Source organism: Trachurus trachurus (genome assembly GCF_905171665.1).
Source record: "Trachurus trachurus genome assembly, chromosome: 5".
Classification (NCBI taxonomy): domain Eukaryota; kingdom Metazoa; phylum Chordata; class Actinopteri; order Carangiformes; family Carangidae; genus Trachurus; species Trachurus trachurus.
Window position 1 is genome coordinate 14418451 of NC_139896.1, and position 144179 is coordinate 14562629.

Here is a 144179-nt window from a genome sequence, read left to right on the forward strand (position 1 = left end):
TTACTGCACACCATTGTACCTTTTCTAGCCGTCAGTGGTTACATTTAATATAGAATTGTTAATTGTGGCTAATGGTTCTCTTGTTTTCCCTAGAAAAGAAAGCATATACATGCAATGAATTGGGAAATGGTGGTAGAGCATTTGTTGTGGCTATTTTCAACAGGTTGAGTGATGTGTGGCTGTGGATAGGGCCATCTGCAAAAAGTCAAAGGTTATAGCCACTTAAGCTACAAAAATAGCAGCTGAAGTGCATTCTTAAAAAAATATATAAATACATTTTTTTCTCCCGCTGTAACACAACAATTCAGTGGTTGACAAACTGATAGGAAAGGGCTGATTGATGACAAGATCCCCCAATTTCCACTGGATCGGTCTCCGCTCCGTTTCCGTCTGCTCCGTTCCGACTCCGATACAATTTAGCCCCGTTTGATGTATCAAACCCTTTCCCCTTGTCTCTGATCCGTCTCCGGTGCCCAGAGCAGCTGGATACCCGAGATCACGGGAGAACTACAAACTATCGTGATAACAGCCGTGTATTTAATGATATTAACAACGGGTCACTTTACCTTTCTGGGGTTGATTTTCTGTCAGGCTGCTTACTCTGTGTTTTTTTTTTCACTTTCAGTTTGTGTTCTTGTGGAGCAGATGTGTTGTATCATAAAATAGTGTGGTTTTTCACCTCCATGATTAATATTTTTTCATTCATGATGTCCTGTGAGCTTCAGGTTCCTCTGACTGATTGATCATTTGTTGCTTGTGCTAGCGGGTGAAACTAATGTTGACAAAGTGATGATTTACGATCTGAAAGTGAATTGTTGTGGTTAATTTTGAAATTTACCGGATGCTTTGTGCGTGTGACTTCCTGTTTGGGGCGATCTAAGCGATGTAGATTGATGCATGATGGCTCCATCATCCGGCAGAAATAGACCTCTTGCTTATTTCTGCCGGATGCCGGAACTATGACGGACCAGAGGCAGACCTGAGACGTAAAATGCTCTGATTCAAATTGGTGCAAATTGCTGCGACGTTCACAATCACAACGGAGTCGGAACGGAGCGGAGACGGATCCAGTGGAAATTGGGGGTATTGAGGAATTGAGGATATTAGAAATATAGCACATTTGAACAGATATTCACTTTTCCTTTGTGTTTATTTTTCACTGGTCTTGAATTGGTTACATGTCTATATAAACTGGATAAACAGGGGTGCTCTAAAACATTTTATTGGTAGTGCATATGACCGCCAACACTGAAAAAATGAATTAATGCAAAGAGCATAATGAGACCTTCCTTGCCATTAAGCAGAATTTCCAATATCCCTCTATTGTAATCTACAGAGTAGCATAAATGGTGAACCTTGGCAGGCTGCAGCATGATTAATGCACTGCACACTAAATGGATTTGCAATGAACCAATCGTGTGAGGAGTTGCTTACACTCGCACTAAACTGGTACCTTGACAGTAGTGTGGCTCCTCCTGGCCTTTCATGTGAGAATTTGCATGGCACAGCCACGGTGGGGTAATTCATGTGGATGTGTGCTCCAGAATGAGTCATCCATCACAAACACAGGCCTTGGCTTTCTCACAGCTGCTTTAGACCGTGTGCTCCTCATTCTCTCAGGCAGGTCATCTGGTCAAAGGCTTGTTTGTCTTCAGATGGGTGTCTGTCCCCACAGCCTCCCTCTGTTGACTCTCTATTCTCTGGCACTGTCAGTCATCTGGTCCTGTGACCCGCACCATCTCCCCCTGACTTTCCCAGGCAGCAGTCCCAGCCACAGCCCATCTCTCAGCACGGCTCCTCAAGACATCATATTTCCAAGACAACTCATATCTTCGCATGGTGAAAAATAGCTCCTGACGTCTGTGATTATTCTAAACCTTTAAACTGTCTTTTCCTATTACACTTACTGAGCTGTGATAGATTAAGCTTTATCTTCATGGCCACATTGCACCTCCTTTTTCTTTGCGCTGGATTGTTTATGTTTGTGTCTGTCCAGAAAAAGCCTCCCCTTGCAGGAATTCTTCAAAGCGCTTTGTCCTAATATCAAGACAGCATAAAACCAGGCTGCAAGGTCTGATAGATTAAGACCACTGCCATCCTTCAAGCCCACCACTGATTGTGTATGGTGATTTCATTACCCACAGGAATGTTCTCAGACTTTTGTCTCAGGGCAAAATTGTGTTAAACTTAAATTGCTATTTCCTCTTAATAGAAAACATGTCCTGAAGATACAAGATACTGTGCTGACATACCTCTATCAACAAATATGGGCAGTTACCAGGCCAAGCTATAACTGGACCTCGGCTGCAGCACATTGTCACAGAATTTGAACCCCAGGTGAATGAGCATCCTATAGGGAAAAGTCATAATATTTCTGATATGAATGCTGTTGGTGGATTTGACCTGCACGGCCGTGATTGAATTAAATGCAGGCTTCCTGTCAGGTGCCTTTGTTGGGGTCGGGGGAGGTATGTGGGGCGGGGGCGGGTGGGCTGTAGCTGTGATGAGTGAAGCCATGGTGGTGGAGGATGGATGGCCTCGGAGTACAAGGTCCAGGAGAAATGTGCCCACCATGCCGTTGGGGGATAGGGAGGTGATGATTCATTTTCAGCATCACTTCACCCGGGATGATCTCATTACTTTGTGCGAGTGGACAGTCCCAGCGATGGGAACCCACCAGGTCTGCAGAGCCTCCACCCTGAAAGGCGTGCCGTTTGAAGCATTGCATGCTACTGCACTGTTTGTGTGATGATGATTATAGAATATAATACTGTAGGAAGATGGGAGGAGCACAGATGTGAGCAGGTGTGAACGTGATTGTTTTCTTTTTCCTGATTAAAAAACACTTTATATTTTTTTTTCAATTTTATATGTCCACCCATGAAGATTTGTTTGGCTAGTTTGTCTGTTTGTCAGCAGGATTACGGAAAATGAAATGAAAACGTTGTGGGTCATGGGCCAGAGAAAAACCAATTGGTTCAGATAAACAGGCAGATCCACACATTTGTTTATTGCTCCCAACAAGATCAGGCATTTTCATCATCAGAAATAGTGTTTGGATCTTACAAAGTAAAGGTCCTGTGATTTTACACATCCATTTTATTGGAAGTGTTGAGCCATAAGAAGATATATTTGTGGGTTTAAGTAACAAAAAAACACCTCAAAGCAGTTTTACATCTCCTCTCTCACTCTGCTTTCTGGAGCTCGACCAACAACAGGTCAATGACAGGTTTTCAGTGTGATTGAATAGCGGATTTGAGGAAAACACTGGCTTTGTTGTGACATCACAAAGTTATTGATGGACTTAAGTGTCTGAATTCAGGCTGTGAGCATTTCTCTGTGGACTGAATGCCTTGGTACTTTCACAGTATTAATATAGAACCTAGACCTGCCGCTTTATAATCAAAGAAGACATAGAAATCTTATACAGCAGGACTTTGAAGGGTTGACATCTGTGAGTTTGTTGAATACAGTGTTGGATTGTTTGGCCTTGGCAGTTCTCTGCTGAGGATCATTCTGGTGAAGAGTCTGTTTCTGTTTTGTTGATGCTAATTACGGAATGTAAAGTGCTACAATCTACTTCTGAGCCACTGCTAATCCATTGAAACATGCAGTTCACATGTGCACGTTCAGTGGTCATAGTAATGATGCAGAAAGTTGGAACTAGGGTTGACTGATTAATCTTGTTTACATCGTCATTGTGACATCAACATGCACAATGAACTCATTTCAAAAGGTTGCTTGAAATGCGATGAGTTCGTTTTATTTACAGGCGCCAGACTTTCAGACTCAGTTTGAACTCATACTGTACACCTCACACCTGTAACCTGAGCCACACTGTTAGACATAATGTAACAAAAACGACAGACTCCTGTCGGGTCCCTTGGATACCACCCCATAACGCGCCCACATGGCCTGGATCGGCATATTTGTACTGGTACTACTTCTTGTGATTCATCAACTTGTGTGGCAGCGTTACAGTGCCGCTACAGGCCTGACATATGCACTACACAGCGCATTAGTTGTCGGAAAGACACAGGAACTCTATGCACACCTGGATATTTGCTTATGTATCGCAACTCATATCGTCATCGCAATATTGAACAGTTCAACAATTTTGCTGATATTGTGCAGGCCTAGTTGGAACTGACAGTCTCTTTGCACAGTTAGCAAATACTGCATTTGCATAATGTATTATCTTGATGAAAGATGCATAGTGAGTGTAAGAGAGGGGGGATCACCTGCTCGGTCTCTTATTTACATCATTTTTGGATTCACAATTATTCCTTGTGACAACATATGTTCTAATTAGGGTATAAATAGAAGATTAAATAATAATCAGGAGATCTGCAGGTGTCTGTCAGTTCTTGAGGCTTTGAACATGTAGAATGAAGCTTATCGTACCTCTGGGTGCACTAATTAAAACAAGACACAACTTCATATCGGAGTTGTGTGGTAGAGTGCCTCATGTTTTAACAGTGCGCAGTGAAGCAGGAGATCATAATCCCACTATGCCTTGTTAGATGAGAACAGAGAGTATAAACATACAGTAGATGTCACACAGTCTTGTAAAGATCTATACCTATAGTTCTGCCTATAGGAAAAACACAGATAGGAGGAAGTGGTTTTTGCTCCACATATTTAATTCGGATATGAGTTCTCCAGTAAAATTTTTGGAAGTGTGTGGGACATACAGTAGCATACATAGACTAACAATTGTAGTACATTGCAGTTTAATTACCCTCAAGGCTATTGTTACATACCTTGTTATGATACTTATTCATTGTGTGTTACAGATGGTTGAGGTGGCGGTAATTGTAACTACATTTTATACAGTTTGGAAGGTTAATCTATGAAAATGCACCATAATTCAGACAGTGACTGTGGTAAATGTAGTATGTAGACATATGTATAGAAAAGTAGAAAGAAGCTTGAATGTCTAATAAATGCAGCAATGTATAATGTACTTTCCAGCTGTAATGTTGGAAAATAAAAGTAAAGTATCGTAAATTGTAATCAAGTACCACTAAAAAATTTTTTTAAAAACACACCAGCAGCAGCGCCCACTGATCTGTACTGCCACTGTTGTTAGTCTTTCACATGAGTTATGACTGCTGTGTTGGTCCGTAATCACGGTGCAGACAAGTGAGTTCGGAGCTGATGAGAGGATTGAAAAAAGAGAGCGAGGCGATGCAGCCGCAGCAGCGCTACAACGACTCCGCCCACGCTGAGGAGGAACTATGAAGTCCTACTGTAATGGAATAGCACCTTAACCAAGTCCAGTTGAACCGGGTAGAGCTGTAACTGTGTAGTGGAAAATGATTTGCGATCTCTAAATAAGATCGCCCAACTCTAATCCAGTGTTTTCCTGACTTGCAGGGCAGACAGAACATTTTTTTTTAGCTCTTGCTACCCTCAGTCTAAACATACAGTTGGCATCAGCACCATCTATCAAACAATGAACAACCAGCTTTGACCTACTTACATTTCCATTAACTTCAAATGGCCAACTTGGAATTTCAATAGTCTGGATTTCAGTCACCACCTCTTTTGTAATCTTTTCCCAAAGGCATCTGATGTGATTCAGAGGTAATTGTACTTGACAATTTGCGAAACATATTTGTATGCCTTTTGTTAGAAAGGCCCAGTGGAGCTTTAGTTGTCTGGCAGTAACTAGACATAATGCATTTCGGCACAGTTTTGAGTGCACTTCACTCAATGTTTGTGATCAAAATTCTTGTGAGCTGGAGAAAACATGATGGCCAGGAGTTCAGATGTCTCAGGTAGAAGTATTTCTTGTCAGCTTGACTAGATTTGAACAATACTTTGTGCTTTCCTTGTACCACCTTAACTATTAGACCCTGGGCACCTTAGCCACAGATGACAGCGGTGGAAACATGTACATGTAGACAGTCATAATAGAAGCTGAACAATGTCTAGCAATGTGAAGGTTGTTACGGCCTGAACTCTTGTCAGCATTTGGTTTAGGAAAACAAGAGGAATACTGGAGTGAGTAAAAATCTACTTCACGATGATCTGGCATCAGAGTGCACAATTACCAGAGTTACTCATGTAAAATAAACGAAAATAGACTTGCGCCCATGTGCACAGCACAGTAAACTGCTAGCTGTCTGCAGCCCGTGTTGACAGCAGGATCTGTTTTGTCAGACAAGCATGAGACGGACGACTGAAAAGTGACACCAGAACTCAGAAGCAATAATTTTCCAGAGGGAAACAGAAAAAAAAATTACAGGCACATTTTTTCCTAATAATAACATAGGTGATAAATTAAATCAATGTCCCACATCTGTCACAGCACAAAGTGGCTGTGTCGTTCTGTACCTGCAAAGACTCAACAATCACCTTGACTTCTATTTCTCTAGTATGCTTGTTTGCCTCTGTTTTTTAATGTTATTTATTTATTTATTTCCACATCAAAACTCTTGCAAACTAACAAGGTCGTATTTCCTCATTAGTTTTGGTTTTTACAAAGAATATATTGATGCCAGTCCGCCAAATGATGGAGCTCACAAGCAAAAACATGACCAGCAAGGTTTGTTTTTATCCGTCAAGCCAGAAAATGTATTTACCCAATCTGCGTTTGCAAATTTGCGGGCTGTGTCAGTTATATAATTTCCTATTGCTTTGTGGTCATATTGTGAGGCTTTAATTGTGTTTGAATTTTAATGCACAAGTTTTAAAAGCATCTCTCTGTGCAGCTCGGTGAGGATACTCGGCTTAAATTATTCCCTGACTTTAATACGTTATGAAATTATTTTGGTCATGTGGCTTGATTTGTTATGCATCATAGCTGAAGGGTGCTGTGTGGTATTATGTTGTTTTACGCCTGTTTTTATCACATGTGATTTCGGATCAGTTGTTCATATAGTCAGGGGCTGTGAAGTCACTGTATACATCTCTGTTGACATTAGATATTGGTGTATGCAGTGAAAATGCACACTTAAGTATATTCTCACCTAATTTTGTCTATGTTTTTTTCCCCAGAAGAATTCATCAAACTAATACCTCTTTTATTTCCCTGACATGCATCATTGTGACATTTGTGCAGAGCTGGACATGCTTTCAACCTAGAGTAGTAACTTGCAGAAAAATGCATTTGTAAAAACTGAGAAAAAAAAGACCAAAAAATAAGCACTGCAAATCACCATATTTTTTATTAGCAGACATAATGATGAGAAGTTTTAGCTTCAATGTCCAAACTTTAGTGATTATATTACAACAGACAAGAGGCTAAGACTGAATAGGGATGAAGAGTGACCTTGCAGCACAGAGCAGCCAGATGGTTAAGTGAAGTAAATACACAGAACAGTCAGGTCAGAGGAGTTTTAGACCTTGGCCACATGGTGCTGGAGGTACATGAACACAGGAATAATGAATAGACTGTTTTTTTTTTTATCTTAACAAAAACAGAAATTATTTGTTAATTGTGAGTGACAAGTTGTAAAATCTGTATCTTTATTCACGTGACACAATAACTGTTCAAAGAGAGACAATGTGGGTGATGTTTTTTTCTTTTCTTTGTTGACTGATAGCAGACCTTCCATTAACTGACTATTCATTGTTAGTGAGTAAAGTGTATACACACAATGGCATGATGTTATTATAAGATAAGCTCATGTGTCATTAAAATAAAAGCAGAGGGGCAGAACTGCTTGTTGACTGGAGCAGAGAAATACACTCATGGTGTAAGCAGTCAGGTCACTGCTTCTGCAACACAGTCTGACCAAGATTAAGCTAATGATCGGAGAGCTGATAGTCTTAGAACAATGATTATCCTATATGTTGGCATATGATCTACTGTACTTTTTAGATTGACCATGCATTGCATCATTAAAAGGTAAAATATATTTAGACAGATTTCATTAAAAGTTCAGTCATGTTAATTGTTAAACAGCTTGCCCAGTATCTGAGGCTGGCAACAACTGTCAGTTGATTTGGTGTACCAGTTGTGTACCAAGAGCCACCATCACCAGCAACAGGCAGTGGAACAAGAGACCTAGGTGCAGGCATGGTGAGCCAGAGCTGGTTAGCAAGGACCAAACTTTAAAAAGTAAATACAGCACCTCATTAATAAATAATAGTGCTGTCCCGATGTGTGATCGGCTGTGACACAGCTTGCAAAAGAAGACAGTACTGTGGGGCAAAGAATCGTGTTGAATGGTCAAATGTCATCAAAAGGAGCAGGAAGATGAAAGTCACAACTTCCAGTCAGGACTTTCAGAATTAAATCAAAGCGGAAGATCATGATTTAGATCAGTAATTGTGATTTTACCCCAAAATATTGTCATGTTATCTTTTTGCCATGCAGGTCCCTAAATTAAATCTAATAAAATGAAGAGGTTTGGCCTACCTCAGTCCTCACACAGATTTTCTACTGGGTTTTATTCAGAAATAATAACATTTGCCTGTATGGTTAGTTTGTATGCATTCTGTTAACTGTGAGACTAGTGGAGAATGAGATGATACCGATCCTTTTTTTTTTTTGTTGTTTTTACTGTGAATGACCCCGGTGGATGAGTTTCACACTGACAGACAGCCATGCAGGGTTACATAAATGAATAACTCGGTGTGACTGCAGTGATTGCAGTGCAGTTTTATAAATTGTTTAGGATACTTATCGGCTTTAATTTGTCTGCAGTGCACTCAACATAGTGCAGATGGAGCAATGTGAGCAGAGCTAAAATGTCTCAGTCAGCTGTTGTTTGCAGGTTGGGTCAGTTCAGGAGCTGAAGGATGTTGACTTTGTCAAGGTTGACCTTAATGCATGTATGGCTTGATAGGGATGACATGCTCTCTGCTGACATCGCCTTTGATGTCTTTAAAGTGGCATGAACTAGACGGCAACACTCAGCAGCCACCATAAGGTAACAGTGGCCTCTCTTAAAGGATCACTCTACCTCCCCACAACCTCACCTCCTTCTATCTTTTTCTGTAACACTACATTTACTGCATGTTGTCTGTTGAGCTGTAAGTAACTTGGTAAGTGTATCTTTCTCACAGTAGACACCTTCACATGCAAGAATAAGAAAACACATAATGACACTAATTATGACATGAACTTGTGGAGCTCTTTAATGGCTATTATCAATGTTATTGGTTACACCTCTGTGTCTGTTGCTATATGAGTGTCTGGTGTGAAAAAGATTAGGCAAGCTTGTTTGTTGTACAGCAGTTTTCAAAAACAAGACTATTCAAAGTGCTTAATGTGAGTCATAAAAAAGCTATGGGGACCAGATATAAATGAGACATGAGCTAATATAACAAAACACTTGTAAATTGCATTTAAAAAGATAAACAACAGTTCAAAACAGAATTAAAGTTAGTGAAAGATGCAGGTAATTGTGTGCACTCATGGGCAGATTGCATATCCACTATCAAGCAAAAACAAAATAAAACAGGGACTGTATACTTAACAGCTGCTACAAAACCAGTAGAAAGTGGATTTTGCATAATATGGGCCCTATAAGTAGTGTTTCTTGTTTTAGGCATTATTGGTAAACCCAGATCAGTTTACTGTAAGTAAGCTAAAAGTGTTTTAAGCCATAAATTAATTGCTAATTTGGGCGGTGACCATTACGTAATTCTTCATGTAATCTACATATTTAACACTTACTGTGTGTTTAATCATGGAACTCTAAACACTGGACTACTGTAGATTTAAATATTCATGCATAATAAATACTACTTTGTGCTAATCATTCAGTTACTGGTTTCTATTAACATACTGTACCAAAGCTTCTCACAGAGCAAGAGAAACATCGTAAATTAATTGCCTGACATTCGACAAAATATGTTTTGTCAATATGCAAGTATTTATGATATGATGTTGCAGTGTGTTAGCTTATCTTTATATTAGGGAATCACCAGGCCTGCAGGCTCTGGCCAAAGATAAGGTACTGCCTTCCTGTACCCCTACTCTTCTATTTTTTGGTCCTAGATTTTAACTTACAGTGGTTTTGACAAAGCCTGTTAATGGGACACAAAAAGTTGATAAGTTGAAGCAGTTATAATAATCATGAGGATTTTCTTGATTGACATTGGCCTGTGTCATCAACTTGCAGAGACAGTAAAAAAAAAACAGTTTATTACACTGACAATCATGTGCCTGTTCAGCTATGTGTTCCCATTTAGACTTACAGGCGGAGGACAATGTACCTGGATTCAGTTGGTTGCATTTTCTACTTTATTCAGGAGCAATTCTTTTCCCCCAAGTGTCACAATGGACAGAGATTGTAATGTTTAAAGTTGTACTGTATAGTCACTGCAGGTTTGTTTTCTCTAGTCTGTGTAAAGCTAACGTTTGTCATTTATCGTGGTAGAGTATCTTGCAGCTAAACTTTACATTTGGTTCACGTACGTTTTTCTATTCACAAACCAGCCCTTACACATAACCATAGCAGAATACACTCTCAGATGAAACGCTTTGCTTTAAAGCCACTGAAATCTTAATATAGAAAGCAGGAGACGAGACCGCAGATGTCCAAAGTCCAGTTCATATTTGAATATGCTCAGACTGGCCTAAATGAGGCAGATGGGATAAAATGGGATTATATCAAATGAGAAGGCGGTGAACTGGCTTAGCTTTCCTGCGACATCGGTGCATCTCTGTGAGCTGCTGTCAGTTCAGCACAGTGAGATTAAAATAAATCCAAACCAAACCAAACATGTGGGGAAGGCAAACCAATGAATGTGATTATCTTACATTGTTTGCAGTGAGCCTCACCTTTATTGTGAATATCATGCTCTCTGGGAAAATTTAAACATGCTTACATATTGTAGGCCTGGGCAGTAAATTCATATCACGGTATAAATAGAATCACGGTAACGGTACATATCGCGGTATAAATTTAAGTGTAAAAATTATAATGGACATGTTTCTGAATTGTTTTTTTAGTCCCTTAGCAAAGCTAAATAGTGCAAACAAACACAATGCCATAAATGCCAACACACACACACACACACACACACACACACACACACACACACACACACACACACAAGCATATTTGATGTGAGATCGTTTTGGAGTCTCCGGTTGCTATGGATACATTACGTCTCTCTACTAGGTACATAAAGTCGCAGACTTTACTTTCACTTTCGTCAACTTACCAACTGTAGCTCTACAGCCGAACCAAGTCGGACGTAGCACCATTTTTTTTTTTTAACAAGCTCTCCTGCTCCGCTGTCTCTGCGGCAGCTGCGATGACGTCATCGACGATAGGACGGTAGAGCGCAAATCTCTACTGTGGGCCAAATTTTCTACCATCTACCACAAATACCGCGTATACCACGCAGCCCTACCACATAGGAAATAGTTTTTTGCTGCTCAGCTGTCTGTATCACATGTTTTTGACAAGAGCCTGTTACGAGGAGCAGGTCATGCCATAGCAATACCTTATCAGTACTTTTTTGTTGGGATGTTGGCTCAATCAATCAAATTTTATTTGCAAAGCACTTTCCGTAGAGGTAAGGTGCAGTTTAGTGTGTTTCACAGATGACTGATGAGCTAAATAGAAAGGAAGGACAAATCAAACTGACTGACTGAAAAAGAAAAAACACCAAAATCATTACAATAAACTAACAGATGAGAATAGAATAAAAGCAATTCACAACATTGATACAGTACCATTAAAGCAGATATCAGCTTCACGGCCGTTTCGGCTAATGCTGCGTTCAAGGCAGGCTTTTGAAACCGTAAGTTACAGCTTCAAGTCACAACTACGACTTGGTAGCGTTCCAGGTAACCCGTAGCTCGTGTTTTTACCATCCTGTTGTCTGTGAAAGTTCCCTATAACGGCCACTCGTAACTTCCGACCCGTGAACTCGTACCAGATCGAACTGGTATGACTTCACAGGAAGGAAAAACACAAAGTACGAGTTTCTTTGAACGCACCATGAGTTAGCAGCCCCCGCCCTTGTCAGGCATCAATTGGTCCTCGTGCTACGTCACCACATTCACGCGCATCCCTTGGCTGCACACACAGCCCTTCATGCCGTTCTCTCTCCTCATTGGATAACACTTGTATCCCACAAGGAAAATTTTCTCCTCGGGTTACAGCAGAGCAGAGTGACGGAGAGACTCGTGTTTAGGCTGAAATACTTCATGTAAGTGATTGCTGACGGAAAATAGGACTATTTAGGACTTATATTAACAAAAACATTCCACTGATATCTGCTTTAAGATAAATCCATGTCAGAGAAATACCTTTTGACTTTAAAAGCAGTAATTGATCTGCTCTGCTCGCACTTTATAGTGTACCCAAATGCCTCTTTCTGTCTGTGCAAAGAAATGACGCCACTCTACACAATGGTATGTGACTCAGCACTGCGTGATATGGTCAGTGCATGTTGCACTTATTTTTTTCATATTAATACTCACTGTCTGGTTGTTTGATTTATTCAAACGGAACAGCTGTGATAAAGGAATCATTTCCTGTCTCTCGCAGATTTTCCCGCTGAAACAGCTATCAGATTTTGCGTGTTTAGCAACAGCGAATGTAAACGCTTTTATGAAGTCAGTGAATGCTGAATAGAGGGCAACAAAACAACAGAATGTCTCAGATTAGAACTTATTGGCCGGGCTGTTGTGACGCTGAACTCCTGTCCAGCTGGAGAGAGCGGTCTCTGACCCTGTTCGTTTGTGATCTGGGCCCAGACAGCACCCAGACGTCTCCCTCTCCTGAGTCCTGGGCAGAAACACACGGCTAGTGCAAGCTGTGATAGCAGAAGCAACTTTGAGTGGTAGCCTATCAGAGGCAGACTGGCTGTGGGAGCTGGATGAGATTTGAAGACCTGGCCCTCCATTAATCATATTCAAATCAGCATCCCACTGAATGCCTCCCCTAAGCGCCTCACTTTTCACTCAGGCTTATCTTAATATGGACAGATGAGGCAGCAGTCTTGTTTGTCATTTCTATAGTCCCTGTAATCATGCTTCATCTACATCACTCATTACTGATTATGTCAAAATTCTTGATGACTTAAAGATGTGCAAACAGTTTGTTTACAAACAGTTAATCAAATTTCAGTTGCAATCGAATCACTGATTTACATAATCTATGATTGTGAAATGAGTGGTTGTAATCATTGTTTTGTCACGGATATTGTGCATCATTTGTACTGTCAAACTGTAGAAACAACAACAACAAAAAAAATCGATGAGACGTTATACTGTAGCTTAGTAACAACTCTTAATGTTTGTTGTCACATTTTTCTCCCATACCATTGTGGATTCAGCACGGCTCCAACTGCACTCAATTCAAAAAGAAATTTAAAAATGACAAGCAGATAGATGGATCTATCTGAAATACACAGCTGGTCAAAGAACTCTTAATTCTACTGAGATCTATGCATGTTTAGAAAGATAAGAATTGCATTATGCTCTCAAGGACTATAAATGTCGACTGGGTATTTGTCTCCGACCGTTTCCTCCGTCTGCATCTCAATGATGTTCGCTTCAACACAAGTATTTGCCTCGTGCTCCTATGTGAACAATTGTTCTGAATGAAAAGTAATATTCAAAACAGCACTGCAGACTATATTCAAATGAAGTATGACCTTGAGTGCTTTAGAGAATATACCCCTGTATGAACAGGTAGTCATAACAAAGCCATTGGGTTTGCATGTTCGTGTTACACAGCCTTGATGGAGCATGATGGAGTAAAGTCCAAACTCATTACTAGCTCTAATTATGATAAATCTGATAAATATGTTTGTTGTTATTTTAGAGAATCATTGGCACTGATGATGCACAAATTGATGTGTTACAAGTCGTTTTGTGCTGCATGGATATGAATACAGACCTGCTGATACAATCATAATGCTTAACACCCATCTTGAAACTTCACTGATTATGTTTATAATCATATAATTACCGTTTCGGCTGTGAGTATAAATAACATTTGATTAAGCTGTTTGCATCCGTCACAGAAAAGGCTAATTGTTGTAATATTCCCATTTTCATACAATACCTCATGCTCTAATTATTCATTGGATGGATGAAACTTGTTCTCACATAAAAGTTGTCTGTAAGTTATCTTCTGTTGCCTGATCCTGATGGTGTCAATGTTACAAGGCAGAAAACACAGGTTTTAAAAGAAGAAAAAGTTATCACAAATGCCAGCAACATGACGCATGTTTACTGAGTTTATCTGATTTATGAAACCTGACGTAATGAGGAAGCATTTTCATTATATTCCATCTTACCAATGAAGGCCCTCTCCCATTGTTAGCAGCTCAAAATGGTAGCCAAAAGCAAACTGAATATACATTTCCATTGCCTGGAATGCTATAAGGTGTCATCATCAGGAAAACAGACAAAAAAAAACTATTATTTTTATATTCTGCTATTTTTTGCAGGCTGTTTTTCTCTGAGATGCTTTACATCAAAGAGAAGCGGAAGATGTTAATGATTCCAGCTTTCTCTGGACACAGTGCTCACTGCTCTGGTTTACTAATGCTGCTCGTTTTGATTTATTGCTCCTGTGGGGGAAGAATGAATATGTCTGACTTGTAAATTTAATTTAGATTAACTGGATAAAACCTTGGTGAAAGTTAAACTATGTTGTCTCTCTTGGCAGTTGTAGGATGCTCTCCTCTGTTATACAAGCTGGTAGGTGGCGAGGCGTTTGAAAAAAAATCATCCCCTTTTTAACCTGAAATGACGGTGCTGGAGCTGCACATTGATTCATTTCATTTCATTTCCAGTTTCATGCTGATACGTGATTTTACTTTTTCCTTTCGTGTATAGCCACCTACTACGATGACGATGTGATGTGCGACACAGGCTGAAATGATTGATGAACAAAATTGGTGTGTGTGAATGATAACAGAATAGAAATAGAAACAATTTTGAAGTCACATCACTTCCAAAAAAACACTGCAGATTTGTCACCCCCCAAGAATCCCTATTTAGTGCAAAACCTACAATAGAAATGTGACTAGCAAATGCTACAATGACCAACAGAAGACCACAAGGTTAATATAAATCAATGCAGTTAACACTCCTTATTAGATTAAACTCATGTTCTTCAGTGTAGAAGTGCCACTGAAAGGTTGAATAAAGAGTTTAAATGTGCTCCCTTTAACCAGCACTCACAAAGCAACTCTTTGAAATGTATTTTCAAATTCTGTCCGTGTCACTGGGTCACTGAACCTAAAATAAGACTAGTCAAACTGCTGTCAACTCAAATGTATAACCATTTTAACTTTTGACTTCATACACTGAGATTAAATTATCTCAGTATATGAAGCCAAAAGTTAAATGTATGTATACATGACTGTAGATCATGTTTTAAAAGATGATCAAGTGTTTGACTCCCATGTAATTTGTAGGAGCTTGTTACCAACAGCATTAGCTAAGGGATGAATAAATCTGAGGAACAATATTTTCCTCTAATACTGTATGCAGTTAAAGGGACAACGAGGAGTTTTGGAAAGCAAAGTGTTTTCACACTACATTTCCCATGAGCCTCCATGCGCACGGTGAAATTCTTTGACGGGCGCAAGACGGACGAAAGCGAAAACATTTGCCAAGAATGTTTTCAAATCAAGAATGAAAGTCGGAGGTTTGAAGACGATCAGATACCGTCGTAGTTACGACCATAAACGGCGATGCGGCGGCGTTATTCCCATGACCTGCTGGGCAGCGTCCGCAAAACCGAAAGTAGGAAATGCTGGGCAAGCTGACCACTAATAATAATAACAAAATAATGATAAAGTCAACACGATATATTTATCGAAAATGGACCCATTAACAAGTGTGGGTAACGTAGATTCATCCACATTGATATGAGACTTGTTTATAACCAAATACAAACTCCTCATTGTCCCTTTAAAGCAGAAGTAAGCGATCCGGTCGTTTTGGCTAACTTCTTGTCAGCCGATGGAGTTAGCAGTCCCCGCCCTCGTCCCTACGTCACCACATTCACGCGCATCCCTTGGCTGCACACACAGAGAGGACCGCCCCTTTATGCCTTTCTCTCTCCTCATTGGATAAAGGTTGTAGGATACAAGGAAAGTTTTCTCCTCGGCTTACAGCAGAGCAGAGTGACTGACAGACCTGTGTTTCGGACCAAACACTGTATATAAGTGATTGCTGTCGGAAGATATAACTATTTAAGACTTATATTAACACAAATATTCAGCTTACTTCTGCTTTACAGTAAGTACAGTTAGTTTAGGTAAGCACTGGGAGTTCACTTAAATACATAGGTATTGAACTTCATATTTTTTCTTTCTCGAGTGTTACGTGACACCACTGATCTTTCGGGGCGTTGAGGGTGCACTGTTCAGGACTGAGGTGTAGTCTTATCCATCAGATATTCAGCTGGAGAATCAAAAGTGATCCGCCGCCTCACTCAACAGCCACAGAGCCGTTACGTCAGAGTCTTACGCCTCTAACAGGCTGTTCAGCTGCTACCTCTGATCACTCCAATTCTAAGAAATTGATGCCCGGGTTTGTCCTCAAATTCAGTCCTGAGGAAAAATGAGGTGGTAAATAATCGGGCCGTGGGTGCCGCCAGACTCACAAAGCAGAGAAGCGGCGTTACTCAAGGACCTCCACTAGGTGATGGCTCTAACGCTGCGTGGTGGATAACCTTTTGAAAAGGCTACAGGGTACATAACCTTTTGAAATATTTAAACATTCATGTGGTGGCCATTAACTGTGATGCATGTTAAATCCTCTTTAGCTGTGAGAGGTTGCTGCTAGTATTTGCAGCTACTGGACAGACTTTAATAATTAATTTTCAGAGCAGCCCTAGAAATCCCTGAATACATATTCAGATTTACAGAGAAACCTCAGTGGATAAATCCAACTGACTCTTCAATTTTCCAGCCTTGCATAATGAATGCAACTTTGATTTGAGTACACGGACCAATAAGCAAAAAATGATCTTGATCCTTGATTGTTTGCATTGATTAGTATTACATTGGTATTGTTACTTTTGAATGCAGTCCGCTGTAATTTACAAAGGGCCCACTCTAGTTTACAAATTACTGAGCTAACCTCAAGTGAGTTGTCATCGTACCTGTCATCAGACTGTCAGAGTACCCTCAGTGTCAAAGGTTACACGAGCTCCAGTTTAAACAAGCTACTCCGCAGCAAAGGTCACAGACACCTCGGTTACCAAATCCAATTACAGGACTGGACTGGCGATGGAATTTAAAACAACCTGCACCTGCCTTCAAAACTGCTACTTGCAAACAACATGCCTGCAAAGATTAGGATGATTTCCACAGGGGTTGAGTGGTTTAGAACAAAAAGCTGTTATTCATGTCCACATAATGTGGACATTTCACATAACTTTATAGTGTGATTTATCTCCATGCAGTGTTAATTAAAGCTGGGGTAGGATTTGTTTTAAAAACTAAATATTAACTTTTTTTTAAAAGAAAAATGTGTTTTCCCATTCAGCTATCAGTAAGGAAAGGGGGGCGATCACTACAGTGTTTCTCTATGTCTCTGTATGCAGCAGCCTGAAAGGCCTACAACTTCCAATATATTTGAACAATCAAATCTATTTTGGTCTGGGGGTTCCTGATTGGTTGAGGGGCTGGCCATACTCTGTCCTCTCGATTTGTTAGCACAGACTAGCACCGGCCCGTATTTGATTGGTCAAAAATGTTTGCATCAGTCCTAGAGGCCTTTATTTTTATATCAATAAGTAATGCACCTTAGATGTTCGATTTGAGATATCACATAGTTTTGTTTTACATAGTTTTGTTTTACATTTTTTGGCAAATATTTTAAAGGTTTGCTTATATAATATCTTAATTTAAAGAGTCAAAACTGTTTTTGGTTTTGTTTATAGCATTGATGGCATGATATATCTTAGGTCCACTTTTAGTCTTTCTTAATCTCCAGTTATGTTATTGGTGTCGGCCTTTGGAAGCTGAAAGTTATCGATTATCAGTATCGGTTGCAAAAAAAAAATAAGTTATTGTGCATCCCTAACATTTATATATAATTTTTGGCACACAAAATAAGACTGTACATATTAGCCATGTGGTAGTCTGGCACACCCGTTGCATGCTGGGATTGACTCCAGCTCCCTGAGACTCTTGATTAGGGTAATTTGGTATACTGAGGTCCAGTAGTGAATGACTAACACAGTGCACTGGCTAATAAACAACATTATCTTATTTTTCTTTGTGAATGGGTTATCTAATACGACAGCTTCCATCCTCTGACTAACAGTCTCACCTGAGCGCTATGGTGTGACAAATACACGAATACGAGTTTGTGACGTCTGTACTGCCACTGTTCAGGTGTTTTACATGTCATAGTCACATGGATTGTTCTAGGTGGGTTGCTGATTTTTCTACCTGTGAAATAGACTATATTCTAATAATAAACAGGCCATTTGTCTTCTCTGACTGATCTGATTGAGACTGACAGGGCTCTGAGTTCAGTAGGCTGATAAATGATGACCCTCAAAACCAAGTGTCATTTCAGTTTATTACAACTAGGTTGAACCTCCTTTTGCCCTTCAGCTCCTCATGAAAGACTGGATACAAGATCTGTTCACCTGAGTGAAGGCTTTTCATGTTGTATAAATTATCACCCAGATTCCTTCTTTCAAAAACTCCATAGAAATAGAAAAAAAAATGTAATCATTCTTTTGGATACTGATATTAAACCTCATCCATTCATCACATATGATGATGATTAATACGATTAAATTTACAGTCACAATTCGTAATATGCCTTTTCAGTCAAGGTCTTTGTGTTCATGCACTGGCTTTTTAAATAATGTGTAATAATAAAGAAGTTGTATGTACTGTATGCAGTGACAGTAACAGTATTGTAATACCGGTTAATTTCAGCTCGCTAGCCATACGTGTACCGCACTGACATCAATATCAGTGGATGTATCGTGCAACAGTGGTGGTTCTGTTGATAAATACCATCGTTTGAATTCCTCATCATTAAATATCCGGCAGAGTCTCGGTACCAGGCTGCAGAGAAGCAGAGCATTTAGCAATAAAGTGCTGGGAGTAACACCACAGCGAGGCAGCGGTGTGAGTCAACCTTGTTTCATTTCTTCCTTGACGCCATGCGACGTGTGGCTGATTGACATTCCTTTTTACAGGAAACTGCTTTGGTTCTTGTTCTGCATCGCAGCTGTTCCATTCCAATAAAGTCCTGCCACCAAACTAATTGGGCTTGGTGTGAAATCTCAAATTGTTCAACATCCTCTGACAGGCAAGAGAAAAGAGTGATTGGTACAGTTGTGTGTGCTCTTTGGTGAGGTTTACCACCACTGACTGCCACAGACACTGAAAAAAAAGAAAGAAATGATTCTGTTTTTGACAACAGGGAGATGATCAGTTTCAGTTGTGTATTTCCCCACAGTTTATAAAGAAATGAGTACATATTTTAAAGAAGCAAATGTTTTTCCCTGATCAATGAGGCTGCTGCCTGAACAGCTACAAATAGAGATAACAAAAGCTCTAATATTTCCTCTTTACAATGTGGCCAGAAATTGTGTAAATATGCCAGCTATTAACACAAAAGATAATTTAGAGAGTAACACACAGTTGCAGTTACTTGATATAATATCTGTTTGATTGCTTCCCTGCCCGACTTTGGGTTGATACAACAGACCCCTTCAGCCCCTTGTGTATCATATCTCGTTTTCTCTGCTGTGCAATTGATCTCAGACTGTGAAAAGGAAACCTGCCAGCTTTACATAATTGGATTGCAAAAGATTGCTTCTCTGTTTGAGGCTCACATCAATCTCTGTACCTATTAGGAGGAATGAAGTAAATCTTATTGTCATTTCAATTGTCTTTTATTGAAGGTATGCATCAGAGGTGTGCATCCTATATGTCGTGCTCCCTAGTATTACAGCCTCTTCCTAAAAAGAGCAACCAAATTCAACAGATTATCAAAGGGTGACTGATTGTTTCAAGGTTCCTGCAGCACAGAGGCAGGATATACCCTGTGTGATTACTATGGAGGTGGGGTAATATTTTACTCTCCGAATGCAGCTACAGTACATCCTCCTACCATCCTCATAGTATGTTTTTAGCCATTGTTAGTGTTAACGTACTACAGCTATATTGGTGCTTTTATAGAATAAACTGCTTCAGCTATGGCGATAAAATAAGAAGAGACTTGCATGTGTGTGAACATGTGCCTGTTCACATTTCATAAACAAAAATGAAAGGTACCATTTTCTCCCTTGCGATAATTTCACTCGTCTTTCTGCCACAGCAGACTGTTGTTGCTGAGAGTTGTGATCATTCCCCGTTTCTGCGTGGTTGATGAGGCCCTGTTCAGTTCATTATGGTTTGTCACAGGCTGCAAACGCCATGTTCATCGGACAAAAGCTCTGCATACTAATTTCAGCTTCACTATATTTCAAGCAGCAGCAACAGCAGCAGCAGCCAGGTGTGGCCGTGTTCTGAAGAATGTTTCACCAACCCATCCCCCCACTCATTCCTCCATTTACTGCAGCTTCTCATTATCAAACGCTAAATGTTTGTTCTCTCAGGGAGGTGAAGCACGGCATTTAGCTGCTATGATCGACCAGAACAGCGTTTATTAAAGCACATGAGTGGGGGGTGGAAGAGCACTTGTGATCTGCTCCTGTTGCCGTCATACTAAAGAGCCAAAGAGGAATTTCTGTATGAAAATGAGATTCACTGTTTTCTTTTAATTATTTTTTTTTCTTTTACTTATCTAAAAAAGTAAATGAAGCATTTCCTTTATGCAATGTGAGTGAGAGTTACTGTTTATTCATTGGTCAATACAGCTAAAAAAAATTTAGATGTAGAGGGAAGGCAATGAGGGGAAGGCCCCAAACAATTGTATTTGTTCTACTTTTGTCCTAATTATTTGAGAGGGTATTAAAAATCTCTATTCAATATTCATGTAGGGATGAGCGAGGCTAGGAGATGTGTAACTTACCAGACAATTCCGTGATACGAAACCTTTCCTAAAACCAAATTTCTCTAAAGTATAAGTCAATTCCACTCAACTGAACAACCATAAAGATATTTAAAAAAAAAAACATGAGTATTTGAGTTAGAGACATTGTAGATTGTATTAAACAGATGTCTTGTTGGAGAGGGAAGGCCTTTTTCAAGTAAACCCAGTTTGATCTGAATGGATAATAGATAGGAGAATGGATTCCAGGTCTGTCACTAGCAACTTTGATAATAAGGTAGGACCACAGGAGGTCCAGGCTCAGGGGTCTTTGCTTTTTTGAGAGGAGGGAAATGGGGGCTTGAGTAAGAGATTGGAGAGGGAAGAAGAAGCTTTGTGCCAATTTTATTTCTTTTAAAACCCAGCTGGACATCTGGTCCTGGACATTTCCCACTTTGTAGAGACAACATGGGCAGATTTCATTCAGCCATAGTGATAAGCTTCGTTAGAACAGACTTTACAGTGAACGAAACATCCATTTTATCAAAAAAAAAAAAAAACTATCGATATTTGAAGGAACATTGATCAGATCATTCCTCAAATGCATTATTAATTTCCAAAGGTCCAATATACATTTGTATAGATGTGAAGAAGTTGGTGATGATATCTAACACATCAAATCTAGTGGACTTGGGGATAATAGATAGCATACTTGGTGCCAAATTGAGATTATGTGTTATGCCAACTTGATGTTTCTAGGGTTTTTTTCCCCTCATAACCTGTATAGCAGAGTGTAGTGAGACACTAAGACATGGCACCAAGAGATAACGTGGAAAGCTTTGAATAGACCTCTTGAGGAACTCTCAGGATCGCCATCTGGCCTTCTCACCTCTCGCAACAAAAGTGCCAGAATCAACACTCGCCAGACACAGAGCCACCCTTCTGAAACCCAGAGAGGCCACTGTTCTGACATGATAACAAAAATAATAGCAGGATGTGAGCCTATTGGGTCATCCTTATCAGATCCCAGGAGAAGGACAAGACAAGGTAAAACCATCTGTGGACCGGAGACCATTGTTTTATTCAACAAACTGAAATACAGAGATATACAATGGAAACTTGTTCAGAACGAAATACAAAATGATAAGAGGTCTCATTCTCTCTCTCTCTGTCTGGCTTACCCACACACACAGACATAGAGTCACCTCCCCTCCCTCCTGAGGGTCCTCGTAGACACCTGCCATAAATTGCACATGCATTTGTGAAGCAATATAAGCACCTATATTCCTCCTTAAGCAAAGCACCTGAATGAACATGAACTATTCAGTGATGCAGTCAATGATTATTCCGCGAATGTGTTTATGAAAATTGGTTGAAGTCCGATGTCTGTGTAATATGAAGTGCCCAAGTTATGATATGCTAAATTTTAATAATTATTTGCCCTGCAACTTATAAAGTAGTTATCTAATTCCTATATCAATAGAGTTCAAAATAATCTTGGCAGTTAACTAGTCCTGCTTGATTCCTTGATGCAGTTGGCTGTGAAGCTAACTTCTTGCTGCTAATTGGCATGTAAAAGACACTACAGTAATATGACAAGTAGATTACTACTATTGACAAGAGGTCAGTAGTAATAGTTTTCAAAAGACAGTGTGGTCAGATATAATAACAGTGCCACACTTGAAAGCAGACACTTGATTACCTTGGCAGACTTCAAAAGCATACATATATATCTGAAGAAAAGCAATCCAATTGTGGATTCATTTAGCAGTTTAAGTATCCTTTTAATACTGTAATGTAAAGACGTGCTGGGGAGTATCCTCAACAAATACTCACTACAGTTATTGTACTTAACATTTGATGAGCCATACATTACTTATTGCATGGAAGTCTGGGGGCATGCGTATAAAACTATTACAAAACCAATTTTCATATTACAAAAGAGAGCAATAAGGATAATCAACAGGGCTGATTATCGAGACTCAACAAACAAATTTTTCATAAACCTACAGACCTTAAAATTCAATGATCTTGTGGACTATAAAACTGCTCAAATTATGTATAAAGTATGCTTACAGATGGTGTGCAGAGAATGTTTCAGACTCGAACCAGTAGACATGAACTAAGAGGGACTTATGTGTATACAAAAGCAAAGGTACGAACAAATGTGAAACAAAGATGTAAAGGAGTCAATCAATGGAATAATCTAGAATTAGAAATCAAACTGTGTAACACACTTAACAGATTCAAAACGTTATTTAAAAATAAAATAAAAAAAAAAAAGTGAATTATAAATACCAGTGTGCTCATAAACTGCTGTATGTAGAATATGCAGGTTTTCTGTTCTGTCAAAAAAAAATTTTTAAATGAGTGAACGGAAAATGTCAATTTAAGAAGGGTAGGCAAAATAAGCTGATGTTTCAGCCTACACCTTTTCGGTCAAAGTGCATTGTATTGCTTGTTGTGTTTTTGTTTTGTTTTGTATCTATACTTTTATATTTGTCTATTGTACTTGTTTTTATAAGACCAAAATAAACACACTAAACTAAACTAATACAATTTGAATCTACGAAGCATATATGATAATGGGTAGGTCTGACCTACTGTATACCCATCCCCTCTCCAATTTTAAGAGAGGCTTTAAAAATGAGCTTCTTGTAAAAAGATATGGGCACCCAGGTGGTAGAGATGATGTTAATACATTTTCAATGTTTTATGGGATTCACAAGCCCTTCTCAGTCAAAAGTAGTGAATTTAACATCTCCCTGTTAGACAATGCTGTTAAAATAGGTGGGGTTATAGTTAGAAATTGGGGTGCCATATACTGTACAGTAAAAGAAAGTGTTACAGAAAAGTTGTTTCAGACTTTTGGGCTCCACCCCACCCACAGAGACATGCTTGCCATTACTTCAATAAACTTGAAAATTTAAATGTACCTACCTGGGCAATATATACTGTAAGCAGATAAACATCAGAAGTGCATGTAAATGATCCTAATACAGAGTAGAGGAACAAGCAGCTGTATCACACAATAATCTGTCATTTAAGACTGGCGCCTGCAATGTAATATTTGTAACTGAGATCATTCTACTATTTTTTAAAAGCATCAAAAATGAATATTCATAGTCAACCATGGAAACATCATCATCACCAACCACTTTATCGAGACCCATGTGGTGAATGGGAAATAAAGTCCTTTGAGCAAGGACAAAAAATGACTATCCAAACATGAATAATTAGCATGTTCTAAACACTGATATAATGACTTGTTGTATAATGGTGCTGAAATAATAATTCTGTAGTCATACAGTTTGATGTCTAGTCAAAGCCAGCTTTTTTTCCCCACCACTAGACGTGGGTATGTCTTGTTCCGGCTCAGATTCTGGTGTCCTTATGTATTGTATGATACCGATTTTGCTGAACTATAGGCATTTGAAAGAGCTATGGTAAGACAAGAGCAATTCTCTCTTTCACTTGTTTTGTTGAGATGGTAGGCAGTGAAAGATCTTTAAACTTGAAAAACTGACGGCAAATCACAGTAGGGGGTTTCAGGGTTTGTAAATGTGAGAACAAAGCCGTTTGACTTAACATGGCACTAAATCTCAAATGCCGTCCTGCAGGTGATCTGCGGTGAGGTTCATTAAGAACAAAGACATAATCAGGTCAACCACTGTACAGTAAGGCTGTGGGCAGGCGGAAGTTATAATCATGTTCAGTTACATCCTCACATACTGTACGCATTGACAAGAAGTGCTGCGAAACTGGTTTTGGACTCCCTACTGCTACAATTTCTTATGTATTAAAAAAGCTATTATGAACATGGTCCACTTAACAATTTATTTTTCAGTCCATGTGACATTAATTTTTTCACGCTCTGGTCACTGTGCATCTTGAACGTGAACGCAATTTAACACACTAGTTTAAGGCTGAAACAAAAGCACACTGTGTAGTGTGCATATAGGATCACACCCAAGCAGCTAAAGACTTATTACATTGGCCCTTGAATCTGAGCAGAGGGGGTAATACATTCAGAGAAAATTGGCTTATACTAAAATGTACTAAAACATATCCGCTCAAAATAGATTTAATGCTTTCCACAATCGATTTTGCCCTCGCTCAGGTTTTGCCTACTCAAGTCTGTCTGCTTGCAGGTTGCATTTTTGTTCCCACAGCTGGAGTTCCTGCTGCGTTGTTGGAAGCCCCGCATTGGATGAAGCGTTGGCTCGTCAGCTCAGCAGCCCTCTTCCTCTTAGAACATTAGTCTCTGAAATGCAAAACAGGCTTTGTGGTATTTTGGAGCCATTTGTACTCGTGCACTTTGAATTACCTTTTTGGGATGTTTTCAAGCCTTGTTATTTTTTGTGTTACTTCGTGTCTACTCTTCACTATTTTGAGTGGTTGGTCACATCGTAAATTACAGGGTGAATGTCGACTTATAATTTGAATGGAACACAGCATTAGCTAGGCGGAACCCTGAAGCTTTATCTGTAACTGGATCCAGCTGGTTTATGTAAGCCTGTCAATCACTGCTTCAAATTACCAACTGGTTGAATGCATAGTTACTAAATTATGCATCACAGAAGATTGTCACACGGTTTTAGAAATAATAATCACAACTTGAGCTTTAGAACTATTTCAACCTTAATCTAGATGCAGTTGTCCAAACAGATCTATGATCCCAAAAAGTAAGCTACAGTTTATACAGTGAACTATAGGATGAACCTTCCTTTTAGCATTAAATTCAAAAACCGAACTGTATATTTTACCTTTCTTGAAAAAAAAAAATCTATAGTTTTTATTATTAGAATTAAATGAGTCTTCTTGCTTCCACTTACTTTTTTACTGTGTCACAGAGTGGGACTTGGCAGAGACGTGTACAGCTGGCTCATGCAGCGTTGCTTTGAAGCCACTTGATGCTTTGGAGAGGCATATGGACTGTGTGACCTGACTGCGTGTCAGCGTGTCGACCTGGCTGTAAAAGCACACAGCGGGGCTACAATCCTGGCTCCACTGTGTTTCACTGTGTCTGCCAAAAGAGTAGAGCAAGGAAGGCACTTTAAACTTGAAAATAGCATATGCATACTTAATGGTAGCAGAATAGTGACCAAGCGTAGTTTGTGTTTACTTTCAAGCCTATTAAGGTTGTTGCATATACCCATGGTGTCCAAAAGGGTGAATAAGCCCTAATGGTGACCCTTTTACTTTTCCTCTAACACCACTGGCTGCAGACTATAGGGCTCTGTTCTCCTGAAATAGGGTACGAAACAAAGCAAGCACTAAAGGCACAAACATAAATGGGCCTGGCCAGCAATTCCTTTGCAGTTTGGGTTACCACAGGTGCTGTTGCAAAACCAGCTTCAGCCAACGTGGAAGAGAGACTCAATACATTATTAGCAGGAGGAATACAGAATCAGCAGGTGGTGTGGGATGAGCTTTCACTAATCGCCAATCACATGAGCTCCTCATCCTCATCAAAAGCAGCAACCAGTGAAACCGTGAGAGATGCTGAGGTCTCTGGGAGAGAGAAACATTCATCTCATTTCACAAATAAAAAATAAATAAACACAGCACCCTATATATTTATAGACAGCGCTGCATAGAGTATGTGCTGTAAATGGTAAAGAAACAACATTAAAAAAAACAGGCAGCTGACGCATGTTGGCAGCAGCTGCTGGTTGGTTTGAGTTGTGCAAACAATCAGTGAAATTATAGATGAAACACGTATCATTTCCCCCGCTGTGAGATGAATGCAGGGGTTTGATGAACTACACAGAAAAGACCTGACATTTGACAAGTTGTTGTGGGTGGCTCACACATCACATAGAACAGCACTATTAATCTTTCTGTTGAATTCCACATCTCAGAATTGCATCCGTCATCTTTACATTGATTTTATATTGATTGAGAATTACATTCTTTTAAAAAGTGCATTTTTTGGTGCCTATCTGCAGTAAATGAAAATACAATATATTACTTAATTGAAAGGTGTTTCATTTTGGAAGTGTGTGCGTGCCTTGTGTGTCTGATAGTAGCATGGTCTTAGCAGCTTTTAATGCAAATGCCATAAGGTTCCAAAATGACCACCAAAATCTTACACTTTAGGCCTCCCCAGTTTATCTGCCCCCCACCACACATCAATCATTCTGGACAAGAACTTATCAACACAAGATCTGTGCCTCAGAAAAATCCAATACAAAATGCAATGGCCTTATTGTTGGCCTGTAGGAAGACGGAGCTCTAAGTCCTGAGGTTGTTCCTATCACCCAGTACTGTGGTATCCTCATATGGTCCTAGAGCATACATCAATAACACCACACTCACGCAAGGCAAGAGAGAAACACAAATGTCAGCACCAAGGACAGCTCCCCAGTGCTGAAGTCAGTAAGAGCAATAACTAGCACTAACTTCTGCCTCAGTGGTTCCGTAAGACACCATTACACTACAAAGATTGTGAGTAAGTAGCCTCAGGTCCTGATGTGAAGTAAAGAGGATTCTGGATGAGGAATCATACTGTTATTCCTGAAGTTTTCATATTGTTATGGTCTAGAGCTTGTATTATTTGATTGCAGTTGATTGATACAGTATTGTCACAGCACAGTCATAGTTATTTCTGATGTCCTTAAAAACATGAGCACTGAGCGCCTCAACACTGCCCCCTACAATGAGGGTCTTCATACAAGCACTGGTGAACATTTAAATAGTGCTGCAAGGCCCCTGTATGAATTTTGCAATGGTTTCTCTGCTTGTGTGTGTGCAGCCTTTCCACAGACTGTGTGTTTCTTCACGCTGATGATTGGTCTTTGGTGGCAATATTCCTTTGTTCCACAGTCTTGCTGCACTTCATCACAACCCAGTGGGTGATCCACCTGTATATAGAGCAGACATACTTTATTCTGATAACATTTTTCCTGCTAAATGACATAACCTGTGTCATGGGACATGTTGTAGTGTCCCTTCTCCCAGTCCCTCTAGTTCATCTGTACTCTGCTTAGTTTGTGATAGGATTCAAGGTTTACCTTTAGGAATATATAAGAGCTGTGATTTGTATTTCTTGGTAAGACTAATAGAGCTGTGGATGGACTACTGAGTTTACAAAGTTTAGAGATATGTTAGGTCAGGGCTTGAGAATGGCTCCATCTGTGAGGGGGCTTGGTAGATTTATGGAAGCACAGCCTGAGACCCACTGCAGGGCCAAGTCGACTGATAGGTCAAAACATCATTTAACATGAATGCATGGCCTCTGTGTGAATGCCTGCCGAATTTTTGGTTTCTAATCGTTCAACACCTTTCAACTTTAGTACAGAAATAGCATGTTTTAATAGCAAGGCAGAAAGTAAAGGATGTGGAGATGGTGTAGCCCATCTGATTTGACCTTTCAGTTCATTTGAGAATAATGTAATTCACATAAAAAAAGAAGAAGAAAAGAAAAGAAGAAAGAAAAAAAAGAATTAACCTTAAAAATGTTGTCATAACATAATATTGAGTTTTGAAGAATAGCCAATATCCGCATCCTTCAGCATGGAGAGTTATACTTGGCCTGGGGGATACATAAATGTGATGAATATTTTAAACCTCTTATGACATGATCCTTGATCATGATCCTCTACTTTAGCCACCTAATGCAACCCAAGCAAGTTCTATTCAGTGAAGAGTGCTATTGGACACAGGCAAATGCTACAATGAAAGCTGCAAGTAGTCATTTCTATTTTATTATTTTTTTGCAGTGCATTGTCCACTTTATTGTGAGAATCTGAAAAGTGAAAATTAGTACTTTTTATTATAAAGATGATAAGACAGTTTTTCTTCTCCTTATTATGACTATTTGTATAACTGCTTTTAATTCAGCACCATTAACTCATACGACAATAAATGACAGCTTTGGAGAAATTCTTGGTTTTATTGCCACTAATCGAGGTAAGAAGATTAACCCCAACAGGAAGGCTCAGTGGATGATAAACGAGTTGAAACCTCTCAACACGAAGCCACCAGCAGTCAGGAGTGCTCTAAGTTGTTAATGATCACCAGTGGCAATTTTGTCATCAATTAAAGTGACAAGCGGATGTTAAAGGTGTCTCCACAGGAAGTCTCTCTTCTACGGTGTCAAAGCCCTGACAGGGAAGCGAAAATGAGGCTTGCGGACTGCTGACTGCAGCATCACAGTTCCCCTGTACGTGCAAGATAGTGCCACTGCAATTAAGAGCTGCGCTTGTCTAATGGGGCAGCAACATGAAGAATATGGGGAAGCCACAAATGTGAAAGGCTTGAAAGTCTGAACCGTGAAGGCTCTGAGCTTCAAATAGACTTGGAGTAAACCTTGTCTTAAATGATGGCTAACAGATCAAAGTCACAGAACTTTAGCCATTCAAGGGATTCAGGGGAGTAATGCTGGGCTTTCAGGGACTGTGGCTTTCAGACACCCAAACACACCGACTCCTAATCTCCATACACAGCAGGAGCAGGGCCGAGAAACTGCACTGTTAAAGTCTTATGTATAATGAATGATTGTTTTGCATTACCTAAGTGACCTTTATTGCTTATGCTGTGTGAAAATTATAGTTTGTTGCTCAGCCGTACGCCCCTCTGTCTGTCACTATATCCTATTGCATTGTTTCTTCCATTTATTTTACACAAGATACCTTCAAACCTTTCCATCAGTCTCAACTGTATTCATACTGCTGTAGTAACATATTATGAGTATGTGTGTGCTGAGGTTAGCAATTTTGTTTCTAACTCTGTGCTCATGGGTCAACACATCCTTTGGTTAAGACTTAGAACAGACACTCTTCTTTATACTTAGCCTACATTTTGAGTACATAAAGTTAAATAAATACATCATGTGCAGCTTCAACTCTGTCGCAGTGACAATAAGATATAATCACCTCACGGTGGCTTTTGTTATGGTACAGGTTGGGATAATATCCGTTGGCTAACGCACTGACGCACAATGACTGTACTGTCTCATTCTGCTATGTGAATAATCTAGCTAGCTTTGAGTTAAGCCAAATCGAGTTCACGGGTTTGTGTCACTTGAACATTGTCACCTCACCAGTACATACAGCTGTGATAAGCCCTGAGGGCAAAATGTGATCACGTCAGTCACCTCCCTCAATGCTTTAACCATGCTCAGCTTTGTCAGACAGTAGTAAAGCAAGTTTGAAACAGTATTTGAGGTTGCAATGCTTCCATTTATATGGCTGGCAGGTAATTTGGTAATATATAAAAGTCAAATAGGTAGGAGAAAGTTAATCAGTGTCTGACTTTAGATTGTTAGCATATGGCTGTTGGAGGCAGTATGTACCAGGGCAGTTACGTATCAAACTTGTTAGATTACCCTTAGAAAAGATTTGGTCATTCATTTTTGGCCAGAATTACACCAGTGGCACTTTAACTAATGATGTAGTCAGAGGATGCCAGAAACTCGACGTTCAAGACAAAAAATGATAGTCAGAGTTTCCTAAAGTTAAAGAAGTGAATGTCAAGATTTTTCAACCGCAATGTGCTGAAGTCGTAATTATCTGTCACCTTGCAGTGTGATGGCTACAGCTATGAACTGTTTTACTGCATGTTGTTCTTGTAGTGCGAAGTGCAAATGAAAGGGGGAAAAAACAGCAGTGTGGAATGAAAATTGCACAATTTTATGTTTATCACAGTTGTGTTGCCATAAATTAACTCATTTCGTAAAGTTGAGCTACGTGTTATTGGAGCACCAACCATGTGCCCAAATTGTACTTGTCACCCGTTGGAATATGTGTCCTCACTTGAGCGCTGAAAGACTGAGGCTTGATACGCTCCCTCACCCTGCTGGCACCGCTGTCATGCACTGGAGTTTAATTGAATACTTCACTGTTTGTTTGTTTAAATAAGCATCAATTGCAGCCATAGCAGGTGAGAAATAAGTGTTTTGCCTTTTAAAGTGCAACAAATAATTTAAAGTGGCAGAGTTTTTCTGAGAAATGGCTCAATTTGTTTATCTGGAGTTGAATTTCTTTTGTTATGCTGTAGATGTAACTTAACCAGCTGTATCATTTAAATGAAGCCTCTGCCATTTCCCTTTTTTGTTGTTGCTGATACTTTTATCTTTGCTGACTCATTTTTATATAACTTTGGTATTTCCTTCCTTCATTCTCAATGCTTGGCAGGTGTCCTTGTTTAAATGACAGGTAGTTAGCTTGTTAGTGTCTGACGAAGGATCCAGGTGGCAAGCCATCCAAATATAAACCAATCACCTCGACGTGCAAGGACGTGCTCCTGCAACCTTCTGCACACCTCCATGCTGTACATCTGTCCTGTGGAAACACACACCATGCACCATTTTCTTTTTTTACTGCCATATTTCCAAATATTCATTGAATGACAGATGTCACCGCAGATCTTCAATAACGAACACAGATGTCTGTGTGTGTACTCTCGTTCTCTCATTCCAAATAGTATTACAATCCTCAAAGTCTCAGAGCTTTCCTTCCTCAGCTGTATAGTCTAAATGGAACCGGAGACCTGGCAGTAATGGGTGTCTTGTCTCCTGGGTTGATGTTCTCAGGCTGAGGTTCAGCGAGAGCCAAATTAATTGATACCACTGAGGGTGGGTGCAGTTTGGGGTGCATGATAGAGCAAGAGTGAATGGGGACAGTCGGGGATACTGCTGTTTTGGAGTACGTAGTAATTTAATACGTCATTTTGGAACAGTTTTTCTTACTGTTGGAAATTCTGTCCAATATTAAAAAAAAAAAAAAAAAACATGAGTCATGACACACATTTACCACTTAGATGTCAGAGCAGAGGGCTATACAGTAGCTGGAAGAGGTTCAATGGGGCAAGAAACGCAAGCAGTCAGAGGATGTGACATATTGTAAATAAGCCAGCACTGTGTCAGAATACTGTTCTGCCTATTATATGTGTGGTACACTTGTTTTCATGCAGCCAATCAACTCTTTGCATTAAGAACTGATATCCCTGCTTTATCAGTAGTGCAGAATTTGCAGAGGGGAATGTAACACATCTCTCCATCCTTGCTTTATTCTATTATTAGGATGGTGCTGCTAATATACCCGTCAGGTGCCATTAAAGGGGCCATTTGTAAGATTTATATGCCGCCAAATGTGGTTTCTTGCCGGGAGCTAGTGGTGGTAATTGTTGTTTTACAACAGCTTCTTAGATTTTTGTTTCTACAAGACAGGTGTGGCAGGGATAAGAGACAGGGGTGTTTCTTCCCCATTGATGGACACAGCTCTCATTGACTAGATAGAGTTTGGTCCTAAACAACAAACAACTCTCCTAACTAAAACCCTATTTCTACTGGACAAAAAGTAGACAGCTGTTATTGCTAACCCTGGTTATTTAGCCGGCAAAACTCAAGAGATTGCTCCTTTACAGTATGCCATTGCAGAAGAAAGTTTTGCAATGTGCTGATATCACAATGAGTAAAGACAAGTCATAGACAACTTTTCAAAGGCACACGAACTAGAACCATCTCAGGAATTGTCTCAATTATAACATGTAAATGATATTTTTGCTTTTTCTCTTTAACACGTACTGATGTCTTGTTATACCTCTGATATGGCTATGATATGGAGCCTTTTTAATCCCTTGTATTTGAAAGTGAATGTGAGTGGAGACTTTTTTCGTAGTTTTACTCTCTGGAAGGTGAGTCTTGTTTTCTTTTCTGCAGTGCATGACCCTTTAGCAGCAGAAGTCCTGAGCCATTTGCATTCTGAAATTGAAATGTCTCAGCTTTCAAAACAGGTGCAGCGGTGTCCTGTATGGGTATTTGTGCAGCCACTTTGTGTACAGGAAAGTGTTGTTAGAATTTCAATATATGTAGTTACATCAACTGCCTTTTGCCATAGGAGCTATAAGATTTGACAGTTTTTTCATATGACTCAAAAGCAAAGTGTATCTCACTCATTCCAATGCTCTGACCAAAATTATTCTTGGCCACTTTGTGTGAATATGTCATCATCAGTTTTATGCTGTCAGGGTGGTTGTTTGACAGGCTCAACAAATAAAAAGGTTGTGTTGAACTTAAATAATAGGATATTGTACACCACCAGCCTGCCATTTTTTAATATAAATGAATTCTTAGGCTCTCATGTACCGGCAATGATGAAGAAGCAGTAGAGACAATTGCTCCCCAGTGTGCTTGAGCAGAAGTGTGCTCCACAATTCAGCAGAACAGTAATGAAAACAGAGAATAATGTACTCCATTTACTAATTTCATTACCCAATTTCCCACAGAGATCAATATAGAGTTTGATGTAATCCATCTTAGCTTCTCATCAAGTGCCTGAGGAAATAAGTTAACTTTTTTACTTGACATCACAGTATCTTAAATATATTGTGTAAGTGGATGAAATGCTTTTCCAACGGGCCACTCCAAAGGCTTTACAATCAAGTTCAGCTTAGTTGTCATGGAGAACTTGCCACTTAGCCTCGAACAGCAGTGGGCAATGTCTTCTGTGTCTCTGAAGAGTTTCCAAAGTTGATGAAGTAACCTTAAGGATGTCATCAAGGTTAGCTTGGATTGCATTTATAGACTCCAAAGCCTGCATTTTAGAAGATGAAACAAAGTAGGTTGTTCTTGCTATTCAAAGCTGTGATACTGGCCTCTGCAACATGACAAAAAAAATTAAAAATGTAAAATAAAGATAGTAAAAAACATTCTCTCAACTGTCCAAACTTTATACAAATGAAAAATCCCTGAAATGTCTCTCAAAGCAATTTGAAAATACAGTTCCCTGTTTCCTTGTAAAACAAATACACATATTAAACAATATTGCATAAGAAGAACACAGTCAGACATATATTATATTAAATGCTATTAAATTGCTGAATGAACAAGCTTATTCAAAAAGAAGTTTCAGTGTGTTACTGTAGGTAATGGCTTTGGGTAATGAATCATTCACAAATTATCCATCGCTCATCATGAATCATGGATTGGTTATCAGCTAAGATAAATCTGATCAAACAATCCTTTATTGTGTTTTGCCAAGTCCAGCCTGTTCTCTCGACTTTCAGAGTTGCCATAGCAAATAGGCAATAGAGTGAAATTATTTTTCTTGTAAGGGAAAATGAATTATTGTATTCAATAAACTCAGAATCTGTCAGTCACCCTGTGAGTAAAAAAAGCCAAATTCCTTTTGTAAGGAAGGAATTTCACTTTGCAGTGATGGGTCTTTTCATCTGCGGCTTCATGTCAGTTCTCCAGGTTATCTTTTATATCAATCATTTGTCAATATGAAAAAGTTAATAGTTTTCAAGCAGATGGATGGATCATCTTCAGTATCTGCCTCAGAATTTGTTTCTGTTCCTGTTTCTGTGTCTACAGTATAGCTGATTTAGCTACCAAGTCTTATTTTTAGCCCTTGAGAGTCATTGTGGAAAGATTAAGCTGTGGTACAGTATCTTTCCCTTCATCTACTTCCTGTTGCTGTTTTAGCCCTTTTTTCTGCTACTCTAACATTGAAATTCTCAATTTCTAGCCTAAACATATTGTTTATGAAAGCATAATGTGTCCTTTAAGTTGCATAGGAGAGGAGAGAGACATGCATTGGCCTATATGGTGACCTTAGGAACACAACACAACCTTTTTTTTTTTTTTCAGAAAAAAATCTTCATCAGTTTGAATTTTGAACTTGTGATGTGGCTCAGCAGTGACTCCTAGCTTTTTTTTTGAAAAACGCTCTTTTATTTTGTAATTCCTTGCCTTTCTATTGTTTGTTAAAGTCACATGGGTAAGGTCGCAGCTCATCATGTAGCTCCAGAGATGGGACCAAGTCACACATGTGCAAGTCTCAAGTAAGTCTCAAGTCTTAACCTTCAAGTCTCAAGTAAGTCCCAAGTCATTTTTCTTTGGGCAAGTCAAGTCAAGTCAAGTCACAGGTTATGTCAAGTCAAGTCCAAGTCAAGTCCTGCGTAGGTCAAGTCAAGTCCAAGTCAAGTCACCTTATTATTGCAATTTCACCCGCAGAATCTAATCTAAATAAAGTGAAGACAATATATTAGAATAGAATATAATATAATAGAACATCTATTATGTCTTATGTCTTATCATGTCTTATAATGCATTAATGAGCCTCTTCATACCTGGTGATCACAAAAGGTTAACTCCTACTACAGAATAGAATATAAAATCTATTAGCTATACAGTATTCTATCATGACAACACCATTCTCAGCCTGCACTCATACCAAGTAGTTAGATATTAATTTGATATTTTATATTCAAAAGTCAAAGAATGTGTAACATTGAAACATTCCTGGATGCTATGAGTGACAGGAAAACAGCTGTGTAGTCACTGCAGATTCTGCAGCAGTGAGAACGTGAGGCTGAAGGAGAGGAGATTTTTTTATTTTTAAAAAGGACACGTTAGCTCCTCGCTATGGTAACGCTGGTAACAGGTGATAGGTCTATTGGTTACTGTGCGTTTGTCCCGACTCTGAACAGCGGCGGCGACGCAGCGTTAATGAAGCAGCGAGGCCGCTCACCGTCACTGAAACTCCGGATGAAATCTCCGTTTGAAAACACTGAGCTGCGAGCGTGATAGCACTCCATGGATGTATTATATTATAGCCTAATAGATCCATGTAGCACGCCCGCTGCAGCGACCCTGGAGGCCCCTCCGTACCAAACCCCCCGCTCACTCTCCCCCCCTCCCTCTCTCTCTCCAGCGGTCCTTTCAAAATAAATGCATAAAAAGTCCGGGGGAAAAAAAAAACACAGACTGATCTGGTGCCGTGCTGGTGAAAAATTCAGCGGTGGCGGCTGGTCATTCAAGTCATTCAAGTCATCGTGTCTCAAGTCAAGTCAAGTCCCGAGTCTTTAACCTTCAAGTCCGAGTCAAGTCGCAAGTCTTTTATTTTTTGTCAAGTCAAGTCAAGTCTCATCAAAATAGCGACTCGAGTCGACTCGAGTCCAAGTCACAGTGACTCGAGTCCCCATCTCTGTGTAGCTCTATGTTTTAAGCTGACAGTGCAATTTACCTTTTTCTGTATCTATATTTCAGTTTCACAAGAAAGAGTGTTGGGCTTTGTAAAGCAACTGACAAGACAAAGAGTAAAGCGTCATTTACTTCTCCGTCTGAGTCATCCTTTCACCTTTTCAACGCCACACCAAGTGTTTAGCTATCTGTTACTCAGTGCAGTCACGCACGTGCAGTGGGCAGAATAGAACTACTCAACATATTTTATAGTGTCACAAATCCTCACAATACCAATGTCAGTGTTTGTAACTTAGTCACAATTTGGCATTGAACAGCAATCAGGTCTCAGCCAGGTCCATTAATTTATCTTTTTAGGTTTTTTTTTTTTTGCCTTGCTTGAGATAATGAGACATAGAGTCCCTGGTCGTCAAAAACCAATGCACATTACACCAGACACTTATCGGTTTCAAAAGGCAGCATTCATAACGAAGCAGGAAGTGGTTTAACAGGCTGAGTGCAATGTTCTGAATTTGTGAAAGAAGGGAATTAGGGGAACGTAGGGACATGGCTGCATCCTGCTACACAGTATGATTAAACCTGTCCAGTTCAGTGAAGATAACTGTGTAGTGCTCTCTCTCTCTCTGCCTCCCTCCCTCACACACTGAGACAGACAAATCAGCTCTCTCTCGCTCTCTCTCCCTCTCCCTCTCACACTTCTACCTGTGACTTCTTCTCCTTGTGTCTTTATTCTCTCCAAAGCTTTGCCACATGTCCTCTGCTTCCTCCTGTAGCTGTCCCTCACATTCACAGGCTGCACTTTCACCACGGCGTTGCATCCTTTAAAAGCACCCGGTGTTACATTATCAACACAACAAAGATTAACACCAAGCTCTTCACCTGCTGCTTTTTAAAATCTGGTGTTGTAATTTAAAACAGCAAACAAGCACATGCATCATAGGTGTCTAGTTGTGTCGTCCAGTTACTCAAAGTTAATCCACAACTTCCAGCCAATCAGAACCGAGATTTCTCAGTGGCCAGGGTATAACCTCTAATACAGTAATCCAATCATTGTCTTGTTGCTGCTTGTTCAGTAACTACTGGCTACTCAAATTCAGTGCTGCTCAATTAGCTTTTTTGTGAAATGCCGGATTCAGTGTTTCACATGTGGTGGAACATGAAGAAGACAGTCTGGCATCGGTGTGAATGTACTGTCAATACATTTGTGAATCTTCTCAGTTACATTAATTACTAAGCTTTCACAATCAAATGCCTGGCTCACATGCAGTGTTTTTCACTTCATTTTTAATACAATTTAAAATAAATGACACATTGTCACTTTTACTGTTGCTGAGCAACAACCCCATGGGCATGGTGCAAATCAACACCATATTTTTTAATGGTCTTTGTGAAGAGGCAAACAACACATATTTCTGGCAGCTCAACATGTAAAACAGGCTCATTCTATAAATTATATAATGTATCTGTCTCATTAATCATTTGGAAATTCTGTCATTGTTGTTTCACATTGTCAACTCCAGCACCAGATTGGCTTATTTCTACACAGTGTGATTTGTGTGTGTGTGTGTGTGGGGGGGGGGGGGGGGGGGGGCAAGCAGGAGGATTGCCATCAATTGATGTTGACCGTCTCCTGGACCTCCAAATCCATTGGCCTTTGTTGTCTTAAGAGGCTTTGAAGGCCTCTTTATCCTTACAAATTAAATTTAGACGGGAGCGTTTTGCATAGGTTGAGAGCTCTAATCTTTCCTTTTGACAATCTCTTTTTCTCCCTCTCTCTCAACAAATTAATAAACGTGCAGCCATTTCATCCATGCTGCACATGCACATGAAAGCGCCGTTGGTAAAGGCGCTGCAACAGACATGAATATATTCTACAGTATGTTGGCTCAAAGCTGGTGTGTACAGATCCCTCTTGCAGGCTCACTGAGACTGACATTTCAAATCTCCTGAGAACTGAGAGCAGACTTTTCTCTTCATCAAGCTCCTTCCAAGAAGCCGCCACCGGAACCTCTGAAGAGATTCAACCTTGGAAGCAACAAAATGGCATGAATTTTTTATGGAGCAACTGTATTGTGGGGTTTTCTTCTTATCTTCTGCTGCATTTCCCAATGAAGCCTCTCACTGTGAGGCTCTTAGCCTCCCAGCAAACTCCTTGTAGGCTCCCTCCCAAGATGTCAATGGGGGCTCATCAGACGGCAGTGGACTTCTTCTTCTTTGGTGATGCTCAGTCAAAGCCCTGTCAAGAAAGGCAGTCACCGTTTATATCCTACCTCTACTACAATTAGTCACTGGCTGTGTGACCTATGGGAGGAGAGATGATAAAATCCCTTTCTCCCATCCGAAATACCATAGCTGTCTCCCACATTACTCAGGTGACTGACAGCTACATTTCCCCAGCCAGCAGGATGAGCAGGCAGTGTCGACACAAACCAGAGAAGCTGTGATGATACTGTAAGGTGTGATGATGTGTGTTACAACATCAGCTATTTATGATTGACTCTTTTTTTTCTCCTCCAGATTTAGTTTGGTGTCTTTTTTCTTCTTTTTTTATGTCCCATACAGGGCTGTTATTATACTGCACTGAAAACTGTAATTTTCAGTGGAAGGTCTTTCTTAAAGAGGATGCTTTGACTTTTTTTTGTCACAGATAAAATATGCTCAGACGTTGGCCAAAACATTCTTTTCATTCTGATTTAGTTTGTTTAACTGAGAAAACTAAGAAGGTCCAATTGATTGTAAAAGTGCTGCAATTTAACCACACAATATAGTCCTTGAAGTAGTAGGAATACTTAGAAAGACGTCCTTGGACTTGAAATGTCCACATCAGACAGTTAGAGATGCAGGATTTCAGTTTCATGGAAATGTATAAGGGGCCTTATTATCCTACCCTAAAAGACCACCTTTAAAAGTTTTTAATCTTTTAGTCTGTGGTGTTTTTTTTCTTTGTCTGTCTTTTTTTTTTTTTTTTGTAATACCAGACGTATGTGTATTTCGGCGGCAGTGGCTCAGGTGGTAGAGCAGGTCGTCCAATGATCAGAGGGTTGGCGGTTCGAATCCTGCTCTGTCCTGGTTGCTTCTGTAGTGTCCTTGGGCAACTCGTAGTGTCCTTGTCCTTGGGCAACTCCTGATGGGTTGTGGTTAGCGCCTTGCATGGCAGCTACCGCCATCAGTGTGTGAATGTGTGTGTGTGAATGGGTGAATGTGATGTACTGTAAAGCGCTGCTATATAAATACAGACCATTTACCATTCTACGCTGGAACTACAGTGAATCATTAATAGTCTTCTGAAAACAGGTTCAGACAGCCAATGATTTATACGTCATGTAACTTAGCGACCAATCACATCAGATGAGAGAGCAATACGTTAGCATATCAATGTGCTAATAAAGAACAAAGATAAAGAGCGCTAATTGTTCAGCACGTCTGTGTCTGACTGAATCTTTCCCAGTTGTCCTCCACTAATCATCTTCGTATCTGTCACCTGACAACCCAGTGCAATTATTGGTGATGGGCAGGGCAGAAGACCTGACAGAGTAGATGTGCTTCCAGTTGTAGTTTTCATTTTTTATGTGGAAATAAACAGGTAAAACAAACAAGCAAATCAAAAGCAGGATTCATGGTCGATATTAAAGGGTTAATGGATGCTGTAAATAAATGGTTGGTTTTGATTCATAGTCCAGCACTGGATTCCTGCCACTAATAATGGCAGCAGCAAATGGATGTGTCATATGTGATAATGTCATTTAATTGTGCTCCCCAGAGCAACTGCATTCACATAGTTTCATTTACTTGTGATACAAGTGACAGTGGGAAGACCCATCCTGCTCCCCTGTTTGATATGGAAGCATTCCCAGAGATGCCATTTTTATGTCACCTCATTCATTGTGATAGAGAGCAGGGCTTTACTGTCAAAACACAGAACACAAGGAGCCTGCGGATGGTATCTCAGCTGCCTCATTGTGTGGCGAGGCAATAGTGTGGCCTACAAATATAAAGCCTGCACAGGTAGCTACAGTAGCTACTAGATAAGGTGTAAACCTGTAACACAGAAGTATGAATAAAGCTCAAGTCCAGTATTCACTCCCCGTTTTTACTCAATTTTTCTCTCCAATAACTCCAGTGGGAAATATTCATTTGATTCATTGCTAATATGGAAATATTCATTAGTGCACTTTTAGATTTAATATAACTTTAATGAAAAGTAATGATGATAAGTCATAGTTACAAATGTTAGGCTCGGTTTACTGTGACTTAAATTGCTAGTGTATGAAGACCGACTAAATCACTTTTATAATAAATAGAGAAGAGCAAAAACCATTAAGAGCACTAAATCAACAATAGCAAAAGTTAAAATTGCATCCTAAATGCAGAATACAAAGAGTTTATACCTGATGTCTGGGGTTATGAGAAGGTGCTCTGACAAATGCAAGAGACTTAATCTTATTCTCTACATCTCACTGCTGAGAACATTACTTATAAGATTACTACGCAGATTCACCAACTCCACATTGCCACTTTAAAATGGTGATTTAATTCTACTATATATAATGAAATCCAAATATGAATACACAAGCCCCTCAGGGAAGGTGGAGTTTACTGGTATTTATGCAAATAATGTAAGTCGAGTTCATATGTCACTGCAGGCCAGAGGCTGAATCATAAGGATGAACAAGCAGCTCCTAGTAAATGACATGGTTTCTTGTGGGTGGTTTAAGTCCTTTGGGCATATGTATAGTGAGTAAAATATTTGTGTAAAAGTTTCATAATTGGAACATCACAGTTATCATGATTGACAGCTTAGAGAAATAATGTTTCTTTGGTGTGTAACAACATACCCTCACTGTGCTCGACTCGCACCAACGTGTCATTTATCCAAAGACTAACAAAGTGTCTTCTGCTGATGAATTTGTCTCACTTTATTTGCTTCCTTGCTTCAGATGTCGTCATTCTCAGAGAAATATATAAAGCATTTCCTTGTCTTTGCAGCAAATGGACTGCAGATCACAGCCCAGCAGATACATCACTTGTACTGCGAGCAATCAGTTGGAGAGGGAAAGGCCTGATAGGACACGGCTGAATATTTGCAGGCCTGAAATTTGAAACTGTGAATTATTCATTTGTGGCACTTTAATGTATGTGAAAAGAGTTCCCCTATCATTCATAATCTGAACAGCCGCTGTAAAGTAACTCTTGCTGTGGGCACTTAGTGGGGTTTCCAGAAGGCCATGTGATACCTGAGACTGAAATAAACGTTCTGCTCATGCACAGATAGAGAAAAGCCAGGAACTTTTGCAACATATCTGATACTATTTCAGGATTATGCTTTCCCAAAAATTACACCAAGGGCAATACAAATCATCTAGTTATTGAGATTTTCATCTCACTCTCCAAGATGAGTAATATATCAGTAGCCCCTTAGAGAAACAATCTTCAACACACTGTCTGGGAGCTGAGGAACAAGAAATCTTATATATAAGATAGTTGGAAGCATCACATACAAAAATTACCTGCTGGACACAAAGAACGACACAAATTATGACTTCATGAGTGATGCATTGGGGCGGTGTTTAGCTCAGTTGGTAGAGCATCCGCCCCATGTGTTGAGGCTTTAGTCTTCACTGCCTCCCATTTCCTGTCTCTCTCAAACTGTCCTGTCAAATTAAGGTCCTGAAATGCCAAAAAATATATATACTTTGAGTGATGCATCATGATTCATATTTAGATTTTTTGCTAAATCACAGCTCTTGCCTTACAGGATGAATACCCAGACACAAAACTAAAATCTATGTGTATTTCTACTTGAGACATGAAAAAAAGTCATTAGAATCGCACTTGATTTATCGCTAGCGTTTTTATCTCTGTGTTGGTGCTTGCTCTGTGGGCTTTTCACTGATGAAATTAGTCTCTCTGTAATTCTTGTCTGGACAGCTGTGGAGGCTTGTTGTACACGTTAACTACTCAGGTTTTCCACCTCTCGACAGCAAGAAACCTGTTGCTGCTGCTCAGTCTTGAAATGTAATATTACTCCCCTGGAGAAACTTGTTTCCACGCGCATACACAACAGTTCTCAAGGACAGTGAGCAGATGATTGCTTTTTTTTTTTTTTACCTATTAATTTGTTACATGATATGTAGGAGACAATGTATGTGACACTAAAAGAACAGCTGTAGAATATGATGTGTATAGTATGGGCCTTTACTGAAAGTATGTTTTTGCTATTATATCATTAATTTGTATATGTCTATACAATAGTGATAGAACTAACATTTCAATAGTGTAGTGACATGCTAACCTAAGCATTATTGGTATTTGCTATTTGGTATTTTTATATACAGACTCACACTATGTTTCTAAAATGAGACAAAATAAATAGTTGTTATTGTCTTCAGTTTAGTTTTGGTAACAGACCAGCCCTGACCTTTAAGAGTTACAGCTTTTTAAAACAGTGCATAGTATCATTAGTGATTTCAGGAGGTAAGCTACAGACCTTGTGCTTCTCCGACAGGTTTAGGGGGGGAAAAAAACGCTGTTTGAGGGAGGTCATCCCAAAGTTTGTTTTGTTTTTTGGCATTTGTTATTCAGAAGTTCTGGGTTACGATTTAGTCTTACCATCTCATCTCTCTGAGGTCCCTTTGTTAAGCGCAAAGTCCCTAAAGTCAACATTGGAGCCTAAACAGATAAAGAGGGAATTAAGGTGATTGATCCCTTTTAAATTAACAGCATGCAACAGCTTTAAAGTCAACTTTGTCTTTGTCTTGCCCTAAATTATTCAGATGAAATTGTCATTGGTTATTTACTTTTGTTTCTTTACTCAATCCTTCACTTCTTCAACTCCCTCAGAATTTCAAATTGAGACCTAGTTTGTGCGACACATTAATTCAAATGGAGAGAAAACCATAAATAATTGTGACATAGATAGTTGTCACCCTCACAAGTTTTTATTTCAGGTCATTATAATGCATTTTGCTGTGTTTTTGTTTCTGGAAGGCCTTAAGATTGATATACTAAAGTTACTCAAACTGTACTACCTGGATCATATGTTATAGCCTCCCTGGAACTTTAAACAACACATCCCCATCAATATTGGCACCCTGTACTGTTTTAATCCAGGGCTGTTTTCAGTCTTGAATGCTCACAAGTCAGCCACCATTCTCCTGTTCGAACATTAAGAGACAGGGCCATGCTGTTAAAGTCATTATCTGATCCCTGATCACTGCATCTATTGAATAATCTATGTGGCTCAGACAGCACTGATCTGTATGGATGAGGGACCGTGTGCAGACAACTAAAACTTTTGTCTCACTATAAATGTGAACCATTCATGTGTTGCTGTTTGTTGATGGTGATCTTAATTAAAATTTTGCTGTTGTAATGCCACTTTGAAGCTATTCCTTCTCTAACTTTGTTTAGACATCACCATATGGGCATTTATATATTGACAGGAATGAAATCAAAATCAAAGATGTTGGAGTTGGTTGTTGTTGGCCTTTAAAAAAAATTGAATCAGAGGGCACTGCAGCATGAAGGAAGCTGCAATAAGTCAGAGATAACACTTTTTTCAATTTCTGGTTAGGAAATGGTTAGATTACAGTCTATACCCGAGCAACATGTATGAACCACCTACATTCCCCAATGCCCTGGAAATGTGCTGGGGTGCATTTTGAATAGGCCAGCATCTACTGTAGTTCCTCATGAAGTGGCCATGGGCATTTTCAATCAATGAGTGATTGATGTTCATTGTTGAAATGAACAAATTGAATAATCCTTAATGTATAGTAATGGATTGAGAGTGCTTTGAAGCTTCAGTTTCTGTGCCAGGTATGTCATCAGTGTCTCAATGTGGCAGTTATCCAGCAGAAAGAATAAATATACTGTACCTGAATCCTGTAAGTGTGATAATGAAGCAATTATTGAGATTCACAGGGAGCTGAAACATTAAGCATAGTGTATTTAAAAAATACAAATACAGTTAATTTTAATATAATCATTTTTATTTTCATCTAATATATTGTGTGTCCTGTTGTACTTGTGTTTTTTTCTCTGTGGGAGTCAGTCATCTCAGAGTTTCCAATCCACATGGTATAACTCAATTTCTGATATGGACCCGGCAGGAAAAAGCTCTGTAATTTTCACGTTTAGCTATTTAGTGTCTTTCAGTGACATGTATTCCACGGAATTTAAAATTCCAGTAAATAAAACCTTTAAATTTCCATCTCTCTGGTGCCTGACTTGCTTGGTCCTTCATAAAGATAGTTTTGCTTTTATGTACTGAGGTTTTGACACGTCCACCTGTGCTGTTGCCGAGGCTCCACAGAGGGGGCTGGAATTTCATTTGTGTTTCTCACAACACTAAAAATTACATTTGAAAGGCCCAACAGTAACACACCTGTCCAAAAAACGATGTTGCGGTTACTCACCTCTCTGTCAGCCGTAAACTTCAGGGGACTAGTTGAATTTTTGGAGGAACATGCACAGACAGAAAGAGAGGGACAAAGCCAAATAAATCACCTTTGTTTTTGCTAACATTTTAGCACCAGGTAGAGATATCAGTATCAGGAGTATTAATTTGGAGTTCTACCTCCTCTTCAACCTTTGCTTTGCATTTTTGTTGTTTTTTCCATCATGACAAGTAGGTTGTTTTTTTATGTTCAATTGTATTAAAGCTTAAGAGTTGTGCACCCAGACGTGTTGCTTTGAGTGACAGGTGAATTAGAATGTGCTGGCCCAATTCGGCATGAATTTAAAGGGATATTCCGGTGTAAATTTAACCTATGGTCCAACGCACCATGACACCGAGTTAGTCCCTCCCCTTGAGAGATGAAGTCTGCTGACCGCTAACTTCTCTAGTTGTAGCAACTTTAGCAAGTCTATTTTCTCCATGTGCAAACCGCGATCAAAAAGCCACTTAGTATAGCCACAAATAATGCTCAGAACAGCACCAAACGTCACCAACAGTACAAAATGGTCCCAGCACATAGTACAAGGCATCTAACGTCTGTTAGCTTTGCCTGGTTTCTATTGAAAAGAGACGAAAACAACTCACCCACTCTCCTCCAGTTATACGATGCAGCAACTTCCCGCGTCCAGCATAGCGTCCTGGCACTGACAAAACACGTCCGAGTCCGACTGGCAGCACAAACATTCAGTCTCAGCGGCCACTGGCAGGCAGTGACCACACTGACCACTTGATTCCCCCAGGTCCAGCACATAGACTCCACCGGCAGATCTCCCTCTTTCTCTTTTCTCCTCCATTTCCTTCAGCTCGTCTTCGGTAAACTCGGTCTCAAACTGATAGGGGTACACAACATACAGTAGGTAATGAGCGCACAGTAAAAGTAATGGGTTTGAGAGTGCGAAAGATGATACATCTGAATGCCCCCCATGCGGCCCGTCTTCGCTTCAGACAGATAAGGAAAACCCCAAGATGTAGCTGATATGTCATATATCCGATCCCTGATCGGGATGTAACATCTGATTCCGATCAAGTCTGAAACCACGTGATCGGCCCCGATTTCTGATCGGATCGGGACATCCCTAACATTGAGCTGCACGGTTGGGTGGGTTTGTCACATTTATTGTGCCCTGCAGTTTTAATGACATTTAAATAACAATCTGAAAATCCAATGCTCAGTCTTGCATTTAAATGTATTTCATGTCTTGGAAAGTTTTCAAATTCCCAAAGGAAGCTCATTGTAGGCCTAGTATGTTTTCCTCAATCACAGCTCTTGCATAATACCGTTGCCATGTTCTTTTTATTTCTTTTTTCAAATCATCCTCGTTGAAAAATGTTTGCCATTTTCTTCTCACAAGAAAGAGACAACTTTTCCTTCAGATGCCTACAATGCCAACTACTGAATGTCAAATATTTTCATTATTGTGGCCAATGTAAGCAGGGCTGGCTCCATCCACCTGCAGAATCAATCAGTCTTTTTGTGATGGCTCTGCTGGAGTTTGTCGTGCTGGAAACCAAATTACACTGAGTAAATGGCCTCAATGGTGCCAGTGCAGACATCCAGGTCATTATGATTAGTTTTGGTGCGTGTCTAGAAGTACATGTTTGTGATATCTACCTTTTTTATTCTAATAAAGGGCATCTCTTGCACAAGAACATTTCCATATTCAGAAAAGTGGGGGCGATATTTGTTCCTATGTCCTATATAATGTAATGGTTTATCCTTTGTACAGAGTGTCTTATTTGATGGGGAGGCGCAGCTGCTCGGCACAGTAGCCTTCTGTCATATGAAGGCTACACCTTTGTAGTCCTTATTCTGTGAAAGAGGCTGCTTCTGAAATGGGTCACAGCTGCTGACATAATGAAGTCCATTTGAGAAGGTGAAGTGTTTAAAGAAGAACTAGGAAACAAATATCAAGTATATAGCTCCCCTACATCTTAACTCTGGCTCTTATTCAAGTATAAAGTACCTTTCTAGTATGTTACTAATCTTGGTAAGCTAGAGTAGTTTGTTGTAGTGAGTTTTCAAGATTGGTAAAATTGTGAATAACAAAGGTTTATTTATTTGGGTGTTGAAGCGTTGACTGTTTTCTGTGAGGTTGCATCATAGACTGTAAAATGAATGGACGTAGCATCCGTGACATCACCCATTGGTTTTCTGGAGTCATTTTTGTGACTCAAATATGGCGGCCTGAACAGCGCCATGTTGGATTGGCCGGCCGAGAACCCGCTCACTGGCCTCGAAGCAGCTGTCCACGGACCTGCTCGGACCTGTCACTCAACGTTTCCGCGCCCTAATTGGCCAGAATCTTAACCTAATAACAGTAAAACGGTAGAGTTTAAAAAAAACACCAGGCTTTGATCATGTTTATTGAGGATGTAAAGTCGGCTATTTTAACATAGGGGTCTATGGAGAATGCTCCCTTCTGGTACCAGCCCCCAGAGGAAGCCGAGGGGATTGCAGTTTTTTGAACACGGAAGTGAGCTTCACTTCTCACGGGGTGTTCCCACCAAACGCGATGACGCTTCATCGCGCGTCGAGATTACATGTAAAGTCAATGCAAACACGCGATTTGACGCGTCATCGCGCCGGGCGATGCGATGGACGCGATAGCGCGGCGCGATGGACGCGTTGGCCGCGAAAAATCGCCTCCATCGCGTCGCCCGGCGCGATGACGCTTCATCGCTCGAGTTCAAATAATTGAACTTTTGCGGCGAATTCGCGTCGCGACAGCCTATCAGCTTTGAGATCGTCACCGACGTGCTGACGTACGGACGTACTGGTGTTCCCTTGGCAGTTTAGTCAGAGCGAGTCTATTGACAATATTAGAAGTTTTCTGGTTTAGTTTAGTTTATTATTCAGATCCCCATTAGCTGCAGCAAAGCCACAGCTCTTCAGTGTTGCTTTTCCGGTGGTGTTACAAACGTTTTTGGTTTGGATATTCGGACCTGAAAGCCCGTTATCACTGCTGTTTTCAACCAGCGGGCGCTGCGAGCCGGCCGCCCCGTCCCAAAGCACTCAACAGGCGGTCAGTCACACAGTAGTTCACGGAGCTGCCTCCGCTGCAGCCAGAGACCCACACCACTGTTCCTCTCCCATCTACAGGGACAGGAACAGTGCAGCGACGGCCAGAGAATGAAATAGTGGGAGAAATGTTGTTGTTTGGGCGGGCTCGTCGCGCGACGCGATGCCGCGACGAGGCATTTTTTGCATATTGAACCAGCGTCAAAACTGGAGCGTCCAGCGCGACGCGATTTCATTTGACGCGCGATTCAATCGCGTTCATCGCGTTTGGTGGGAACACCCCGTCAGACCGACAACTGCCCCCTTGGGTTGCATCAACATTTGGCACTCAAATCCTGCAAGGTAGGACAAGCAGGTCCAGGAGGGGGGGTGTTGAGGCATGGAGCAGTGACTTCTTTGTTGTGACATCACAAAGATACAAAGGTTCTGACAGCTTGTTTTGGGGCTCAGTTTCTGAATACTGGCCACATTCTTTTCTCTGTGCATGGCTTGGACTTAGGGTGTATTCACACCTGTTTAGTGCGCACCCTGTTGCGCACCAAATGTTAAAATGATACATTGTTTCATTTTTTAGTTAGTGCGGTTGCGTTCACACCTGCTTTTTGTCACTCGGGACCAAACTTGGAGAACGTCATATCTCCATGACTACCGGCTGAAATCTGGAAGCGCTGATTGATAAAACTTTCGTGATGGAGACTCTAGTAGGGCCGGTTGTTAGTAGCTCTGGTCATTTATTTCTATATTGTTTGCATGTATAACTCTGTTTGGTAAGTTACTTCCGGCTGGTTTCCGGTTGCGTTCACCCAGCTCGGTCCCGTCAGTCCCCGGTTAAACGTTAAACACGGCGGAGCTCTGCTGCTCGGTAATCAGCTGCTCCGCGGACCCGAGGGACAGACCCGCCGACCTGTCGGTGTCTGAGCGACTCAGCGGACACGCACCGACCGGCTGCCCCGCTGCTGCTGCTGCCTCGTTTGTGGGGACAGAGCTCCGCAGCACCGGAGCACCGGGCGGTCTCCCCGCTGCGTTAACCCGTTGTCAACGACTACGGGAGCCCTTTTAGCTCAAACTTGTTGAGTTCGCCTGGCAGTTGGCTCGCACCAGAGTGCGGTTGCTTTCACACCTAAACTAGTGCGCACCAGAGTTCAGCTGGAGCCGAACCGAGACCACCTCCTCAGGCCGCACTAGTTTTGGTGCGCATTAGAGTGCGATTTGCTTTCACACCAACCCAAACTGGACCAAATTTAGTGCGCACCAGATTTAGTGCGCACTAACACTGCAGGTGTGAATACACAGCTTTAATATAGAATCTAGACCTGCTTTAAAATCAAAGAAGGCATGGAAATCAATATACTTAACCTCATATGATGCAAGAATCATCTTATATTTCCATATTTATATTATATTTCCGAGCAGCACCATGCTGCATTAGTTGAACTGCATTAGTTCCCATTGTGGTTGGAACCATTTTCTGAACCAAGATACATTTTCATATTCAAACTATTTCAGCACTACTTTGCATCAGTATGATGAGCTGTTTACAATGTGTTCCTTTCAAATAGTAAAAACAAATAGGTTGTAGTTTTAATAGGTAAGTGTAGTGCCTCACTGGGTCTAGTAACCCATGGGTCGTGTTGTTTTCCATTGCTGTTTCTTAATAATATCTTAACCCAACATTAAACCACTGTCCAGGCCACAGATGGAGTATTCAGTATAATAGTGTGACAGTGTTTTTGGCGGACGGAAAGGAAGCAACAAGTTGTGACATCATGTGTGGGATGTGTGTGTACCCGTCATATAACTAATATTATTAATCTTATGACAGTTTTTTTATGGCTTTATTTCAGATAAATAAAGCTTCAGTTCACAATTTCTAGGAGAAGCAATGAAAATGAACATGAAGAAAAACAATTTAATCATGAAATCCATTATAAAGTCTGCCTGTCATATCTGCAGCACTTGTCTGTCCTTGGCCATGTGCTTGAATAACAGCAATCCTATAGAAATACATGTTTTATTTCTAATCTATATACAGTATATAAAACATTGTAGGATTATAGAGGAGGCACTATTCAGAAAAAATAAAGCCACAGTGGTGTCTGTTCAAACAAAGAGGCACTGAGTCTGTTTGATCTTTGAATGCTGATTGAATGAGCCCATATACAAATACTGTTTTTGGCTATTGCCAGCAGTGAACTCATCATTTAAATGAAATATAATCATAAAGCTATTCTGCACTGTTGAAGGATAAAACATTCATGCAGGGGCTCCGATATGCATGTTTGTCAAGAGATTAGTTCTGCATATTTAAATACTTGTAACCAATATTTGTTAAATTCAGACCCTTCATTCTGCAATGTGTTGAAGGAGCAGCCCACAACCTGCTGCATCTTCTTCCTGCTGCAGACTAACTGAACAGACCGCTTCAATCGTCATGTCTTTAGATTATTATGGCATTATGTTCTCAGTTTCTCATGTCCCTCTGTGTTTCTTTCTCTCTGTTTTCTCTGTCTTAGCTGGCCAAAGGGCTGATTGTGTCTTGCCTTTGGAAGAAGAGTGAGAAGTCTCCACTTAGTCTGTGAGTATTCGATCAGTGGGAAACATGCTTGTCTGTTGGGCTTTGTGATTTATTACGTGCTACAAATGAATGTTTTTCAGGTAGGGAGCTGTGGTAGCATATAATGATCTCCTCTTATATGAGATGTGTGTGGACAGATGTACAAATGTGTAGGTGGAGATTGACATCAGAAGCATCCAGTATGTTGTATTTATATAAGAGTTTAAATGGTTAAAAGATTCATAACTAAAAAAAATAGTATTAGAAAAGATATTATGAAACAATTAAATTAATTAATTGTGTAAAATAATGTCTCTTCACTGTGTAGTCAGTCATGTAGTATGCATTGTAAATATGGCTAAAGATTAGATTAGAGTTTTTAGCTTCTACAAGAAATGAACAATCAGGTCATTAACAATCTATAATATTCTCTGATACATCATGCCCCTAACTTACTCATCAGTCCCTCTGCAACTCCAACCATCATCCCCCAGATATATAGATACAGACAATAGACATCACCTGTCATCAGTGTGCACACGGTGGAATACAGAGACATGCAGGGATTGAGTGCATGCAGCTAAGAGCACTGACCAGAAGAATTACTGTACAGCACAAACAGTATTAAGCTAGTGGTTTATGATGTGAAGCCAGTATTTATAGTGTTAATCAGTGTGAGAGTGTTTGGGCCAAAGTTACACCCTCCCCTGTTGTGTATACCCTCAGTTACCTCTGCTGAAGCCTCACGAAGATAAACAGATAATGTCCCGACATGTCTTTACTGATATTCTTCATTGGATGTTTCTCATTATTTTCAACTTATATTATGCATTGAACAACTATCAGAAAAAAGTTTCCCTTCAGGTAATTTATTGGCTGGTTTCCACTAGAAAGTGGCAGGAGATGTGAAAACCAGGACACTTTAAAACATGAAACCTTCAATGTCTGAAAAATGAAAATAAAATTTACAGCCTGCGTGACTCAAAGGCCGATTTTAAAACCTGACCTAACTTTCTCCCATGAAAAGCAATTGCTGATAAAAGACCACTGAGGTTCTTTGTATCTATTTTCCTAGATCATTTAAGTATTCACCTCACAGATCTCTTCAAACCTCATGTAAGTTTCTGTTTGCCGAGTCTGTATTGAATTGACAGGATGTTAGCTTTCAATATTCTCCTCCTTCTCTTAGTCAATGTGTTATATGCACTCGAACAATGAGTGGCAGCCTGCCACCTGAGCTGCAGCACTGCTCGTGCTCCCTTGTGGCGGACCGGATTTAAGGTGGACTGTAAACTGAGATCAGGAGGCTCATCTGGATATTCACAGTCTGGCACCTTTTGTGAACTAAAGCCTGTGGAGATCAGACATATTCTAACACGAGTATTAGTTTATTGAACAGTTAGCAATGAGCAAGGCTATACTGTATGTTTTCAGAGTGTTGGTGCTCTGAGCCGTGATAATGTGGCATCAGGTTGATGACTTTATAAGCCCTGTGAGATGAATATTGTGGTATCATGTAAAAAAAAAAAAAGTGAAAAAAGGCTTTAATTACCTCTTGCAAAGCTGCTGAAGTTAATTTCTCCAGTCACGTGTTTAACCAATTACTCAGGGCCTAATGAAGTGGAACATGGCTCACCAGAGTTCGCAGGACACCGTCTACCCTCCTTTTTTTTTTCTTAACCTAGTTTGGCTATTCCAGAGTGGCAAGCTAATCATCACTAATCATTAAACCAGGCAATACTTCACTCTGGATACATACATTTATTCGTGTCAATACCCATACCTCGTTTAATCATTTCTCCACTGCTATCTCAATATCACGGTCTGGGGAGACAGGCGGGGGAAGCACATTATCTATGCAATAGTGTTACAGTATTAGGGATTATCCCTGACAGATAGTTTCCCTTCCAGGCACCATTAGCCTGGCCTCATCCCATTTGGTATTTCCAACACCTGCGACCGCCATCCGCCGGGCACAAGAATTATTACCATTGTATTTTTTCTAGGGTATATAAATTAATCATAGGAATCACAAGCAACTACTTTAAATTTCTGGACTGTGACCAAGAAACACATCCTCCCCAAGGATGCCAAGGACCTATGCATCATTAAAACAGAGTTGTGTGCTATCTGACAGGGGAACAGTGCCAGCTCCCTCTCTCATATACCTCACGGGATTAGTGGTCTCTGCGTTTCTGCACTGTGCATAATAGCTACTGTCTATGGCTAAATGAAATCAGGGCCTTAAGCCTGACTTTGAATGCTAAACGAACAAAGGACATGTGTTTGCCCGTAGATGAAATAAAGTTGATCAGCTTGAAAGTGAAAGTGGATAGCTGACTGCAGCGAACGTAAATTAACATTGATCATTGGGGCAGAGAGCGTACGCTAATGACTCAAGGCTGCAGGGGCTTGTTAGACAACCTCAACCTCCTGCAATGGGCTGTAATGGTAACCATATCCTCACAATCTGCAATGGCTCCTCGTTGAGCAACCTCACACTGGCCAATAGTCTGTCTTCAATATATGCATGAATGAATTATATGGACATTAATGTGTAAATGATGATTACCTAAAAGTTATATGTCCAGTATAGTGCAGTTAAATGTACTGATCATGCTGCGGTGAGAGGTAAATGCTTCTCATTAGAAGTTTTTATATCATTCAAGCTCAGATTCTATCATGAAATGGCAAAGAGATAATTAGAAACATCAGTCCAATCAATATGAAGAACCTCATCCATTTTATATGTAAAGTTTTATGAGGCATTTACTAACTGTCAGTCAAAATCACAGGAGCACTTTCTGTGAGTTTTCATGTGAGTGTAATTTGACTTGTTCTCACATGGCACTTGGCAAGCATGTCTGAATTTTAAAACACATTGATTTGGAATTACTTACAGGTGGCGGCCTATAACAGTATTGATTGCAGACAGGCGTTTTGACAAAATGTCTGGAAAACATTTCACATTGATTTAAAGTTTCTCAGAGCCCGTTATAAAGAAAAGCCTTGCATCTAGCTGTAATTATATGCAGCTTTGTGTCGTTCACTTATGACCTATTCATCCAGCACACATAATCAGCATATAATTACCTTTGACTTTAAAGGAGACTGAGAATAGTGCGAGGCAAAACAGTTTATTGAAATAACTGAGCTTTTCTCATACTTCGAGTAGGTCAAAAGAATCCAGCGTCTGTGGATAAAGTTTCTTCATCTGTTTTCCCCAGAGCAAGAGAAATGTATCAACCCAGTGATGCTAATAACTAAAGCTATCAACCAAATCCCCTGCTATTGATCAGTCCTTTCCTATGTGATTGAGACATATGGCAAAACGGTGGCCATGATGACAAACAAAAAGACAGACAGATGGAAAAAAAAAAAAAAAGTGGAAACCAAATCAATAATGATGACTGACAAGATGAAGCTTGGGTGATCAGTATTGTGCTCTCTTAGAATAAATAATGGAGAGCAGAATGAATCTACTTCACTGTCTACACAGCTAATGCTTTTTCTCCCTTCTTCCCACCATGATTAGTGATTTGCCCTTTTGTGTTACATCTATCTGTCTGCAACAGTGTACTACTGGAGCTCAGACAGAAGAGGACAAAGGAAATCTGAGCAGAAACATTATGCTGGTGAACTGTATGAGCTAATAGAAGTTCCTCAAAGAAAAGCTTTTTACATCCAATTTATGTAAATCTCAGAGCAGTAAAATGTTTCTGATTCAGACAGAGAGATTAAATAGTTCTTAAAAGGTGGGGTCCATACATCCATACCTTTAACTAAATAAGAAACAAGGGGTCATTTGAGGCATCAGTAGGAAAAGTATAAGATCATTTTTGGTACAAGTGAAAGAGAAATTGATGTTTTTTTTTTACTTCACAAATATAAACCACGTTATATTAGTTAAGAACACGCAGACAGGTTTTTAAATTCAGCATGACTGACACAAATCATTGTTTCCAACTTCCCACATTAGAAAGCAAGATACTCCTTATCCCTGCAGAACTTGTTTAACTGCTTACAGTTAATTAACCACATTTTTAATAGTGACATTTTGCCAAATCCATCATATTACCTTATTTTTATATTATATTACATTTATAATGCCCCATTATTACTAACAACATTACTGCTGCTACTGCTACTCCTGCTACCACTACTAACAACAAAAACAACAACAACAGTAATACAAATAATAATACATCAATTAATCAGCAACAATAATTATGTTGCATTGTTCAATGTCCCATCAGCCTGCCTCTTATGTTCCTTGCATACTGACTGAGTCTTTTGTATCTAAGTTGGTGGTGTGATGCCTTTATGGGTAATTGCTTATTTAATAATCTCCTTTACAGAGGCAGAGTGACTATTAAATAAACATTAAAGTTGTGGAGCATGAAACCAAAACAAGCAGCTAAAAGATGCTGAATTGTTCCATATAGAGTTGAGGTGATAATTCTCTGTAGGTTGATCACTCGTAATTAGCAATCCTCTGGCATACATTCAGTCATTTGATCAGCGAAGCTTTCAGCTCAGAAGACCAGAGATGTGTGTAACACAGACCGCAGTAAAACGGCATGAAATGCTTTTTTTTAGTCATGAATCGATGTCAATAGTTCCTGGCATCATGATCTATGGTCTGTCTGTCTACATGGTTTGAAGGGGTTTGGATCATTTGCCCACTGACGGATCATTTTTCTGCCTCAGTTCAGTCTGTCTGTCTTCATTCATTAGCATTGCCTGTGATGCTGCATATACCATGCATTTAACACTTCACACATTCTGCTAGAGTAAATATGTTGAACCAACAGCTTTTAGAAAGCTTAACATTACCTTTGGCAGGATGCTCAGCTCATCTGTTGCAGCCAGTGCAGCTGCTCGGAGCCTCTTTTTTTTTGTTTTGCTTGACTTGCTATTGGGAGATAGTGTAGTAGCAGTATGTATACACTAAATATCAGCTCCCCAGTATCAACTGCTGGCTGGCCCTTGAGCATGGGATCTTGGCTCTGCTTATTTAGTTGAATGAATTATTAATGGCTCACAGATTTTCCACAAGTTGAAGCCTGTATTTTTTTTTTTCTTCTTTCCCAGTGGGCTCGATGTAGACTGCATCTCCACAGTACTCTTTCTTTTTCTTCCAGAGCCAAACGAAAGACTGTCTGTCCACTATCTGGTCACTGGATGGGAAGAAGAAGAATCTTTGACCTTGGAAAATGAAGATGTTGTTGCCATGGGAACTGTTAATCCTTCTGTCACTCAAAGAGTGCCTCTCTGGTAAGATGCCGAGTCAAGTTGCCTTTCATGACACATCTGATATGCAAACATCTCTCACAGGGAGGTTTGAGTCTTTCTCATGCAAATTTAGGTTACAGCTTCATTTGAAGGGGAATGAGAGTTCTCTCAGAAGGGATGATCGTTTCAGTAGCTTTCGTATCTGGGCAAAATCTACAAACACGAAGAACATGACCAAATGTCTAGGTCTCAGTTCAGTTTGAAAGAGCTTAGCAAAGCATTTCAAGGCAAATAAGAACCACAGTGTCAGACGTCTGAATTTAGTGCCGTACATTTTGTTACTACAAGATAAAGTCATCACAAGGTCAGACTGTGAAACTGCCACGTGTCAGAAGATTGACTATTATAATGACATTTTGATCTCAGTTGTCAACTGCAACCAGAGTTTAAATTTTCTCTCCAGAGCAGCATTGATAAATGTAGCTCACTCTCTCTGGGCTTCTTTTTTTATGCCTCCCTGTTTTATAATGCAATTTTCCTGCTTTATGTACCACTGCTGCCACTTACATGAAATGTGGCAAAGCTCTATAAAAATCCACACTAACTCTTTTCTTAACTCTAATTTATTCTGCACACCATCCTCAGAAACACAGATCCACAAAATGCTCTGTTAGCTGAGAGAAAGGAAGAATAGCGTCCGCCTTTAGTCCTCTAATGCCGGCATGAGCTGCAGCTAAGGAGTTAAAATCTCACTAAGCGCTCACACTTGTCTGAAGAGGGTAACTTTTGCCGACTAAAAAAAAACGAGTGAGATTTAATATTGCTAGTCACATTTGACGGATGTACTGTATGGTGAACTCAAGCCAACCGTTTACAAGTCATCAAACAAATACATTTAAATGTATATATTAGTATATCGAGTGGGGCCTATTGTATTATTTATAGCTCAATTTCCATTGATTTAGTATCTCATCTCATGTCAGCAGTTTTGTGGTACAGTATATGTGCACGCGGCAAACACAAGAGCAGAGAAAAAAGGGTTATGCACATGGCAGGATAACACGCTGCCCGGTACACACACATCCTCATTACTGATCTCACATTTGTATGGATTCCCATGAAACCTAATTAAGTGTAATTTGTATGTGTGTGTTCATGTGTGGTGGTGGTCAGTCCAGTTGGTGTGTTTACAGGGTAGCATACACACAAACCCACTGATCATTTCCCAGGTGAAAAAGCCTAGCTATTAAAGGTTCATTAATTTGTTTAATTTAAAGGACACTGCAACCAGGGTAAAAATGAAACACCTCCCTCAGAGGCTGGGGAAACAAGGCTCTTACCTGAGGCAAAGACTCCCACTCATTAGGATGATGATAAGGGAGGGAGTACTCTTTGTCCTATTCAAGGTTAGAGATGTGTAAAAAAAAAAAAAACATTTCATCAAGTGCACACAAATAGAAATGAATGTTTTCTTTTAAAGAGGATTGCTATGATGTGCAGTTTGGTACTGTATATGACACACAGTGTTAGATCAAAAGGGAGGCTGGACACCAGTCTGTGTGTGTGTGTGTGTGTGTGTGTGTGTGTGTGTGTGTGTGTGTGTGTGTGTGTGTGTGTGTGTGTGTGTGTGTGTGTGTGTGTGTGTGTGTGAGTGTGTGAGTGTGTGAATGCGCATCTATTGAAGAAATGTTAGATTTCACAGGAGTAATTAGTGCAACATCAGTTAATTACTCCTGTGTATTGATAGTCTGGCTGGAGCTAACCAGAACAACAAGCTCAACTGAGCTGACACACAGGCCCAGGCAGCATGCAGCTCTACTGCTCCCTAATAATTATAAGCTAAGCATAGTAACTGATACACTGATCTTGTCAACACCTTCACAAACTTCTCCTCCTTTTATTAACATGAAATAAAATTGAATAAATAAACCATAATGTATTTACTGGCATAAGCCAGTGCCTTGTTTACATTTGTATCAACTTTAAATGAGATGAGGCTCCAAGCCTCGTTTGTCCTGTTAAATTTACCACAGTATGCATTAAAAGCTTTCTAGCATTTCATTGGACAAAAGCCTTTCCTTTCTTAAACGGGCCTTCAATTGTAAAACATATACAAAAACAACAGGATTAGAGGACAGGGTGTACACATGTACTGTATAACTACAGTGACTGAAATAGAACCGTTTTACTGTACATTATGACTGACAACAACTGGTAGCTAATTAAACCACTTACTTTTTGCTGGTACAGCCACTGTTTTCTCTGGAACTGATGAGAAGTGGGAAGTGGGAAAAGGGTGATTGATCAGTACAACAATTATGTTCTTTTTCTCCATTTTCTGTAACTCCACTTACAGTACAGTTCAGTAACTTCATAAATAACGATAATAAAAAAAATGGCACTGCCAATGTCAAGCAACATAAACCAGACTTTAGAGGGGAAAAAAATATCAAACTTTCAGTAAATGATCTGGATGTTCCCCAGAATAGGTTCTTCTGTTGTCAATGCCTGATCGGTCCAGCAAGTCCAGTACAAATTGGTTCAATCCTTTTTTTTTGGTAATCCTGCTCACACATAATCATAACCTCCTTGGTGAAGGTAAAAAAAAAAAAAAAAAGTGAATGTGGGTGTATGTAACTGACTGTGAGAAAGATAATAGACACAATGACTGGTGTTGTCGACCGCATAGAATATGTCACTTAGCTGTTACACTACAGGGTTATCTTTAGTTAATTGCTCTCTCATCAAAGTGCATTATCTGCCTTGTGACATGTGCATAAGAGGTATATTAAATGCAGAATCCACTCACAGAGCCACGTTGGCAGCTAATTATATGGATGTAGAGTTTATATACAATTTCCTGAATGATTTATTATTGCATTAATTCAGTGTCACTTGCTCAGCATCATTGTACAGCTAATGGATTTTTTTTTAACACAGAGAATACACGCCATGGTCCTGTCTTCACCCAGGAGCCCAGTGACAGTATCTTCCCACTGAGCACTGACGATAAGCAGGTGTTTATTAATTGCAAAGCGAAGGGAAACCCGCCTCCACACTACAGGTAAGTGTTTGGACTGACCCTCTGACTACAGGGTGAGATTATAGGGTGAACATCATTGATTGCTCTACTGAGCTTTTTATGATAGCTGACTGTTCTACAGTATTGGCTACATTAATATTTAAGTGTGTGGCCATTCATTAGATGTAGGAGAGCAGTTCGTGTGGGATGTTTTCTGGTTCCTTTCCAAATGATTTGAACTTTTTGATTTACTGTATTCAAAGGTGGAAGGTGGATGGCAGGGACATAAACACAGAGTCTGAGCCAAACTACAGTCTCGTAGAGGGTAACCTGCTGATCAGTAACCCTCACGTCATCAATCATGGAGGAGTGTATCAGTGCATCGCTGGCAACGCATTTGGGACTGTTGTCAGCAGAGAGGCAAAAGTCCAGTTTGCATGTGAGTGGACGATTTATTCTTACTTTTGAGTTTTTGTATTATTTAAGAGGCGTAATACTGTGTTGTTTTTAAATTGATTTGTTAGGATATTATGCATGACTGAATTTAGAGCAGGGTGCCAACTAATGGTCGTATTCTTTATAAGCCAGTCAGTTGATTTGATTGGTCTGCACTATAACAAATGTCCGTGACAAATGCCCATAAACAAATATTTTACCTTGTCAGACCAACAGTTCCAAAGATACTCAGTTTGATAAGTACTGTAAGTTGTTTTATTTACATGGAAACGTACAAAGCTTTGGAGAATAATAAAAGGTTAAGAGATGAGGAAAACGTTCCACCAGGAGACATACAGTAGCACAGTGTAAACACAAACATCTGAGGAATAGATCAGAATAGAGTACAACTGGAAAACAGAAAAAAACAAAACAACTTTATCTTCATTGGTGGCTTAAAACACCCAAGAGAGTCTCCTGATCTGAATCCCGGGGGAAGACTGTTTCACAGCCTCGGCCCCAGAACAGCAAACACACTGTCCCCTTGTGTTTTCAGTGTTGAGCGAGCAGACCTCACTCGCAGGACCTGAGGGGCCCAGCAGAGGTATAAGGCATTAGTAGTTCAGTGATTTGTTCTGGAGCAAGACTATTGAATCGGATCCTAAATTTGATCAGAAGCCAGAGCGAGGGCATCAGGACTGAGGGGACATGAGAGGGAAATGAAGCCTCAGTGAGACATGTCACTGCAGAGTTTTGGACTAAATGTATCTTGGCTTAGGCAGAGACGAAGACCAGTGCCCTCCATTTAGCCTGAGCAGGAGGACAGAAAAGCATGGACAACCATTTTAAACTGCTGGAGGGCATAATTTTTTTGCTATATTCCTCCAATCAAAATAGCAAAAAATGAAAAAAAGCTTATTTTTTGGAAAAAAGTCTTTCTTAATAGTAGCTAACAAGCTGAGATGTTGCAAATGTCAGTTGATCTGATGTGAAAACCACAACATACGTTTTACTCTTGTCCATCTGTTTTCTATCCAGGCATTGGTATCATGGCAGAATATTACTGTAAGCTAACGTAGCGTTATTTTGCTAATACTAATAATGTTTCACTTATCATGGATGTTCTATATAGTTGTGTAACACGTTTTTAAGAGGCATGCTGAGATGCCATGTGTCAACAACATTTTTTTATAGCTAGGAAATTAACTTTAAGCCTTTTTTGCACTTCACAATATTATGTTTGCAGATGGTAAAAGACTGGAACTCCATTAGCCAATATCCATGTTTTTTATTTCTGTGTCTTTGAAACCTGATGAATTCAGGTTTGAAATTTAAAGTATGTTTTTTCTTGCCATTGGAACAATTTCTTTAATTACCCTTTTTTTTAGTGGCAATGAGAATAAAAGCATACTGTTGTCACAGCTATGTCTGTGGCTTTCCTCACAGTCACTGCAGATTTTCAGATGCAGGGAATTTATGGTTTATGAGATTTTCTTTGTATGAATCTCCATCAACGTACCTAAGATGCCTGTATGTCTTGCTTTGGTGGTATTTTAATCAAGTGAGGTCTGATTTGACCTCGGCTGATATTTACTTGATCCCTCCTGGGACTTGGTTGGTATTTCTTAGACTTTAGGACTGATACGTCTTCAGCTGTTTATTCTCTCACGCAGCACAGCAGCATTTAATTAAAGGTGAAAGTAATCTCTTAAGCTTGATTGGTGCACCCTTTGCCTGATCTCCTGTGCGTGCTGCGATATTAACTAGGGAATCTTAGCTTTGACTCGTAAGCAATGTGAACAAACAGGGAGCTATCTTGTAGAATGGAACGCCCTTTCCTAAGTATCACCTCTGGGTAAAAGTTATTACATCTGCCAGACCCTGAAAAGTTACATTTTTTTCATTTTATATATTCAACAGTCCTGCAGAACTTCAGCAGAAAATCAAGGAACATGGTGTCGGTGAGAGAGGGTCAAGCTGTGGTTCTGCTCTGTGGCCCTCCACCCCATTATGGAGGTACAGCTCTCTGTCTTAACACTCCCGCATTGTCTGCCGTAGTCTCACACTCCTGCTTGCCTCAGCAATCTTTATTGTTCCTCACCCTGTTGCTTATTATCTCCCTGTAACACTGCTGTGTCTCTTTTGTTTTTATACCTTCCCTGCCTCCACTCTCTGCTGCTCTTCTTTTTCAGACTCTGACATCCTGTTTTCCACTCACTTCTCCTTATCTGTCAGACGGGGAACTTTTTTATGATCAGTCTCCGCTCTACCTGCTCAGACCCATGCCTTCACATCTATAGTTCATAGCCTCACACTTCTTAACCTTGAGCCCACTTTTCTCGCCCATATGATCTGTGACCATGCTGTCATCTATAAAGTCTCCAGTGCTCCACTTCACCAACTGTCAATTTTTTTTTCTCTCTCTCCCCGTCGATGTGGGCAGGTTATCTGTGGGTAATAAAGGCTGCTAGTGGCTGCTGTGGCCAGGGGAGCATTTATCCCATGGCACAGCTGTGAGTCGGCTCATGTGTCTGTGCGCTGCTGATTAGCAGACCCTCAAAGTGGTCTGCACTCCTGCAGCCATTCGGTGCCCACCAGCACAATTTCACGCCAGCGTACCAGCCTTTCTCCGCTTCTGTTTCCAGCTGAATCCTGCAGCCACGTGGGATTCCACACTTTAGCAATTTGCCCTCCAGCTTTCCCTCACTCCCTCTTTAAAAGCCTCCATCTCTTTATTTTTCCTCTTAAACAGAGTGTAGTCACACATTTGATGGGATTTGCACCACATGACAATGCTACAGTAGCTTGAGGTGCTTTAAAATTGAAATAAAAATGTGCATTTTTTCTGATTATTGGCATTTGGTCTAAATTATGTTAAAGCTTCTTTAATGCTTGTTGGTGCACCACTTGAGGGATACAGTGATCCTTATTAAAAGAGGAATCATCTGAGGCTTCCTTGTGCAATCAATAGGTAAGTGGTCTAAAAGGAGCCGTGCTGAGAGTTAAACTCTGTCAGAGGACATGAGATTATGTGCCTGCTAGTCCTCTGTTGCTGTGAGACTGCAGCTCTTAAACAGAACCCCGTCTCTGATAGTCCCTAATCATGAAAGGTCTGTCAGTTTCTGCCCTGACTTTCCCTGTAATGATTTTAATTCAGTGTGTTTTCCCTCAAGGAAGTGAGTGCTACTTTTTTTGACGTCTGCCCAGTCAAAGGAGTTGACCGCAGTATTGTCATCTGTGTGATGCAAGAGGGCTGCACTAATACCCAAGTTTGCCCCTCAATCCCTTCAGACATCTCTCTCCTCTCTCGCTCACCGTCTCTCTTCCTCTCTGTCAGTGTGTGAGTTTTACACTTCTGCATTGACATTCTTATCCCATTCTTTCTGTTCATCATTTTGACATGAATCCTGTTTGTTGGAGATCAAGTAAAAGTGATATTTTTACAGAATGTAACTGTAAAGTTAGACGATTAGGAACCAAAAAGAGAGCATGTGACCATGCATGCTGACATGTTTTGTGAATTCCATCTTCGCTTTGCTAAATTTACTGCGAAACCAGCCACAGTTCATAGACATCTATTCTCTTTATATCTCTACACTATAAGGATTTCACGGAAAGAACCAAAACCAATATGATCAGACTCAAAACAGCATCAAAATGTGGGTGTGTTGCTTCAGGTAACTGGGAGACAGACCAAGAAAGCAGGTTTGAGTTAAGTTGAGTCATGACTCTGAGCACTTACAAGATACCGAAACACCACACAGCAGATAGGCTACTCAAAAAAGAATTTACGATTCTGGAGATGTACAAATGCAGTCTTTCTTTTTTTTTTTCTTTATCGATTATTGCAAGAAACACAAATTGTTGCATTGTGTTGCTGCAATGTTTCACAACGTACAACATATTTACCAAAAGAACCTGCATCGTCTCTCCAGAGCCCATCTGAGTCCGAACCCCAGCTGAGCCAATGCACCGGTCCAATTCAATAGAATAAGGGGGCTGTGTTATTTCTCACAGCTGTTGTCCATCTCTCCCTCTTAATACTTTCCAACTTCAATATCCTGTCTGTGGCACTGAGACCTGAGCCGGCTCAGTCCTATCCAAGACATAACTCTCTTAAAGCAGATCACAAATATATTGTTGGTGAAATAAGGTGAAACCATTTTCCAAAACAGCTGGACACTCTCGTTGTTTTATTTCAAAAGTTACTCAAAGTTATAAAGTGCTGTCCGACAGATGGGCGAGGGACTATATTTAGGTGTGGACCACTGTTTTGTGTGCATATGAATATTCACAGTGTATGTTTAGAGTCTGAGCTAACAGCCTTCTTGACATGAGGCTAACTGCCATGCTGTCATCAGAAATATACAGATGAGGGGGTGCTCTGGTGACTGAGTGGTTACAGTGCATGCCATATGGCCTATTGAGCTTTTAGCTGGAAGTTGTTGTATTGATTTCCCCTCGGACATCTACTGCATGTCTACTCCCCACCGTCTCTCCCTATTTCCTGTCTCTCTCCAATGCAATCATTAAAGGCATTAAATGATCCAAAATGATCATTTAAAAAAATAAAGAAATATACAGATGAGCCAAAATGTTATTAAGACTGGAGGATGAAGCAATAATGTGGATTGCCTTATAGCAATGGTAAAGTGAGGGATATATTATACGGTAAGTTATTTGTAGTCAGTGCATTGCCTGTGGTAGAAATGGGAAAGCAACACATGTCTAGACCTCACATAAGCAGGCTATGGCTACTCAGGCATTACTTAGCAGGATTATGGAATTTGTTGACAAGAAGAAAAATATTGAATATCAGCAGTCTTATCCCAAGTCATCTTAGATCTACTATATTCATGGCAAATAAATAGAATACCTATTTGTAATTATATATTTTCCCATATGTGTTACAGGTCTTGTCCTTTTAGATTATTTCGGAATTATTTCTATCTCCTTTGTGCCTCAATATCCACCGGTCATGATCTTTTGTTTATTTGTTTTCAGAGATCAAATATTCATGGGTTTTCAATGGACAGCGCAGCTTCCTGCAGCAGGATGCTCGACGTTTCATCTCTCAAAGGACGGGCAACTTGTACGTCGCCAAAGTTGAAGCCTCAGACGAGGGGAACTACACGTGCGTGGTGAGAAACATGATGACCAACACCACAGTGTTCAGCTCTCCAACCCCCGTGGTGGTGCGGAGGGACGGTAAGCACACACTCAGTTTTCCTCTGCTGGCTCCTGGTTATCTTGCGCACTGAACTGACACACGCTGTTGAGAGGAGACCGAGGCGCAGAGATAAATTGCTTGTCTCCACTGTGACACTGTTTTTGCTTTTGCTTACTAGCAAGGTTTCTCCACCACGCTAAAAACCTATACGTACAGGGTTATATGTATGAGAGGAGCCCTCTCTATCTGTATGAAGGTACATATTTACATAACCAGAAATGTAGTTTGCACTGACAAAAGTGCATGCAGACTCACACACCGAGCAAGGAGCCTGCCACACACACTCGACCCCATCAGGACTGTTTATGTGTACCACTTCAGATTTGAGCTGAGGCAGATATGTAATCCAAACTCATCCATCCGCTAAGCCAAACACTGTTGTATACGCCGTCAACACGCGCACTCGCTCTCTGCCAGTGTCATCCGCGCCATGGCTCTTAGATTCAATATGAATTACACAAAACTGCATGTCCATGTTTTGTGTTATGACTGACGTGATTTGCTTTTATCCCTCATGCAGTGGTGATGGGTGAATATGAGCCGAAGATCGAGGTTCAGTTTCCTGACATGCTCCATGTCTCTAAAGGATTATCAGTGAAGCTGGAATGCTTTGCCTTAGGAAAGTAAGTAGATAGATAGATAGATAGATAGATAGATAGATAGATAGATAGATAGATAGATAGATAGATAGATAGATAGATAGATAGATAGATAGATAGATAGATAGATAGATAGATAGATAGATAGATAGATAGATAGATAGATAGATAGATAGATAGATAGATAGATAGATAGATAGATTAGCACAGTGCATCTCTATCCCTCACATTGCATTGCCAAAATCTGTGATGTGGACAGACATCCTCTATTATTACTAATAGACTAGAGAACATGGATGCTCCCGTGTGCAGGAGTATGTGTCCAGCGTGACCTTTTTGTGTGTGTGACCTCTGCAGCCCCGTGCCTTCCATCTCATGGAGAAGAGCCGATGGAAATCCTCTCCCTGGCAAGATTAAAATCAATCACTCCAGTGGGGTTCTGGAAATTCCATATTTTCGCCCAGAGGATGCTGGTGTGTACGAGTGCGTTGCCGAAAACAGCAGAGGACGAAATGTTGCCAGAGGGCAACTTATATTCCACAGTAAGAAACCATGTGTACTTTTGCTTCCTGTCTTTCCTCCCTAATCTTTTTTGTCCTCAATCAATACTCTTTAACATCCAGCACTTAACTACACACAAACATGGCAGCAGTCCTTCTGTGAAGTGCATGCGGGGGCATTTCTTGTGTGAAATATACGAAGTGCTTTATTATCGGTTCTATCTAAAGTAATTGGTTTGATTTCTCGGTATGAAATAGCCTTATAAAGCCAGGATAATCTGGGCTTTATTTGTGCTCATTATCATTATCTATCTCATGTTAAAGATCTCCCCAGCACACTGAATAATTCTTTTAACCCAGTGGCTTGAAGTAGAAAATGAGATTACTCATGTGTCAGGGTAGGTTTGTAGATTCAAAAGGAGCTGGCTGGGCTTTGAATTAAGTTATTTGTATGATGTAAGAAAGCGCTGTCTACATCAGTGAATACACGGCTTTCTTCTATAGGCAGAGAGCAGAGAGCTTCCATCTGCTATGGTGCATGTGTGGATACACAACTAATAAAAAAAGATGGATATCAATCTGCAAATTAGGTTTTATGATTTTCAGAGACATAGCTTGACTTCAGTGGTGTTAAAATTAGGCTGTAAGTGGTTGTTGACACAAGGCTTTGGCAAGGCAATTTTGTCTGTGTAACACATCTCATACAAAAAATAAATTCAAGTTTGAACACATAATACATACAAAAGGAACGCATTTCAAAAGACAGAAACTGTTATAAAATTAAATTAAACACAAAGTGCTGTGTGAAAAATCATGAGAGAGCATAAACTGTTTAAAGGTCGTCACAGCCCAGTCAAATCCTGTCACCTTCGTTTATTCTACCTCTGTTGTGCAAAGAAAACAAAACGCCACTTCTCTAAATTCAATTTCTGACTATGTTACCAAACTACTTCTGAAGAGGCAGAAAGGATTTATTTTTAAAAAGAAAATCATCAATATCCCTTGGTCTTAAGCTACTGTTAGGGGTTTTACACCGGCAGGGCTGCGTGTACTTCAGACCAAAACAAAAAAGTTCAGAACCTGAAACATCTGTTCTCAATGGAACCAAAAAATAGTTGTGTTTTCCTCATCAGTGGGTGTGTCATATTCTAGGCTGTGAAGACAATCAGGAAGGAGAAGAGGGCAGCAACTGACAATATGGAGAAAAAGAATTTGCAATGCTCTGCTGAGGAAACAAAATGTTTGCTAGCGATTTGGGCATTTATAGAATTTTAAGAAAAGCTAGAGAGCAAAACAAAGAGAAAGCAAGTTGTACGCCAAACTTGTGGAAGACATGGCCAAGGCTGGTTTCATTCCAAAGTCAGAGTCAGACCAATAATTAATAAACTTAAAAAACTGAGGAAGAATTACTGAGACAGCAAAAAAGCCATTTTGTCGCTGTTGTATTTACTTCGCCCGAGTAACGCGGAGAAACATCCTCCCACTTTGGTTCTGTTTAAGCTGGTGTGAACACAGAAAGCACCAAGGTTCTGAGACTAGTAGTAGTCAAATGTCAAACTACCCATTTTATTAATATAATACAACACAATACACACTCCCCCACTGTTGTAGATTCTTGTCATTGTGCATACTTTTTAATATTCCTCATATCAGTCAGAACAACCTTGAATGGAGCATTGACTCATTAGAAATCATTCAGATGTCGTGATAAACAATGATGAATAATTGCACGACTGCTCTGTACAAAACAGTAAGTTCAGGGTTGTTAAGGAGCAATATTATCCATTGTGTAATTTTGAAGTGGTGAAAATTGCTAGGAAAAGTTATTTTTGAAAATAGACTTTTTATTAGAGCACATATTCCCCACAGGAGAGTTAAGAGAGACGACACCAGCCTTTTTTTTTCACTTTCAGCCAGAACAGAGCATGCATTCCCTCAACACCCTGTTTGGGACCAGATGTTTCACCTTGATTCTGCCGCCTTTATAGCTGTAGTGGACCACATCACATGGGGCAACCATCCAGATACCTCAAAAACATTGTGTAACCTGCTTAAATTCACTTGGACACAGACATGAATCATACCTTTCAACAGCAGATATCACTCTGCCCATTTTACATGGAAGTTTGTGTATGTGAATATACAAAGGCTAGGGGCCTCGTCACGAGAACAAGCTGTGTGAGTAGACTGAAACAGAAGAGGCACAGAGAAGGGATTCAAGAGCATTTGTCATTGGAGTAAAATTTGTCTTTTTACTGCTTGGTAACATTTTTGTGAATCAAACAGAGCATGACAGGAAGCCTCACAGGGCAACAGTTATGTTAATGTTCAAATCCCTTAATGTGCTGAAATGAGCTATTTACATCAAGTTTGTCCTGCTCTGAGAATTTCATATTTTTGGTTTTCAGAGAGAGACAGAGGAGAACTTTGTTTGATCCTGTTTATTTTGCTTTTGCTTGTGTTTTGCTGATGGAGCTTCAAGCACACACAGCGATTAGCTTGTTCAGCGCTGTTGTGAAGTGAACCTATCGGGACTATGATGGCTCGGTGCTGAAGAGAAATGTGGGTGTCATCTGCGGAAATTTGGATTTGATTACTTCAGTTTTGCATAATGTTGCCTAATGCAAGCATGTACAAAATGAATATGTAAATGTTGTATTATTGCTAAAGCTTGCACTAGCTTAACTGAAATCTATAACAAGAAATTATAGTACAAGTTGTTATTTCTTCATAATTTATTACAAAAAAATGTGTTTTTATGGTTCAATATTAGTTTTTTTATGACATTGCATGTTTTAAAGGAGATTACTGTAGAGGTCCTACTGTGATTATTGCCACCATGATTTTGTGTCAATTTATTATTAATAAACCATGACCTGTATCCATGTGTGGCCCCACTAGCTTTTTGATGCAAAAAAAAAAAGTTAACAGCACAGCCTAAAAGGCCAGTCTGAGGAACCTCTCTGTTTGTCACCTGTAAAGTGCACTTCACCCCTTAAAGTGTAGTCTGTGCATTTTAAGATCAGGAGAGAAACGAGCCGGGCGAATTGTAACTGATTGCGCATTCAGGTTTTACATGAAAAATTCTGCCCTCCTGAGAGGCAATAAACTGAAGTAAACAACACAGTTTTATTGAAGAACGAGGTCGTGGTGGGACAGACAATCCACAAAGACTTGTGGAAAGCTCCAATGAATTAGTTAACCAAAAATAATGTAATTAATAAAAGCTACACTACTAAAATAGATTCTGAACGTGACATGAATGAAAAATATCTTAAACTTCAGAAGACCAAATAAGGAGCAGACAATGGTTTGTGGTTTTGTACTCATTAAACTTGAACTTTAGAACCAGTGTTAAAATCCCTGTAGGAAGAAATGTTTTGTTTTTGTTTTTGCTTTTGGAGATATCATCTACATTTACCACAATATTGTTGAGAGACATCATCATCATCATCATCAACATGATCGTCATCATCATCAGCCCCTAACCCACTCCTGTCTCTCACTTCCTCTAATTGTGGGACAGTTATTTCTTTGAGTTACATTTACTTCTGTCTTTTAGTTTGTTGACCCTGGTTGCTGTAGCCTAATAATACAAGGAGGCCCACGGGTCAGGCTGTATTGTAATTTAATGAGAAAATTTCATTTCTTTTCTGAACTTGGTTATCTGAAATCCCACTGAACTATGCCTACTGCACAATGCACCTTGAGGTCAGTCCCAGGCACTAGCTGTGTAATGAGCTGCTGCCCTAGTAATTCAGGAGCTAATTACACGCAGGCTGTGAATGCAAATTGAATGAAACAAGTAGTGCAAATTTGCCATGGTCGCTCATCTATGTAAATCTGACCCAAAGACTGCAATACCAGTCCAGCTGTCAAAACAATACTTAGATTTACATTGAACACATGTTCCAGCTTTGAGAAACAGAGCTGAGGGGATTTACCTGCTATTTATTGTAAAGCATATTTTAGTTCCATAATGTATATTGTCAGAAAAAAAAATCATTCAATCAATCAAATTAATTATCCATTATACATTTCAGATATTGGTTACATTACATTAAACATACTATACAATTTTGACATTTCTGTCAATAAATATTCATATTCATTTGTCTTCCCCACAGATGTTGAACATCTGCAGTGGGTCCAGACCTTGAAAGATGCTCATATGGCAATAGATGCAAATCTGCAGTGGGAATGTAAAGCTATCGGTAAGCCTAGACCTGCATACAAATGGCTGAGGAATGGAGAGCCACTGACAGCTGAGGTAAGACACTACACTAAGTTGATATTTACATATTATATCATGCATATTATTACAGTATAAGAATAGGGACATTCATTGTAATTTTATACAATATTTATGAAATAGATATGCCAGAAACTAATTTTAGAAGTACCATTCACATTGTAAAAAAAAATGTAATACTATGCAAATGATAAATGTTATCCATCCATCATTGAACTGACCTGATTTTCAGGGGAGGATCCACGTGGAAGCTGGTAAACTGACCATATCCAGGATTAGTCTGTTGGACTCTGGGATGTATCAGTGTGTGGCAGAGAATGAACATGGAGCTGTGTATGCCAGCGCTGAGCTCAAAGTTGTAGGTAAGCACTTTGTTTGCCCTGTATCATTTACAATGAGCTGAACCAGAGGCAAGGCAGAGATGTGCTGTATGTACATTGTGTTGTTCCTGCCTCACATCTGAAAGTAAACACATGAATAAAAACAGACTGAACTGGCTCCTTGCTCAGCCGCAGCCGAGGCTCTGTCATTTTCATAATTCCATTTCATTTCCACTCTGGTGGTGAAATATAATTTTTATAATTGCCGGTGGTGCACTTGACATTTTGGCTGTCGCACAACTGGTGCCTGTCCATAACATCAGCATAATGACCTTAACACGGGTCTGTTCCTCAGCTTCCCCACCTGACTTTACCCGGCGCCCCGTGAAGAAGGCCACGGTGATCCAGCGAGGGGGCGAGGTGGTCTTAGAGTGTCGCCCTCATGCTTCCCCCAGAGCCACAATAACCTGGTGGAGAGGAGGCGAACTGCTAAAGGACAGCAAGAGGTAGGGTATTGTTCTGTATGCACCACTGCTCATGCCACTGTCGGCATCTGTTAAAGGGCTTATTCTTGTGATCATGTTCATTTCTAGGACTCATTGTTATTTATGCTTCAGCCCAAGGGCATTTTTGTATGGAGGACTAAAACTGGCATAAACAACAATAGATAAATAAACAAATAAATACATGAACAGATTAATTAATATGCCATCAAATGCACCACAAAATATATTAAAAATAAATACAAACATTAATTAAAAATAAATACAAACATTAATTAAGTAATAAAGTATGACAATAACTGGTATTTTTAAATTTGCTCATGTTCTGTTTATTTACCTATCATATTAATTTTTCTATATGTTCCCATTATTATTTGAATTTCAAATACATTTACTTATTTATCATTTAATTGTTTATCCACTATTATTATAATTATTTCACTTTTGTTAAAAAAGAGTTTTTGTGCAGCAAGAAACATATTTAGTAATGTCAGGTCAACACAATAGAGAAGATGACGATGTTGCTTGTCACAGGTTCCAATGTGTTTGTGCCCAGTGCAAGACTTTGATCTGATCTCTTCTCAGCGAATGTATTGATTTTGGCAGCTTCAATCCTCTATATTGTGGAAGTGAAAACAGCCTTGTTTATTAAAAAAAAAGTTTTCAGATCAACACTTTATTCTTCACACAGATTTAGACATTGTTTTTTTGGCAGACATGCAGAAGTTTTGACTGATGCCTTTTTAATGGATGTTAGACAGAGGCCGTGATCCTGTGTCTATCAGTTATATATCAAGAGCACGATATGATTTAGCTGTTTGAATCTTCAAAGCTTCCAGCGACCCACAGTTTCACAGCTCTTCAATGCAGTCAAAGTGCTGAATGTCGGACAGACTTCCTGTAGGGTCACCGCTTGTGTAAAAAGCAAGAAAAACAAACTAACTACTAACTTGAGTGGAACTCTGTCTCGGACTACATGACAAACCACACTATTGCATGATTTAAGGTCTGCAGTGAAATCTACAAAACGAAAGACACGGTTTGCAGGATGCACTCTGCCTTCACAGAGATTAATACACACAAAAACAACCAGCAGAGTTGGAGCACAGCATGAGAGCTCCTTTCATTACATCTTTTGTGGAAAAGACAGGGAGGAAACTTTTCAACTCAGTTCAGAAAGACGAAGGCTGAGCTACTGGAACTGCTAAAAGGTTCTAAAAATTTCCAAAAGGTTAACAGAAGGCTTCAATTGAGCAGTCATCAACAGTCAGTGAAAATTGCTTTCCAGTATAAATCCACTTTCAGCACTGTGGGAAAGCTGGTTTGACCATCTCACACGTGGTCCAGGCTCCATAGCTTCCACTGTTGAAATCATTATGACAGCATGTTAAAATAACATTGGAGCATTTCTTTACTGAGAGGAAGGAAGGGCATGATTGGAAGTCTTGGTGCCCCCCACACAACGTCGCTGTTCAAACTACCTCTACATTATGACGCATACAATTTAAAGTGTTACCTTTGTGTAAAACATCATTAGAAAGCTTTGTCAATCTCGAGCCCTATAATTAACTTAATAGCATCAATCTTCTCTGAGAGCCAGTTGCCTTTGAGCCATTCAGGCAGCATGAACATTGCACGTTGAGAGTTGCAAATCTTTTTTGATTTTGATTTTGACTGATTTTAACAGAAAGTATTGTTTTTTTTCTATTGTGTCCTGAGTTACATTCTGTATGCATTCCCTATCCCTAAACCTAATTCTAGTGTCTGACCTCTAAAATAGCCATTTAAACTTGTGGGGTCAAACATTTGATCTCCACAAAACTGTCGAACCTCATAAGTATAGTGGTCTGGCAAATTTCAGATCATACAACACACACACACAAACAGCAAAATATAAGACTTGTAGTACATTATGCCATTATCTCAACACCCCGATTAGCCATGGTTAAAACAAAACCACTATCATCACTGACCAATATTAGTTCAGCCAGGCACAACTTACCACAGTAGGGAGCATCAGTGGCAGTGAGTCATCTACCTGGCACAGCTGACAGTCACCTGCTATGAATGAAAAAACAGATTGCTTCTAACCATGCTTGGAAAGAACCAAAATAGTACCTTCATATTGAATTTTCTAAACTATAACACACTTGCACTGGAGGTAACAGACAGCCCTTTGCTATAGTGTTAAGATATGCTCTATGGTCTATAACTTATCAAAATAAGTCTGTTCTGAAATAAGATGGAGCTGTTTAGCACCTTGCAGGGATCTTGATCTGAAAGTAACCAGACCAGCAATGGCTTGGTTGGACTGGAGAAGAAGTTCAGTATTGGGCTCATCTGCTCGTCCACACCAGTGTCTGAGTCGGGGAAAACTTGGATATTTAGACAATCCACGAGCCAACTGGGATTTGTCCCATGGCCAGCGCACCTGAGTTATGTTCTTATCTTTTTCTTTGTTACACGCCTCTAGAGACCCTTGGAAGAACTCCTGGAAGGGTGATTTTAGCTGAGGGCTACATATGACACTTTGCTACCTCACATGTATTCATATTCATTTAATTTATTCAACATCAGGTGATACACAATTATATTTGAATCTTTTAAAGGGTGGATTATGTCTCTGTGTGGTAAATTATGTTTATTAAGGTACTAGAACTAGGAATTTTTTTGTTTAGTGTCTATTTTTTAACTCTGGGATTCATCCACCTACTCTAGTTTTCTTGGAACAGCTCTTGGGCTTAACCCATTGACCTAAAAGTACACTCTTTATACAACTTCAGAAAGCCTCCTAGTTCCTGCAAAGTTTATATTTGTGAAAATACAGTACAAGGTTTCCACCTGACTGCAGAAATATTCTGGTGAACACAGTTGGTCCTGTGGTAACTGAACTCTCTGAACTGATTTTTTTCTCAATCTTCTGTCAGGAAAATTGAGTCGAGTGTGGGATTCTATTGAAGAAAGTTTCTTCTGAATTTCTCAGATTTGCTTCACAAGAAAAAGTTACAAATGGTAAAATCCTTGCTGTAATAGCTGCATCAAGGGCACCTGATATTTCATCGTTTCTTTTTTCAGTGCAAATGCTTATGATGAATCTGAAAGTTTTGCTGGGAATTCATTAGTATGAGCTCTGTATGTGAATGCAAGAAGATGAATCGTGCTAGCTCAAGTTTGCCAGGACGAGACGTCAGCAGAGTTTTAAATAATAATATTTTTTGGTTAATACAGCTTCTGCTCTTTTAATTCAATGCCAAGATATGAGCCAACGATACAAACACATATAATTAAAAGTGTATTTGTGACTCAAATTGGCTTCAACTTTAATCTCACTCTGTTAATTGCGATTATCTCTCTTGACTAGAAAAGTCCCTGTGTCTCAAGAGCTGTTCATTCTCTTTGGAAATAACCAAGCAACTGCATTTCCTACTAAGATACATAAGTTATTAGACTTTAAATTTTTTTTTTTTTCATGAAGGGCAAATCCGCAGATTCTAAAATTATTTGTGACAATCTGACCAAAATATCCTCTTTCCATTTATTAACACCTTGACATGTGCTGCCTGTTGCATAGCGTTTATGTGTCAGATGAGATGTGAAGTTTATATCTGCTCTCTTGGTGTTTTGTTTTTGTTTTGTTTTTTGTTTTTTTTCCCTTTCTCATTTTCTTACAGGCTCAGATCAATATGTACAGCCAGCTTTCCATAGACTTTCTGTAACTCACTGCAGCTCCCTCAACATGTGACCGGAGGGATTGATTAGTTATCATATTTTCCATGGGCTAGTCATGAGGAAAGGGAGAAAAATTACCTAGGCATTACCCAGGCTGCACATTTGGACAAGAATAGAAATCCACAGCATGGAACGGAGCCTGTCTACAAAGCAGATAGTTCTTCACGTTTCTATTTGTTTTGCAGCTCATTGCCCCTCAGGTCATGTTCTCAGTGCGCCTCCATCCCTCAGCGCTTGATATTTTTGTCAATAAATCAGCGTAAAGCACCCTGTGTCAGACATGCTCTCTGGATCTCAGCTCAGCCCAAGTGAATACATATTTATTCTTGGGAGCCAATATGAAATTGTTTGATTTTTGAGCTGGCTGCTCTCAGTATTTCTATTTGATTTGCTGAATCCAAAGGTCACAACAGGAGAGCATTATCTGCCTCGTTTATGCATGTGTTTACATGCTTTACAACTTGCCTGTCCACAACTACTTCGCTGAGAGAACTATTCAGGCTAAAACATGAACTATTCCAGGCTAAAATCTGAACTTTGATAAACAAGGGCATCATCTCCACACGAGATGTGGGGGGAACGTGAACTCTCGTGTTTTACAATCTGAGTTCTTTTGCTCTCATTTCTCTTTTTTTCTAGCTTACTACCTGAGAGCTGGGTTGATAAAGATGTTGACACACTTACCTAAGCTGTGAAACGCATTCAGGAACAAAGAGGAGGGTACAACAACAACAACAACAAGTAGTGTTGTGAATACATACGTTCTCATACAGGCTGCCTTACCTCATTGGTGGCAGTTATAGGACAACATTCAGCCTGAAAGGAAAACCTGCAGACACCACTCAGGGTTAAAAAAAAACTAAAGAATATAGAGTTTTGTATCAGAAAGTATAAGAAACTAGAAATTAGTGTTAGTTAGTGCAACAACAAAGAGAGGTTTCGGTTTACAAAGCTTTCATATTTCTGCCTCCGAAAGCCAGGGATGGACACATTATGTTTTTGTGTTGTCCATCCTGCCGTCCCAGTAACTCAGGAACACCGTATGGGAATTTTCTTCAAGTCTGGATTCAGGGATGAAATGATAAGATTTTGGTTGTTTAACGTCAAAGTTTAAGGTCAGAATGACCACACAAAAAAGTCTTTAGCCATAATTTAACACGTCAAACAGTCATCATGACAAAAGTTCACACAAAAATGGGGTGGTGTTTAGCTCAGTTAGTCCCATCACCCATGTGTTGAGGCTATAGTCCTCACTGCAAAGATGGTAGCCATGTTGAATTACCATTATTATGGAAAGCGCAATTAATAATTGAAAATCATTTTTAATCATGTAACTGTTGCACATGCAATTAAAGCAGAAGTAAGTGATATATTTGTGTTAATATAAGTCTTAAATAGTTATATCTTCCGACAGCAATCACTTACATAGAGTGTTTGGACCGAAACACGGGTCTGTCAGTCACTCTGCTCTGCTCTGAGTCGAGGAGAAAACATTTATCGTATCCTACAGTTTTTATCCAATGAGGAGAGAGAACGGCATGCAGGGCTGTGTGTGCAGCCAAGGGACGCCGTGAATGTGGTGACGTAGGGACGAGGACTGTTATGGTGCGTTCAAGGAAACTCGTGTTTTTCCGACCTGTGAAGTCGTACCAGTTCGATCTGGTACGAGTTCACGGGTCGGAAGTTACGAGTGGCAGTTATAGTGCACTTTCACAGGTAAAACAGGTCGGAGTGGGTTGCCTGGAACGCTACAAAATCGTAAGTTGTGACTTGAAGCTGTAATTTACGTTTTCAAAAGCCTGCCTGGAACGCAGCATTAGCCAAAACGACCGGATCGCTTACTTCTGCTTTAAGTCACACGCTGTTCTACCTGTACAACAAAAAGGTCAGCGTTCCTACAGTATGTTTAACTGTTACTTTAGTCACGTGTCTTTTAAGCGCTCATCAGACGCCCAGTTTATTTCCCCTGTGAGACATTTTGTCAGGTTAGATGCCTCTTTATGCATATCTTCTCGGGAATGGTTTGAAGTGTATTGATACTATCTCCACATGTTGTGGAGTGATAAGGCTGCAGGTAAAGATCGCATTCAAATTGTCTCTCCTTCGTGCCTCTCTCCTCTTCCTGTCGCTGTTCTGCAGCTCTGGTGGCCTGTTGTGTATCCAATTAATATGTGCATTTAAGCTTTTGTGCTGTCAATATTATGCTGAGCCTACAGCAGATCTCTTCTGCCTCAGCTAAGATAATTGTTATCTTCTGAGGCATGCTAAATAGACTTTTGGAATAGATTCCGAAGGCTTCTTTCAAAATAAAATAAATGGTTGGGGGGAAAAAAAGTTCAAATAGCTTCAGAAATGAGACCGTATTGCAGCTAAGAAGTACTCATTTGATTTTTTATCATTGCTTTTCATTCAATTAAATAATTGATGAAAAAAAGAGATGTGCTGTTTCAGTTTTGTCATTCTCCTCAGACAGACTATCATGGAGGATGGGACTCTGCGTATCACCAACATCTCCAAATCAGATGGCGGCAGATACATGTGTGTGGCCAGAAACCACTTTGGATCGTCCAGCAGCACAGGAACACTGGTGGTTAAAGGTATTTCTCTCTCTCTCTCTCTACATGTTTCCACAACTGTACCTTCTATGCCAAGGGTTTAAACTTTTGTTAAAGGAAAGAAATACCAGCTCAAGCATGAAATTGATAATGAAATATATAGCCGTTTTATGTTCCTGGCGGTTTGACAGATGTATAAGTCATCCATGGTTTTGTCAGCTGTGAGTTATTGTTCATGTAGCAGAGTGGGACAAACCACCACTGTCTATGGCCGTGAGTGAAGAATATTTCCTCGCCAACATTTAATTTAAAAAGAGCTACCGTAGCATTTTCAGATTTGGGTTTTAAAATAATTATGATTATAGTGAGAGAGAGAGACAGAGAGAGAGAGAAAGAAACCCTTTTTTCTTTCTAGTTGACATCGTGATTGCAGTGTGTTTAATTATTCATAACTGAGTTATGGGAGGCATTCGCTGCCTAAGTGAAGTTATTTAAGGTCACTTAATTATACTGGTCTATCTCATGATTCTGGGCAAATTAAGCTTTATTACCTTCTTCATTTGGCTGGATTTTATTGAAATACAGTGTTACATACAGTAACAAATGAACTACCCTTTTTTTTCCCCCTCTCCCATACTGCTGCAGAACCCACCAGGATCATAGTGCCCCCTTTGAGTTTGGATGCCACCGTGGGACAGAGCATCGTACTGCCATGCGAAGTGTCCAGTGATTCGTCGCTGAGCCCCACCTTCAAGTGGTTTTTCAACGGCAAAGCCATTGATTTCAGCAGGCAGGAGCACTTTGAAATGATTGGAGGGGTATGTGTGGTGTGGATGAACAATTGTTCTTTGTGATATTAGGTTAAAAAAGAAATGTACCAAGGGTATGTCCTACATTGTTTTTACGAGCTATAGCTGGTATTGACGCGTCTAAGAGCTGCACTTTTCTGCCAGTTTATGCCTCTGATGGTCTTTGATAAAGCAGAGAGATGATTTCTTTGTGTAATGCATTTCCCCAAATGCTTCTAAAACACCTAAATCTTAAAAAATCCTCGATTTAAAATATTGTATTGGATGGTAAGAGGTCTTGTAATCCAGGAGAGCCTCTGTGGCTTTTCATGGTGATTAGAGGAGCTTTAGGAAACATTAATGAAAATGTGATATACTGTAGACTGCATTTCTTCCCTGCGGTCTAGCAGAAAACCAGAGAAGGTCTGACATTTTTTGAAATACACTCGCCTGTTAGCTATGAAGTTTTGCTACTGCTACATAACCAGTGTTAGTTTTAACAGTTGCTTACTGACCAGTCTCGATGAAGTGATGTGAAAATAACAGTTTGTGGTTTAAGCTTAGGACCTGCACAAACTGTTTTGATATATAAACAGTCTTGATGTTGTCAGTTGACATGTGGGTTAGGACCAATCTGCCTGTCCTGGCAATAATATGCAAGAGATAAATAATCAGTAAACATTAAGACAGAGCTATCTGATTCCCCGTTTTCAGTCTTTATCCCGGCAGAGGTGCTAGCTGCAGCCTTACACACACCCTGCAGATATTGATGTCAAACTATTTTATTACATCTTCTTTGCTGTGCTACTGTATATAAGTGGTGGTAACCATATTGAATTGCCCCTAGAGTGCAGTCTTTATGCAAAACTAAGCTAACTCTACAAGGCTTTCAGAAAGCACAGACATGAGGGTGTTGATTTAATATAAATACCAAAATGTTCCTTTACGGTAAATAAAGCTGAAACTGATGAATGAGGGGCAGCATGGTGGTGCAGTGGTTAGCTGTCGCCTCACAGCAAGAAGATTAAGGGTTCGATTCCCCAGGCCAAGAGCTTCTCTATGAAGTTAGCATTTGCCTGTGTGGGTTCTCCCAGGGTTCTCCAGCTTCCTCCCATAATCCAAAGACATACACCTGGTTTATTGGTGACTCTGAATGTGTGTGAGCATGTGAGGTTGTTTGTCTCCATATGTCAGCCCTGTGATTGTAACCCGCCATCGGCCTACTGTATGTCAACTGGGATTGGCTCTTTCGTCCTTGCGACTCTGTATGGATAAGCTCTATAGCCAAAGGATGGATAATTGTATTAGAGCAGAAAAAGCTGGAGCAACTCTTGTTTTAGGGTTTCATCTTTAAGCCCATGTGTGAAAATCTCATGCTCCTGCTTTAATTCAGAGATGCCAGGAGATGTGTGTGTCGTGTCAGAAGGGAGAACCTGTAAACAGCGATGACATTTATCCTGCTCTGAGTTAATCTCACTGTATGAGTAAATCAATCAATTCCTCCCTAAACAAAAGAGCTTAAATTTTTGTGATTACAAGATTTATGCTCCCTCTCACTGAGCACACCAGGCCCACCTAGGTCGCTTTACAGCACTGACATTTGCACAGTGAGAATAATCACAACAGCTGTGTAACTTGCCTTCACTTTTTACACAAAGGGACTGATTTCTGAGTTGCTGTATTATGTTCAAAGAAAACTTCTGAAAATCATCTGCATGTGTGTGTGTGTGTGTGTGTGTGTGTGTGTGTGTGTGTGTGTGTGTGTGTGTGTGTGTGTGTGTGTGATATGTGTGTTTGTGTGTGTACACGGCTGTAAAGTGCAGAAAACAACTCTGACAATTTTTGCTAGAGCTTTTAATCTGAGCTGTAAGAATAAAGTGTAAACAAAGCACTGATCCAAAGAAAAAACTGTTTCAAAACAAGTTATTTTTGTGCATCTTTCCTTACAATATGAAGGATTTACAGCATATGACTGAGAAGAAATTCAGTGTCTTCCCAGGATTTTCTGTACTTCTCCTTTTAACTCTGCAACTTTTGTGTTTTTCCTCCTCTCCAAGTGGCTAACAGGGATATGTCTCTGTCATTAGGGATTTGCAGGTGACCTGATGGTAAGGAACATTCAGCTGAAGCATTCTGGGAAGTATGTGTGTATGGTACACACTGAAGTCGACACTGTTTCAGCAGCAGCAGACCTAATTGTCAGAGGTATGCCTGTTCCTCCTTTCTTACACTCTCTGTCATTTTCTAGCACTCTCTGTAGAGGTTTTCTGTAGAGATGTATCACCACAGTGTTGATTTTCACACACTGCAGGGAACTACTTTAATAGACTTGCAGACTGACAACCAGGTACCTTTTTAAAAGTATGCAAATATAATACATTTTTTGTACCCAGTAGAAATTGGGACAATTTGATATGTTGCCTTGTGTATACAAATCCATACATGGTTATATTGTAGACATGTAATGTTGTTTACATTCCAAACCCTTCGTGCTAGCTTATGTTGATGTTATTTGAAGTCCAAAAAATATGTTTAAAATTAAGAAATGAATAAGAAAAAACATTTTATGCGTGTTGTTTTTGAGCATTAACTTAATTATAAAAATGTATTGAAATGGTCACAAACTGTTATACTATATAAAAAAAAAAGTTACTACAGGGCAGTTGTATTTCAAATACTGTGGAGTGCTTTACCAATTGTTGTAGAAAGAGACCTGGGGCTCTATTCTCGTAAACTAGCGCAGGCGCAGCGGATCAGGCCTGCGCCTCGCCTTCGCTTCGCCAACGAGGCGCGTCCAGGAGCGGTTTGCAATTTTCCTTCGAAGCGCAGCGGGGCGCATCCCGCCTACTTCCCTCCCACCGGCGCAAATGGCATAGGGGGAGGAGAGAAGGCGTGGAGTGGGTTTGACACAGCCAAGTCAGATCTTCCCCAATCAAATGAGCTCCTCTCCTCGCCTTTAAATCCGCCGCGCGCGCGAGGCGCACATTTGATTTCACCGTGGAAAAGGGAGGCAATTGACTTGCGCACACGTCACCAAGACCTCACAGGCAGGTTTCCACAGTTCCAGGCACATTTAAATGGAATTAATAATCACAATAACCCCTATCTGAATCAGCACATACACGTTTATCTATATCGATTGTCCCTCACACTGATGACAGATCAAAGGCTGTCGGCGTGCGTAATGGAAACTCGACCTGACTGAATTAACACAGATGAAAGATGAGGATGGATTACTGCTGTGTTGACACTACACACTGTGCCGTAGCGATGATCTGCTATATTTAAAGAGTTCATTTGCAAAAGCATATAAGTGCCATTTTGAAAAAAATGAGCTGAGGCTTTGTAATTATTCTTTGCATAGTGTTGTTTTCAATAAAACTTTATTTTTTTGAGATATGTCTGTTTTGTAACATCTCAAAGTCACTCAACTTTGGTTTGACTGATATCACCTTATGTAAATAAAAAATAAAAAATGAAGATTCTAGAATTAAAAAAAAAAACGGAGTTATCTGCTTTTGCAAATGAACTCTTCATTTATTTATTTACTTATTGATTTATTGAGCCGCATCGTCACGCGACCATAACAAATAAAACTGAAAACAAATAAACTATCATCTCTCACAGCAAGTGAGACGGGAGGAAACTGATGTTCTGGTCCGGTCCAAGCTCGCAGTGTCCAGACCTCACGGGCTGATGATGCAAAAGTAGTCTGGGAGGGAGGAGGTTATGATGTTATCCAGGTTTGCTCTGACATATTGAGAGCTTGCCCAGTAAAAAAAAACAAAAAACACACACACACACACCTTTTCCATTAATGAAGACACTCATATTTAGTAACCTATATTTAAACACGTGTGCACAGATCACAACATAAACAAACAGCTGTGCGTAAAGGAGGCATCACGGAGCGTCTCTCTTTTTCTTTTTTCTTTAGAATTTACCTGAGATGGGAGATGTGAATATCTGCTCACTATCTGATGCCGAGGCTGTTGTGGTTTGCTGTGAGAGATGATAGTTTATTTGTTTTCAGTTTTATTTGTTATGGTCGCGTGACGATGCGGCGCTGGCCCCTAATAAATCAATAAGTAAATAAATAAATAGCTGATCATCGCAACGGCACAGTGTGTAGTGTCAACACCTGCTCTTGGGACATCCACGGCTGCTTTTTTGTCCCAGTCCCTCCCTGGTTTCATCTGTGTTAATTCAGTCAGGCTGAGTTTCCATTACGCAAGCCTTTGATCTGTCATCAGTGTGACGGGACAATCGATATAGATATACGTGTATGTGCTGATTCAGATATAATAAATAGGGGTTATTGTGATTATGATTTTTATTATTATGATGATTATTATTATTATTATTATTAATTTCATTTAAATGTGCCTGGAACTGTGGAAACCTGCCTGTGAGGTCTTGGTGATGTGTGCGCACTGCGAGCTGGACAGTCAAAATACCAGTCCGCTGGCTGCGCTGCGCCTTGCGCTGAGATTAGACCAGGTTGGAGCTGGCGAGCTTTCGGCGCACTCTCCACGCGGTCTATCTGCAACAAATTGTCACTGCGCCAAGGTGAATCTGTCGACACCTCCCCCTGCTGCGCGACCACTCCCATCTCGGCGCACAGCAGTCTGCCAATTTACCGAATCCGCTTCGCACGTTGATGGACTGGAGGAAAATGCCACTGCGCCAGCTGCGCCAGGGCTCGCCTCGCTGCGCCCCCCTGAGTTGCGCCAGGAAAATAGGTTCCCTGGGACAGAAATGCTCAATTAGATATGAGGTTAAAAAAACAGCAAAGAATTAATGGCCTCTTGACTGAGGTAGAGAAGTTGATGTATCATGTAGGAGCAATGAAAAGAGACATCCTGACATCTATGAAGTGATTTATTTGACACTGAAGCGTCCGCTCTAGAGAAGAGAGCCAAAGTTGAAGCAGACAGAAACATCAGTTGTGTGTGGAGTTGAGGAGACAGTAACCGTGTTTACATTAACTGATGGAGCAAACTGTAAACAAACAGAGCCTGCTGCAATCATATGCTGTAAGTTTCAGCAGAGATTGAATCTTTGAGTTTTTTCATGTAGTCAATTATTTCGAGTTTTCCAATCAAAACAGAATGATCTATATGCTTGTTTTTGTTTGTTTTTTCCATGTCAAAACCAAAACCAACCCTTGCTACCACTAAAGACATGTCCACTATAACATTTAAAACAAGTTACAATGGTGTCGAAGTTTTGAAGTACTTAGTCACTCATGAAAGAACAACCGCAATGTCCTAGTATACCTGCATCTATAAAAGTGTGGTTCACTACTGTATGTGCCAGAAATGTTAATAAACATAGATCAGAAAGCTGTGCATCAATCAAAAGCTAATCACACGTCAGTCACAATTAGAACCCGTGACCCATGATTGAAACACATGAGCTAATGGAAGAGAAAAGCAATACTGCCGTGCTGGTATAGCTTTCACATACAGATTGTATGTTTCTGCATGCATAGCCTAATCTGAAACCAAGCATTGTTGATACTCGGTGATCTTCTTCCAGCAGCAGGTAGCCCCGCTGAGGGCTCAGTGCTACTTTCACAGATTTGTGGGGCTTAGCAGGAAATCTCATGTCAGTTTGTTTGATCTCATGTTGCTTCTTTCCCTAATTTCAATGAGATCACCATTGAAAATCCAACCTTGTTTTTCCAAATCCTTGGTTCCTAATGTTGTCTCACTTTCAACATATCTCCTCTCTGTTAGCCAGTTTAGGCGACCATGCTCCATGAAGAGATCATTTTCTTGTTTCTGACTGGGCGGGTGTGATTTTTTGTTGATGTTGTTTTTAGTTAAAAAAATCCATGACCAGGAAATATACAGTAGGGATGAGGATACAAGCTTTAAAGTTAAATTGAAATTCTCTGGCTTCACGCAAATGTAAGATGACACAGTTGATGGTCTAAGTTCCCACTGAACTGCACTATTCAGTGTATTGATTAGACAGCCAATCCCAGAGGAGCCCATTATATCTCCACCAGCCCTGAACTGGGGTTGTTAGGTTTGTTATGAATCACTTAACACCCCTGGTGGGGGTCTCACTCTGCCATGCAGGGTAAGCTGAGGAAATTTCATTTGTTTGGGCTGTTGTTGCGCAGTGAGGCTGATGTATATATGTCCTTGTTTCCGGGTATTGCAGGGCCTCCTGGGGCCCCAGAGGGTCTGGTAGTGGCTGACATTACCGACACCACTGTGCAACTGTCCTGGAGCTCTGGAACTGACAACCACAGTCCTGTTACCATGTACATGGTGCAGGCCAGGACCCCTTTCTCTATCGGCTGGCAAACTGTGAGAACAGGTAACAGCTGCTCCATCATCACCACTGTCATTTTATCAGTCAGACAGTACTGAGGGATATCACTGTAATCTGTGAGTACAGAAAGTATTCCATAGATGTTTCAAAGGAAACACACACTTCACAAGCTGTTTAGATAACTGCACACTCGTAGTATAATACAGCACCCAATTTATATTCTTCCTTTAAAGTTGGGCAAAGAAAAAGCTGTTTGTCTCCGTCTGTTGCTGCTGATATAAGTCGTGATGCAGCTCCGGAAACAGTCCAGTGAAATATGCAGCATGTTCAAACAGCTACAGTAGCTGTAGTTTAGAAGAAATGTGGACCTGCCATGACCAACCAAAGGAAAATAAATGAACTACAAAATAATAAGAGGAAAATCCAACAAAATGTAATAAATAAATCAACTGGCTGGAAACCATTAAAATGATTGTTTGTGCATGGCACTCATCCCTGTACTTTTACTCAACTCTACAACAGTGGTCTGTTAGCTTCAGCTCTGTTAATGGTCTGTTGACTTTGTGATGGTTACAGTACCTCTAACAAGTTAGCAATAATGTTGCAGTAGCAGTGAATGGGTAACACAGGTTAGTAACATTAGATTAAAAGCTAGTAGCATACAACAAACTAAAGGTAACATTGGGGTTCATCAGCTCTCTCATTCTGGATACTGTCTAACAGCATGTTATATTTAATATGCTGTATAGTGCAAAACCTCAAGTACTGTACCAGATCTAACCAGGAAACAGTTTGTCACCTTTACACAAAAAGTATTTAATGCACCTCAAAGTGATCACCAAAGCACTGATTTAACAAAACACTTTGCAGGAAGAGGGATTAACTGGGGCAACTTTGTCTGACAGCTTATTCATTCTATTAACTGCATTTATGTGTAAAATTGCATTGTGGAAAGCAGGCCTTGCTATGCGATATCAAGAAATAATTATACAACATGTAGATTTGTTTGACCGGTGTCACCCTTGAGTGTACCGTAATTGGAATTGTATTAAAAGATTTTACAAATGTCACCATTTTAGTTTGATGTACTTCACTGGTCTGTGAAATGCTTTTTTATATGTGTGTTGGAGAGAAAGTGTGTGAAATGTGCCTCAGTTAAAGAAGAAGAAGAAAAAAAACACATCTCAATTCTAAATTCTTTAATCCTAGTTCCTGATTCTGTGCCTGGACAGATGATGCATGCAACAGTGAAAGATTTGAACCCCTGGGTGGATTACGAATTCAGGGTGGTGGCAATCAACAGTGTTGGTGTAGGAGAACCCAGCACGCCATCAAAACAGATTCGAACCAAAGCAGCAGGTATCCTCTCAATTTGTTGTTTCTCTTCATAACAAATTAATCAGTCCCACTTGGAAAATGTAATTTACCTGTTTGATTAGTTTCACTTTCCTTCAGCGCTACCCGTGATGTTACTCATTTTAAAACTGTTGTTCCTTTTCATGCCGATAGTTTGAGAGTCCCATGCAAAATAGGTGGAAATTGAATTACAATTTGACACGTTTAAGTATCAGCACTAAGCTTGTGTGAGTGTGTGTGCTCTGGTGTGTCATGCTCTGGCAGTTGTGCCATGATTAATTAATGGTTACATCAATAGAAAATGTGACCTATCCACACGTGTTGAGGCAGCAACATGAAAAGTGTCTATTTTAGGCCGGTTGTCTGAGTAATTCCATCCTGCTGGTTGAATCACAGGGGAACAAGTTTCCCATTGTGCTTCACACATGGGGCTGACATTCAACGCTGGGCTAATAACAGCGCCGTACACGGGAGTAATGCAACTGTCAACAAAAAGCCTAATTCCTCTGCTGCCTGATTAACCTGTTTTGTGCAAATTAGAAGCTGTGGTCACCTCATTCAAAGCCGTTTGGTTTAACACAACCCTCTGCCACTGCCTTACACGTAACAATCAACAACTGAGGGATGATTAAGCTTCCTTTGTGCCTCCTCAGTTCCTAAGGTTGCACCAGTTAATGTGAGTGGTGGCGGAGGAGCTCGAGGAGAACTTGTCATCATTTGGGAGGTAAGAGGATCATGGGTATTTTTTGAGTGGGCATTCATCGTAACAGAGAATCCTTTGAATCGTCTGATGAGAATGGAGTTCTGGCAGAGTTAGTGTGTCTGCAGTGGTCTGGCTTCAGTGCAGCAGCTTTTAATTAGAAGTGTAGCTTTTCTGATTTGCTGCCTGCCGACTTCCCTTGTTGTGTAAATCAAAACCAAGATACGGAGCCTGAGCAAATTTCATATGTGCAAATCTAGAATTAGGTGACAACTTTATATTTTTTGGATGTGGTTCAAAGAACGGCAAGATGCTGTATGGGGAGATTTTCTCAGCAGTATATCAGACTTACTTTTCTTTTTACAACTCCCCAAATTTGATTTCAGCTCACAGTTGTTTGGGTCAAAGGCGTAACTTTTTCTGTTCTTATCTCAGCCGGTTCCAGAGGAACAGCAGAGCGGAGAGGACTTTGGCTATGTCGTGGCTTTCCGCCCACTTGGCAGCAGCACCTGGATCCAGACAGTGGTGGCATCACCTGATGCATCCAGATACATTTACAGAAACGACAGCATTGCACCCCTGTCTCAGTTTGAAGTGAAAGTGGGCGTGTACAACAGCCTGGGAGAAGGACAGTTCAGCCGTGTTGTTAAAGTGCTTTCTGCAGAGGAAGGTGAGTTAATTCCTCTCCGCATGCTGCAAAGTTGGTGGTGTTACTGTCATTCAAGAAAATGTATACGTTCTTTTATAATTGAAAATATGCATAATTCATGATCTATCCTACTTAGAGCCTTCTGAGGCACCGTCAAGAGTGCGGGGCCACGCTGTGTCAGCCTCTGACATCGAGGTGTACTGGGAACCGATCCCCCCCGGATCCAGTAGAGAGAAGATCATTGCATATGAGGTATGAAAGGGAAAAGTTGAAATAATAGTGCTACGAGGAATATTCAAACAAGGAGTAGACATTAATCCCTGAATGACTGACAGTATAATAAGCTGCTGTTCAGCTGAATGTAACCGCCAATGGTGACAACGTAGAAATATTCTGACATTGAAATACGGTACAGTATGTGTTGGAGCGGCAGATTTTTCACGGGCTAATCCAGGAGTTGAGGAGGTCTGTTGGCAGCTGTTACAGTCTCCAAAAGAGTTCAATACCCAAGGCTGTCTGAGAGCTGCTATTAAAAAATAAAAAAATAAATAAAAGAAAGTGTAAACATCATACATCACTATCCCGTACAACAAACACTCTCCTGGGTTTTGGCGGTGGAAAAGCGAGATAAAAAAAGACATTCTTTCCCAAAACCCCATATTTTCATGGTTGGGGTATCCTCTGGTGGCCTGACCTCTGCTGAGAGAAGCTGAGGTCGTTTCCAGTGTTTGGTCCACACATTGTTATAAGACAGTGGTTTGATGCACCATAGTGACGCATTTGGGAACAGATACCGAGCAGAGGAGCTGAGCTGAGCTTGACATTGAGAAACCAAGGTTTGCTCCAGTATAAAATATTTAACTCATTATTGACAATATTAAACTTTTTAATGCTGAATAACTTTTAACTTCTCCTCTGCTGTTAATTATTTGTCTAGTATAGTTTTAGAACCAAGAGCTCCCAAACTGTAGGCTATTCAGGCAGATAGTGAATCGACAAGTGATCCCACGCTGGAGAAAAATTGAGCTTCTCCTGGTTTCAGTTCAATCCAGATTGTCCTTATCGTTATCATTAAAATAAAAAGTGCTCCGAGAAGTTATTATTTGATTTGGCCGATGTGTTGTTAAGAGGTCAGATGTGAGCCAAACACATTTTTGAGATTTTCAAGCAGGCCATGATTTGGAAAAGGGTCATGAACCAAGGCCTGTATTTTGTCAAATGTTTTAGAGCAGGAACTGCCCACAAATTTCTAACAGTGAGAGTTTCTTAACCCCATCAGAAAGAAGCAGGAAGAGATGGCATCAGAAATTATGTGCAGTAGAGAGAACACTGATTCACTTTTCATCTGCCACAACCAACAATTTCTACTTTTTGTTAGATAATACATAGAATCATTTCTTTTCTCCACTCACGTCAAGTTCAAGCACCTTAAGACTCAAAACAGTGCAAAAACAGCCATTGTGTGAGATCTAATAAATGGTCTAATAAAATCCAGTTTCAGAACCTGTGTCACATAGGGCTGTATCAATTTTAAGCACATTGTGCAGTAAATGTCTGGTGAATAATTTACATTGAAAATAGTTTTTTTTTTATGCAACAGAATAATTAACAAGCTTGTGGCACAGTGGTGACACCTCTGCACATCAAGTTTACAGTAATTCTGCAGCAGGTCAACTTTGGTCACCAAATTTGTCTAGTGGATGTGTTTCACATGGAGAGAGCCCTGCCACATGAAGGGGGCCTTATAGAAAAAAAAGTTTGATTCGTCCAAATCATGGGTTTACTAATCGACTAATTATCATATCATTCACAAAAGTGACTCAAAATCAGCAGGCGAAGGTGCCTAATAACAGCTTTTATAGCTTCCAGCTCCCTGTCTCTCTCTTTGTTGTTAATTGCTCCAATATTTCCCTTTTAGGGAAGCCACCAGAATTGGTCCAGCTGGACAAGTTCTGATGGGCAGCTGGTCTGTCAGTGTCTTTACCACTGTCATTTGGGGTGCGCATGAGAACATGCTTTTTTCTACGCTGTTCATACAAGTAACAGACGTGGCTTATTTGATATCACTTTTGTCCCAGAAAATAGCTACTGAAGAAGACACACCTTTGTACCTGTTGTCCTCTCTGGAGTAACTCCTCCAGAAATAACCTCATTCTGTAGCTGCTCCTGACTCTCCCTGAGGAGGATACCCGGAGCCTTCCATAGCGAGAGTCTTGCACTACAGCCAAAGAGGGAGGGAGATAGAGAAACTGGAGAGTATACATAATGTCCCACCCATAGACTCAGCCAGAGCAGCACAGCACTTTGCCAAAATGCATTTTATCAGAAGCTTGTACTGTAGTGATGTGAATCAGCAATCAGCCCCTATTTAGGAAAGGTTGTAAATCGTTTGAGACATTACTGAGTCTTCTGATGTGCTGAGGCTTCTGATGTCCGTTGCAAAACCTCTATGAAGCACACTGTACAGGAGAAGAAGAAGAGAAACTACATTGTGTGGATGCCTTTATCAAAGTTATGTTCTGTTCCTTTGATGGGTTGCTATTCTCTACTTTCAGTAAAAAAGAAAATAGAAAAGATGTTTAACAATTAAACTAACATTATATAACATCAATACACTATTTTTTCCATTAAAGCAGATCAATAAAAGAATAAATGAAGAATCAAGTTGACAAGTAGAAACAATACTGCAGTCTGTGCACTGCTAAAATGTTTTCCATGTCTATCCCCAGAGGCTGAGCAGCCAGCTGTGAAGATGAGAGCCTGGAAAGCTCTACCAATCTGTCCCAGCGGGGTAGATAAGCCCCATAGGGCCCTTCATGCATGGTGGCTAAGGAATACCATTCAGACCTTTAATTTCAGGAGAAGCACCCTCCAACATGTCTTCTTCATGTTGTGGAAGATAAGAATCACACATACGGTACAAGTCAGTATCGGTTTTGGGGCTGAGGACAATTAGCTGAGGAGCAGTCTGTGTGTATATAAACCAAGGTAAACTTCATATTTAAGCATAATCTTCACATTTGGCTGCCATTGAGTTACACCCTGAGAGTTGGCTCTCTTGAATGGCGTTTGTGTCATAAACTGGTTTGATTGGAACAGCTGTTTGCAAGAGGTGTGATGAGTAATGTGACCGACCGAGAGGATCATCAGTCATCACCGCCACCCTTCAATTTATCTCCCACTTCACGCGCCCTTCTGTCTCATAGCACTGCTTCACCTGTAATGAGTGAAAGCAGCGGGAGCACTTAGATACGCTCTCGCTGACCAAGTGTACAAGAAGTAAATACAGTGTAGAGGAGTTTTAACAGACTGAAAAACTAAAAGATTCCTCTCGGCACTTCAAAGTACAGTGTACTTCAATGATGTCTGTGTCGATGTCTGAATTACACTCTAACCCTTGACCATGTTAACTCATGTTGAGGACACTTTGACATGTCGCAGTAGCACAGTAAAAGATAAAAAATAATGATGTCTGAATTCAGTTTCGCTGGTGGTTGAGGAAATGTGCACGCTGGCTCACTGTCGTACTGCCATGACTTACAGGAACACTTGAGTGGACCAGAGATTATTAGAAGAAACACCTGTCCTTTTCCTTCAGTGGTATGATGCTATTAACCTAAAGGGATTGTCTATGCTTCACTTGATTGTTGTAATTTAATTCACCACAACTTTTTTTTAGAAATATGAACTGAAATAATAATAAAAAATAACTGACAATGCAGGAAATCCTTAGGGCAGCTGTGGCTTTGGTGTAGCTGCACCTGTAGCACAGCTGCTTTGAACATCAGTAGATCCTGTTTAAGCTACATTCACTGCATAAACTCAACTGATTCGGTGTACATCTAAAGCATCAATATATTTTCACTGAACAGTACTCACAGACTGATGGATCTTACAGTCTAAATCACCCATCCTTGTTTCTCATGAGCTTTATGCAGAATTACTTATACTTTAGGTAAATTGCATTTTGTGTGTGTGTGTGTGTGTGCGTGCGTGTGTGTGTGTGTGTGCTTTCTGGCTCTGCTAAAACACTGTATTGGTGGTATAAAACATTTTTCCACCACCGTCTCCATAAGACTTTAATATGCAGCAAGACAATTTAAGTCTCCTTAGATTCTCTTCTTTCATCTTCCTTTGAGTGTATGTGAGGTGGTGTGAAAAAAACTGTAAACTTGCCCTGCTAAGATATTTAAGGTATTTTCCCAAGTGTCAGTAAAACTACTATAATTAAACTGCCAAAAAAAAAAAAAAAAAACCTAGATGCATCTGTTATCAGCGACTCCAGGCCCTGTCGTTAATCTGCCTTTTCCCAAGCAAGATCCTTGCAAACCCGTGTGCTGCCAATTGAATAAGTACCCACTCTCAAACCATCTGTTTGACATTTTCCTGTCTGCTTTCTCTGTCTTGTCTTCTCGGGTCATAAATGATCTCCCTGTGAGCACAGATCCTGACATGCTCCTTATCCTTGTATTCCTCACGCGCAGTGCTGCTTTTGGTATTGCTGATCATCAGATACAGTTTGAAAATGTGGGCTTGACTGCCTCAGGACCTACAGTACAGTACAGAAGCTGTGCTGATAGCATGGAACTCTTTTAAGTTTGGTCCTATAGATGCACTGCTTTTATGTGAAAGAGTAAATGACCCCAAGGGCCCTAGTTTCGTCGACCAGGTGAAGTCTAACGTCAGCGCAGCTTCGCCACGCCAACGGGGTGTGGCCCAGGTCCATTTCGCAAGTTTGGCGGGCCGCGCAGTCAGACTTACGCCAGCGCAATCCCTCCCCTCGTCCCTCCCACCGGCGCAAACGGCAAAGAGGGAGGAGAGAGGGCGGAAGGGAGACAGGAGGAGGAGAGAAAGGCGTGGAGTGGGTTTGACACAGCCGAGTCAGATCTTCACCAATCACAGGAGCTCCTCTCCTCACCTTTAACTGCGCGGCGGGTGATGCGCGCTGCAAGTTTGTCATTTTATACTTTGACATGGACGGAGGAAACAGCGACGCCAGAGGCCGAACCTCTCCCCGGAGGAAACAGCTGTTTCCCCGGAGGTCCGAGCTCAGAGTGACCAACAATGAGTTTACTAATAATAATACAAATATCCTTAATCAGGTTTGATCTGATACACTGAGAACCCCTGCCCAATAGTATAAGAAACAACAACTAATAAACTAATAAAGAAACTCACATTTATTCAAACCCTGTGCAAGATGATGAGACAAAGATAAACAAACACCATGCGTAACGGATGAAATCCGCGTAAAGGACGCTCTCTCTCTCCCTCTCTCTCTCTCTCTCTCTCTCTCTGTCCGTCTCTTTTTTTCTCTTTTTTTCTGTGATAGAGAGTATACTGTAGTAGGCTATATACTGACTATCTGATACCGAGGCAGTGGTGGTGGACTAAGAGAGATGAAGATTTGTGTTTTGTTTTTCATTACGGCTGCCTGATGCGGTCGCTGGCGTTAATAAATTAATAAGTAAATAAATAAATAAATAAAGCGATCATCACAAGGGCAGAGTGGTATCTCAACACGGCAGCGACATGCTGTCATTCACCCTCAGTCCTGCTTTTGGGACATCCACAGCTGCTTTTCAGTGCCAGTTCGTCCCTGCTGTGTTAATTCAGGTGGAGTTTCCATTACGCGTGCCACAGCCTTTGATCTCTGCTTTGATCTGACGTCAGATGTGACGGGACAATCTATATAGATATAAATTCACGTGTTGATTCCATTAGTTGCATTAAATAGTGGTTATTGTGGATATTTATTGCATTGAAATGTGTCTGGAACTGTGGAGATCTGCCTGTGAGGTCTTGGTGACGTGTGTGCACTGCAGGTCAGTCAGCCAAACTTGCACTGCACCTGCTGCGCTCCGCGCTGCGCTGAGACTAGACCTGGTTGGAGGTGGCGAGCTTTCAGCGCAACTTCGGCGGGACATTTTCGGACGAAACTTCCACTGCACCAAGCTGAATCTGTGACGCCTCCCCCTGCTGCGCGGCCACGCCTATCTCAGCGCAGCGCGATCTGCCAATCTTCCAATCTGACTTTGCGCTAGGCTGCGCTGGTCGAAACTTGCATTAGACCGGCTGCGCTACCTTGCGCCACCTGCGCTGCGCCAGCAAACTAGGGCCCCAAGTGTCTTATAAGTTAGTAAAGTTGGAAGAAAAAGCCTCATAATAAGCTTTATTATTTATTAGTAAACGAGATACCTGAAGCTTCATAACCCTTACACTTTATGTTCTGCTGTCTCTACTGTGCATGATGCTTTTTATAAGCACATTGTGATGCTCTCAGGAAGCTAAAATAAATAAATAGATGACTCAGTTTCCACAAAGGAAGGAAATATGGCAGTAGCTCTGTGGTAATCCTCCTTTCTCTGGTCTAGGTTCTGTTTTGGGAGGAAGGATCTCAGCAAAGTCAAGCAGACAGAGTGAAGGTTATCAACACCACTGCTCTGCTGTCTGGCTTAAAGGGTAGCACAGTCTATCTGATCTCAGTCAGAGCCCAAAACAGTGCTGGACTTGGACCCTGCAGCCCTGTATTTAACATCACCACCAAGAAACCACGTGAGTCTATGCACACAGCACACTCAGGACTTGCTTTATTTTGTGCTGAACCATTTACTTAACCTTTTTGTCTTCGGGTTAGGGGTCTTCCTTATACTTTACATCTGTTCAATTCAATAATCACTGTTCTTCAGTATTTGAGGGACTTACTGACACATAGATGTTAGATGGTTGATTCTTGTATCAAGTGTGAAAGTTTGATTCACACTTCTGATCTAAAACAAGCAGGTAGAATTGAAAGATCACCACCCTAACAACACACTTGACAGTGAAGAGAGGGTTTAGTAATAAGATTTATCGGGAGATGATTTTGGCATAAAGTAGGGTGACAGAATTTACAGAAAATCTTGGATGAATAAAAAAGTAATTTGTTGATTTAAAAAAAAAGACTCAAAAATCATAACAGCACGGTTGGCAGTTTTTCAACAGATTTTAGATGAGTGTGGTTCAGCTGGTCAAATCTTACATTAGCTATTAATGAACAGGAGGCCTGTAGGGCTTTACTCTTATTACTTCCAGTGTCTCTAAGGTTGGGGTTGCTTCAAGGCCAGTGTAGAGAGGAAGAGTGACTACTGTGACCAATAAGATCTCCACTATATGACACTGGAACACTGTAAACAATATAATAGACTCTTAAACGTATATCCTTTACATTTCTTTTTGCTGCTCTGACTTGTTTTACAGCTTCTTTTTGAAAATTCAGATACACTTTGGAATCCACTTCAGCACAAAAATAAACTGTGGATTCAGTCCCTCGTCACTCCCACTGAAAGTGCATGAGGAAGAGATCTCCTAACAGCCAGCAGCAGGAAAAATCAATCTGACTGTTGTTTTAAGATGGAAAATACAGAAAAACTCTAAAACTTCATGTAAAAAGATGAGTGAAAGTATTTGGTGGTGATTGCTGCACTGCAGACTTATTATTATTAAGTCATAGTATCTGTGTTACTTTCTCTGCAGTCCTTCAGGACAATACTCACATAAGCCATCTTTTTTTTGTCAATATTATGTTGTTCTTCACTCAATTCATGTATTTATTCACTTAATTGTCCTACTCCAGCAGGCATACAAATCCTAAGCTTTAGCTGAGTTACAATATTATGTTAGAGTTGTCATTTTCTTTCACAGTGTTTCATGTTTTTTATGAAAAACAATGCAGTAAATTGTTAACTACAGGGCCAGTTTTCTTTTGAAAAAAAAAGAAAATGCAAAATTAGAATCATAAATGCAATGAAATTGATCTGTGCGTATATATGGTGGCTAAAGAGCTGTAGATGTAGCCACTCACAGGTTTAACTACAGGTTAATTCCCACTTCTTCCCCCCTGATGCTCTGTACTGCTATCAGACTGGCAGATTTGGTTCAGACTAACACAGATCTCCTTGTATCTGACGCAATGACAGTTTAACTATGAGTGGTGCATAGTTTTGAGTTTGAGTCAGCGGAGATAGGAGGTGCTGGGTGCTGTGGCGTTTTAGAGTTTGATGGCTGATGGCACCAAAAGGACCCTTAAGCACTTGGAGTCTGTGGCTGAATGCGCTCCTGAGCAGCCTCAGCTCAGCAGAAAGATGAGAGATGCTGTCAGTGACGGGTTTCAGCTTCATTTTTATCATCTTCCTCTCTATTGCTGCAGCCCACCATCCTCACCAGCTTACACACCAGAGTCCTTGTGCCACCTGCCCAGCACACCAGAGCAAAGGGGGAAACCAAGCCAGTGGTCACCATACGTAGACTAATTACTGTAAACACCCATTTTAGCTTAGTGCACACATTCGCTTATAGCAACAGGGGTGGGAGGTTTGTTGCCGTGCCAGATGTACACCACCAGTTCCTCTGTGTATCTGTGATACACCAAACAATGGCCAACATGGGAACTCCTGCAGGGGGCTTAGTATACGTATTTCACTGAGGTGCACCAGCCTTGAAGCCTTGATCAAAGAGCGTACATTTCCTGTTTTTGTTTAACTGTTGAAATGTTTTCCTGTAGTGTGTTCCTCAAGGTTGACACATATCTGGTGTGAACACAATCTGGATGATTCAATCAAGGCTGACTTCAGAGACAATTTGGCACATACTATTGATGACACTGGTTTATGCATTCATTTGTGAAACTTTTGTCTCCATAATTTCATTTCTTGCAGCTCCACGCCAGCCTCCAGGGAATATTGAGTGGAACCTGACCAACTCGAAGATCTTTCTAAATTGGGAACATGTCAAGGCGATGGAAAATGAGTCTGAGGTGACGGGATACAAGGTGAGTTTCTCAGAGTAATAGCAGAAACCTCACAACCAGGGAAACAAATAGAGCCTCTGCAGCTGTCACCCCAATAAATGGCTTTCTCATTGCAGTGAAAAGATAGACCTCAGCACTCCAGCGTTGCATTATGGATTGGCCCTGTCTGGCCTTTCAAAATTAAAAGATCTGTTCAAGGTGATAAAATGAAAGGTGTCATGCCATAGAGGCAATTCAGCTCCTTGTAACAATACAAATACGAATCATATTTGATCCACTTTGCAGACAAGTGTGGGAAAAAAATACTCTTTTTGATCATCCTTTCCACAATATATGTTTATTATTATTATTATTATTATTATTATCCAGATATATGCAGCTCTGCTCATTTAATAAGTCCTTTGTGGAGCTCTGTCCGTGCTGTGCATGTAGAAGGGAATATTTTAATGATTTTGCAAAAGCAACATTGTGAAATAAAGTGCAAGTTTCTTATATATTTTCTTGCTAAATTTGCAGATTTTCTTTGTGCTTTGTGTTTCTTTTAATCACATAATAAAGCAGTTTTTGCTACATTTTGATAACAGAGATAAATGAGGTCCTGTTTTTTAGCACCATGATGAGTCATCAGGTCAGGCTAGCACCAAACAATTTGTCTTGAATTCATAATCACATCTAGAGAGCCAGAGAGGGACTGTATCACCAAAAATGTCCCTGGTTTTTAGGATTTGGATTCATTTTCTGAACACTAATTTTATATTGAAATAAGTTATATACTGTAGTAATATGCTGAGAGGTCTTCCTGGTTCCATTTTTTACTCTTAAAGCTGACACTAGATCCATGCTCTCCTCCTCCAGGTTGTGTATCGTCAGAACTGGCATGGCAGGACCACTGTACTGGAAACCAGTAAGACCAGTGTGGAGCTGCAGATCCCTTCTGGAGAGGACTACCTCATTGAGATCAAAGCTCTGACCAAAGGGGGCGATGGCACCAGCAGCGGCCCCATCCGCATACCAAAGATGTCCAGTAAGTTTCACACTCTCCGCAGCATGCAAATGATTAGAGTTGGAATTAAGCAGATGAGCAGTGGGATGGGTGCACTGTGTGTAACTAATCCCCTGTGTGACTGATACTGTTTATCAGCTTGACTGTGGCTTGAACAAGGCCTTCAGAATACACATATAAATTGTAATAAGACTGCAGCATAGAAGCAGGACGAAGAGACAAAATGTACAAAGTTATCTCCGGCTAGAAGCTTGTGTTTCAGTCTTCTTTGTCCGCTATGTTGGCAGGATGTCTCAAGAACTTAAAAGAGTAGTTCAACATTTTGGGAAATGTGCTTAATTGCTTTCTTTCTGAGAGCAAGATGAGACGATCAATATCAAGCTGCTGTGCAAGCTGGCAAGTATACGGAGCTGGAATCAGAATGTAGTTATCCCAGTTTAGCATAAAGAGCGGAGACAGGTAGAAACAGCAGCTGGCTATGTCCAGAGTTCAAAAACATCCCTATAGATAGATATCAGTAGGTGACGTCACGGTGCGTTCCACCCTGGTTCCACCGGGCCGCCGCCATGCTGGGTACCGAACACTGAGTTAACCTCTATTCAGATCAGTGCAGCCACATCCTCTCTGACCAGAAGACTGCTGCCTGATGTAGTTTGGATATGGATATTTCTCATTTTGATGGCCTTGCCTTGAAAGCACACACCTCCACCACCTTTCTGCTGAGACGAGCTTTGACAGCGCGGTGCGCCGCTCTCTCTCCCGTTAAAAGTTAATCTAGCTCACCCAGTGGACCTCTCTCTCTCTCTCCTCGTCTCTCTCTCCTCGTCTCTCTCTCTCTCTCTGGTCTCCCGTCAGGTAAAAGCTGCTGTTTATTCCTCAGATGAAGCTCATGTTGAGGCTCTCCGGTACAGTTATCCATCACTGCTGTTGAATTAGCTGCTAATCAAAAGCTGTCGCCACTCTGTTTTATCTATCGCTCTGGTTTCTCTTTTCTGTGCTGCGCTGATCAGAGCGGCGTCCCTAGCAACGGTGTATTTTACTTAGCAACGATCTGTTAAACAGGAATAACAGACTGTTAAATGCAAAATCAAGATGTAAATAAATATCAGAAATATCAATAAATTATCGGAATACGATATTCAATAGAGCCATGTAATAAAAAAAGGTTTATCCACTCTTTTTCTGAGATTTGATGTCACAGCCCATAGACTGCCTTTGGAAGTCGGTACCCAAGATGGCGCTGTGACCGGCTGCGAACGCTGTGTGACGTCACGTGATATCTATCTATAGCAGCACATCTAAAGCTGACTAATTTCATGTGTTGTGTGAATCGTGAATAGGCAGAAAGTTGCACGTTTTGTTTTAGGGTGCTGCGTTATTCATCTGAGCTTTTTCTTGATGAGCTCAGTTCAATTTCTGAACCGCTCCCCACTTTCAATATGGAACTATTTCTTATACTGTAGTCACACTTGGTGGGCTAGAATAGATGACCATAATTAAGCTGTCATGAACCAGACTTATTTGAATTTTTAAACAACTTATCTTTATTTGAAGCTCTAGCATTCCCAGGTTTATTCTCCACTACTCTGTATGATCGTCACAAAACAACATTTTTTACTGCTAATAAAGTGTTTTTTTTTTTTCTTCTTCTTCCTAGGTCTTAACTCTAATGGATATATGTGCCCAAGTTCCATGAAGACTTGCTGTTTTATGATGTTTTGTATATTTTCTATGTTAATTTTGTAGTTTCTGATGCCTTTATCTTTAACTCTAGACATTAGAGTGACTATCGTTTATGATGTTCCTCTCTATGTGTCAGATTTGCCGAATGAGCTGCTACCTGGAGAGTTTCTCATCCACTGATTTTCAAAACCAAACAGAATGATGGGAGTGTTCTGACAGGTTGTCAAATGCCCACAAATCCTGTGGCTGGAGTGTTACTCATACGCAACAGCACAGCCTATTTTCAGGACCACTGCAATCCTCCTGGAAGCATCTGTTTGATAAACATGGAAAGATGAAATTCTTATCTTTATTTGTGAAATGAACTTGAGCACAGGTTCATTTCCTGGTTTCATGTCTGTTTCCACCTCTCTTGCCTCAACTTCCAAGTTTTTTCTTGGCTTGCTGTGACTCCCACGAATGTTAGAGACCAATAGATGTAAACTCAGAGTTGAGTTAATCTCTGTTTCCTTTGCTCTGCTCAGTTTGGATTAAAACTGTTAATCCTTGGCATTTTTAAATGAACACATATTTAACTGCATTGGTGGAGGAGTCAAAACTAACCCATACAATTATGGTAATATGATATTTTACTGGTTTCTTGTTTTTAATTCTTCCAACTTGCTTACTGTCTACCAGCTGTATCGCTGATGCACTGATGCGAATTCTGTGTACATTTTTTCCATGTTACTCTGATGCGAATAAGCATATTTTCCCCAAATAGTGCTGTACATGTAGAGGATGTACAATTATCTACAGGAAATTATGCATATACACCTGACATCCTGTGCATTACTGGCTCGCCAACTATGATTTTATATTGTTAACCGGTTACTTGTTTGTGATGCATTTTAAAATCATTTATGACCTTAAATAACCGTAACACATCCTAACCCTGCCTGCATCCCCATAAAAGGTGGAGCACAAACAGGAGTGTCAATTTAAGTGCTAACTAGCATTAGCACAAATCCTTAGCTTGACCCTAAATCTAGGGTCCCTGGTCAAACATGGGCATCTACATAAAAACACAATTCAACACAATTTGATCAGACATCTAGACAGGCCATGTTTTTGCTTACTAATGTAGCCTTGAGCCACTAGCCTTAACCAGAGGTCTGGTACAGTATGCTCAAGTTTTAACCCTACTCTAACCCGCCGTGACAACCACATAAGTGTTGCAAAATCCATCGAAACAGACAATCTTCAGGATTAACACTTAAACAAGATTTACACTTCAACACCAGCCTGTAATCAAGGACGACCATAATTGGTGTTGATTGTATGCAAGGTCACAATGGCTTACCTTATGATAGTTTTTAGACAGTTATCAAAATATTCTTGGGTTTAACAAAGTTGCTTTGCCTTGTCAAGTTTATAATCTTCAAACATGTTGAGCAGTCTTTAAGACATACATAAGGGCAGACTTGTCACACAGAATGTAAACTGTTATGTACTTAATTTATTTTATTTCTAAAAATATACTTAATGTAATTTTGTGTGGGGGAAAATATAAAGTAACCGTAGTGGTGATATAGATTGATGGTACAGGCAAGGTCAAACTAAGAGGACCTACCATATTTATTATACATCTAGAAATGAAAGATTAGAAACAATGACAGCTCTTCTGAAGAACTGTTTTTTTTTCACATTTGTGTAATTTTTTGCTTTTTTCAATTTAATTCCAAACATTAGCATTCACAATGACTACATACATGCATGAAATCTAAAGCATCTAAGTAGATTCACGTCTAATTTAATGAAATTCAAACTACATTTGTCTTTGACAGTTACTTTCCAACATGGACAGGACATTTCTGAATAGCAGCCTGTAACATTTTTAATAATTCCCAGATCACATTTGCTGCAACTGAGTGATAAATGTTACACTTGTGATCATATTACGCCTTTTTAATTTTCATTCAGGTCTTCACTACTGTATAGGCAACAGTTTGCAACATCACACATCTACAGTGTCACTATCAATACTGATCACAAGATAAGTTAATGTTAATGTGGCTGAAAGGTAGAGCATATTTGTTTTCCTCAAGAAGAGATACAGTTGTTGAGAGAGGAAAGGTTTGTCCCTCATACTAACCCATGTGCTTTATTTCAATGACTGAAGTGCTAAGATATTTATTATATATTTTTTCCTGAATACATTTCCTGTTTTAATATAAATCTGCAGGTTATTAAATATCTATCAGTGCTTTTTTATTTGAGGAGTTTATTTTGTGCTGTTGCATTTACTTAAACCTGAAATCCCTTTACATTGGCCAAACTAAATGTTTTATTTTCAGTTGTAATACCTAATTATGATGTCTCAAATATGTATGAATTAAATTTATGTCATTTTCATTTATGATTAACATGCTCTCTGTAACTGAATCTGCAATTTGTTACTTCAGTAATGTGATACATTTGTATTAATATAGTAAGATATCTCTGTGAGATGATGACTCAATAAAATTTTCACATTGAAATCCTATAATGAGTGTTTTATTTATTATTTTATTGTTTCCTGGAGATTATTTCATCACTATTATGGAGCGTGTAGTGGAGGCTCATAGCAAATATAGCAACACTGAAGCCTCCTTATCCTACTGTATGTGAATAAGACAGGCTACACGAAAGGTGGAGAGAAAGAGTTTTGCCTCAGGACCAGCCCAGGGTCAAATTAGCAAAATATTAGCTTCCCTATACGTTGCTTTTGCAGAGGTATAATCTCTGTGCTTAAGTATATGAGCTTCCAACAGGTAGGTTAGAATTTCTCTCCACTGGGATATGAGTTATAATTTATAGGTTCATTATACATCAGAAATTTTAAGGTTCACATTTCAAAGCTACTGACAAAAACTACAGCGACTAATACAACCCTGTGGTTTCCCTTGCTGACTGATGCCATCAGATTCTTCAAAGGATTCATACTGTAGAAGTAACAGTTCCTAACTACCTTATCAAGCTAACATTAGCATCAACAGCTGTTTACTTCCCAGATGAGAACGTCAGTTCACATTAAACTTCATTCTTGTCTTTGTTAGTATGCTAGCAATCTAGTTGTGATACTGTCTCGTCATTTTCAATATATCATTTAACCAGGTAAAAGCCTCATCAAGATAAATGTCTTTTTTAAGGGTGACCTAGCCAAGAGTGCAGCTGTTCAGACTGGTATAAGGTACTAATAAAATAATAATAGCTAAGATAACCATGTTTGAACTGTGAAATGGGTGACTAAAAGAAACATTTGTTTTTGTCTTTACTATAGGTAATTATTGACTGGGTTAAATAGAATTACATACATTACTATAAAGAGATTAAAATCATTGACTAAAACTAGACTAAAATGTCATCACTTACCGTCGACTAAAACTAAACGAAAATAGTCATGGGTTATTCTGACTAAAATAAGACTAAAATGACTTTTAGTTGACTGAAATTTGACTAGACAAAAAAGACAACACTGCTGACAACACCACACTCTGGTATCAGATCTTTGGCACAAAGTTACCCAGAATATCAACAAGTGTTAGCAAATTATTGTGGTGCTTAACTTATAATGATTCAGGTCATCAATTATTAATTTTACATGAGAGCAGCTGATTTCTTGTTGTGGAGGCTGGTTCACAACTCAGATGAGAAGTTAAAAGACAAAACATAGATTTGATTTCCTTTAAAATAATTAAAATGTGTAGCTATTTCCTTAATCACACTAAACTTTCTTAATTTCTGAAATGCAAAACTGTTGAACAGAAATATTTGGGCAAGCTCACCACAGATTATCTTTTGACTGAAGCCATGTGGAAACTCCAATCACCAAATTGTTCAACATCAATTAAGCCCTTTTCTGTTAAACACCCGTAGTCAGATTCTGAAGATTCATGACTAAACCTGTAACTAAAAAGAAAAAAAGGTGTTATTTTCATCAGATTACCAAAATGAGTTTACACCTGATTTGGTTTTTATTAATTCCAATCACTGTAGAACTGAGAACATGGGCATAATCAAGCCCCATTTCACACCCATGACTTTCCATAAAAGAATCACACTTATCAGTGCTTATCAGTACGCCAACACTCATTAGACCTTTCAGTGGGAAGAAGCAGAAAATTAGAAAAAGTGTAGTTGGCATATTTAAGCTCTGCCTTCTTTTTGAGTCAGATTTGTTCCCACATTGTTTCTGTTCCTGTGTGTGTGTGTGTGTGTGTGTGTGTGTGTGTGTGTGTGTGTGTGTGTGTGTGTGTGTGTGTGTGTGTGTGTGTGTGTGTGTGTGTGTGTGTGTGTGTGTGTGTGTGTGTGTGTGTGTGTGTGTGTGTGTGTGTGTGTGTGTGTGTGTGTGTGTGTGTGTCCTTCTCCTTCTGCCACCAGTTCACCTGCACACTTGAGGCCAACCTGCTACTCGTCTTCTTCTAGCAACACAGTTATGGTTAAATCACAGTTAACAGTGTCTGCAGTGCACAGCATATGAACCAACTGCAGGAAACCAAGATACTCCACAGGAGCTGGAGCACTCTTGCCTCTGTAAAGCTGCACCAATAGTCAGAAATCAAACCTAAAAGAGCCAGTGTTGTGTCAGCTGTCAAGCCTCTCAAAGAAAACAGACTTATTCATCACAAGAAAAACCATCGTCTCACTGAACAAAGCACTGACATTTCGAGAGATTGTCTCACTGACTTTCGGTCATGATATCACCTGGGAATCACAGAGGAGGCAGAATCTTTAATCAAAGTTATGTACATACACACAAAGTTGATATCAGTAGCAAAGATCCTGTTGAGCCAATTAAATCTATGATGGATTAGGGGGTTTATCCCTTAGTCATTAGTCCTGGAAGATAAGATCAGCAGCAATGTGACTTTCCTCAGAGCTCACTGGAAGCTTTCTGATCTCGGCTCATAATCTCTGTCATGAAGAAAGTGATGTTGTGTAAATATGTCCAATATGGGAGAATATGTCTGGCTTCTTAACACCAGAAATAAACATGTTATGTTAGAGTTTATAAAAGGTAAGTCAAAGACATGTCTCACATATGGATTAACATTTAGGACAAAATTAAATTTTGCACTTTGATGTGCTTGTTTTAACCCACCTTGTTTGACACCAGCTTTAAACTGGAGACCTGCTAAGGAATATACAGTATGTCGAGAATTTTTAAGCAACTTACATCAATACACTCCTCCAAGACTCATTCCCACTTTACAAAACTGCTGCACAATCTCCTTTGACTTTAAGCCGCCTTTTCTGCTGGTGCAAAATTCGGCCTTAAATATGTAAAGCAACTAGAAGAACCAGAGCTTGACTCACAGCTTGTAGCTAATCCTTTATTCATGGAAATCTCCTGAGACTGGCAGTGCTCGAGGAGTGGCTTCTTTACCTTTGCTGGGCTGTGCATGTTGTGCATGTGCTGCTTTGAATCCACCTCTGCACATTATCAACATGTGACGCTTCATGCAGGGCTATCCGAAAGAAAAGTGCTTGGGTCACCTGATAAGCACGGGGGCGATCTGTCATGAGCATCACCCACAGCTCTTATTTTATTCTGCATACAGTATGGTTTCATCCCCATCACACAAACGCAGGCACACACGCTGCTCAGAAAAGTCATATATAGGCTGGCAGCTCTCTTCCTACATGGGGTTTGAAAATATGATTTGTTGTTCATATTGAAAGTGGGCTCGGTGGGGAGGAGCTGACAATATTTTCTGGTATTGTTGAGGTGTAGGCTGCGAGATATGTCAGAAAAGTGACAGTGTGTGGACCTGAGCTGAGCTCTAAAGCAGGGATGAAGTGGTGTGATGGACAGAAGATTGGCTGGGAATTAAAAAGACCATGAGCCTTCTCCAAGCACCATGGGACAGCTGACAGGCAGCTTGTAGAGCTCTCCTCCCAGGTTCACAGGGAAAAGGCTCTGTGTGGAAGACCACTGCTGAAGGCTCTGACTGACATTACACTCACTTTGATTCTTCACTATGGTCTGTGAAGGCCAGCGTTTACAATACATTTTATGTTACACTGCAGTGTGTGTTGTGCCTGCTGACATAAAATAGTCCTACAGTACATCCCAAATCAAGTGAGAGAAAATAAAGCTAATTTTAACTGATGCAGGAAACACTGTGACAAACTAGGTGTAACAAACAAACATGGCCCCTTTTGGGGCTTGACTACAGGCCAAACCTGAATCTTAAGGCATGTGTTTCATTATAATTCAGTGATTTAGCGGCAAGGGTGATGGGGCAGGAAAACAGCAAGATGCTTAGACAGGTTGTAAACAAGACAACCAAAAACCACTGAGTCATGTAAATACATCACTGCACAGAAAAAACTGTGTAGAACAAAAGGTCAGCGCTGGGCCTCAGTCTGTAAACTTTGGATTATAATCAGTTTAGGTGTTTACCTTCGTAATCTCTTCAAAATAAAATATGAGATTATTCTAGACCTGCTTCACCTTTTTCCCCACATCCAGCAGATGTGAAGCAACAATAGCATTTGTTTCTTATGACTTGATGTATTTCAGTTAATTTCCTGTTTGCTCTGTTTTGGTCTCCACCAACCCCTAAGGGAAATATCTGTTTACTAGCTGTGAACACTGTTTGCCTGATGTTCAGTGCTGTCCAGTGGGTTTATCAGTGACTTTCCAACTGCAGAACTGTTGCTGAGAGTAAAAAGTGATTGAAAAAACACTCAGTATATTTTAAAAAAAAAATCACAATTCTAAGGTGGCCGACAAGGGCAAACGCACTGCAAACACAAGAATGATACTGTGGTAACTTGTACACACAAAGAAAAAGGATCACGCGGACTTTAAAGAGCAAACGGACTTTATATGCAACACACGAGCAGGCATACATTCATACATAGCGAGGTGGCATCCGAATAACACAGGAAGTAACATTCACCTGGAGTAGAAGAAGAATAGTACCCCAATAACTGCCTATGTGGAAAAGGGTGACCCCTAGTGGCCAGCTAACTCATTTTAGTTTGTTCACAACACTTCTCCCTCCTTAAGTTCTAATTTCCCCCTTTAAGTACATAACATGGAAAACATCATAACCGTGACTTAAAGTGCTATTTCCACCATACTCAACACCTGTAAATATAACAAAGTTAACAGGCAATATACATTCAAACTTAACATGCTCCATCACAGAGCTAGTCTCTCAGGAGGTTTTCTCACACGCTGTGACCTCCGCACCACCTCTGGTGACCCAGAAGGCACCACTGCTGTGGGTGCTTCAGGTGTGACTGGTGCGAGGGGACTGCCTGTTGTCTGGGCCTCAGTATTACAGTGTCCAGTCCCTCTGAGGGCCACAGCAACATCTCCTTGGGTCTCTCTCTCTGGAAGACCCACTTCCACAGCCAGTGGTCCCACTGGATAATCCATGGACATCTCTGTCTCAGTCCCTGTGTCATGCCGCAGGCGCACATGGTCTTGATGTCTGCGGAATGTACGACCATCAGTCAGCTTCACGACATAAGACACCGGGCCGCTCCGCTTGAGAATAACCCCAGGTAGCCACTGCTGGTTAATGCTACTGCTGAAGTTTCTTGCATAAACACAGTCATTTGGTTGTAACTGTCTGTCTCGTGCACGTCGATCATGTCTTTCTTTCTGTTTTTCCTGCTTCTCCACCACTTTCACTTTCATGTCTGGACGCAGCAGGTCCAGTCTTGCCTTAGGCCGACGCCCCATCAGCAGCTCCGCTGGCGTGCGTCCCGTTGTGGTCTGTGGTGTGAGGCGATACTTGAACAGGAACCGTGAAAGCTGAGTGCTGAGTGAATCTCCTGCCATCCTCTTCAAGCCCTCCTTCACAGTCTGCACAGCCCTCTCCGCCAAACCATTCGAGGCTGGGTGAAAAGGAGCTGTCCGAATGTGCTGTATGCCATTCTGGTGCATGAATTCACTGAACAGCTCACTTGTGAATGTCGGGCCATTATCAGTGACCAGTGTGTCCGGCAAACCATGGACAGCAAACACTTGCCTGAGCTTGTCAATGGTTGTGGGCGCTGTGATATTGCTCATGATGTGGGCCTCAATCCATTTAGAATGTGCATCCACCATTATGAGAAACATTTGTCCCTTAAACGGCCCAGCAAAGTCCAAATGTAACCTAGACCACGGGCGGTCAGGCCACTCCCATGGGTGCAAAGGAGCAGGTGGAGGCATGTTCTGATTGGTCTGACACTGCGTGCATGTTTTCACCTTGTTCTCCAGATCCTGATCCAGTCTTGGCCACCAAATATAGGATCTTGCCAGGCTTTTCATCCGAGATACACCTGGATGCGTCTCGTGTAATTCTTCAACAATCTGTGTACGGCCTGGTGGGGGCACAACGACCCTTGCCCCCCAGAAGATGCACCCATCCTGCAGACTCAGCTCTGTTTTGCGTTTAGCATATGGCCTCAGCTCCTCTCCTTCCACCACAGTGGGCCAGCCTTGTAAAAGGAAAAGTTTGACTCGTGACAGGACAGGGTCCCTCTCTGTCCACTGTCTGATCTGGGACGCTCTTATCGGTGTCTCTGCGAGCCTCTCCATCGAAAACACAGTCTCTGGAGGCACATAGGTAGTGACAGGTGTTTCAGACAAAGGCAGCCGGCTCAGGGCATCAGCGTTGGCATTATCTTTACCTGCCCTGAACACTATTGAATACTGGTAGGCTGACAGTGTGAGCGCCCAGCGCTGTATCCTGGCTGAAGCTAGCGGTGGGATGCATTTGGTCTCGCTGAACAGACTCATCAGTGGTTTATGGTCTGTGTGGATTTTGAAAGCACGGCCATAGAGATACTGATGAAAGCGTTTAACAGCAAAAATGATGGCCAGACCTTCTTTGTCTAGCTGCGAATAGCCCTTCTCCGCTGCTGTCAGGGTACGTGAAGCAAAACCAACCGGTTTCTCTGATCCATCCTCCATCACATGTGACAGGACAGCCCCGACCCCGTAGGGTGAGGCGTCACATGAAAGGATTATCTCTTTATCAGGGTCATAGTGAACCAGGAGTGTTGTTGAGTGGAGGAGCTCTTTCACTTCCTTAAAAGCCTCCTCTTGCTCCTTACACCACTGCCACTTAGTGTCATTATGAAGAAGCTTGTACAGTGGGGCTAAGACTCTTGACAGGTCGGGCAGAAACTTCCCATAATAATTTACTAAGCCCAAAAATGATCTGAGTTCAGCGACACACTTAGGATTTGGGGCCTCTTTAATAGCTCTCACCTTATCCTCCAGTGGGCGGAGTCCCTCAGCTGTGATCCTGTGCCCCAGGTAGGTCACGCTTGATGCCAGGAACACACATTTGCTGCGCTTTAACCGCAGTCCTGCTTCCGAGAGCCTCCTCAACACCTGCTCCAGGTTAGCCAGATGCTCCGCCTCTGTGGCCCCTGTGATCAAAATATCATCCAGGTACACCGCTACATGCGGAATCCCCTGCAGCAGTGTGTCCATTGTTCGTTGGAAAATGGCAGGGCTGGACGCCACTCCAAACACCAGGCGATTGTATTTAAACAGTCCCTTGTGCGTGTTGATGGTGACATACTCCTTTGACTCCTCGTCAAGCGACAACTGCTGATAAGCCTGGCTCATGTCCAACTTTGTGAAAAGCTTACCCCCTGATAGGGTTGCGAACAAGTCCTCTATGCGTGGCAACGGGTACTCCTCCAGTTTAGAGACTTGATTGACGGTGAGTTTATAGTCCCCGCATATCCGTGCAGTTTTGTCCTCTTTCAAAACTGGCACAATGGGTGCTGCCCACCTTGAAAACTGAACAGGCTCTATTATGCCCAGCTTCTGCAAACGTTCTAGCTCTTCTTCAACTTTGCCTTTCATGGCGTAGGGGACTGACCTGGGTTTGAAAAATCTAGGCGCAGCCTCAGGGTTCACGTGGAGCTTTACTGTAACCCCCTTAAGTGTTCCCAGCTCCTCCCTGAACACTTCCTTGTACCGCTGCAGAATGTCCTCTGTTGTACATGCATATTTTATCTCATGCCAGTTCAGACGGATTTTGCGAAGCCAGTCACGGCCCAACAGACTGGGGCCGCTGCCCTTAGCAACCACCAGCCTGGCGTTTGCCTTCTGACCCCCTGCTGAAATGTCCACATACAGCACCCCCAAATGAGGAATGGGCTGGCCTGTATAAGTCCTGAGTTTGAGCTTTGATGGACTGAGGGGAGGCAGGTTAGACCCCCACGTCCGTCTGTAGGTGTCCTCACTGATGACGGATGCAGTAGCCCCTGAATCAATCTCAAACTTAATGTCTTTCCCTCTGACAGTGACAGTAGCATAATAGGGCTCAGGTGGTTCATCGTCCGTTTCCACCCCAAACATGTTATAGGAGCATTCAGCCTCTTCGTCAAGGTGGTGTGTGGCTGCCTGAGACTGATTCATTTTCCCCAGCCCCGGCTTCCCCCTCCCTTTTGACCCTCTACACTTTTTAGCTAAATGTCCTTTTTTGTTACATGTATGGCAGACAGCATCTTTAAATTTACAGTCATTAGCATAGTGTGCCCCACCACACCGGAAACATTCCACACGCTTTGCCTGCTTACCAGTGTCTTTCTTGACTTGGTGCACTGCTGCTATCTGTGCTCCTCCATTTCCTTTTTGGATATCTTTAGCATTATTAGCAGCCATCTCCATACCATGGGAAATCTCCAGAGCCTTCTTGAACGTCAGTGGTGGGGTTTCCCCCAGCAGGCGGCGCTGAATGGCATCATTATTGATACCGCACACCAGTCTGTCCCTGAGCATATCATCCAACACTGTCCCAAAGTCACAATGCTCTGACAGCTGTCGTAACTCAGCAACAAAGGTGGAGACAGACTGACCTTGCTTCCTGAAATGGCTATGGAACTTGAACCTCTGGACTATCACAGAAGGTTTGGGATTGTGGTGGTTTCCCACGAGTGCGACCAGTTCATCATACGGGATTTCCCCTGGTTTCCGCGGCGTGGCCAAGTTCCTTATCAGCTTATAAGTCTTTGCTCCACACGCACTCAGGAGAATAGAGCGCTGTTTAGCCTCATCCGTAATCTCATTAGCAGAGAAAAAGTGTCCCAACCTCTCCTCGTACTCAGTCCAGTCCTCGTTTCCCTCCACAAATTCACCGACAGTCCCGTATGTAGCCATCCGAGCTTGAACTCCGATCCCCGGCAGCTGTCCTGCTGCCACCGGCGCCTCTTGCCCGTCCTCGCGCTGCTCCGCCGACGGTTCCACCGCAGCCGCTGGAGCCTCTCGTGCCTCTCGTCCCGCCGTGTCTCCTCCGTCCGGCGCTGTCCGTCCTCGGTCTTGCCGCTCGCAGACAGCCGCCTAGCACGCTAGCTAGCACACTTTAGCCTAGCTATGCTAATAACAAAACAAAACGGAGACGTTCCCGTCGACACGGCCACAAACCGGTTCACCTCGTCGCCAAAAATATGTGGTAACTTGTACACACAAAGAAAAAGGATCACGCGGACTTTAAAGAGCAAACGGACTTTATATGCAACACACGAGCAGGCATACATTCATACATAGCGAGGTGGCATCCGAATAACACAGGAAGTAACATTCACCTGGAGTAGAAGAAGAATAGTACCCCAATAACTGCCTATGTGGAAAAGGGTGACCCCTAGTGGCCAGCTAACTCATTTTAGTTTGTTCACAACAGATACAAAACCAAAAACACACAAACACATAAAACAAATGCATTAGAAAAACGACAGAGAAATGCTACAATCACAGAAACAATGCAGAAGCAAAAACTCACCAAAACAAATGTCACAGAAAAATACTGCAAATACCAAAACACACAAAACCAAAAAACAACCGCAAGAGAGGAATGCTGCAAATGCACAGCTCCACCACTTCCTGAATTTAAGGCAGCTCTTTTATTTCCTGTCTTACATTATTGGACAAACCGGTTAATCCAGGTGTGTCTGAGTAGTCACAATGGTCAGACACACCTGGATTAATCAGTTTGTCCAATAATGTAAGACAGGAAATAAAAGAGCTGCCTTAAAGCAGAAGTAAGCGATCCGGTCGTTTTGGCTAATGCTGCGTTCCAGGCAGGCTTTTGAAACCGTAAATTACAGCTTCAAGTCACAATTTACGATTTTGTAGCGTTCCAGGCAACCCACTCGTGTTTTTCCAACCTGTTTTACCTGTGAAAGTCACTATAACGGCCACTCGTGACTTCCGACCCGTGAACTCGTACCAGATCGAACTGGTACGACTTCACAGGTCGGAAAAACACGAGTTACGAGTTGCCCTGAACGCACCATAACAGTCCTCGTCCCTACGTCACCACATTCACGCGCATCCCTTGGCTGCACACACAGCCCTGCATGCCGTTCTCTCTCCTCATTGGATAAAAACTGTAGGATACGAGAAAAGTTTTCTCCTCGGCTCAGAGCAGAGCAGAGTGACTGACAGACCCGTGTTTCGGTCCAAACACTCTATGTAAGTGATTGCTGTCGGAAGATATAACTATTTAAGACTTATATTAACACAAATATATCACTTACTTCTGCTTTAAATTCAGGAAGTGGTGGAGCTGTGCATAGAGCCCATTCACTCCACAAAACGGATCCATTTACATACAGTCAGAAAAATGCATCTTCCTTTACTGGTCACGTTCATGTGTAGTTTGTAGGTCGTTTAATCACCATCATTAAGCCTTTAGGTGGATGTGACTCTTTGTTATTAAACAGTTTTACCTTAGAATATTTCCACAACACACAGAATGTCACTGTCCACTAATGCAGCTGTTGCAGAACCAAATGTTTTCATTACACAAATGCCCCAGACACTATGGATTTGGGGGGGAAAAGTCACAATCATGTTTTTTTTCAAACAATTTAATAATGGTTGTGTAAGTGAACATTTATCACTCAACACACACTGACGAAGTGGTGAGGAGGAGAGACGATAAGAATGTCCAGGACGGTTCTTCCCCCAGGCTCCGGTGTAAGATGAGGAGCAGGCTGCACCATCAGGCCACAAACACCGACCCATGGAGGCGAAGTCTCAGTTTACATTTGACCACTGTACCATATCAAGCCGTAAAATAAATTAATGTGGACTTATGAACGGAACAACAGGTGTTCAACATCAGCCGTGATGAGACACTGCTGACACACACACATACACATGAAATATAAATGACTTACCAAGTTCTAATTATTGAGAAAATTATTTGTTAGGTCAAGGTGAGGTCATGTTATGAGCCTTTTGGGTTTCAGACCTCACCTGCACATTCTTTTTCATATCTTTCTCAGTAGTAAGAGAGATGAGTAAATGTTTTTGTTGTATTTTTTATTATTTTATATGTGCAAATAAATAAAGTCTAAAGTCTAAAAAAGTTTAGTTTTACAGGAGCTGTTATGTAGAATCATCTGTCTCCCTGTGCTCGGTCTGTAATTTACCTGCACTCGGTTTGTCATCTCTCTGACCACGCAAGTGTCCAATATGACGTGAGAAAACTAACGTTGGAAAATTCAGTCACAGTTGTTTACAATTACAATTCTGATTGGTCACAAGCAACACGCTCTTGAAAAACAGAGCTATAGCACTTAATTGCCTACAACTGCAGTACCTCGAACGGCCACGAGGGTGTCTCCAAAAAACAATCCACACACTACATTGAAATGCCAAACTTTACAGCAGCAATAACCGTGTTTAGGAAGAGTTAGGAGTAAGTTTGTTATAAAATGCAGATTATTAGAAGGTGTCTTGTTCAAGGCAGATGCGCCCAAATGACTTGCATCTCCATCTGACAACATTCCCAACTTTGTTACCTTTTTGGAGTTTCTTTGTCCTGAAGGACGATAAGGGAAAAAGCAGAAAGTACATCTGATGGCTCGACTGATATTTTTGGGAGAAGCCTCAATTCAAGTCAGAAATAGAGGGCAGACCAAAACCAGGATGCATTCAAAACAAGCTACAGAAATGTGACATCTTTTGTTACCATCACTCTTCACACGAGTCTTTTCAACATGGCTGTCAGTTCATATTGGTGTCAGATATTGGATACATCCAAGAATAGATATGAGGAAAAAAAGTCAGATATGAGTAGCAATTCAGCAGCTTAGCACGGAGGTCTGTCAAATGAGTTTGGCCTATTTTACACAACTGGATACTGAAACTGAAGACCCTGCTACACAGGATAGGATTCTTCTATGTTTAATCTGCTGTCATGGAACAGCATGTCTTCTCCGAAATGTAAATGAATTCTTGGTAAGTACCTAGTGAGTCAGTCTTCCATTATTGATTACCTAGTGTAGGGCTCTAACAGCAAGAAATCGTCTCATGAATGCACCATCTAAGTACTAAATTCTATGTTTTATACTAGTAAAAGATTTTCCCTATTCATTTGACCTTACTACACTCTAGACACACTGCTACTCTGTCATTCAGCACAGAACAATAATGTCTTCTTATCTGTTATACCCTGTCAACCGACCTTTAACATTTCAGCCCTGTTAATGCATGTATGCCATTAACCTTGGAAGTCCCCCGGGAAGTAGATGCTGCTGTGTCGATCACTGCTTTGTAAATTATTGATCAGCTGTGAGTTTACAGTGTATTCAGAAAGTATTCAATCCTCTTCTCTTTTCTCAGTTTGTTTTGTTATAGCTATTGTAGCACAGGTGCTAGAATTGTGCGTACTAAGACCTAGGTTCTGAGGAGTAATAGAGAGAGTTTTGGTACGGTAAGTAACAACTGACAGTTTTATTCCAGGAATGCAGGAAAATACCACTTTTACAGTGAATAGAAAAATAACAACCAAAATAAAATAGAGCTCTTTTTCTTTTATAAAAATAAAATAAAATAATAAAAATAATCTCAAAAAGAAATAAATGTCACTGGGTCCAGTTTCTTTTGTTCAGTTCTTGTTGTACTGGTACTGTTCTTTGTGTTGTTGGTCTTGTCTTTCTAATGTACACTACCCGGGTAGGAATAAGTGTGTGTTCATGTGCTTATCTGGGAATCCAACGTATTCAAGATTATCCTTCTTCGCAAACCCTGCAGCAGCTGGCCAGTCTACTAGCAGGGATTGCCGATCTTCTCTCCATGGGTCCGGCTCGCCATCAAAGTCATCCTCTCGGGTCCAGGGTCACACAAAAACCAGTCTACACATATTGTGCAAACAACAAATCAAATTACTTTATCATTTTTAATAAAAATGATATCACCATAAATGAATTAATGTCAGGTTCAATCAATTAGCCTAATCAAGTTGTAAACTTAACTTTTCTTTAAATATGTAAACAGGGATAATCTCCCCATGAATTTACTATTTTATTTAACAGTGTTCTTCTCTAAATAATTATTTATCAGATTTTTAACAGTATTTAGACATGAATTTCCTCATATCCACACTCACCATGAAATTAGAGCATTTTTTAGATAATACAGTAACATCTTTTTAACCTTTTTTTTTAGCTCAGCTGTCTTCCACTGATCAGAGATGTTTCTACACCTTGACTTGACTCTACCTGTGGTCAATTCAGCTGAGTCGACATGATTTGGAAATACTGTATGCACACCTGTCTATTCAAGGTCTAACAGCTGGCAGTGTAGGGGGAAAAAGTTATGAGAAGGAAGAAGCTGCCTGCAGAACTCAGAAACAGGATTGTGTGTTGAGGCACAGATCTGGGAAAGGATACAAAACAGATTTCTGCTGTATTGGAAGTTTCCAAAAGCACAGTGGCTACCATCAGGATGACTGGAACAGCCAGGGCTTTTATTGGAGTTGGCTCCCCGGCCAAAATGAGCAGTCAGGTGAAAGAGCTTTGCAGGGAGAGGTGGCCATGGAACTCAATGGTCACTTTGACTGAGTCCTATGATGCTGTGTGGAGAATGAGATGGCAGAAACCTCCAGGAGGACGATCATCACAGCAGCATGGAAGTGACAGAAGACTCTTCTCAGCAGTAGATGCATGAAAGCTGCTTTTGAGTTTGTATAAAAAGATTCTTTGTGTGTCCAGGGTGGTTCACCTTCCAAAAGGACAATGACCCTGAGTCCACAGCCAATACAACACAATAGAGGGAGATTGAAGAACTCTGTGAATGTCCTTCAGTAGCCCAGTCAGAGGCCTGACATGAGCCTACAGTAGTTGAACATCTCTGGAGATCCTGAAAAATGTCCACTGATGGTCATGATGCAGCCTGACAGAGCAGAAGAGGACTTGAAATAGAATAGGAGAATGACAGAAAATCCCTATGTTCAGATGTGCAAAGCTTGTCGCATACCCAAGAACCCTTAAGGCTATGATTGGTGCTTCAACTAAGTCCTGAGTAAAAGGTCTGCATACTTAGATCAATGTGATATTTCAGTGTTTTTCTTTTTTTAAGGACCATTTTATGTCCTGTTTTAAAAGAGGCAGCAAAGAGACAGGAAATGAGAGTGTGAGTCTGACATGCAGTGAATGAACAACACAGTTGAATGTTGAACTAGCGAGTTCTTGCTTTGGGGCTCAGTATGCTCTTGTAGAATGTGCTGTGACCACTCACCCACTTTTTTTGGTTGTTTGCAAGGACTTTACACAATTCTGGTTTCTGTTTTTGAGGTGTTGCCCACATGGTACCTAAAGGTAAAGGTACTTCAATGAGGATATTGAGACCAACAGAGCCACACATTGTTGGAGTGAACTTAAAGCAACTGAAACTACATGAAGCATCTTGTTTAATGCATTCAATAAGCCACTCCAATGTTCCTAACGATTATCTGAGCGACAGCTAGTTTATAGCTACACAATACAAAACATACAGTTAAAATTAATGTGCAAATTAATTATGGGTATCATCTTAGAAATGTGTAAATGGCATGATGCTATCCTCTGTTTACTTTTGGCTAATTAGCATAAACACACAACACATTTGATCTTCTGCCTAAAAAGGATGACACCCTACAACATGACAATGATACATTGTGAAGCAGCCTATAATTATTTGTAATGGTCTCGATCCAGGTTTGACAATGGCTTCAGCTCTGTTTGTGAGAAGACACAAAGGAAAGACTGTATTTCAAATGCTACAGAGCAGTTGTGTGACTGTGTTCGTGAGATCATGTTAACATGATGCACGCTCCACAACCTGACATTTACACAGTGATAAGCCAGTTGTCAAAGGCCAGGAGGAGGCAGAGGTGCTGAGAGGTAGAGAGAAAGAGTTACCACAGGACTTCACTTCAGCCTGAATTAGAGAAGTGAAATTACTTTGACCATGTGTAGGTTAAAATACATTTCAATCTCTAGAGAGGGAACAAAATTAGGAATTATCCAAAAAACTATGTATAGTTTCATACACTGAAACATTCAAACATAGGTCACATTTCACTACTTTAATGATTTATAGTTTCATCTTTTAGTTTTCAGCTTTTTCTTTTTTTCTTCCAATTTTTCTTTTACTGTACACACGCACAGTAGCTGGCACCTTGCACTAACAGCACATATTCTGTATGAGCATATGATGGATAAAACCACAGATCTTTTAGAAATGGAAAAATAATTGTGAAGCAGTGTTTATTTGTGACATGAATATAAAGTAATGAAAAGGACAGCCTCGTTACTCACTGATTTAGAGATCAAGCAATATAAAGGGCACCATGGCTTTCTTCTGCTACGAGCCGGGTCTGTATGGTCAGGGTGGAAACATAAAACCCCTCTAAGGTAACACACTGTACCTGCTGCTGCAAGAGAATGGGGCGATAATTACACACAAAGTCCCAAAACGTGAGCAGAGTAGGAACAGGAGGTGAAGATACTGACCTTGTGATATCTTCACAGTGAAGCACACTTACTCACATAGTAAATGTATAGTACGAGAACAGGCAGGGGCAATCATCACTGGTTGCAACACGCAGGTTCCAAAAACGTCATACAATTTAGACGTGAAACAGATTGTAGTAGTTGGTTGAAACAATTATTCCAGTGTTTTCACGTAAAAAAAAAAAAACAATATGATGACCAAGTGATGCATGTGTGCAGTTTCCATCATTAGACGAGCCAAAGTAAATAAGTTGCTGTGTATCTGGAAAAGCCACGTAAAGGTCAAAAAAACATACACCCATTGGAAATGGGGCAGACTCGTCACTCTTGTGTGACACAATCGGTCTACAAAAGCAGGCTCCTTAGGATGCAGCCCCTGACTTCGAACACTGCTGAATGTTTGTGCCAAATGTGAAGAAAGGTCTTACTAAAATATCATGTCCACAAGTAATGGGCAGATGGACAGACAGAAAAATTATGGCAAAAAATTATCAGAGCAAAAGGAACATCAATGTGTGTAGTCCTTCTAGGCTTTTGTGATAAAACTATTAAAATGTTTGCAGGTAAAATGGAGAGTAAGAAAACAGAGCCATCACTGAGTCCATGACCAGACCCATAAATGTCAGTTACACAGTGAAATTTGTTACCATCAACTAACAGTAGCCGGCATGAGCATGAAGAAGTAAAGCTGTAGCAGCACAATCAGAGTGTATTGAATAGAGTGAGGTTATGATTCACTGCTTATGAAATCAACTTTCATTTGTAAGATGAAGAATGTGCTGTCTCTCCCTTTACAAAATTTACATTGTCCAGCCTGTCAAAGCTAAAATAAAACATCAGCTTAAGGCAGTTTTCTGTTTGTTTCCTGTATCTGTTGCACAAAGCAGATGCTGCCAGGAACAGTACAAACCACAGACTACTGAGCAGCAGTAGATCAGAGGAAATACGAAAAAGCAATTACAAGTGATATTGATAATTTCTAAAGTAGAAGGGAATGCAACCTTCTTTTCCTTGTTTTCTTGAGCTGTTTCACTGATGACTTGCTGTTTTTTGTTTTGTTTTGTTTCTTATTTGATTCACTCTCACCTGGCATCTTGGAGTGCATTCTTTTGGCAGCAGAATAATTGCATCCATTTATGGTTTTTATTCATTTATTTATTTTTATCAAATGGTGTCACTCAAGACATATGAAAATGCACTTAAAAACCAAATGTGAAGCTTAATACTTAGATCATCAGACACATGCTATATGAGGTCTGACCGGGGCCTATTAAGTTCCTTAAGTTTCTGCCAGTGGTTTAATGCCTTTCCAAAATGGTCCACTGTGCAAATTACCTCTGAGGAACATTTAGATGTCTTTGAGTTCATTGTTTTGGTTTAATGGTCCACAACTTTACAGTTCAGCTTCACTGCTTCAGTTTTAATGCTCTGTTCAACCTTGTCTCCGTTGGCAGCAGTGGCTGCTGCTCTCTCTGATCGTCCACCTGCCCGGCAGACACCAACTGACACACAACAGACAGTTATCAACAGACTAAAACTATCAGCCACAGACCCAAACATAGTATTTGTCTCAAGTTGGTGAAGACCAAAACAGAGCCAGAAGCAGAGTAACCGCAGGTGGCCAGAAACACAATAGTTAATTAATGTTAATGTGACTCTGTCTGGATGCAAATAAGTCACTGCTTGCTAACGTGATAGCCATATCAACATTATACGGCTTTAATTTGTCACTCTCGTGTTCAGCTTGTAAACTCATGTGGATGGATGAAATATTCCTCTCCTCGCTGCAACAGCACTGAGGGCTCCTTTGCCACGTTATCAATGCAGCTTTCATTCCCTCATCTGTCAGCAGCGAGTCTATACTGCCTTAATCATCCCATCTCCGCTTCCTCTGCACACTTTTAATTACCAATCTGAGGGCTGGCATTTGCGCTCTCTGTGAAGCAGTTGTCTTCAAAGATGCAATTACTGAGACAACCATTTGCTTCAACATCATTAAGATGCATGGATGTTGCAGAAACAGCTAAGCTTGTTAGCTATATCACCAGACTCCATTTGTTAATGATGAGGGGGAAAAAGTGATTGGTTAGACTCCGGCTTTGGTTTGACTGAATTAATGCAAGCTTGTCTATTAAGGACAAACCAGACGAAGCTCGACAAAAAAAATAATATCCTTACAAAAAACAAGTGAAACAGTAGCTGAGAAGAAAAGGCAGCTTTTTTTTTCCTAAACGCCCTGTCTTATTTTGTTGTCTCTTCTGTCCTTCAGCTGCACGCAGCAGACGCACTGCACTATTTTCTTTTCTTATTTCTGTCGTTTGATGCTTAATATTTGTTTTGTATTTGTTTAGCTGTTTTAATTTGAATTTAAAAGTCAAACAGGGACGGCAAATTAACTAGATGCCATATATGCAGGCACATCACATCTGTTGCATTGCTTCTTCTGTAATGCCCTGGGCAAATAAATGAGGGGGAAAAAAAGACAAAAAAGTAAAACAGAAAAACCATTGAGACATTTTAATGTGCTGCACAAAAATCCAATATAATGGGCTGCTGCCACACCAAGATGTTTGTAATTTTTGTTACGTGGTAAAGCAAGATTTTTATGTACCAAGAGGTAGAGGCGATATGACCCGTGTAACAAAGGCAGTTTATTGTACAGATTTTAGGCTAGAGCTGGGGCTTGGATTGCTGGAGAGAGGGACAGGGAATGAAAACAGATCTTGATTAGTGGTGCACTGTCCCTATGAAATAAACTAATAAATGAAAAAAAATCTGGATCTCAACCCTGAGGTGGAGTTCAGTAAAGGTTGAAGAAGACGAAGGTTGTTTTTCTTTGGTCCATGTCGTAAAAGCAAACAATAGTTCGACTGAAACAAAGGCAACACGAGGAAGCTTGAAGTACAGGTGGGACCTTGGCTGTAGCACAGTACCACAGGTGACACACAATCTGGTGGTGAGTGGACGCCAAGCAACACAAAAATAGAGGGAACAGCAGGAACATGAGAGAAAGAGTGAAAGGCAAAGCACAAAGAGGCTTGTGAAAAGGCTTCTTCTGTTGTTGTTGTTGTTGTTGTTGTCTTAAATTATTCTTTTCCATAGCAAGTGCCGATGAAAAATAGAGTTTAAGTTTAAAATGATCATCAGCTTTGTTGCTGTTTGGAGTCTTCTCTTGTGAATGAGTGTCCGATGAGCGTCCGATGAGCGTCCGATTGAGCGTCTGGTTTGTGTGTGTTTTAGATGATCTCTAACAAGTGAGTATCACTCAGGTTACAACAGTGGTTCCCAACCTGTGGACCATGACCTAAAGTTTGGTCACATACAGTAGGTATTGCAACCGAAAAGCACTTATAAACTATAAATATTTATGGATGTTTAAAAAGATGTGATATCTAAAAAGCTTTTTTGTTTCTTCTTTTTATGCTATCCTAGTTCCTACATGTTCTCTCACTTCAGTTCAGCCCAGAGTGTTATCATAGCCCATTATTATGGTGGAAAAAGAAGCATTATTTGGCGTTGTCATTGTTATAAAGTCGGATGTGAGGAGCCAACATATTCAAGTGGCCCATTAGTTAGAAAAGGTTGGGAACCGCAAGGTTACAGTGTTCCGCAGTGAATGACATTTTGGTGATGTTGGCTGATGTTTGTGTCATCACTACCTCATAATTGCAGCAGTAACTGAGAATGTTTTGTTTGTGGCATACGTTGAAGGCTTGTTTTACTTTTGCCTTTGTTCCTTTTCAGCTATTTTTAAATAGACTAAGCTTTTGAATACCAACATCAGCTGCCCTTTTGTAATTTTTTTTAGATGCTGAATAAAATAAGTGAGAGCAGTGATGGTGATACTGCATTCAAACTGATCTTTGTGAAATATCACATATTAGACTCTCCATGATCTAACTAACATTAACAGAACATTAATGTGTGGAGCCCTCTTTTGAAGGTAACCCCATTCCCAGGCCCCTGGTGAAAAGTTGCACCAACCATATGGTGAACATGAAGAAGTGAAATATCTTCCCAAATCATCCGGGACCTTGTAGCGCTTATGAGCTGTGTTCATTAGCCCCAGATGAACTTTGAAGGTGAGAGGGAACAGTGAGCGAGACACTGCAGCTGTACACTGGGTGTGTTTTGTGTGTTACACAGTGTTGCAACCGTGATTGTCTTAGAATTAAATAATTGTTTTTCTAATTATAGATGTTGCGAAACCACAGTTAAGGCCACAGTCTGTTCCTGGCTCCTTGGAGAAAATGGAGTAATTGAGTGTAGCACACAACAGATTAATGACATGGTGTTTGCAACTTGGCAACAAGTACTTATTATTACTGGCAAAGGAGGATTGCTGCATATTGTGTGTAAACACAGATATGATTTGATGAAATGATCCTAGTCGTCCCTCTTCACTCCTGAGTCTCTGAGGAAAAATGGGCTCATTTGTAGCAGTTCCTCCTCACGCTGTGGGCAAATCATCCTCCAAAGACAATTACGTTGAAAGGAGACGATGTCCCCGAGGTGCGACCCCAATTAACGCTGTCATCCTCTGCGTCTGAATAGTGTTCTGCCTTTGGCGGGCGCAAAAAAACCTCCCCAAAAATCTGTTGTCTATCCTCTCCTGTCTTTCTTCAGGGGAGCAGTCTCTCAGCAACAGTATGTCTGTCAGCACTTCATCAGCATTAGCTCGATGCATTGATATTTCAAGGACTCGGTCAGTCCGTCCAGGTGAGCAGCACTTGCATATTTTTCTGCTAACAAGCTTAAATCAGAAGTCTTTGTATTTAGACAACACATGTCATTGATTTAGCCTTCGAAGCCACTCAAAGATCATTCTCTAGTGACACTATAAACTGCAGCTCCGGCGCCTCCAAAAGGCCTGAAGTGGTTTTATTTTGCATTGCTCTTGCTCTAGTGCAATGACTGCCTCTTACGAATCTTCTGAATGCAGCTTTCTAGAAGTGTGTTTTTACTTGAGTGCTTTACTCACCTCTGCAAACACAGAGAGACAGACACACACTCACAGACAGGTGCCAACACTAACAAGAATTATTGTTTACACCTTAAGGACACTCCTCCAAGAGGCTCATTTCCCAATCTTGGCTCGGAGCTGTGGCTTTAACAAAGATGGCAGAATCACATCTGTGACTGGCATGTGAAAATCTTAACATGGATAACTGGGCTGTCAGAGGGAGACTCTGTCTGGGTACAGAAACAAGTGCACACAGTATGTGAATGTGTAGTTTTCCTTTTATTCAATGGACCAAACACATGCATTCCAACATAAGCACCGAGCTGTTCATAGACCCTCACAGATAAGATTCATGAGTTTCTTTGTGGTTGATTGAAAATGGAAATGCAGCAAAGCCTTTGCAAGCATTTGATTGACAGATGTTCCTCAGGGGCGTCTGTCTCCAAAGAGTGACTGCTCAGTGGTCAGGAGAGCTTGGTAGCTTGACTTGATGATGATAGATGATGCCAGTGAGAAAAGCTTACCTCATGGATCAAACATAAAGAAATGTGACGTTGAAAAATAGCTTGACTGAAAAGTTTCATTTGATCGAATGGCTCTGGATTAGTCTCATCATCTCCCGGGAAAAAAAAGAAAAACCTGCCTGACTGAGCTTCCTGAATTCATCTGAAACAGCAGAGTGGAGATGTGGGATGCAAACAGCTGAAAATAACTGATCATGTCTTATTAACCTGAAGGCAGCATCCACTGGCTGTTCCACAGCAGCACAAGTGCATTTCTCTCTTTTTTTTCTTTCTTTTTTTGTAGAAATTAGAATTTCAAGTGCACAAGGTCCTCTCTTGTTCATATTTTCCCTGGGATGGTGAAATAAATATACTCCTCACTGAGTTATTTGTAATACTTACACAACTGAAGCCAACTTACTCTGTTACAGTTAAAAGCAGCTCAGACACGACCATATTCCTCTAGGCTATAGGAGAGCAGCCATCTGCAAGGGTAGTAAATGCTATTGAAGCATCACTGAGCAAATACATCCAAGTCAGGGCTATTTTATTCAAGAAAATACAGTCCATGCTCCACTGACAATCCAACAATATACACAGTGGATCTGTGAAAAGCTTTAAAAAAACAACAGTGAAGGGCTCTTCTGGCTGCTCGCTCAGATACTGCAGCCAGTTAAAGCTCTGCACTCACCCAATCAGACCTTTTTTTTTAATATATATTTGATTTCAAATAGTTGATGGAAAAGATGACTTAACTATATTAATTATGTGTGTCTTCCTCCCTTACCCACTTTCTACAGTCTGCATGAGAAAGCAGCACATCATGACTACTAATGTAACACTTCACAATAAGGGTACAATATATATTAAAGTGAGGTCTGAATTAATGCAGAACAAACCCCGAGCATGGCTGCAGCAGCTTTAGTGCGATGTTAAAACGCCCATCTTATACATGTTTTAATCTTGATACATACTGTGAATGGCTACAGCTGATTTCCTTATACGTGACAACTGTATCATATTATTCATATTTTTAACCCATTTAAATATGATTGAGGCTTAATTGTGGGTGTGCCAATTTGAGTGACAGGTTGGTGAATCTCAGCTCCAGAGGCAGTATCCAACCTCTATTTACTGTCTGTGGTCTACAATCAGTCTACACAGGGTGCATTTAAGCTCAATGCTGAGTGTAGGTCAGTTAATGTCTGTGTTTGCAAAGGTCAGAGTGCTATATAACCTGATACTCTCGGCTCCTTTGCTGGTCTTGATGTGCACCATACAGTATGACTGAAAGACATTTCTGAATGTGTGAACAGCATTTAGAAATCATCAACCCTCAGCATCTTGGTCAAACTCCCTCATAGCAATTTTTAAACATCTGTAATAGATGTGAGCTAATGCAGCTTCCTTCACACACAACCTAAATCACACAATGTAGGTGTGACATTGAGAACACATTATCTTCCCTGTAGATTAATCACATTTCACAAAATTCTGGTAATTCTGGTACGTGGGCCCACACAGGAAAGGATCTTGCCACAGATTTATCAAAGTGTTTCTTCACATGCAACTCTGAAATGAGGAGGATGAAGTTTAGTGATGATTTATGGAAAAACATAAATCTTGGAGCATCCAAAAATTCAAGCAGTTTTCTTCCACAGCATAAACTGCATAATGCTCTTTATACTACTTTAACTTGATTATTAATACACTGAAAATGTAGCCACTTCACTGTGAAGGTTTATGTTCTGTCATTTGCCGGCAGTGCTGTATCTTAATACACAAAGGCTAAAAACAGGTTAAGTCCAAAAGCAATATAATATGAGGCCCTTCAGTATAAGAACACTCAAGCTGCAATGGGATCTGCCTATATTACATCCTGATTGTCCATTTTCCCAAACCTGCTTATATAGCAGTGTTGTTATTTTATCAGGCTCAGGTGCTCTAAAGCTGCATTCATGTAATATACAGTGTTCTGTGAATGCAAAGCTCACACCGGGAAAATCCATCTACATCAAGCCCTTATGTAATACAACAAGGGCTTTTTCTTTGTGAAAGCAGCAGAGCTCAGGGGTGTTACTGTATGATGCCAAATCACCTAGAAACTGGTTCTAACAACGTATGAAGTTTTTTGATTTCTCAAACTTTTCATTGTGAGCATCACCTCTTCATACTGTGGATGGTCATCACACACATAAAGTGAAAGTCAAGAGGTCTGAAGGTACGGTGTAAGAAAAGGTCAGGTGTTGGCTTGGTGACTGTTCTACTTTTGCCTGCCGGCCATTTATTCAGAAGTTCTCTTGCTACTGACCCAGTTGGAGTGAGTGAGGCTCGTACTTTCCCCTTCTCTTTATACCAGGAAGTTTTGAGCCCTTTTGGCAGCAGGACTGCAGAGGTGAAATAGTAGTTGATCAGCACACCACATGGATCCAGACAGATGTCTTAAGCTCTGCTGGATGATTGTCATGAGATGTGTACTTTTATCATGGTCAGCAGAAGATGGACCTCAACAAGTTCTGGCATTTGGGGCCCTGCATAATCAAGTTTGTTATTTTTCAGTTGTTGTGTTAAATGTTTATTTATTTCAACAACATTTGCTGCAAGATGTTCTTCCGTGCATCATACATCCAATGGTTTACAATGACGAACGAACATTTTGCAGCAAATCTCGAGCAGTTCGCTGTGTTATTCACCCAGCATCTCTGGCAAACAATGTGCAACAATACATGTTTGAGCTTCTAATAAAGTGCTGGTGTGTAGTCGAAGCTAGTGCCCTTCAAAGTGTCTAAGTCCTTTTTACATTTTTAAATTACGTCACCCATTTATCTATCCAAACTAGCTATATGTAGCTATACGTTAGCTATACGTCACCACAGTTCAACCCCTGCTCTTGTTGGAATTACTGTGTCCACTAGATGTCACCTAAAACATAAGGTCGAAATAACCTACTACACAAACAGGCTCAGGGTTTTTTTTATAGGTCAACAGTCTTGTACCATTTGCCAACCACAAAAATGCGAACCTTTGGCAATAAATACTTTTTTTATTTGCATTTTACAGTCAATTTTGTCTTGCTTATTTATGGGCAAGCTATCTGTCTGGTCTATATTTCTAATCTTAGAGTTCCATGTTGTCTGCTTAATTGTTTGGCTGTCCAGTAAATAATTTCATCCCTGCCTTTTTCTCAGTCATTAATTCTCTCCATTCCATGCCACCAATCCAACACATCTGGTTCCCCGTACCCACCTGCTCTGCTGTTTCCCATTCCATCATCAGCTCCACACGACTTCAACCACCGATGTTTTCCAGCCATTCCTCCACCTGTTTACTCACCTTTCTGTGGCCTTGTCTCCCTTTCTGGCATTTTTGTCTTTGCTTAGTCCTTGGTTCATTTTTGCCTATTTACCTGTTGCCAACTCCAATATCCACTCACTGCCTCTTCCCCGCTTGCCTCTTTGTCTAGAGAAATCAAGTAAAGGTGAACTGTTTAATTATTCTCTCTGAGTCTCTGAGTCTCTCTGAGATTTTTATTTTTTTTCGATTCCTGCCGGTTTTCTCAGCTGTGACAAATGATATTATAATAACTTTTGCTGAACTTTTTTTCTTTCTCATCTATTTGGTAAATAAAAACGTACCTTTGAGAAATCTAAAACCTCGGCAGCTCGGTGCTATAAAAAAACTGTCATAATTTAGCATAGAAAGCCCTGACAGGATAAATCTACTGACTATGGTGTCCCCCTGACATGCCACACTGTTTTATCTTTTATTGTGGAAATCCTGTGGACTTAGGAACATCCTCCTTCTGACTCATACACAGCATTATTCTATACTTTACTAATCAAGTAATGATGATAATTATATGAGTTGGCCTGAGCCTTTTTTCAGAATTTTATATCAGTTTGCAGCAGCTTAACTATATAGGTTATATTGTATGGAGACCCTCCATGCAGCCGGTATCCACCCACAGCATTGACAGGAGGAACAGAAGCAAAAAAAAAAATCTGGTTATAAAAAAGGTAAAAACAAGCTACTGTACGACTGGGAACAGTGGTGCGTAAAACTTACTTACTTGCAATGCAAATTTGTCGAGCAAGATCCTCTCTGATGGCCACCTCTGTGCAGCATGTCTGTACTTCAATTTCACACTCTCGCATGGTTCCTACTGTAAATCTCCTTGCATAAAGCAAAGCTGCAAATTAATAGGAAGTGCAAGCAACTGTCCTCATTATGTCATTAAAATCCCACAGTCTGAGCGTTCCTCTGGCATTCTCCAGGGCTTCTGTGTGTTTTATTGGGGCTTCTCTCTTTGCATTCCCACACAGGGAACCATCACTTTGGTTTGTGATCATCACAGACTATTGTCAGACATAAAACCAGGGAGCCCTTATGTGAGAGAGAGAGGGTGGGGGTGGGGGGATACTGTACAGAGGAAGCAGGGGGTAATTTCTGGGGTGTGACTAGCAGAAGAAATATACACTTCCAAAGCCTCAGGATGTAGTGAGGCATTTTTTTATATACCTTAACACCTCACAGAGTGCTGCAGCCCAATGTTGCTGATGCATGTAGTTTTTTTCCGCCTAGTGATTATATTAAGTGCCGTTGTGAGCCATGTTTACCCTTTGCCTCTGAGGATGCCTTGTAGGTGGTGTCTGCGTCTCTCAGGTGGTCATGGGGTGTTGGAGAGCCAGTCTGAATGAAAGAGCAGGCCAGGGAGGTTTAAAAATAAAATTGACAGCAGGCACCTTGGTGAACCATGACTCGAATGTTGAAAGGGTGGCAACGTTTTTTTTTCTTTCTTTTTTCCTGTTTTTTTTTTTTGTGAGAGGCTAGGGAAATCTCCTGCTCAAAAGCGCAGGAAAGTACACCATCTCCTCACTAGGCATAAATATGAAATAGGCTGGTCCCTTTGGAGGGGCACTCTGTGGAATTGCGTGATATTGTTGTAGTTTGTGTCAGAGGAGCGGTGCTTGTTTAGAAGGAGGAGTAGGAGGGGAGCATGTGTATTTGCAGGCACGTTTATGGAGGATATGCTGATGTTAAGGATTAATTTCCCCAGTTCAAATCGGGACTTAACTGCAGCAGAAGTGCTCTCCAGTTGATGGCGACTACTAAGACAGTAAAGAGGAGGAAGGCGCATGAATCAAAGCGTAATGAATCCTCAGCACCAGAGACACTTAGTTTTTCTCAGCTCTTCTCTCCTTTCATATTTTGAGTGTGTCATGATGGATAGCCTTATCTCAAACAAATAACTGTGATGTCAAAGACTTGTGATGTACAATATGTAGGAGGGTCTCGAATTACTTGCGTAAATCAATACTTATCAAATCCTGTTATCACCTTGAGACCTCATATAAAATGTCTGTGTGTGTGTGTGTTTCATTAAATGCAGAGTGAATCTGCTGCTGGGGCACATTTCAACGCTGGAATTTTACTTAGAAGACAGATCGGGGCTGCTTGTTTTCATCACCGATACGCCTGGGGTCACCAGGTTAGTGCTGGTATAGGGGCCGTGTTAGGAGCGAATGCAGCTGCTTTTTAAATTTGAGCATATAGGTTTCCCTGCTTTGCTATGACATCTGCAAAGCAAAGGAAACCGCTCCCTCAGCGATGCTCTACATCTCCTGTTTACAATTACGCTGCAATGACAGCATATTACTCCTGCATTACAAGTTCACAATAACCAATAAATCTCAGGGTTTTTTTTCTTGCGGATCACATCATCATGCTACAGGTTATAGAAGTGTATCACTTAGCTAAATGCGTTAATTATATATTTTTTTGAAAAGTACTTTATATTTCATTTAATGGAAATAATATTGTAGGCCTATAAGCTATTATCATTGTCATTGTCATTAATTTGGCTCATCCATCTTCCATGAGCCTATGTTGGTGAAGGTGGAGTGTTTAATCTAAAAAAAAAATGAATCATAGTTTATAAACTGATCATATATTTTAAATTAAAAATTTGGCAAGTCACAGTGACTGAAACACAAGTGAAGTAGAGCCACTACGTAATTTTAAAAATCACAATGATGACATAAAGTGATCCTTATTAAATGTCTGGAATCTCAATATATTGCTCTGTATGAGGTGTTTGTTAAATGGAAAGCAGTGAATGAGAGAACAAGCCAAATTTCATCAATAAGGTAATGAAGTGTTAATGTCAGAAAAGGCTCATTAGTTTGGGACCATGGCCCTAAGTGAAGGCCACTGAAAGTACAGTAGAAATAATGGTTTTAATAAAGAGAGGAGGTGAAGGAAAAGTGCCCAACATTCATAAAGGTGTTATTTCCCTTTGTCCATCTCTGAGAAAAAATGACTGTAAAGGAATGGAATTCAACAAATGAAGGTTTGAAAAGATTGTTAGTGAAGTTGCCTCTTTGACAAGCGCTATACCTTAAGTGGCAAGAAAAAGAAATCTCAGTTATAATGCTGAATACTGGGTATTTCTCCGTGGCCTGAGGCTTCAATAGTTTCAGTTATGATATAGAATAACCTAGACTTGCTTCATAATCAAAATGAGATAAACATGTACCTTTGATATTATTGGACCTTTAAACATTTACTTACTCACAAAATTGCAGCAACGTCATATATCTCAGCCTCCATAACATTTTGTGTAAATAGTTCTTCTGAATCATCTGTAAGACGTGCTTCACTTGATAGGCTGCACGAGCATACCAAGCCACATTGCTGAGTTTGATTCTGAAAAGACTAATTCAGTCCCTTATATTCTTTTCTTCAGCATGCAGGAACAAGCTTTAGAAATCCGGTCAATGCAGAGGTGTTAACATTAAGCGAAGTCTCAAGGGATAATTGCACTGCCTATTCTCTGTCCTGTCACAGAAGTTTTACTCATAAAGAGACCTACATGTCGGCTCTTTCCGTAGGACACAAGAGGTCAAAGTAGTCCTTTTAAAAATTTCTGCCGCCCCCCCCTCCCTGATTGTTACTGTCAAATGATTAGTTCATAGTGTCTCAGCCCACTTATTACACTGCGAGCCAGAGGGATACGCTCCAATAATTCCTCAGTAGAAAAAGTACGAGGCTTGTGCATTCTAACCACCTCTGCTTTTCTTCTTAGAAAAGCTGTAAAAAAAAAAAAAAAAAGAAAAAAATGAAAGAAAGAAAAGGACACACTAATTTAGAAATGTGAGCTTAGTGCATCCACTTTGGGATTTTGCTTCAAGGCGACTGAAAGCCCAAAAATGGATCTGCAACCTGAGGGTCATTTATTTGATTGACACAAAACAGCAAAGTGCAAAGTGTACTCTTTCAACAAAAATGAAATTTCATCCATGTTTGAGGATATTGTTCTAGGGGACATATGCGGCGGAAGAAAGCACTTCTGTTAAACAGAGTCAATAACTTGCACAACTGTATGGCACCTCGGGGTAATATCACACCACCTGAAAAAACATAAGTGGATAGTTATTGAATAGCTGTCACTAGCTCCTATTTTTATTGAAAGTATAATGGAAAGAGCATTAAAAAACATCAAAATGGCCTGCAGATACATGTCAGTCCAGGACTGACTACTTCTTACTAATCAGGAGTTTGAACAAAACATGAGGGTCATGACTCTTTTTTTTTTTTTGACCTCACCAAGTGAAAATAATAAAAAGTCTGAATGTCACCCATACACCAGCATCATCTGCACAGAAGTCTGATCTCTCTGGGGAGCTGATTAGATGAGAGTTGAGATGAGTTGTTCACCTGATTCCCAGTTGGGGGAACACTCACACTGGCCGTAATGAACAGAGCTGGACGGGATATTTGAATGTCATTTGCACCTCCTGAGACACTTCCAATTTGGCACTGTGTAATAATAATGTCAGGGAAGAGCCATGAACTTGGAGTGTGTTATCAAAAGGAAGGCAGGGCGCAGGGTTATTATACATCTCTAGGGCAAAAAAGAAAGAAAGAGAGAAAGCGATTGAGTGAAGACTAAAGACTTTCTTACAGCTAAGAAAGTCATAGAGAACACTAAAAGGAAATACTCCTATTTTCTTCAATTTGTACTAGCTTTATAAAAGTGTGGACCTGGATTATCGAGTCCGTCACAAATGTGGATCATCATTTCCCAGGAAGAAGGCACTGGCATCTGCATGTCTGTGGCGTTATATTTGGTTCTTCTCCTCTGACAGGCACGGTCTCATTGATAGTCAGGCAGCCTATTGTCAAATATATCATTATGAATCTTCTTTAGAGCGCTGACAAGTCCTCCATTATAGATTTCAGCCCCCTGCTGCTAGAAAGAATCTGGCCCTCCCTGTCACCTGAGGCCAATCTACCAGCCCTTCGACTTTTGAGTCCATGTCACAGAGCGGCATTGACCTGTTAATGGCTTTTCTGCTCATATAGAATGTGGGGAAGGCCTGTTAACAATATGACAACATGATGGGATGGTTCTCCTTTTTTTTCTTTTCTTTAGACAGGCACAATAACATAATTATATAGCTGCTGTTAGCTCATTTTGAGCCTGAGGATTAAGAACATACTTGAGTACAGTATCTATCATCAGAAGATAAATGTACTAAATGTGCTAGAGTACAACAACAAAAAATGGACTGGGAGTGTGATATGGATAAAGCTGTACATGGAAGAAGTTTTTTCATCTTTTCTCGAGCTAAAAAAAGTCTAGCATGTGACTGCCTGAGTCTCTTACTGCATACTGCTCACCCATGCTGGATGGCAGGTCGGGGCAGCATGATCTATGGCCATGCTGTCTCAAGGAAAGCTCTGCTAGGACCACAACAGTGTTATTGCACCAGTAACCTGTAAAGAGGACAGTGAAAATGCAATAAAAGGTTTTGGAGTGAATAAAGTTTTGGATGCACGTTTTGTCATATCCTGTTGGTAATTAGCAGTTGATTGATGAAGATGTATTTGTTGTATTGTGTGCTGCTGCAGAAATGCATAGATCAGTGATAAAAGATCACAAACGCATATCAATTTCAATTGTGATGTGAATACGACTGTAGAATTACTGTGTTTTTTTTATAATTCTGTGGAGCAATTAAATATAAGTGACAAAATAACATTTCATAATAAGTTGAGTATAAATCATTTATCCAGTTATGTCAAAAAATATTGACCACTTTGGGACTCCACGTATCACAAGTGATCAGAAAAAAAAACGAAAATAGAGATCATAAGTTTGTGAGGAATTATCACACACTGTGCAATGATCAAACAAACTGGTGTCTCCGTTGTCCTCAGCATGTAGCCAACTACTGTATATACAGTAGCTGCAGTACAGCAGCCTATTATTAGAGCGAATGTTTTACCTGACTGCTGAGTGTTTGATGGTTTGTTTTGCGTCAAACTGTTGCTGTCAATTACTTGTCAGTGAGTGAAAGTTTTATTCCTGTGGTTCACATGCTTCGTTCTCATCTCCAATTCTTCTCTCACTTATGTTTTGAGGGCTGAAGAAATGTCAATCACTGAACCTCCACAACTAATGTGGCCACTTAACAGTCTTTGCATAAGCAAATACTGGATTTTGTTGTCTATCACATTTATTTAACAGCAGTATGTAACTGTCACTTCTTGAGTTTTACTGTTGAGTGTTCCTGAAGAGATGGTTCCAAGAAAGGTCGAATTTATCCATTATTTCTCAATTTAAGTAAAAGTTGGAGAAAAGTCTGAAAATCTAGTCTGAAAAACTAATGTTAATCATTTCAGTTCACCGTTTTAATGCTTAGCTTATCTATCACCAACAATAATATTAAGTCCCAGGAGAGATGTTTCTTCAAAGCAAGTTTTAATTCTGATTCCTCATTTCATTCATAATTCTTTTCAATTTGGTATTGTTGTTTCTTGAATAAAAATGTGCTTCCCTTAGAAGCAATCACTGCCTAATATTCATTCATTCATTCATTCATCCGTTTCGATGAATTATCCAGGGTAATAGACCCTGTCACTAGGAGATGGTGAATTTTTCATTTTTGAAGATGAGAGCTCCACAAAAATGTCATTCACTTCCATTCTACTGACATGAGACATACAGTACTGTACCTCAAACTAACCCAAGAGGCTATAGGGCATATGACAAAAGACTATTACTATGTATATAAGAAATTGGACATTTCATTTACAGTATTCTGTAATTTGGGTGGAACCTGTCCAGATAACAATAAATCATTAATATGACACAGTTGGAGCAGCTGTGAGAACCAGAGTGTAGGGCTGCTCCAGCCTACAGTACCTCATCTGAAACATACTTATGATTGTATGAATCATGTCAAATCTAATTTAAAAAACCACGTGCATGTTAACTGGAGTTTTGTTTAAATTTTTACATTTTACATCAAGTAAGAGCATCTACTTCTGTCGTAGATTGACACGTTTTAGAAGACCTTCTCCCACAGTCACAAGAATGTTTACTCTCCACTACTCCAGGAGCTAATTCATGATATCATGATAGCCTTTCAGTAGTCAATCACTGGTAAGCTGTCACACTTTCTCTCAGCTGTCAGTCAGCTGTCATTTCAGCACAGCAAGGAAACTGTGATCCACCTCCACCCCCTCTGCACTGCAACGACCCCTCCATCAGGGCACTAGTTGTTGTCCCTGTTTCTTTTTCTCTTCAGGTGCTGAATGGTGCTACACCTGGGCCTGGTGTGGAGCATAAAGTCCTTTCCCCTTCACTCCCGGCGCCGACTACCTGTCAGCATTGCCCTCTGCTCAAACAAGAATAGTAACTGGTCATCCTACACTTTCTTTTTTCCTTTTTTGTCTATGAATCATTTGAAATGTACCTGCCAACTCCCTTTGTCCCCCCCCTTTTGGTTTACCCTGATACCGCCTCAACTGTGAATTTGTGATCATCTCCAATTAAACCATCCAATCAGAAGTTTCCCTCATGGATTGTTGAACTGCAGACAGCAACTATAGGCAGCCCTACAGTACAATGGTGAACGTCACTGACTGACTGATTGACTTTTCACCATTGGTCGCTCTTGTTTTTCATTACAGTACATGTTCTATCATTAATAAGGAGCAGGAGGAAAAGAGATAAGTAACAAACTGGCAACACCAGAAGGAGTCAATTCACCTACACCACCTCAAGGAAAACCCTATAAGAAATACTGAAATGCTAGAGGGCTTGTAATGTACAGGGAGAGTTTCAGGTTTGTATTGACACATATGGTTGTTGATTGGCTCCTGTTGAAATGTGGCTGCAAATGAGCTCACAGCAGCTCATCTTTCTCCATCTTTCACAGTGGGTTTTATAGTAGATACAGGTTGATGCACTCACATTTACTCACATCTTTTAACTTCTTACAGATGTGTTGCCGTGTCAACAGCAACCCTAATTAACGAGCTGGCAGCACCCAGCTCACAAATTGCCACAGATGTGTTAAAATCAAACCAAACTTGAAAACAAATATCGGGAGCTTAAAGGCCCTTTAAGGGAGCTTTGAGATAGTGACTTCAAAAACGATAGCTCCCCGGCTGGCAAAACCGTTATCTGAGATCTTTGTGTGAGCATTTTGTTTAGAACTTGACACAGAGTCCAATCTCACTAAGTTGAATGCCAAAGTATTAGACAAGAAAAAAATAAATCCAGAATAATGAGCAAATTAACCCTGAATCTGCTTTTACTGTTCATGCATCATGAATAAAGAAACAGATTCAATTCCCTTCATTTTGGGATATATGATAATGCTCTTCGTGAACACAAAAATGTGTTGATTGATTCAAATTAACGTACACAAATAAGAACAAAATGTTGGAGGTAGACTGCAGACTTGGATGAAGTCAGCCACCTGTTCTGTTACATCGCATTCGGATTTTTACTCTTTTTGTGATGCCACTGCTTCACATCACCAACCATAACTTAAAGGAAAGCATTTCCCCCACTTTGTTCAAAATTACAATGATGAAAAATCATGTTGTCTTTTTTCCTGTTAGATAAATTAAAAACAGATGTGGAAGGATCAAACAGTACCTCATTTATCTGGCAGCTGTGTCGAAGAAGCTGCTGTGAAATTGTTGCTAGTGGAGCTGCAAGATGCTCTCCTTTGGAAGAAATGCTGGTTTTGTAAAGTGAAATGATAAACAAATGCGTCACTAAAGAGTCAATTATTTTAAGAAGTGTAAAATTGTTATATCACTGATTAATTCATTTAAAATTAATCATAATTATACTAATCTCCATAACTTCCTTAATTTACTTTATGGCGTAATTCATTACAGCATCTAAACGTTAAAGCTGACCTGTGGAGCTTTCCTTGAACAAAGTGTAAGAGCATTTGAACCTAAAATTTTCTGAACCACACCAATTGGAAAGTGTAGTTAAACTACAACATTTGCAACATTAGCATTCATCTGGAAACATGCCTCTCAGCATCTGACAAGTGTGGATCCAATATTCAAAATATCTGGCTGCCGCTTAACAATCCACTATGTTCTGACTTTGTGTTGCCTGGTTTGGGTAGGACGAGTTCAGGTGGTTTATGAGAACTTTTTTTGCTAGAATAAACTGTACACTGCTGCAGCGGAAAACAGAGGCTCCAAAAAACAAAGTAATGAGTTGAAATGCAGTGAAATCCTCCGTAGAGCCGAGGGGAACTGTGCAGGTGGGTGGTTGGTCTGTGAGCTTGTTAAGAGCTACCATATTTACATGACAGTCGTTTGATCTAGTGTCTGTATTATAAAATATGAATTAGCAAAGCTTTAACATGTACACCAGTGCCAGATGTGTACCACGTTTACAAATCAATGATCTTTTGTTTCTACTTTGAAGCCATTTTCACGGTCAGCATGAGCAGAAACAAAGCCCTGACTGATGTTCAGCAGTGAACAAAACAACACGATTTACAGGGGTAAAACAAGCACTGAGCACAAGTTCAGCAGGAGCAACTACAGCAAAAACCTGCATGGAGAAATATCACTGAGTCAGAGGGCGGCTGCCTCCAAGATATGCCTTCCGATCGGATCCACCCCACAGACCATGCAGCTTCCAGTAAACATATTCAATATAAGATAAGAGCCTATCTCCACACAGCAGATGTGCAGGTAATTTAGACTACAAAGAAGGAAGTGAAAGAGATTTCTTGTCTGCTGGGTCACTGGTGTAGAAACATGTGGATTTACTGTTTGTTTCTCCGGTGTCACAGGTTTTAAATGTGGGTATATTTCAACTTGAGGCATCCATTACGCAGGGCTTATGCAGCATAGCTCCATCATGATCTGAAGATCTGCATTCACTCAGCACTTGCCCATCACCCACAATGATGAGCCCTCATATTTCTCTGTCCAGAAGGGCTAAAAAGACGTCCTAAGTAAGTATCATGCTGGAGGCCAGACACACCACTCTAAATTAATGATAACGTTACTTGACATCTGGAAATAACTGTTGGTTAAATCTGACACATTCACCACCCATACAGAAATCATATGTATCTTACATGTCATGCACATGGCGATAAGACATAATACTTTTTCATTTATCCTACTTACAGGAAATTCACTTGCTACGCTAGCAGAGAAGTACACAATATGTAAAAAGTAACAAGACATTATACATTTTCATACTGTATAGCTACTGCATATTCACTCACATTCATTTATTTTTCTCTCACCCAATTATCGTATAAGTTTCTTATAGTTTTTACATATCTGGGTATCTTTTTGGATCTCCTCTCAAATCAGATTGTAAAAATACAACGGGAAGACCCACCGTGCCAATCAGCTAAACTACTGGCACCTGTGTAGCTCCAAATGCATATGTTGGAGTGATGTCACATGGTCTGGATTTCCTTCTATAAAACTACAGGGAACACCATATTTTGTCTCCTTTCTATGTTTTGATCTGGTACATTTAAATCATCATGTTTGAATTGACAGTTTCACAATGACCAACCACCTTCATATACAATAGAACCACTTCTACTAATGTGCCGATCAGCATTCTTATGCCTCCCATTGATATGTTGTGATGTTAATTTAGCAAACCAGTACTGTTGGGTGCAGTTCATTGACTCTGTCTTTTCCCTAACTGCAGCTATTGCACCACAGTGTTACCATGTAGCTACCATTACCCTGTAATATCATGTATGGCAACTGCTGATAATGTTGTCCAACATGTAACATAACTTATAATTGCCCCAATGAGTCCCTACAACCAACACAGCACAACTGAACAATTAATAGTGTTTGTGTACTGCTTTGTTGACCTTAAAATGTGCAGCACTACAAATGACACATCTCTGTGCTGGAAACAGAAAATGAACAGATAAATGAACCACAGGAAGCCGAAGATGATTAATTAAGGCGAGTGGAAGGTGAATTTCTTTTTTCTTTTTCTTTTTCTTTTTTTTGACAAAAATTTAAATAAAGAACAACTGCTAGAACAACCTTGGCTTCGTTTGGTGAGAACTGGGAGTTTTACCATTAGTTTGATTTTTTCCATTCTGAAGATCAGCAGGGTGGGGAGGCTGGTTCTCCTCAGGGGTCATTTGTTTAGCGGGGTGTCACTCTTATAATTGTTGCAGTAGAGGGCAGTATCACATGAACCAGGCCTTGAGGAAGCCCATGACCAATTTCACACTTGTTGTCTCTGCATGTTATGTTTCTGTCTCAGGGTCATTGAAGGTTTAGCAGGGGCACCACCCTGGTACCAAGCGGACATTTGTACAACAGGGGTGGACAATAATAAAGTGAATTTACTTCTGCACTTACAATAAGCACATTTTTCATGCATCTATACTGTCTTTTCTAAAGCTTTCACTCCACTGCACATAAGACAAATATCGTACCATGAAGTACCCATTACTTTGAAGCTACACTGTCAGGCATGTTTGAACAGCTCAACTTGGATATGGCAGTGAACTAATGGTGGATACATTACAGAAAGAAGAGATTTTTTATCAAAGCACCACAACCACGTTTGACATTTTAGAAATAAAGATTCCTTTCATTTTAAGTTTGCTGTGTTTACCAACAACCTTCACTGCCTTAAGAAATGCAATCCAATGTTTAAAAGTAGGACATCTGTGCTTAAACTCAAGTCAAAATCTCACTTGGTACTGGATTTTGATTCAAGTGATAGAGCTGTGCATTTTGTCCATCCTTGTTATGCAGTAATATATCCATCTGCACATCCCATGCACAGTATAGACTGAGAATATATTAATGTTCAGTGGGAAGAGGTTGGTGCTTTGCTTCAACACAAATGACATTGTGTGACATCAGAGCAGAGAGAGAAAATGGCAATTAGCTGCAGAACATTAGCTTTTGTAAATCTGTTGAAGGACAATAGTCTGCGGTTTACCTGCACACTGATAGTGAAGGACTTCTACTCAGGTGGGTTTGTTCATTTACTGATAAGGTCTGATAAGGAAGGTGGTTTCTTTCTGTTGTGGGATACATCTTATTGGAGAAAATCCTGACAAATAAATGCCCATGGTCTCAAGACTGCAGGCGAGGTTCTTTCTTCAGCCACCTGCACTGCTGAGGATTTTTTTTCTTAGTTTTGAATGATCCCTGGAAAAGTTACAACATTATCTTGAGACATTGTGACATTGACAGGCCCAACAAAACAGGGTTCAAGATGCAAGTTACCATAATAACATACAACTAATTTATCTATGTGACTCTGGGTTAATGCTGTACATGCAGCTTCCTCTTAATCATTTTGTTTGTGAAAAGGTGCTTGATTTGTCTGATCAAAGTAAATGTGATTTTTTTCTCACAACAATGAGTGCAACCAATTTTAAGTGCCATGTTGAGTTTTCTCCAGACGTGACATTTAGAATTAAGGCAGAACAGTTCAATCGTGGTTTCATCAGACCACAGAAACTTGTTTCTCACAGTCTGACAGTCCCTTAGGTGCCTTATTGCAAACTTTTACCAAAAGAGAGTTTTCAGTCTGGCCAATCTGCCATTAAGATCAGCTCAGTGGAGTGCTTCAGTGATTGTTCTCCTGGAAGTTTCTGCTATCTCCACACAGGATCTTTGGTGCTAGGCCAGAGTGACCATCGGGTTCTTGGTCATGTTTTCTAACAAGACCCCCTGATTGCTCAGTTTGACAGCCACCTTTCAGGAATAGGGCTGGTTGTTCCAAACTTGTTCCCCTCAGGCTTGGAGGAACCCACTATAGGGAACCTCCAATACTGAATAGCAGAAATCTTTTTGTATCATTTACCAGTTCTGACCCTCAACCCAGTCCTGTCTCTCAGCTGAATTGGCCACAGGTGGAGTCCAATCAAAGTGTAGAAACATCTTGGCGATGATCAGGCAAAATGAGAGAAAGTTTAGACAATTTTAAATGTCAAAGGATCTGGATACGTTACTGTCATTTAACTGATGTTTTAACTGTTGTCTTAACTGATACAAGATTCAATGTGACATTTCTGTTTCTAAAATGTGGTTTTTGCTTGCTATTATGAGATATTGACAATTAATTGATGAGGAATTGTTCCTATTTTTTAAGCAGAGGGTTAACTTAATTAATTTCATTTAATTTCTACTGCTTATCCTATTAGGTGTCACAGACCCTGGACATATAGGAAACTGACAAATTGAGACAAACAGCCATTCACATACATACCGGGCAATTCAGAGTGTCCAATTAACCCTAACCTGCATGTTGTTGGACTGTGGGAGTAAGCTGGAGTACTCAGAGAAACTCCGCACATAAAGCTGTAACATAATAAAATGTGAAAAAAGTGAAGTGAGGAGTCTGAACATTTTGTAAATGTGCTGTAAATATTTACTGCAGCTCTGTGACAAACTGAGATAAACTGGTCTCTTGCATGAAGGTCAATCCATCACCCTGGGTTTAACATAGCTTCTTGCACTGGCACTGAGGTGGCCTGTATGGAGGAATACTATTGTGGTTCACTGTTTAAATAAAGTGAACCAAAAAAATCCCATAAATAACTCTCCAAATCCAGTTTCCAGTAAGGTTGTCAGGTACATTTTTTCTGTTGGAGTCGTGACAAAAGGAAGATTTGGCCTTTATTACAGAAATGCCATAAGTATTACTTACTGTCAGATGAGATAGGATGAAGTAAAATGAGATGCCTTAACTTAAAGTTAAACATTTTTGGCAAATTCGCCATAATCCCTATAGTCATGATGGTAGATTCATTACCTTTAATTATCGGTGCATGTTGTTTTGACATCCACGGGGCAGAGACGTGAGCTGCTCAGCGAACACAATGGAGGTGAACAGTACTGGTCCCCTGTCCCTCAAAACTCATCAAATACACAATCAAACAACTCCAAAATGCTCTAGTGGAAAAATTGTGACCTGCACATTCACCAGGCTATGAAAAAATAATGTAACATTACGAGACAGAGGTTTTTTTTTTAAGCAAATATGTAGCTAGAATATTCCAGACATGGCTGCTAGGCCGAGTGATTTCAAAAGCGCAAGTACTGTAGTTCCAAGTATTTGCTACATGTGTTGTAATGTTACATAATTATACATGATTATTTCATAGTGCTTTGAGGGACAGGGGACCTTGTACCAATCACCTCCATTGTGTTCCCTGAGCAGTTTGTGTCTCTGCCCTATGGATCTCAAAACAACATGCACCAATAATTAAAGGCGATGAACCTACTGCTATGACTAGGGATTATGGCGATTGGCCGGATTTGTCAAAACTATCCCTTTAAGTCCACAATTCTCTGCAATACCAATAGAACTGTAAGGATTGGTTGAATGACCAAACAATCAATATGCCTCTTTTTTTCTTTTCTTAAATTATTTTTTCATTTACCTCTTACCAAATCTTTCTAATTAGATGTTTTGCTCGAAAATGAGGATTTGGTTGTTTTTGTTGTTGTTGTTGTAAAACATGATAGCAGCATCTTTGGATTTTGGAAACAGTACCCCAAAAAGAACTGGAAGATTAAAAATGAAAAGAAATGGTAATTGCAGCCCTTGAGAGCTTTATTTGAAAATCCAAAAGCCATTGATTTACACATGAACCCAGGAACGTTACAGATCCCAAGTCTGACAGTGGTTTGTATCTCAAAGAAAACAGATTTATTTCTTTTGTGTTTGTTTTCTTAACCTTCTTGGTTGTTTACTGCTTGCTGATTTAGAAGTCACCTCCCTGTTTCTAAACATCATACAGGTTGAGGCACCTGAGCGTGTTGCTGTTTTACTTGGGTTTTGTGCAGATGTGGAGAACAGACATCAGGCATCTTTTTATCACATTCTTTTTACTTTGTCTTTTCATCTCAATTTGTCTGTTTTGTTGATTAAGCATTTAATTGGAATCACTCTTCCTGTTGTGGACTCTGAATCACTTTTGTGCTTTGCCAATTAGCAATTTTGTATCACTGAATATTAATTTTCTTTCAGAGCTTGCTGATGGCTCCACCTTTGTGAATTCCAGGACAATTATTGCTCTTTTGTGATTTTATTGCACACAAATTCCCTGGAAAGAGTTGTCTCGCTGCTTCCCACTGCTCCCAATGTTGGGTTTGGTTTAAGTCCTGCTGAGCATTCTGTTAATTGTTTTAGTCTATGATGATTGTTCTTCCTTTGATTCATGTGTCCTGTGGGCTTTGTACGTATGTGGGACGTGACTGCTGAAGACTGATTGTCTTCAGGTGCAGGTGCAGCAGTGTCATCTGCCAGCAACGCTTAAGTCTGGACGGGAACCCTTGTATGTTGTCACATACCATCTCTACACCATGCTGTCACTTTTATTTTTCCAGTGGATTATTTTTCTAAAGCAGAATGACTCTAAAAAAATAAAAAAATAAAATTCAAATTTCAAAAGGCATACTTCCCCAGTGCTGGGGGCGTACCTGAGGCAAGAAGCTCCTCTGGGAGGAAATTGTTTAAGAGTTAAACACATACTCTTCCAGGACAGAAAATAGCTAGTTTGTTTGTTTATTTATTTTTACTTAAGATGAATATATGTATTAGTCATTGTACCCTTTTTCTTTGGTAAGTTTTCTTTTGCACCTATGACATGTGTCACAAGGCCAATGGTTGTTGCATTTTCCTTCCCAGGTCTGCTTGTTATTTTCAAGTAATTACCCCAAACCCAGTGTTTTACTTAGATAACACTTTGTGGAAAAACTAGAATCAGTTGTCCTCTCAGGTTGTTGTTGACAGCAGCGGAGCAGCTCACCTAATCCACCAACTGTGAACCACAGCTTGCTCTCCCTCTCTTTAACTGTCCTCACCAGAAAAGCCACACTCTGGTCATAAGCACTGAATTTATTATGTCCCGAGGGAATGACTTCAGAGATGCAGGTTCAGAAAAGTTCTTTGGCACCACTCATGACAATACCACACTTCTGACGGACTGCTTTTGGCTTTATACTGGAGGAGATTATTGAATATGTCCCACACTTCTGTCACAGAGCTGTCATTTATACATCAATAAGAAACAATCAAATAAGTGTACATTACTCAGTAATGGCTTAGTTGAATCCCTTTTATTCAGCTGTACAGTCTGCCTTGCCACAATAATGTTTGTTTGTATTATATTTGTTTTTCCAGTTTTATTTCTTTGTAACTTGTCTCTTGTCTCGTTTCAGATCCACCCCGTCAAGGCCTTGTTTACACTGCCAATCCAAATTGGATTTCTAGCATATCCAGATTGTATATAGTTTGCTTTGTTGACAGTCTGAACCACCAAAAACCACGTGAGATTTGATTTTCACAAATCTGATTCAAATCACATACGGAGATGGGATCCGAATGCGATTCTGATTTGTTTCAATGTGAATGGCTCCGTTGCTCAAATAGGATTTCAAAGCGTCTTCTGTGCCACTCGACACCGACACCAACAAATCATGCAGACTGTCCAGAAATGTTAGTGCCACGTTGTATATCAAACATCCACACGATTCCACCAGGCATCGCTGCTCTATACCTGCACCAAACGCCCTGTTCCACTCTCATTCAAGCGATGATGGCAGCACGAAAGCTGCCGCAACTCAGCAGTCTCCTCGGTTGCTGTTGCTTCCTTGCAATTAGCAGACCACTGAAGTGGGCCAGTCTGAGACATGAAACTCTGGGTGACGTTGTAAAGTAGTGTGGGGATAGAAGCTGTTGTCTTCACCCCCACTGGCGTCAGTTTCTCCTGATTTTGATTCCTTCAGTGTCGGTCGCCCGAGGGGAGGGTTTACCAAGAGCTGAATTATCCACAGCAGTCCCCCCCTCTCCTCAACAAACAGACGGGGATTAAAATCTGCAGAAACAACAAATAAAGCATTGTCATTGTAAAAAAAACAGTCTGATGCTCTCAGGCGGACACGGCACATCATGGAGGGGCTGGGAGCCGACCTGTCTAACATTTGACTGGCTTTTTTCTTTGATACCTGATAAGATCCAGACATCCGAAGCCTAAAAGCCTCCATCTGGCTAAAACACAGGGTTGACTTCTGGCAGGCAACCACAGCAATGACCCATAGGAAATACGGTGTCACTGACAGCCCACCAAATGACACGGACTGTTACGTGACTGATGTCATAGATTTCCATAGGTTTGAATATTGTAAGAAACATTTGGAATAATGAAAATACAGAACTCACCAAAATGTATACGACTTTGTTTCTCTAGACCAAAATCATGATGAATTTATACCAAAGATTTAAACTTTGGTGTAAAACATTGATGTCAGTGGGTTTTGTTCATTTGGCTGGTTTGTTGAAAGGCACTCAAACAGCTTTTGTTTCATATTTACTGGCTTCCAATAAGAGAGACCTACTTTTAGAACATTAGAGCCACAAGACCTCCTGTGGTGGTTACTGCCTGAAACAAATAATAGTATGCCATGCTGCGACCAAGCTTTTTACCAATAACATTGTTTTTCTCACTTTCTCTCATTGAATGAATTGTGAAAAAATGTGTCCCTATCTACACTCCTGCAAGTGTCCTATTATATAATATCTGATTGCAATCTGTGAGACATGGCAATTCAAGAGGTTGGTCATAGTAAGTTTAGTTTTAGATTTACTATTTCTTTTGAAACAGACAAATAAATTAGATGTTCTTTTTTGCCTTTGCATGTTTTGACTGTCTGACTGACTGTCAGTGCAGTTTTCCTCAGAAGTGTCAGCTGACGGCTCTTATGTGTAGTAAACCTAGTGATAAAAAGTAGAAAAATGAAAGAGAAAAAGAAAAATTTTCAAGCTAAGTTTATTTTAATTTTTAGTACAAACAGTATTAAAGTTGTTTACATTTTAGAACTCTTATACCCCTTTCCCACTGGTCAAAAAACCCGTTTAAACCCACTAACAATCGGCTTTTGGTGGCAGTGGGAAAGGCGCACCGAGCCGCGTCGAAAATCGCCTTTAATCGGCTCAGCTCCGATCAGCTTGCAGTGGGAACGCCAGACCCGGGTCAACCCACTAATTTACGCGACAACACATCATCGTGCCGGTTCGCGTCTCATATCACGTACCAAAACAAAGCTCTGCTCTGTTCTGCTCTCATTCGAGACTGGGATCAAAAGATCAAACAACACTGACCAAAAAACGATTGAAAAAAAGAAAAGAAGCGACAGTCTGTTTAACTGATGTGTTGGGGCCGCGGCAGACTCGCTGTCCTCCGTGGTCCTGGTGCTCCAGGTCAGCCAGACGCCTCGGCGGACGGACACTCCGCGGCGGGCGGCTGTGGCATGACTGTGTGTGTTTCTTGCACCGCGGATGAGAGCGGGGCGACTGGTTTATGCTCTGTCTGATCCCCCAGCGGTGGGGGCAGACTCGGCTCATTTTGGTCAATGGTAAAGGGGCCAAATGCCGATTGTTAGCAGGTTGACCCGCATTTAAAAAACCCGCGTCGACCCGCTAATTTTAGTGGGAAAACGGCTTTATTCAGATTTATGGCATATTACTGTACATCACTCCTTATAATCAGCTGACTCCAGATGCAACCAAACAGGTTTTACTATAATCTCAACCAACTAGGTTGTCCTTTTCATATTTTGATTTTTTTTCTCTTCTCTCCTGCTCTGAGTTGTCATCTTTTCTGTGAAACTCCTCCACCCCTTCCACCTCCTGTCTTCATAAACAAATTGCTGAGACCTCCTGAAATTCATCCACCTGCCAGTCAAGTTCAGTTTATAATCACACTCATACCATCTAGATCTCCACCTTCTCCTACTCCTAACCCCAAGGGGTTTCCTATACTTTTGTACAGTCTCGACTCTTGCTCACACATGATGAAATTGGGGCCGAAGGGATCTAATCGGTTTGCAATAGAAGCTCATTCTTTAACACACATGAGTCTTTTCTGGTTGAACTGATATTTGACATTTGGTGGCACATCTGTGAATGCAGCCACCCACTGTTATTATTTTTTTTGTTTTTGTCTTATGATTATCATTACCTCCCTCAAGGAGTTTTTCCCCCCATTGTTTGTTTATTTCTGAATCAATCTGCACTACACTTTGTGGAGGAATGATTCATGGATCAGGGAACAACTCTTTATATTTTAGACTCTGACACAGACTGTGATGGTTATGTACCCAAAGCTCTCAGCTTCTCAGGCATGGCTGAGTACAGTGACTACTTTGTTGTGACATCATCACTAAGTTACAGAAGTTCATTTTCATACTTTCACAGTATTAACATAGAACTGCTAATAGACCTGCTTTATAATTCAAAAAAGACATCCAGATCTTAGCTCAAAGTATTTTGAAAAATCAAGCCTATTTTAGCCTGACAAGCCAGACTATATCATTAAAATGTATAGTCTGGCAACGACCGGTAGACCTCGGCTCAATCCAGGGGGCGGGATGAAGGCTGTCTTTCAACTGCCTCTGCACGCAATAGGATAGCGCTACGACTAATCAGAGCAAAGAGAAGGATGACGTTAGCCTGACAAGCCAATTAAAATGGATGTGGTCATCGCGTCCCGCCCAACGACTCTCTAAACAGATAGAGCGCTGTGATTGGTGAACACAAAAGTTCCTATGGCTCATTTCTAGACCCACCTGCCGGGCAAATATATTTGCTGTCGCTAGGGTGCATCTAAATTTCTAGGCTAAGCCTATTTGGCCTTTTCTCATATAATGCATAGATCTATGCGTTTGATGTGATATGCAGCCTGCCTGGCTCCATACAGCAGCCTGGCATCTGGCGTATGGAGTCCGGCTGCATCTGACAGCTCAGTGTGACGCTACGGCCGCCGGCCTTTATTTCTAAATCCCTCAGTTTATTTTTACACATTAGCGACTAAGCTCATCGTTCATTAGTTCATCTTCATCTTCATCTTCCTCACGTACTGTTGTCCTCGCTGCGCTGTCAGACCTGGGTCTCTGTCACCATTTCAGTATAAAACGCTGTAGTACATACTCCAGGCCTGTGTGGAGCATGTGTGGCGCAGTAGCGCTGCCACACACAAACACCAACAACAGAGAAGAAGACAGAAAGCTTCCCCGCAGCTATTCAAACTCCAGACATGGATTAAATGTTGACTGGGAGTCGTGTCAGTGCAAATATGACGATCGATAAT

The 144179-nt window shown here is 40.5% G+C and overlaps 1 protein-coding gene across 1 annotated transcript; it reads left to right on the forward strand.

Moving 5' to 3' along the window:
* Positions 1–55075: 55075 nt before the first annotated feature.
* Positions 55076–97557, forward strand: cntn6 (contactin 6; the record flags this gene model as incomplete). Its single annotated transcript, XM_083972762.1, has 22 exons — positions 55076–55136; positions 58035–58158; positions 58380–58555; positions 60472–60567; positions 63556–63759; positions 64302–64404; positions 64738–64922; positions 69008–69150; positions 69365–69494; positions 69808–69958; positions 76154–76281; positions 76885–77057; positions 79115–79232; positions 83202–83360; positions 84525–84674; positions 85325–85395; positions 85807–86041; positions 86157–86272; positions 92395–92575; positions 94717–94829; positions 95664–95832; positions 97469–97557. 22 exons carry the CDS (start codon positions 55076–55078, stop codon positions 97555–97557), a joined length of 3075 nt encoding a protein of 1024 aa, XP_083828888.1.
* Positions 97558–144179: the final 46622 nt, after the last annotated feature.